General features: G+C 36.4%; 4 protein-coding genes and 1 long non-coding RNA gene across 7 annotated transcripts in view; all 5 read right to left on the bottom strand.

Moving 5' to 3' along the window:
• The window catches only part of fmnl3 (formin-like 3), a 47,412-nt gene extending 46,368 nt beyond the window's left edge, over positions 1 to 1,044 (bottom strand). For all 3 annotated transcript variants that reach the window (XM_073822916.1, XM_073822917.1, XM_073822918.1), the window contains exon 1: positions 509 to 1,044. In XM_073822916.1, coding sequence (XP_073679017.1) covers positions 509 to 622 — 114 coding nt within the window. In that variant the 5' untranslated portion in view covers positions 623 to 1,044. The remainder of the gene's footprint in view (positions 1 to 508) is intronic.
• A 9,123-nt stretch (positions 1,045 to 10,167) lies between these two features.
• esyt1a (extended synaptotagmin-like protein 1a) lies at positions 10,168 to 27,832 on the bottom strand. The gene is made up of 31 exons (XM_073823177.1): positions 27,343 to 27,832; positions 24,661 to 24,702; positions 22,523 to 22,657; positions 22,304 to 22,377; positions 21,439 to 21,511; positions 21,268 to 21,357; positions 21,117 to 21,172; positions 20,672 to 20,792; positions 19,674 to 19,850; positions 19,238 to 19,320; positions 18,173 to 18,221; positions 17,904 to 17,993; positions 17,717 to 17,818; positions 17,538 to 17,609; positions 17,344 to 17,430; positions 17,044 to 17,193; positions 16,189 to 16,347; positions 15,928 to 16,104; positions 15,624 to 15,706; positions 14,181 to 14,229; positions 13,967 to 14,056; positions 13,789 to 13,884; positions 13,594 to 13,665; positions 13,425 to 13,511; positions 13,148 to 13,294; positions 12,929 to 13,050; positions 12,709 to 12,807; positions 12,127 to 12,258; positions 11,943 to 12,048; positions 11,803 to 11,852; positions 10,168 to 11,717 (listed from the first exon to the last, which is right to left on the bottom strand). The coding sequence occupies exons 1-31, from the start codon at positions 27,682 to 27,684 to the stop codon at positions 11,690 to 11,692; spliced, it is 3,240 nt and encodes a 1,079-aa protein (XP_073679278.1). The 5' UTR covers positions 27,685 to 27,832; the 3' UTR covers positions 10,168 to 11,689.
• Positions 27,833 to 29,426: 1,594 nt separating this feature from the next.
• On the bottom strand, positions 29,427 to 30,561 carry LOC141291598 (uncharacterized). Its single transcript, XR_012340349.1, has 4 exons — positions 30,501 to 30,561; positions 30,362 to 30,388; positions 29,812 to 29,834; positions 29,427 to 29,728 (listed from the first exon to the last, which is right to left on the bottom strand). It is a non-coding gene; the product is annotated as an uncharacterized lncRNA (long non-coding RNA).
• Positions 30,562 to 33,546: 2,985 nt separating this feature from the next.
• On the bottom strand, positions 33,547 to 41,807 carry pa2g4b (proliferation-associated 2G4, b). Its single transcript, XM_073823278.1, has 13 exons — positions 41,606 to 41,807; positions 40,791 to 40,919; positions 39,730 to 39,835; positions 39,576 to 39,645; positions 39,399 to 39,491; positions 38,282 to 38,345; positions 38,121 to 38,199; positions 37,956 to 38,034; positions 37,730 to 37,863; positions 36,678 to 36,772; positions 36,272 to 36,399; positions 34,457 to 34,510; positions 33,547 to 34,350 (listed from the first exon to the last, which is right to left on the bottom strand). Exons 1-13 carry the CDS (start codon positions 41,691 to 41,693, stop codon positions 34,285 to 34,287), a joined length of 1,185 nt encoding a protein of 394 aa, XP_073679379.1. The 5' UTR covers positions 41,694 to 41,807; the 3' UTR covers positions 33,547 to 34,284.
• Positions 41,808 to 43,917: 2,110 nt separating this feature from the next.
• Positions 43,918 to 82,028, bottom strand: erbb3b (erb-b2 receptor tyrosine kinase 3b). The gene is made up of 28 exons (XM_073822595.1): positions 81,593 to 82,028; positions 71,284 to 71,435; positions 69,741 to 69,909; positions 68,699 to 68,824; positions 67,825 to 67,887; positions 67,525 to 67,643; positions 66,118 to 66,259; positions 64,428 to 64,541; positions 64,179 to 64,296; positions 63,822 to 63,895; positions 63,590 to 63,680; positions 59,710 to 59,906; positions 59,459 to 59,591; positions 59,293 to 59,386; positions 56,836 to 56,993; positions 56,671 to 56,724; positions 56,432 to 56,573; positions 55,720 to 55,839; positions 51,370 to 51,468; positions 51,104 to 51,289; positions 50,861 to 51,016; positions 48,980 to 49,055; positions 48,759 to 48,905; positions 48,569 to 48,666; positions 48,286 to 48,471; positions 47,836 to 47,901; positions 45,116 to 45,359; positions 43,918 to 45,026 (listed from the first exon to the last, which is right to left on the bottom strand). Exons 1-28 carry the CDS (start codon positions 81,669 to 81,671, stop codon positions 44,242 to 44,244), a joined length of 4,188 nt encoding a protein of 1,395 aa, XP_073678696.1. The 5' UTR covers positions 81,672 to 82,028; the 3' UTR covers positions 43,918 to 44,241.
• Between the last annotated feature and the right edge of the window lie 43,409 nt (positions 82,029 to 125,437).

Raw genomic sequence — 125,437 nt, 5'->3', positions numbered from 1 at the left:
ATGTTAATTTACCAAACAAAAAGTTTGGGATGTAAAGCGAATTTTGTCCCCGTGTGACTGTTTCACCATCATGCGAAATTTCACATCCTTTATCAGCGCTTGTGAAGCTTCAGAAACAAAAGGACTGAGGAGAAGCGTGCGATTAACAAAATGGGGGTGGCAGTGAAACATTTGAGAAAGTCACAAAGCTTCTGACATACGGAACATATCAAAGAAATGTCAACACGTCGCTGAAGCTCAACTATGCGATGTGATTATCTGCTGATCACTGTGAAGTTTGAGATGCTAAACAACCGTTAGGAACGCTTAAGAAAAACAATAGTTATTTCAAATAAAGGAAATACATATAGTGTCATGTAAATACAGACTATAGCTATTATGTACATCAGTGAAAATAGACTTTATGTAAAGTAAATTTTTTAAACACATAAGTACATTTTTTAAACATATTTTAAAAATAAAAATACACTGTACTGTATGTTTAGACATATAACCATCGCTTACTCACCAAAACAATGGCAAATCTTTCTTCCAGCTCTGTTGGGTCAGGCATGGGAACTTTCAAGGGCATGATATGATGCTTCATCTCAGATTGCCCGTCCACACTCTCAATATTCCCCATTTTTACTTTTATAATATCGTCCAGATGCTGGATTCAGATGCTCTGTGTCTAATTCACTCTTTGCCTCCCGGCGCCCTTTATAAATCCAATATACATCCAATACGTGCGTTCACATTCCACTTTTGTTTGGTTTTGTTAAAGTTCAAAAAGATGAAAAAGTGATCCGTTTCAGAACCGACTCCTAATCGGCATGAATCTAAAAAACGATGAGATATCTAATGCGGTAGGTTTAAATCATCTAAGAGAATAAAAAATATCACTCTGATGGTTTTTTAAAAATTATTGTATTGCAGATGTCTGGACAATCCATGTCAAGCTGTGAGTCCTCTTATTTCTTCTTTTTCTGTTGTCTCTCCTCTCTTTAGATTCTCTCCTCTCTTCTAGATATTTGTTTATAATGTATTTTGGGTAATCCCGATTAGTGCTCATCTGTTAACTGACTGCGTCCACAAATGAAAGCTATCTACATGCGACTGATCCCACCCTCTATCAAATCTACAAGTAGCACATCGCTAGTGTAAAGTTGAATGACTGGGGTTTTACTGGGGTTTTTTGTCGTCTCTCTCTCTCGCCATCTGCTGGTGGAACGATGGACATTACACTACAACATTACTGTACAAAACTGAGCCCCCGCTGTGGCATTTTAATGACTTTTTTCATGACTATCTGGCTTTAGCTGAGCCTACTACTATTTTCTTGCAGCTGTTCATTATTCTGAACATAACTGGCTGATTCAATATGATTTATGAATAAAGAAATTAAATTGAAATATACACTACCAGTCAAAAGTTTTTGAACAGTAAAATGTTTAATGCTTTTTAAGGAATTCTCTTCTGCTCACCAAGCCTGCATTTATTTGATCCAAAATGCGGCAAAAGCAGTAATATTGTGAAATATTTGTACTATTTAAAATAACTGCTTTCTATTTGAATATATTTAGGGCCCGAGCACCGATGGTGTGAGGACCCTATTGAATCTGCTCCGTTTATTATTATTATTAGGGCCCGAGCACCGATGGTGTGAGGACCCTATTGGATCTGCTTCGTTTATTAGGGCCCGAGCACCGATGGTGTGAGGACCCTATTGGATCTGCTCCGTTTCTTATTATTATTATTCTTCTTCTCCGGAATGAATCGCATTTTTGAGGGCCTAAACATACCCGAAAACTCATGAAACTTTGCACACACATCAAACCTGGCGAAAATGGACATCTGATATGGGTTGCAGAAATGGGTGTGGCAAAATGGCTCAATAGCGCCACCTTTACACGTTCCGCGGTGTGCGCATTCAGCTGTGATTCACGTACATGCACGCAAATCGGTACACACATGTAACTCACCAATACCTACAAAAAAGCCTCCTGGGACAAAATCCGAAACCCAACAGGAAGTCGGTTATTATTAATTTTCTTAGCAAAATTTGTGTCATTTTTGCCATTTTCAGGCGTCATACTTGAACGAACTCCTCCTAGAGATTTATTCGGATCAACACCAAATTTGGTGAGTTTAATCTAAAGCCCTTTGTGACGTTAAATTGCGAAGATCTAGAGTTTTCATCAGAGGGCGTGTCCGTGGCGGCCTCGCAAATTTCGATGTTTCGCCATGAAAAAGGAAGCTGCTATAACTCAGGCATAAAATGCCCGATCTGCCCCAAACTTCACATGTGTGATAACACTCCTGACCTGAAGACATTTACATGCTCATATTCAGTTTTACTCATAGCGCCACCTGCAGGCACCAGGAAGTGTCATGCTGTACTCTGCAACAAATTCCTCCTGGAGATTTAATCAGATCAACACCAAAATCGGTCAGTCTAATAAAAAGGCTTTAGCGATGTTAAATTGCGAAGATCTTGAGTTTTCGTTGAAGGGCGTGTCCGTGGCGGCCTGGCAAATTTCGTGGTCTCGCCATGGATATAAATCTTGTTATAACTCAGCCATAAAATGTCCGATTTGCCTCAAACTTCACATGTTCGATAAGAGTCCTGGCCTGAACCAATCTGAAGGCCTATATTCTATTATAATCACAGCGCCACCTGTTGGCAACAGGAAATGACTTGTACCAAACTCCTCCTAGAGATTTAATGATATCAACATTATATTTGGTCAGTCTGATCTCGAGGCCTTAGAGATGTTAAATTGTGAAGATCTTGAGTTTGCGTTAAAGGGCGTGTCCGTGGCGGCCTGACAAAGTTTGATGTTTCGCCATGGACATAAAAGTTGTTATAACTCAGCCATAAAATGTCCGATCTGCCTCAAACTTCACATGTTTGGTAAGAGTCCTGGCCTGAAGACATCTAAAGGCCAATATAAAGATATTATTATAGTGCCACCTATTGGCAGCAGGATATATCATATCTTGCACTAACTCACACATACCAAGGTCAATCTGCACCAAACTTCATATGTTTGATGAAAGTGCTGGCCTGAACACATCTACATGCCAATAATCAGTTATAGGCATAGCGCCACCAGCTGGCAGCAGGAAGTTTGGCATATTTAAGTGACTTTGATCTATTTTTCCTACATTTACTGTATTAAAAGCATACTGCCCACCGTTTGCTGTGTTCCTAAAGCCACCGGTCGGCGGTGAGCCTGTGTGCGAGGGCCCGTTCATCGCTGCTTGCAGCTTTAATTATTATTATTATTATTATTATTCTTCTCCAAAATGAATCGCATTTTTGAGGGCTTAGACATACCCGAAAACTCATGAAACTTCGCACACACATCAGACCTGGCGAAAATTTACGTCTGATATGGGTTGCAGAAGTGGGTGTGGCAAAATGGCTCGATAGCGCCACCTTTACACGTTCCGCGGTGTGCGCTTTCAGTTGTGATTCACGTACATGCACGAAAATCGGTACACACATCTAGCTCACCAATACCTACAAAAAAGCCTCTTGGAGCAAAATTTGACACCCAACAGGAAGTCGGTTATTTTTAATTTTCTTAGCAAAATTTGTGTAATTTTTGCCATTTTCAGGCGTCATACTTGAACGAACTCCTCCTAGAGATTTATTCGGATCAACGGCAAATTTGGTGAGTCTAATCTAAAGCCCTTTGTGACGTTAAATTGCGAAGATCTAGAGTTTTCATCGGAGGGCGTGTCCGTGGCGGCCTGGCAAATTTCGATGCTTCGCCATGAAAAAGGAAGTTGCTATAACTCAGGCATAAAATGCCCGATCTGCCCCAAACTTCACATGTGTGATAACACTCCTGACCTGATGACATCTACATGTCCATATTCAGTTTTACTCATAGCGCCACCTGCTGGCACCAGGAAGTGTCATGCTGTACTCTGCAACAAACTCCTCCAAAAGATTTAATCAGATCAACACCAAAATCGGTCAGTCTAATATAAAGGCCTTAATGATGTTAAATTGCGAAGATCTTGAGTTTTCGTTGAAGGGTGTGTCCGTGGCGACCTGGCAAATTTCGTGGTCTCGCCATGGATATAAAACTTGTTATAACTCAGCCATAAAATGTCCGATTTGCCTCAAACTTCACATGTTCGATAAGAGTCCTGGCCTGAACCAATCTGAAGGCCTATATTCTATTATAATCACAGCGCCACCTGTTGGCAATAGGAAATGACTTGTACCAAACTCCTCCTAGAGATTTAATGATATCAACATTATATTTGGTCAGTCTGATCTCGAGGCCTTAGAGATGTTCAATTGTGAAGATCTTGAGTTTTCGTTAAAGGGCGTGTCCATGGCGGCCTGACAAAGTTTGATGTTTCGCCATGGACATAAAAGTTGTTATAACTCAGCCATAAAATGTCCGATCTGCCTCAAACTTCACATGTTTGGTAAAAGTCCTGGCCTGAAGACATCTAAAGGCCAATATACAGATATTATTATAGCGCCACCTATTGGCAGCAGGATATATCATATCTTGCACTAACTCACACATACCAAGGTCAATCTGCACCAAACTTCATATGTTTGATCAAAGTGCTGGCCTGAACACATCTACATGCCAATAATCGGTTATAGGCATAGCGCCACCAGCTGGCAGCAGGAAGTTTGGCACATTTAAGTGACTTTGATCTATTTTTCCTACATTTACTGTATTAAAAGCATACTGCCCACCGTTTGCTGTGTTCCTAAAGCCACCGGTCGGCGGTGAGCCCGTGTGCGAGGGCCCGTTCATCGCTGCTTGCAGCTTTAATTATTAGGGCCCGAGCACCGATGGTGTGAGGACCCTATTGGATCTGCTTCGTTTATTATTAGGGCCCGAGCACCGATGGTGTGAGGACCCTATTGAATCTGCTCCGTTTATTATTATTATTATTATTATTATTCTTCTCCAAAGTGAATCGCATTTTAGAGGACCTAAACATTCCCGAAAACTCACAAAACTTTGCACACACATCAAACCTGGCGAAAATTTACGTCTGATTTGGGTTTCAGAAGTGGGTGTGGCAAAATGGCTCGACAGCGCCACCTTTAGACGTTCAGCGGTGTGCGCTTTCAGCTGTGATTCACGTACGTACACGGAAATCGGTACACACATGTAACACACCAAAACCTACAAAAAAGCCTCTTGGAGCAAAATCCTGAACCCAACAGGAAGTCGGTTAATATTAATATTCTCAACAAAATTTGTGTCATTTTTGCCATTTTCAGGCGTCGTACTTGAACGAACTCCTCCTACAGATTTATTCGGATCAACGCCAAATTTGCCGAGTCTAGTCTAAAGCCCTTTGTGACGTTAAATTGTGAAGATCTAGAGTTTTCATCGGAGGGCGTGTCCGTGGCGGCCTCGCAAATTTCGATGTTTCGCCATGAAAAAGGAAGTTGCTATAACTCAGGCATACAATGTCCGATCTGTCCCAATCTTCACATGTGTGATAACACTCCTGACCTGATGACATCTACATGCCCATATTCAGTTTTACTCATAGCGCCACCTGCTGGCAACAGGAAGTGTCATTCTGTACTCTGCAACAAACTCCTCCAAGAGATTTAATCAGATCAACACCAAAATCGGTCAGTCTAATAAAAAGGCTTTAGCGATGTTAAATTGCGAAGATCTTGAGTTTTCATTGAAGGGCGTGTCCGTGGCGGCCTGACAAATTTTGAGGTCTCGCCATGGATCTAAAACTTGTTATAACTCAGCCATAAAATGTCCGATTTGCCTCAAACTTCACATGTTCGATAAGAGTCCTGGCCTGAACCAATATGAAGGCCAATATTCTATTATAATCACAGCGCCACCTGTTGGCAACAGGAAATTACTTGTATCAAACTCCTCCTAGAGATTTAATGATATCAACATTATATTTTGTCAGTCTGATCTAGAGGCCTTAGAGATGTTAAATTGTGAAGATCTTGAGTTTTCGTCAAAGGGCGTGTCCGTGGTGGCCTGACAAAGTTTGATGTTTTGCCATGGACATAGAAGTTGTTATAACTCAGCCATAAAATGTCCAATCTGCCTCAAACTTCACATGTTTGGTAAGAGTCCTGGCCTGAAGACATCTACAGGCCAATATTCAGATATTATCATAGCGCCACCTATTGACAGCAGGATATATCATATCTTGCATTAACTTAAACATACCAAGGTCAATCTGCACCAAACTTCATATGTTTGATGAAAGTGCTGGCCTGAACACATCTACATGCCAATAATCAGTTATAGGCATAGCGCCACCAGCTGGCAGCAGGAAGTTTGGCACATTTAAGTGACTTTGATCTATTTTTCCTACATTTACTGTATTAAAAGCATACTGCCCACCGTTTGCTGTTTTCCTAAAGCCACCGGTCGGCGGTGAGCCCGGGTGCGAGGGCCCGTTCATCGCTGCTTGCAGCTTTAATTATTATTATTATTATTATTATTATTATTATTATTATTATTCTTCTCCAAAATGAATCGCATTTTTGAGGGCTTAGACATACCCGAAAACTCATGAAACTTCGCACACACATCAGACCTGGCGAAAATTTACGTCTGATATGGGTTTCAGAAGTGGGTGTGGCAAAATGGCTCGACAGCGCCACCTTTACACGTTCCGCGGTGTGCGCTTTCAGTTGTGATTCACGTACATGCACGTAAATCGGTACACACATGTAACACACCAATACCTACAAAAAAGCCTCTTGGAGCAAAATCCGGAACCCAACAGGAAGTCGGTTAATATTAATATTCTCAACAAAATTTGTGTCATTTTTGCCATTTTCAGGCGTCGTACTTGAACGAACTCCTCCTAGAGGTTTATTCGGATCAACACCAAATTTTCAGAGTCTAGTCTAAAGCCCTTTGTGACGTTAAATTGTGAAGATCTAGAGTTTTTATCGGAGGGCGTGTCCATGGCGGCCTCGCAAATTTCGATGTTTCGCCATGAAAAAGGAAGTTGCTATAACTCAGGCATACAATGTCCGATCCGTCCCAAACGTCACATGTGTGATAACAATCCTGACCTGATGACATCTACATGCCCATATTCAGTTTTACTCATAGCGCCACCTGCTGGCAACAGGAAGTGTCATGCTGTACTCTGCAACAAACTCCTCCAAGAGATTTTATCAGATCAACACCAAAATCGGTCAGTCTAATAAAAAGGCTTTAGCGATATTAAATTGCGAAGATCTTGAGTTTTCGTTGAAGGGCGTGTCCGTGGCGGCCTGGCAAATTTCGAGGTCTCGCCATGGATAATACACTTGTTATAACTCAGCCATAAAATGTCCGATTTGCCTCAAACTTCACATGTTCGATAAGAGTCCTGGCCTGAACCAATCTGAAGGCCAATATTCTATTATAATCACAGCGCCACCTGTTGGCAACAGGAAATGACTTGTATCAAACTCCTCCTAGAGATTTAATGATATCAACATTATATTTGGTCAGTCTGATCTAGAGGCCTTAAAGATGTTAAATTGCGAAGATCTTGAGTTTTCGTTAAAGGGCGTGTCTGTGGCTGCATGACAAAGTTTGATGTTTCGCCGTGGACATAGAAGTTGTTATAACTCAGCCATAAAATGTCCGATCTGCCTCAAACTTCACAGGTTTGGTGAGAGTCCTGGCCTGAAGACACCTAAAGACCAATATTCAGATATTATCATAGCGCCACCTGTTGGCAGCAGGATATATCATATCTTTCACTAACTCAAACATACCAAGGTCAATCTGCACCAAACTTCATATGTTTGATGAAAGTGGTGGCCTGAACACATCTACATGTCAATAATCAGTTATAGGCATAGCGCCACCAGCTGGCAGCAGGAAATTTGGCACATTTAAGTGACTTTGACATATTTCTCCTATTTTTACTGTATTAAAAGCATACTACCCACCATTTGCTGTGTTCCTAAAGCCACCGGTCGGCGGTGAGCCCGTGTGCGAGGGCCCGTTCATCGCTGCTTGCAGCTTTAATTATTATTATTATTCTTCTTATCCGGAATGAATCGCATTTTTGAGGGCCTAAACATACCCGAAAACTAACGAAACTTTGCACACACATCAGACCTGGCGAAAATGGACATCTGATATGGGTTGCAGAAGTGGGTGTGGCAAAATGGCTCAATAGCGCCACCTTTACACGTTCCGCGGTGTGCGCATTCAGCTGTGATTATCGTACATGCACAAAAATCGGTACACACATGTAACACACCAATACCTACAAAAAAGCCTCTTGGAGCAAAATCCGAAACCCAACAGGAAGTCGGTTATTATTAATTTTCTCAGCAAAATTTGTGTCATTTTTGCCATTTTCAGGTGTCATACTTGAACGAACTCCTCCTAGAGATTTATTCCGATCAACACCAAATTTGGTGAGTCTAATCTAAAGCCCTTTGTGACGTTAAATTGTGAAGATCTAGAGTTTTCATCGGAGGACGTGTCCGTGGCGGCCTCGCAAATTTCGATGTTTCGCCATGAAAAAGGAAGTTGCTATAACTTAGGCATAAAATGTCCGATCTGTCCCAAACTTCACATGTGTGATAACACTCCTGACCTGAAGACATCTACATGCCCATATTCAGTTATAGTCATAGCGCCACCTGCAGGCAACAGGAAGTGTCATGCTGTACTCTACAACCAACTCCTCCTAGAGATTTATACAGATCAACTCCAAAATCGGTCAGTCTAATATAAAGGCCTTAGTGATGTTAAATTGTGAAGATCTTGAGTTTTCGGTAAAGGGTGTGTCCGTGGCGGCCTGACAAATTTCGAGGTCTCGCCATGGATATAAAACTTGTTATAACTCAGCCATAAAATGTCCGATTTGCCTCAAACTTCAAATATTCGATAAGAGTCCTGGCCTGAACACATCTCAAGGCCAACATTCTATTATAATCACAGCGCCACCTGTTGGCAACAGGAAATGACTTGTATCAAACTCCTCTTAGAGATTTAATGATATTAACATTATATTTGGTCATTCTGATCTAGAGGCCTTAAAGATATTAAATTGCGAAGATCTTGAGTTTTCGTTAAAGGGCGTGTCTGTGGCGGCCTGACAAAGTTTGATATTTCGCCATGGACATAGAAGTTGTTATAACTCAGCCATAAAATGTCCGATCTGCATCAAACTTCACAGGTTTGGTAAGAGTCCTGGCCTGAAGACACCTAAAGGCCAATATTCAGATATTATCATAGCGCCACCTGTTGGCAGCAGGATATATCATATCTTTCACTAACTCAAACATACCAAGGTCAATCTGCACCAAACTTCATATGTTTGATGAAAGTGGTGGCCTGAACACATCTACATGCCATTAATCAGTTATATGCAAAGCGCCACCAGCTGGCAGCAGGAAATTTGGCACATTTAAGTGACTTTGACATATTTCTCCTATTTTTACTGTATTAAAAGCATACTACCCACCATTTGCTGTTTTCCTATAGCCACCGGTCGGCGGTGAGCCCGGGTGCGAGGGCCCGTTCATCGCTGCTTGCAGCTTTAATTTAAAATGTAATTTATTCCTGTGATCAAAGCAAAATTTTCAGCATCATTACTTTGGTCTTTTATTGTTCCTTATTTAAAATAGTTAAGTCCCTTTTTTCAGGATTCTTTGATGAACAGAAAGATCCAGCATCAGATCAGCATTTATCTGAAATAAAAAGCTTTTGTAACAATATGCACTATACCATTCAAAAGCTTGGAGTCAGTTTTTTGGGGGGAAATGATAGAAGTTATTACTTTTATTTAGCAAGGATGCTTTAAAATGATCAAAAGTGATGATAACAACATTTATAAAGTTACAAAAGATTATTTTAGATAAATGCTGTTCGTCTGAACTTTCTATTCATCAAAGAAACCTGAAAAAATTATACTCAGCTGTTTTCAACATAATAATACATGTTTTTGATCATGTGACTGGAGTAATGATGCTTAGAATTCAGCTTTGAAATAACAGAAATAAATACAATTTTAAAATATATTCAAATAGAAACCGTACTTTGGATCAAATAAAGGCAGGCTTGGTGAGCAGAAGAGACTTCTTTAAAAAAACATTAAAAATCTTACTGTTTCAAAACTTTTGACTGGTAGTGCAAATGTACTGAATGCATGTTTAAACTCAACATCCAAAAATAAAACAAATTTATGTTTAAAGTGCAAATTTATTTATTAAAACGGCAATACAGGCGCTGGTTAATAGGGTGCAGAAGCACTACATTTCAATGTCAAAAACATATTTTCGTCCCTACACTGGTTTATTCAAGTGCCTTTCTCAGAAGGAACTAATTCTGTACTTCAAGACACAACACAAGCATTTTTGTAACATTTCTGAGCGTCTGTCTCTCAGAGACTCATTGGCACTTAAAATTTAAATATTCATGCTGCCTTTTGGTTCAAACATACATACATACATACATAAAATATATTTTAAATCTTTGGGAAAGTACACACTTTGCACAGTGATTGAAACGTTTTTGATATGTGTAAAATGAATTGTCAAGTCAAACATGAAGCTAAAATATGTAAAACAAAGATATAAAAAAATGTTTAGATAAACACTTATTAGATTTCAAAGAGTAAACAATAAAGACTTCATAGACTTCCTTTTTTTTCTAAAAAATAAAAACAAAAACTAATATTTAGCAATTTGGTATTTTGAAATGCATGATGTGGATTTATCTGGAACTAATCAATTCCAGAAGTTTTTTTTGTTGTTGTTGAGATGCTGGAATGAAATGCAATAAACACTGAAAAAAAAAAAAAAAAATCACAGCTGAACAGAAGCTCCACCTTCTCATTGCTGCATTCTCAATAACAGATAAAGTGCAGGAGCTCATATAAAATGAAAGGGATAGTTCACCCAAAAATAAAAATGACCCCATGAATTACTCACCCTCAAGCCATTCTGGATGTATTTGTCTTTCTTCTTTAAGACGAATACAATATATATTATTATATTGAAAAGTCCTGGCTCTCCCAAGTTTTATAATGGCAGTGAATGGCTGTTGAGATCTGAATCTTGAGAGGATTTGTAAAGAAATGACAGAGGATTTTGATATAAGCCAAGAGGAGACTGGTTTTTGGTTCTTGTAAACAAAATTTGGTTCTTGTGAGACTAGCTTATTCTCACCTTGAGCTTACACTATGCCTATGGTTTATAAGGTCTTAAACATGGACACATGCATTTATTCACTTCAGAAGTCCATGTAGAGTACTTTTTATGATGGATGGATGCACTTTATTGGACTTCAAAATCTCAACAGCCATTCACTGCCATTATAAAGCTTGGAAGGGCCAGGACATTTTTTTTAATGTAACTTTGACAACATTCATCTAAAAGAAGAAAGTCATATACACCTAGGATGAATTAAGGCTGAGTAAATCATAGGCTAATTTTCATTTTTGGGTAAACTATCCCTTTAAATACTTAAAAATGTAACATTTCTCCAACTGTTATTGTGTTGACTCGAGGTGGCACCCTCATAGCCTTCTTGTGTTTTAAGATGGAAATCAAACTGGCTATATTTTGGGTGAAAGCTAGTTGCACAGCAATTCCACGATGCAATCTTAGTCCTGACAACCTGCTAGTCTCAGTATAAGTAACATCCGTGAAATCGGCCTTCACTTTAAACAACAGCAAATAAAGTCAACAGGGGAAGGCCAGTCAGTTGGACTCACGTGACAAGTCATACCTGAAATTATACAAACAAGAACAGATGTAAGCAAACACTCTGTACTCTGAGAGTCATCTACAGTGAATAACAGTACAGCACATACCACTGTGATACTCCTGTCTTGAGATCCAGCTGATTCAAATCTAACTGAAGCTGAAACAGAAAGCCATTTGAAATTTAGCCATTTAAAGATGGTCTGTAATATCTGTGATGCTGTTATCTGACTCGTCACATGATGAATACCTTGCCAAGAAGCTCTTTTTCACGACTCATGAAGGAAACACTGTTCTTGACAGACACTTCAAGGTGTTTCTGCTTCGCTTCTTCAAGTGACATGTCAAAATCAAATCTGTAGGAGCAAGTAAAAGATAGTGAACATTTGGTTCTCTGTCATCAGGTAGTGATTTTGATGTCTGTTCCTACTAACCTCTCACTGAACTCAGGTTTGAAGCTTTTCTTCTTAACACTGGTCTTCCTTTTGGTGTTCCGGTTCTTGTCCGGAAGTAGAATAAATGAGATGTAAGTGTCTGGTGGATCCTTAGAGTAGGACGGCAAGTTCCTGTGCAAGAATACAAAATTATAAAAAAAGAAAAACTGAGCAGGCTCCTGCGCCAGCAGCACCACACACATGCGTCGTGATACTCTCATGAACGCGCGTCAAAGACTATCACTGAAGAGAAGAAATTGTTGAATAAAGTTGTTATTTTTGTTTTCTTTGTGCATAAAACATTCTCAAAGCTTCATCAAATTAAGGTTGAACCACTGATGTCACATGGACTATTTTAACAATGTCCTTACTACCTTTCTGGGCCTTGAACATGTCAGTTGCGTTGCTCTTTATGCAGGGTCAGAAAGCTTTTGGATTTCATCAAAAATATCTTACTTTGTGTTCTGAAGATGATCAACGGTCTTATGGATTTGGAATGACATGAGGGTGAGTAATTAATGACAGAATCTTAATTTTTGGGTGAACTATTCCTTTAAGTGAGGGAACTTGTATGACACCTACCTGCATGCATGGACGGTAATAGCCAGTCGGTTCTCCTCAGATGAATAGGCAACAGAGAGCTTCACCTGGGCCTTCCCTGTTGAACTAGCATCCTCACCTCTGCATTTGCATTCATCCACACAAATAAACCAACACATAAGTCAATGTCAGTTACTGTTTAGTTCTGCCTATGAAGACTAACATACTGTTGCAAATGAAATGCAGCTTCTCTTGAGCTCACCCTTGGACGGGCACACTCCTGTGTCGGAGCTCACGATTGGCCTCAGCATCTGCGTCTCCACTGGGGATGACATGACTTGAATCTTCTGCTTCGCTACATTGAGCCAACTTGCTGTCTAGGAGCTTTTTAACAGACAAGATGTTTTTTTACATTTAATCTGGCTGAATGTAAATGTTTCCTGCTGCTTTGCACATATTGAATATGTGTGTGATTTCTAACCTTGAGTTCAGCTCTCAGCAGAATCTGACTTTCAGGTATGGCTCCATCCAGACTGAACCAGCGGTCCAGCACCAGATCCTTCTCATCCAGCAGCTCCCTCACAGGAAGCACAAGTGAGCCTAGAGCTTGACCCCAGCTGTGAGAAAGCTACAAACACAAACCAAATTCATATAAAATACAATCCAGAGCAGAGAAGATACACATAACACATAGATATTGTCCTTCTGACACAAACTCGCATCTTAAAATCAAAAATGGCTGTAAAATAGTTTCTCACTTTGACTATAAGTGTGTCTTCTGTTGGACTATGAATCAGGAAATGAAAAGCTTCATCCCACTGCGGAGAAGTTGAGCGGTTGACAACCTTGTGGGGGAAAGATGATTCCTTTGTGAGTGTCTTTGATAGTTTAATAACATCAGCATGTCTTAGGATTCAAGGCTCTTACTTTGGTCCGGTAGGATACATTTTTGAGTGACACCTCTGCTCCTGCTTTTGGCTCCTTCCCGCTCTTTTTTAACTGCAAACATGATTACATTTTCAATGCTGGGTGTTGCTAAAATATTCAGTTCATTGAAGCAAAGTTCAGGTACTGAAAATTAAGTAAAATCAAATTTTTGAATAAAAATAATATGAAACTCACAGGCAGACCATGTGCTCTCTCAATATACACAAAAAGCAATGCAGCAGAGGGAACTGTTTTATTCAGGTAAGACTGCTGATAGTTGTAATGTAGGATCTGAATGCAAAAAGCACAAAATCAGTTAACATTATTGAATTTAGATGAACAATCAAAGCATATATAATAAAAAGCACATCACCTGTTCAAATCTGGTGGGATCTGAAACTTTAGGCACCCATTCTAACACAAGATGAATTCGTCCAGACTTCACATCATTCAGAGTATACCACTGCACCAGGACGCAGGCATAAATAGGTTTAAACAAGCATAAAACCAGATATAGAAAGTATAAAAAGGTAAAACATGATAAATATTATACTTAAAAACAAACATGCATGCACTGAGAGCCTCACCTGATCAGTAAACTGAGCGCTGATAAGGTCTCGGAGACTCACTTTAACCCTGCAACCAGATAATAAATGAATACAGGAACAATACCAACATGCATCAACAAAACTGAAGAACTGATACTCTAGATGAACTAACCAAAACATTGTAACATAATCTTAACTGCTACTTAGAAATGAATCAGAGATCACTAGCATGTTCTTAACACGAATGTACAATTGAAATAAAAAAAATCAACAACAACAAAAATTCACATTACCAGTCAAAAGTTTTTAATGTTTTTTTAAACAAGTCTTTTCTGCTCACCAAGCCTGCATCAGTAATTTATTTTAATATTTATAAAAACTGTTTTCTATTTGAATATATTTTAAAATGTAATTTATTCCTGTGATCAAAGCTACATTTTTATTATTATTTTCAATATTTAAAACAGTTCGGTACATTTTTTCAGGACTCGTGGATGAATAGAAAGATCCAAAGATCAGCATTTATCTGAAATAAAAAGCTTTTGTAACATTATACCATTCAAAGCTTAAAGTCAGTATAATTTTGGGATAATTGGTCAAAAATCAAGATAAAGACATTTATAATGTTACAAATGATTTTGAATCTTTTGAACCTTCTATTCATCAAAGACACCTAAAAAATCTTCTGAGCTATTTTCAACATAATAATAAAAATAAATGTTTTTTGAGCAGTAAATCAGAATATTAGAATGATTTCTGAAGAATCATGTAACTGGAGCAATGATGCTAAAAATTCAGCTTTGAAATCACAGGAATAAATTACATTTTAAAATATATTCATATATTTATTTATTCATAATATATTATATATTTAAAAATGTTACTGTTTTTGCTGTACTTTGGATTAAATAAATGCATGCTTGGTGAGATTTCTTTAAAAAACACTTGAAAAATCTTACCGTACAAAGATTATGACATTATGGTAGTGTACATAATAAAGTCTCATAACTATGGCTCTGTCACAAATTATAAAGAAATTATTAGGATATTTTTTTTTTTTTAAATCTCGCTCATTTTAATAAGGTCTTTAATAACAGTTTATCTTTTAAGCTATTTATTATCATTAAAGAATCTTAAAAAATGTATCATGGTTACCACAAAAATATTAAGCAACAACTGTTTGCAACATTGAAAAATCTTGAACACCAAATTAGCATTAGAATGATTTCTGAATGATATATAAAAATAAAAACACATTTTAAATCATTAAAAAAATACAACAGTACTGTTTTATTGAAGTTGTAATCAACTAAATACAGCCTTGGTGAGCATGAGAGATCTTTTTCAAAAACGTTAAAAAAAGTCTTACCAACACCAAACTTTGATTTTTAGCTAGTTTTCTCCTTGTTACTTAAGAAAAGCAACTACAATAAAACTTCAGCATACAATTCTGAAAGTAAAAGAAGAAGGTTGCCACTTCACCTGCCAAGGAAGTCATCCTGATCAATGTCTTTATCATAAAGGTCAAATTCCACCTCCTGACCTGGGAGCTGGGTCAAGATCACCTACAGTACAAGCAACCAAGTATGCATTACTTATAAACATCCCTGTGCAATGGTGACATTTATTTACCAGACACAAAATGGAATGTTTAAATATGTCTGCAGCAGAGCATGACGAAGTGACTCTCAAAGCAGAAATCAGCTAGATGAGATGGAATCCTTCTGTTTTAAGAAAAGAAGCAATATTTCTCCATGTTACACATGAAATAAATTAGCAGACTTACCTCATAAAGTTCATTCCAAACAGGGTTTAGGTTCTCTTTGATGACCTGACTCTTAAAGGCCAGTCCTCCCACACGGATCTTCACATACGGGTCACTCTTTCCCTTCACCATGCCGCCCATTAAATTGTCCTTAGCAATGAGACTCTGGGCTTCTACCAGGTGGATCCGCAGAACTCCCTATATTGAATATGTAATAATTATAAATATTGATAACCTCAATCTTCGAAAGAGATCAAGATCCACACTTCTTTACAGACTCACCTCTGATGCAAAGTTGCTGTCTGGACTAGTGTGCTCGGGCCGTTTTAAAGTGGGAGTCACTTTTGATACCCCTGAAGACACTTCTGATTCAATATCTCCATCTCCAGGTAACGGAGTCACAGGTGTGGTAAGAATGGCTTCTTCATTTAGCCACAACACCTGAAACAAAAATCCCTACATTATGTGTCCTTATAGTTTTTAAAGTGGACATCGGATGCAAAATTCACTTTTACATGGTGTTTACATACAATTATAAAAATCCATTCACTTTTTTTTTTAATCCCTTTAAAACATGAACAGTCTCAATTATTAAGCTGTTTTAATTTTCAGAGCAGTACGGTGTCATATTGCTCAGGCCTCGCCCACAACCGCTGTCGGACTGTCCCGTATTAGCATATTTATGCCCTCAGCCACAGTCCGCCATTTTTTCCGTGCTCGAGCAGCTGTAGCGACAGCAATGTCTCATAAGCAATGCAGGTGTTTTGTAGTTAAATGTAAGAGTAAACATAAGAGTCTTTTTTTTCCGACATCAGAGCCACTGAGGACACAGTGGATTTGTTTTGTTTTTGATGGTAAAGCGCCACCAAATACACAAAAAATGGAATAGAGGGGCTGGGTAAGCAGTAGCTCATTATCATTTAAAGAGCCATGCACCGAAACAGCTCGCTGTGAACAGAACTGTTTTTGACAAGGTAAAAAGGATGTTGTTTTATACAACCACTGAGGAATTTTAACCAAAGTATGTGGCAGAAATTTCATGAAGACCCTAAAGAATCATACCAACTTGTGTAAAATAGACATCCAATGTCCCCTTTAATAGTTCTTATTAACCAAAATCAATTTATCTCATCTTACCCTCAGCATAGCTGTGATGTAGATACGGCTGGCCGGTCCAGACTTTTCTAGCTGAAACCATTGATCCATGCTGAGCTCAGCGCTGGAGAGCAGACGGGACATGGGGATAGACAAACTGCCCAGACTCAATGCCCTGTCATCATCCTTCACCTGGGACAGATGGAAGCAATTACAGTGAGGAAATGCCATTTACATGAACAGTATATACACACAATCAAATGAGCACTTGAAATTATATTATTTCAGTTACATCATGAAAAGGGGTCCATTAATAACACTCTAGATTTATAGTGATTATACCTGGATGTCGATATCTTGTTTACGTGGGTCCTGAATAAAAAACGTAAAGGCATCCTCCCATACTGGATTATTAGTCGTGTACACCGTCTGGATTATTAATTAACGAAAGAATATATAAAACAGAGTGACACCAATAGGTATACATATGGCATAAACTTTCCACATGATGAATAGCAATAACAGTGACATCTTACCCTGCTCTCTTTGGTGGTATCCTGCACAGATATCTGCACCACAGGGTTGGGGTCCTTATTGCCTTTCTTAAACTGAATAGAAACACATCCTACTGAATAACATTAACATTTAAAGCACTATTTCAACTAAACAATATATGTTGAAAGAAGGGCAACAGTGGTGCAGGATACAAACTCACAGGTAGATCTTGTGCCCTGTCCAGATAAACAGTCAAAATGGCAGCAGAAGGAGGATCTGCTGTTTTACCATATATGGTAATGTTTTTATTCCTCTCCAGCACCTATATTTGATATAAGGGTTTAGGTTGGAAATTAAAGGAGAATATCAACAAATAGTTTTTTATAGTCTGAGATTTGCGATCTTACTTCACTAAGGCGTTCTGCAGAGGGCAGCAGAGAGAGCCATTCTAGTTTGAGATGAACCTGACCTGATGGCGCATCCTTTAAAGTGTACCACTAAAACCACAGAGAGGAGCATTATTTTTAACAATTATTATAACAATACAGACTGCATCACTAAGAAACAGAAAAGGTGGTGAAAAATATGATTGCCACTGATTTTAAAGAGGTATTACAAAAAGAAAATCAACTAAAAATATATATAAATAAAAGAAGAATTGGCCTAAAAGATGTACCTCATCCAAAAGAACTGCTTTCTTCACAATACCTAAATCCAGCTTCATTCTTCAGGTGATACAGAGACAATAGAGGAAGACAAAAACAAACATTTTATATATTAGTAAAGATATTAATATAAATATGAAAACAATATATTTTACAACTATATATATATATATATATATATATATATAGACCACAAAACCAGTCATAAGGTTAAATTTTACAAAACGGAGATATATACATCATATGAAAGCTCAATAAACAAGCCTTTGTTAGGATAGGACAATATTTGGCCGAGATATATCTATTTGAAAATCTGAAATCTAAGGGTGCAAAAAATCAAAATACTGAGAAAATCACCTTTAAAGTTGTCCAAATTAAGTTCTTAATGCATATTACTAATCAAAAATTATACTTTCAAATAGAATTTTCAGCATCATTATTCCGGTCTTCAGCATCGAATGATCCTTCAGAAATAATTCTAATATGCTGATTTATTATCAATGTTGGAAACAGTTGTGCTGCTTAATATTTTTTTGGAACCTGTGATACTTTTTTCAGGATTCTTTGATAAATAAAAAGTTAAAAAGAACAGCATTTCTTCCAAAAAAAATCTTTTCTAACAATATATAGGTCTTTACTACTATTATTATTATTTTTATTTTTTCAATTTAACAGATCCTTGCTGAATAAAAGTAGTAATCTCTTTCAAAAAAAGAAAGAAAGACAAAATGTAATGAACCCAATCTTTGATAGGTAGTGTATATTGTTACAAAAGATTTCTGTTGTAAATAAACGCTGTTCTTTTTAACTTTTTATTTATCAAAGACTGGAGTAATGGCTGATGAAAATTCAGCAATGCATTACAGAAATAAATTATATTTTAAAGTATATTACAATAAGAAACCACTACTTTAAATTGCAATAACATTTTCTGTATTTTTAATCATATAATCACAGCCTTGATGAGCAGAAAAGTCTTTAGGGCAGTGTTTTTAATAATCAATATATTACTTATACCTTAAACATTTTTATATATAAGCATTATTATTTATTATAAGTTATTAATGAAATAATACCTTCCAAGAAAGTCATCCTGATCAGGATCTTTATCAAACACCTCCAGCTCCAGCTCCTGACCAGGTACTTCATGAACAATCACCTAATAATCACACACACACGCACACGCATAAACATAAATATGTAACAAATGATATTAAGCAATTGCTGACTTGAGCAATAAAGAGCAATAATCTTCATAATCAATTATCAGATGTTTCTCTGAGCTTTTGCTCACTGCTCATCTGATCTCAGCACATGATAGTCACATACTCCACTATCACATTCTGTTTTTTTTTTTTTTTTTTTTGCTGTTGCCAGCAGTTACAAAAGTCTCAACACCTAGACAGTGTTAGAAGCTCAAAAACCCACAGCTTCCCCTTCCTTAGCAATGTGACACTTTTTTTCAGAAACCACACTGATCACATGCTACCAAAACACATCTCTCTCTCTGACCTCGTACATCTCCCTCCATTGAGGATTAAGGTTGTTGTCCACGTGGTGGGAGGTGAAGGTCTGTGTGCCCACCCGTAACACTGCATACGGGTCAGACTTCCCAGATATAACGCCTTTCATGTAGTTATCCTTGGCAGCAAGGTCTTCTGCCTCCAGCAAATGGATACGAACTATACCCTGTGGGTAAACACAGAACAAGGGTAAGCAGAGTGCAAGAGGCGTGCCTTAAAGGAATAGTTTGCCCCAAAATAAAATTTGCTGGACATTTACTCACCCTCAGGCCATTTGAGATTCTGAGAAATTTCACTTGCTCACCAATGGATGCTCTGCAGTGAATGGGTGCCGTAAGAATAAGAGTCCAAACAGCTGATTAAAACTTCACAAAAATCCACAAGTAATTAAAATGACTCCAGTCCATCAATGAATATCCATCTTGTGCAGCGAAAATCTAAGAAATGTTTGTAAGAAACAAATCCAGCAAGACATTTTAACTTTAAACTGTGGAAAGTAAACAACATTATGCAGGTATTTAAGCTGAAAAATGTCTTAATGATGAAGCTTTTTGCTTCACAAGATATTAACTGACAGACTGGAGTTGTCTGAATTGCTTGTGGATTATTGTGATGTTTCAATCAACTGTTTGGACTCTCATTTTGACGGCACCCATTCACTACAGATGATTTTTTGGTGTGCGATGTAATGCAAGTAATAAATTTCTCAAATTTGTTCTGATTAAGAAACATACTCATCTACATTTTGGATTGTCAGAGGATGAGCAAAGTTTCAGCAAAATTTTATTTTCGGTAAATTATCCCTTTAAATAGCATATGTTATTATGTAAATGAGAACACACCCTTGCAGTTCAACAGTTATGAAGCAGATACACTAGACAAGCATGCATGATGAAACTATGGAGTATTAAAGTACATTTGATGGATCTTGATTGGTTAAAACAAGTTAACAGTTAAATACTCCATTAAAGCACAGTGAAGTGTTACCCGTGGGAGAGGGGAACGCAGCTGTGCTACGTGCAGATTGGCCACCAAAGGCACAGTGAGACGATTGGGGAGAACCAGGAAAGAGGCGATTGCATCCATTATCATAGTGTCCGACATGGCACTGAAAATGAATGCAAGGGGTTCGTACAGAGAAAATGGGACACAGAGGCACAAACAAAATACATTTAAACTATTTCAAAGCATGGCTCCTGGGTGATTATAATGAGTTAAGCTATGATAAATATGAATGACTGCATGTTTCCCTGCTTTATTTGAATAGAGGGAAGCTCTGCAGACTTTGAATAATCAGACCAGCGCTCTACTGATTATTATTATGAATGAAGCATATGAAAAAGAGTTATAGTATTAATAGTTCTAGTGCAGTTGTGGTATATCTAAACTATAAAATCGAAAGAGAATGATGATGCAAAACAAATGCACTCACTTCAAACCAGGTATGTCTAACAAATTGGTCATGCCAGTCCAGTTGATGTCGAGTTTCTATGGGGGACAGAAGTAGAAACAAAGACTGTGTAAAAATAGAAAGGGTTATTACAATGTGATATAGTAATTAGGATGGAAAATGGTGGACTAACAGGTCTGCGAATGAAGAACATAGTAATGGCTCCAACGAGAGGAACATCTCCAATTAGAGGTTCCAAAATCACCCTCAATTTTCCATGCAGCTATAGAGGGAGAGATACTGGTTTCAGTCAATGGCTTTTACATGTGTTATCTTTAATGTGTCATGTTTTCCTCCTCCTTACCTGAATGCCTTTCACTCCAGCTTTACAAAAGTACTTCTTCACCTCAACGTTAATCTCCACATCTCCTGCATAACTGCAACACATTATAAGAGGTTATTTATAGCATAGTATTAAAATACTGTCATTAATTACTCATCCTCATGTCTTTTCAAAATATCTTAATCTGTGTTCCAAAGATGAATGAAGGTCTTACAGATTTGAAAAGACACAGGGGTGAGTATTTAATTGCAGGACTTTCATTTTTGGCTAAACTAACTCTATAGAGGGTTTTGCGACACGTCATTAATTGGCCATATTGGCAGCACGGAACGTAAACAATGCCAGTGAACCTAACAAAATTCACAAATTTTGTTGATTATTGCTGCTGAAAATGGTCCATTATAGTCATGTTTTGGGCTGTACTAATCGGTCGGACCAGGAAATACATTTGAAGTACTACAGACTGGAGAAGAGTGCAAAAAAGGAGGAACTGAAGACTGTCTAAGGAACAAAATGCATTTGTGGTTGGCCACAATCTTAACAGCATTCGTGTTTGTTCTTATCATTTCCGGTCAGGTAGGTGAAATATTAGGCTAATTTCTTAATTAACACGTATCTTTACCACCTTTAGTTTGTCACAACATCATGCCCTTTTCTACTTACTAAGTCCTTCTCTATATGATTTAGCAGCCTCCACATGTTTTTTCTGTGGTTTAGACAGCATAAATGATCAGAACAACATATTCATTAGTACATTAACCATGCAATCAATGCTGTTGTGTACATCTCCAATATGGCCGTGCATCTGGGTAATTGAAGAAACCGTGACGTAAGTGCAAACCCTCTAAAATAACCTGTTTGCTAAGAAAGAGACCAACAACACTACCTGATATAAAGATCCAGTATCACCTGACGCTTATCATGCTCAGTGTAGGCCTTCACTCCAACTACCTTCATAGCCTGTAAAAATTAAAATAAAGTATAAAGGTTTCATTCAAATTTCTTAGTTAGTAGCTTACATTTAAAAAAATAGCTCTGGTAAGCAGAAACTGAGAATTTAAATATGAGCAATGTATGCAAATAATATGTATACAGATATGGATACCTTGTCACCCAAGTCAACTTTGGTGAAGCTGAGAGTTTGCAGATGAGCACTGGTGGCTCGGATTGAAGGGGCAATAGTCTCCACCAGCAGCTTCTCCAAATATTGTCCAATAAACGGCCAAGCCTGCTGCAATATCTGAGAGCAAGGAATTCAGAGAATAAGAGTTTAGTAGAAATTCATGAAGATGACAATCTCTAGTCACAAAGATTACACAAACATTAGAGCATTGTGTGTTGAAATGAATGCATTACAAAAGAGTCTAATTTGTCAATCAAACCTCAGGCGGAAGCCACAAGCACTTTGGATGAAAACCTTCTAAAGCACTTTTCTTCACCGGACTGCTGCCCTCAATAAACTTCTAATCCTTTTACTGATTGATTTTTTTATAGATTGATTAGTGCTGTCAAATTGATTAATCGTGATTAATCGCATCCAAAATAAAAGTTTGTGTCCACATAATATATGTGCGTGTGTTGTGTATATTTACATGTACAGTTGAGGTCGAATCTTTACATACACCTTGCAGAATCTGCAAAATGTTAATTATTTTACTAAAATAGAAGGGATCATACAAAATGCACATTATTTTTTATTTAGTACTGACCTGAATAAGCTATTTCACATTAAATACGCTTACATATAGTTCACAAGAGAAAATAACATTATAATAATTTATAAAAATGACCCCTTTTAAAAGTTTACATACACTTAAATGTTAATACTGTGTTGTTACCTGAATGATCCACAGCTGTTTTTTTTTTTTTTTTTTTGTTTAGTGATAGTTGTTAATGAGTCCCTTGTTTGTCCTGAAGTCAGATAAACAGCCCAGTGTTCTTCAGAAAAATCCTTTAGGTCCCACAAATGCTTAGATTTTTCAGCATTTTTGTGTATTTAAACCCTTTCCAAAAATGACTACGATTTGGTTCCATCTTTTCACACTGAGGACAACTGAGGGACTCATATGCAACTATTACAGAAGGTTGAAACACTCACTGATGCTTCAGAAGGGAAAACGATGCATTAAAAGCCAGGGGTGTAAACTTTTGAACAGAATGAAGATGTGTAAATGTTTCTTATTTTGGCTGAATATCCTTTTTTTTTTTTTTTTTTGGTACTGCCTAGGCTACAGAAGATACTTACATGTTTCCCAGAAGACAAAACAAGTTACGTTTACCCTGATCTTAAAATTCCAAACGGTTCTTAATGCATCTTGTTTCCTTCTGAAGCATCCGTGAGCGTTTGAACCTTCTGTAATAACTCAAGTCCCTCAGTAGTCGATATAAATATACACAGCACACTCTCATATGTTATGTATTTATGTTATTTTGCATTTTGTTATTTTTGTCAGCACTAAGATTGATGCGACAACTGAAATCCGAGCTGTTTAGTTTCACACCAAAAACATGATTAAACGGTTACAAAACCTGCATCATAACATATTCACTTACAGGGTTTGCAAATGTCATAAATTCAAGTAACATTTAAGAGCAGTTTATAGCGAGCTTTAAAGCACATCCCACAATTCACCCTCCTTACTCTCACTATCTAAACGCAAAAGGTTATTTAAGGCAAACCTTTGACGCCTGAATGCTAACAACAAGCCTGGTGTACAGGAAGACTCAAGAACAATCTGTGAAATGTCTGGCCTGTTTTTCTGAGGAGCTCTAATATGTGAATAGACTAATGAAATCTCAAAGCCAGCATTATTAAATCTTTGTGCTCTAAAAGAAGAAATAATAAAAGAATCCGGAAGATCATGTGGCAGGCAGTCTTAAGACTTTCACAAGGCAATTTTCTTACTGATAAGCTCTCATACTTTTGTGTGGTTTGTGTGGCCTTTTAAAAGTCTGTCTAATAAGCAAACATTTTGTAATTTTCACATTTTTGACAAAGTTTTGCAATGCAGTCTGTAGTTGCCTTATTCCAAAATAAGGTCTGTTACACCAATGACAATAGAAACACCACTAACTTAAACATTCTGCAAAGACTGGAGTGTTGCCAAACCATTTAACTATTTATCTTCAGAGACTGAATTTGAAAACATACACGCCGTGCCCTCAGGAACACAAAGTAGAGACAATGAGAACAGCAGCTGTGGTCACGTGTGTGTTTGTGTATTTGAATACAGAATTTAATACCTTATTCATCCACTCAACCTTTTCCACGTCAGGAAAGTTCACCTGTGAAAAAAAAAAAAAAAAAAAGAGAACACTTTGACTTCTGCTGTCAACACATTGCTTTTACATGCAGAATGCATGACCTCTTATTTTGTGCAGTAAATAAATACTGTGAAGGTCGGGAGCTGTTAACAAAACAGCAGCGGAAGAGATCAGCTGTGCAGACAGGAATATACAGTTCTGCCAACTCTAGAAAATACCGTCATTCTTGCACAAGAATACTTGTAAATGTTTAACAAACTGTATATGGCAATAGTAGATCGTAATAGAAGAATGAATCGTAAGAGAGCATGACCAAAAACAAATATTCAGTGGCAAAGAAACCTTGATTAAAGGTCAGGCCTGATTTCAGTGTAGATTAACAGTAAATAAATACATACTACATGTAACCCTCTGCATAAGTGATTCCCAACTATATATTTTAATCTAAGTAATCAGACAAAGGTATATTTCTGCAGCAGTGCTCTGTTTAATGTTTAAACACTAAATTGTAACAGGATGTGGGTAGGTTTATACAAAACACATCAGTTAAAGCCACTGTGTACAAGCCACTGAGGTATGTGAGAAGAGGCAAAACTGTTTCGCTGACCACAGGTCATACTTTCCAAAGAATTCTCAACTTCTTAATGTTTTCCCATCACCCCCTCACCAGATTTTTGCTGCAAATGGTTCATTTTGCCATTTAGCTGCCAGTGACTCAGTCCCATGAGACTGGATACTTCAATGCCCAAAAATAGCGAGGGCTGGACTGACTTTGGAATGTAATGAAGTTAATGAGGGAGGGGGCATGAAAGGAGGGAGGAGAGAAGAATAGAAAATAAAAACTCTGTTAGGGTGCAGAATGCTTATGAAATGGAGAAAACTGCAAACCTTTACTGGCAGATGTGGCTGAAAAAAGCCCTCACTGTGACGATGTTGCAATACATGGGCATGATCATGCATTCTGAGTAATAATTTTGTAATATAGTTACAAATATAGCACCAAAGCTTTGAGTTCCTTGTTAACAAAGTGAAAACAAAAAACAAAACCTTCTGCAAGCAATACCAATGATAACTGGAGGAGTGAACCACACTTATCTCAGAAAAAATACTCTATTCAATTAGTAAGTAAGATTAAAAATGGTACTACTATGATTTGAAATACAAATAATAGTAATCTATTCAAATACAACTAGGAAAACTGATATTTTACCAGCTACTATCTGAATATAACCACTGGAAGTCAGTTACTAATAAAACTGAAATACTACGCAGAATTGAATAGCTGTGACCTGAACTACAGTCCACATAAAATTCTATAGGACAAGCAATTGGTTACCAGTCACAAATGAAAAATGTAACTTTTATTGAAAACTTAAATCTTGCTGGATGCATACTAGCCAGTAGTTAGAAGTGAAATGTTGTTATGTGAACCACAGATCACCAGAAACTACAATGGCATATGCAATTTGTTACCAGTTACAAATGGAATACTTGTTATTGGGATAGTGACTAGTAGCAATTATGGGTACTAGTTTGTAATAAATGTATATTAGTCAGCACTCAGAAGTGAATAGTTGATCTGAATTATAGGTCTCCATCAAATTTAAAGGTAAATGCAACTGGTTACCAAAACAAATGGAATGTTTACTTATTATTGGGATAGTGACTAGTAGCAGTTATGAGTTAGTATTACTAGTTTGTAATGGGCACATATTATTCAGAAGTCAAAAGTGAAAGGTTTTATAATCGAACCACAGATCTCCATAAAATTCAATGGTAAATGCAACTGGTTACTAGTCACAAATGGAATACTTGTTATTGGGCACTTGTTATGGGTTCTAGTTTGTAATGAATGCATATTAGTCACCAGTCAGAAGTTTATATCTGAACTATAGATCTCCATCAAATTTAATGGTAAATGCAATTGGTTACTAGTTACAAATGTAATATTTACTTGTTATTTGGGATAGTGACTAGCAGTAGTTATGACTACTAGTTTGTAATGAGTGCATATTAGTCACCACCAGTCAGAAGTGAATGGTTGATATCTGATGAATAAAATTGCATACTAGTTAAAAAAAAAACGTACTTGTTATTGCGATAGTGGCTAGTAGCAGTTATGGGTACTAGTTTATAATAAGCACATATTAGTCATCAGTCAGAAGTGAATGGTTTATATCTGAACCACAGATCTCCATAAAACTCAATTGGTTACCAGTTACAAATAGAATATATGTTATTGGGACAGTGACTAGTAGCAGTAATGTGCACTAGTTTGTAATGAATGCATATTAGTAATTACAAATATAAGGCGGCCTACTAGTAACATAAACAGATGTTATTTTAAAGGAATATATAACACTAAGTGTGTAATTACGATGTAAATAACTAAATATCCACAGGTTGAAGAATAGCTAACAGGTTGCACTGTAAGAGTAGGTGAACAAATATTTAAAACCATATTAGTAATTAATTACAACACGGAATTAAGCTGTCATTGACACGATAGCATCTAAATATAGACTTTAACGCTCATAATATAACAGCGAAAATTAAGCGCGTATCAAGTTAAGAAATCCTGCATGTTTATCTGCTCTTAGATTTAATGCGTTGAATGACTATGGTGCTGAATGATGCCATTTATGGTATAAAGTCCCTTACCCATGCCGGTAATTCTCGTTTACTTCTGAACACCCGTGTAGTAGTGACATCCTGCTCATTCTCCAAAAAATACATCGAGCTTTGCAGTCGCGCTAGTTTTCCATCGCGACTGTGTTTCCATCCCATATACACCAAGAGACCGAACAAAACTAAACTGATACTGAATCCGAAATATCCAGCCAGGTAGACCGGCAATAAGGCACCGACGCATTTTCCAAAGGACCAGAGAACTGACACGGCGTGTTTTCCAGCGGACTCTTGAGGCAGGGCCGAGTCCCCAGCCTCCGGAGCGGCACTCGCGCTCGGCCCTGCATCATCAGATGGCATCGGCTCTTTCTGCATCAAATCCTGTCTTCTATGAGCGGTTTCGCGCTAGACACTATAAACCCCTTCAACACCGCTCTAAACAAAAAGGTGCTATACACATGCGATTAAATAAGCTAAAATGACTCATAATTCGTTCATTCTACAAAAACACAACACAGACGTCCGTTCCTTTGCAGCGGAAAGTTGTGGATTTCGAGTTCGCTTATAAGATGGGCGTGTAGGGGCGGTGTTTTGAAAGCCCTCCTAGATTCTTGTAAAAACCACAACGAGAACCTTAAAACGTCTGGGTATGGGATAATATACATTTTTGCGCTCTCACCCATCATTTATAGCCTACGTTACCAGTCACTGAAACCTACGCTGTGAGCGACGCAAAGGGCTGAAAGCAAAACAGGGGCTTTAAAGTTAAGATATTGTACATTAACATATTTTAAGCCTCCAGCGCACATTTACGCTGTCGCATGGGTGTTTACACAGTCTGCTGACACTGACAACCAATGTGGTGTACATTCGTACACACTAAGCAAAAAGCTAATGTAGAAAATGCATTTTGTTTAATGACGGGTAAACTAATGCAAACTCACATTTGTCCATAAACTCGGACTAAATTACGGATTACTAACACACACCTGCATTGCAGTCAAAACACAGAAGGCAAACTAGTCATCACCTAGCAACCGGCTCCACCGAGGATACGTTACTGCGCAAGTTAAATCTGTTTTGTTTAGGCACCGGTTTGTTAAAGCTACTTACACTAAGACAAATTTACAGTCCCTAATACAGCTACCTCTTATGCTTATTTAGGTAAAGAACATGGACAAGAAAATGACAATTCGTTAATACCGGCTGTCCATAGTTAGTAGCTTAAGCAAATGTAGAAAGTAAAAGAGGCAGTTTATAAAAAAAAAAAAAAAAAAAAAAGTCACTCACCTTGTTTCGTCTTCAGAACGCCAAATTAAAATTTGATGAAATATGAGTTTTCGCTCCCTTGATGCGGTTATCAAAACTGTGACCCTGGACCACAACCAGTCACAGGAGTCCATTAAAACAAAAAATTGAGATCGACACATCTGACAACTCAAGCTTTCCATTGATGTATGGTTTGTTAGGACAATATTTGGCTGAAATACCATTTGAAAACGAGGTGCAAAAAAGTTTTCCAAACAAAGTGCTCAGAAATTTATATTACTAAAAAAAAAAAAAAAAAAAATCATTTTTGGTATTATGGTATGAAACTTAATACATCTGCACAGAACATCTTTATCCAAATGATTTTTGCAATTAAAAAAAAAAACATTTTTGGCTATTGCTACTTGGGACTAATTTTGTGGGGTCACAATTATTTTTGCAGCTCAAAGATGAGTCTTTCAGGTTTGAATGACATGAGGGTGAGTAATGACAATGTTTAGGTGCACCGTCCCTTTAAATAAACTTGTATATTCACAGTTGTCACAGGCCTAGCAGCAGACGTCAAACATGGCAGCCAACTACAATTCTAGCCAAGTCTAAAAGCAAAACTTCAGCTTTTAAATCTGTTAATTTAGGGTAAGTAAAATGCACTCTTAAGTCAAAGCTTAGAATAAAAGACTAAAAGGAGCATGCATGATTAAGTTTACAAAAGCAGCAAAGGCATGAATAAAAGCCCTCTGGATAGTGCAATCACTATTGTTCACGCAAATACCCTAGTTTGACCTCTAAAACCATACGGCATAATTGGAACAGTTACTTCATACAAGAGAACACACTAGGCCAAAAGATTCTTTAAACCAAAAAGATTTATTGACGAATTAACAAACTCGCTGAACTGACAGGTCTGAGGAATGTCCAAAACAGTTAACATGGTCTTCAAGACCAGGACGCTTCTGCAGAACCAGGTGATGGAAAACCAAATCCTCATTTAGAAGACAGCAGGCCTCATAGATGGTGGATGAGTGGAGCTTTAGTTGGGCTTCCAGCAGACTCTTGCCAAGGAGATTGAAGTGGAGGAACAATCAGCTTCAGCGAACAGGGTCCAGCTTACTTTGACCTCTGCCTCATCTTTCTCCTTTTACGCTTCAGCCTAAAAGAAACATGGACGCAGTCATTTCATGCTCATCCCAATGCAGGAAGGAACTAAGACGCAGTTCAAATGGATAAACTTACCTGCGCATACGCTTCTTTCGCCACTACAAGAAGAACACAACCATTAATAAACCGGAATTGATTAAGCAGTTGTAACGAACATTGCAATTCACTATAATCACACATGCGCATTAGAGACTGGCGCCTTCGACTATTGTCATATGCAGCATGGCCTTTCAGGCGGAATACTTAAGCAAACAAAGAGCAATACATCGACAATACTATGATAAACCACAACTTCACCAATGCGAGTAAGTAAGTTTAAAAAAAAAAAAAAAAAAAAAAAAATAGGCAGCGACTGCAAACTCAACGTGGTCACAATATTCCCTGCGACAGTGTTAGCGGGCTAACATTAGCATAGTAGGCCCAGAGTATAAATGTCCCAACAAAACGTAAAACTAAATCTCTGCATTGATTTGATTCTGCATGGTTAAAGATAAAACTAAAGTAAACGCCTACAAATAGTTTAAATGCTGTAACGTAATAAACACTGCATTGCCAGTAGGATGCTATCAAGACTAGCCCAACAACAAGAAAGTCTATTTAACACATAAATGAAAAATGTACTTACCTTCGCTCTCATGATGAGAAGATGGTTCTGTAAATAAAAAGATAAAGTTAGAGTTGTCGATGGATGGTGCGTAAATGTCTTGGATTGCTATGGATTGTATGAGATGGTAACACAATGTCAGCGGATGCAACTTCCTCACCTCGTCAAGCGATAGCAACAACTCCAAGAGAACGTCATGTGGGAGACGGGCTCTTTTATACACCCCGGTTGCGTCATTTTTCAGCGACTATAAAAAGAAACGTGCTACACCTGTTAATGTTATAATTTTACATTTTAATCAATTTTACTTGTGGTCAATTTTTTTTTCACGTGTTCACAGTTTATTTTGGCTGATTTTTTTGAAGTTATTTATGTGACGCACAAGCAGAATTTATAGGACTTGTCTGAAATAAAAAGTACAATTAAATTAAAATGTATTTTAAAGTTATTTTGTAATATAGACCCACAACTACTTAGATACTATTATTAGTTATATAAATTTATAATTAATTTTAAACTAAATAATTTAATTCAATATGCCTCTTTAGCCTACTTAGGGGTTTGATTTACCAGCTCATTTTATTGAGTTTGACATGGACGACACACTGTGTTTTATAAGAGAAAATAGCGAAACATTCAAAAACAGTTTTGCCATTTCTCGATATCAAATACAACGGACAAACATGGCTCCTCTCACATAACTGCTTTTATTTATTGTTAAGTCTTACTTTTACTTAATTATGTATGCATGTATGTACCAGGAGCACCTTAAAAACACAAATTCCTCGTGTGTTTTCGCACACTTGACGAATAAAGCTAATTCCTTTTTTTTTCTCAATTCGCAACCTGTGGTAGGCTATACATTAAGCATTTCACATGAATTTTGCGAACAGAAATAACGAGTCCTTAAACAAAAGTTCTTCTGTGGCACTATCTGCTTCTCATCCTTATCAAATGAACCAGATTAGCATATTATTTCTGTGAGAGGTTTCCTCAATTTTCTACCAAGGTATTGCAAGTTCTTATACGTGTCTGGTGGGACGCATGGTTACATGTGGTTTGCTACTGTCCTTCCTGTCGCACTTTCTTATGCGTCTTACATTACAGACCCTGTGGTCACATCTGCAGTCTTCATGCCTCCCTGCAGGCAGGTCTATTGCATGTTCACACAAGAGAGCAGGACCCTTGGACATCTTTATTCTGGTGTTTACCAGTCAGTAGAAAGGTCTCTTCATTTTACTAAATTATTATAACTGTGATTTAGTAATCTTCTTAAATGCATTCCGCAAGTAAACCGTTGCATCCTAAGGACTGTTCCACAGGTGTTTGTTTATAATGAATTGAACAAATAATATTATAATATTTCGCAGTAAAGATCTGTAAAGTTTGTTTGGGTTGTACACAATTACAGTATCCTGCAAAAGGGTCATTTGTTTAATAAATTTAATATCTTGTACAGTGGTGGCCAAAATGATTAAAACTCTAGTATTTTCTCCAGCTAAAAATGGTTTTAAATCAATTATTTATATCTTTTGCTGTAGTGTGTCAGTAGAAAATATCAGTTTACATTTCTAAACATTAATTGTGCATTAATTGTAATAATCCAGTGAGATTTTTGTTTGCACAAGGAGTCTGACAACAGCCAGTGCTCCACACAGAGATCTGATCTCCTCCTCATCATCCAGTCTGTCTGGAATGACATGAAGAAACAGAACAAACTGAGACAGACTAAATCCAAAAGAACTGTGACAAAGTCTCCAAGATGCTTCAAGAAACCTACCTGCAAATCTACAGTAGGCCTACTGTTAAAAGTTTTAGGCACTTGTGTAAAAATGCTGTAAAACAATGATGCCGGATTTTCTTTATCAACTAATTTAAATTAACCAAATTAAATCAACATTTGGTGTGACCATCCTTTGCATTTAAAGCAGCTTTTTCCCTATATGTGCACTTGCAGTTTTTCAGTTAGCTAGCAGGTAGGTTTTTTGAAGCATCTTGAAGACGTTGTGACAGTTCTGCTGGATTTAGTCTGTCTCAGTTTGTTCTGTTTCTTCATGTCATTCCAGACAGACTGGATGATGGTGAGATTCGATGTGTGTGGAGCACTGGCTGTTGTCAAATTCCTTGTGCAAACAAAATTCTATTTCCCACTGACACACTACAGCAAAAGATAAAAACTACTGACTTAAACACGTTTTTTTTTTTTTTTTTAGCTGGTGAAAATACTAGTGTTCTAATCATTTTGGCCACTATTGTATAACATACAATTCATTTCACCTACCAGTCATTTACCTGCAATTTATTAGGTAAAGGCTTTTTCATGTCGATGTCCAGTGGGCACACGTAGTATTTGGGCACCTAGACCGCTCTTAAAATGTTATCCATGTTGCACAAACACACTTTTTGAGCAAAAATTTAACAAAAAAATCAGTTTATACAACTGAAACCTAAGCATTTCGTAGTTTAATAAGTAGTAAATAAGTAGATATATGTTGCTATTTAAAACAGTGATTTTCTATTTTAATATATTCTAAAATAAATTTATTTCTGTGATCCAAAGCTGATTTTTCAGCATCATTACTCCTGCCTTTAGTGTCACGGTCTTTCAGAAATCATTCTAATATCCTGCTTTATATATTTTTTGGAATCTGTGATACTTTTTTTTTTAGGATACTTTGATGAATAAAAAGTTAAAAGGAACAGAACTTATTATTATATAGAAATTGTTTCTAATAACGTAAGTCTTTACTATCACTTTTTATAGAATAAAAGTATTAATTTCTTTCAAACAAAGAAAACGACCAAATGTACTGACCCTAAACGTTGAACAATAGTGTATATTATTACAAAATAAATGCTGTTTTTCACCCTTTTATTCATCCAATAATCATGAAAAAAGTATTGGAAAGATTCTAGAATGATCATGTGACACTGAAGACTGTTGCTGACTGATGCTGAAAATTCAGCTTTGCATCACAGGAATGTATTCTATTTTAGAGTCTTTTAAAACAGAAAACAACTATTTTAAATGGCAATGATATTTGACAATATTACTGATTTTTCTGTATCTTTAATCAAATAAACAGTCTTGATGAGCAGAAAAGACTTCTTTCAAAAACATAAAATCTGCATGAATAGCAGTGTAGCACAACAGATTGTGATATTTAAGTGTTTAAATTGAAACAAACCAGGCTTTGATGCATATATTGGCTAATTAAATTTATTAGATGTACGCTTATAAAATGGCAGGATAATTTCAGTCAGTTTAGTCAATAAACAATGGTTTCAGAAGTCAAGACCAATAAGCTGAGAGGAAGATCTACATCGAAACAGACTCTGGAAAAGCATTTTCATAATTCGGGAAGTACTAGAAAACGAATGCTGAATGTCATCTAACAGAAATCAAAGCTTACCAAATTGATTAACAGTGCTTCCATTGTAGTTGTTTTGCCATATTTAAGTTGTAGTGAGGCAGTTACCACTCCAAAGACTCATTACAGGTCACCAATACAAATTATGATCATTTCCCAACTGACAGATATCAAACAGGGATCTCATCTGCATGGATATGAATGGCACTTTGTAGCGATACTGCCTAAACAGTGCCACCGTTAAACGTTTATTGTTCATGATGGCTTGTACAATGACAGAGAGGGTCAAAAGAAACCCAGCACTCGCCTCCTGTAAACACGGTTGGACAGTATCTACCTGCTCATCCGTATGCTCTCGGCTGCTCCGGAGAACAGCTTCGTTCAAAGACAACCAAACTTAAGTAAACTGCACAAACCCTGTAGCAGTCTTATATAACTAATGAGGAGGTATTCAAAAAGACAGAAGGCTTGGCCGGAAGGCCTCTCATTGGGGCAGGTCATAATTAGCTTTAACGGTTCTGTTCTTTGGGCTGTGCAGAGGCTCTGTCAGTCAGCTTGGTTGGCAGTGGGAGTCTATGCAGCAGCTTCGCTCTCAGCCTCCACTGGCTGTCCTGTGGCACTCTCCACATTTTTGGATGCCTAGGGAAAGAAAAATCATACAAATACGGTTTGATATTTACATATATTTTCATATTTCATTTAAGTGCCATTAGAAATTGGGAAAGCGGATGCTGACACAACAAACCTTCTTCTTCTTCTTCTTTTGTGCCTTGCGGCTGGCTGAGCTTTGCAACAGTGCCTGCAAATAAAAGAATAAAATCGTATCGTATAAAAAATGATTGCAATAAATCTTGCAAAAACCAACTGGAGAATTTCATTACGTAGAGCAGGTTTTTTTTTTTTTTTGCTAATGACCTTTAAATCTTTGTCCCTTGTCCATTTACTAAAATATATATTTTTTTAAAAAAATGACATTAATGAATAAAAGTAAATTATAGACAACATAAGTAAGGGTTGGGTTTTGGAGACAAATTTCTGAATTTGGTTCGATTTGATTCAATATTGATTATTTTGGATATATATTAGTACAATCCATGGTAAATTTTCTCAATAACAAAAAAAACAATTCATGGTGTAATCTATTTAAAAAATATACTATAATATTGAAAGTTAAAATTAATTAATTAACTAATTTTACACTGAATAAAGCTATTATTATATTATTTGTAATAGTTCTAATACTAACTTTACAACTACATAATTATGTTTTGAAATATGAACATTTAAATGTTGATAAATTGTTCACACATAAATTGCAACAGTAAAAACATAATGAATTTTATGGTCCATATAGTTTGCAAAATTGTACATCCAAGAGTTAATTTTTCTAGCTGACTAATGAGTTTATGGTGATATTGTTTACAAGCTGTTATATTGATGTCTTTCTGCGGTTGAAGCATGATATCTTTTTATTTTTGTTTCATAAAATCAAGAAATCTATATCTTTTTTTTAAACCAAGCCCCAGACAATGTAAATTTCAATATAATTTTGACAATATTTTAATATTGTTATAATAAAACTTTCATTTTTATACTTTAACAATTATTCATACTAATGTTCTTTCTACCTATTATTAGAATAATTACATATATACTAAAATAAAACAATCAATTCCCAACTAGTCCTTAAAAGGCACACACACACATTTTAATGTTTTTTAATGAAGTCTTTTCAGCTCACCAAGCCTGCATTTATTTGATCTAAAGTACAGCAAAAAAGTAAGATTTTTAAAATTTAAAATAACTGTTTTTGAATATATTTTAAAATGTAATTTATTCCTGTGATCAAAGCTAAATTTTCAGCATTATTACTCCAGTCTTCAGTTTCACATGATCCTTCAGAAATCATTCTAATATGCTGATTTTTTTGTTCAAGAAACATTAAACATTGATATTATTATTGTCAATATTTAAAACAGTTGAGTACATTTTATTCAGGATTCTTTGATGAACAGAAAGATCTTAAGATCAGCATATGTCTAAAAAAAAAAAAAGCTTTTGTAACATTATAACTCTATACCATTCAAAAGCTTAGAGTCTGTATTTTTTGGGGGGGGAAATAAATTATAGACATGAATACTTTTATTTATCAACAATGCTTTAAAATGATTAAATGTGATAAGACATTTATAATGTTAAAAAAGATTTCTATTTTAGATAAATCATGTTCTTCTGAAATTTCTAACCAAAAAAAACTGAAAAAAAAAAAAAAAATCTCAGCTGTTTTCAACAGTAATAATAAAAAAAAATCGAGCAGTAAATCAGAATATTAGAATGATTTCTGAAGGATCATGTGACTGGAGTAATGATGCTAAAAATTCTGCTTTGAAATCAAGATTTTATTTTATTTTATTTTAAATAGTAAAAATATTTAAAAATGTTTACTGTTTTGCTGTACTTTGGATCAAATAAATGCAGGCTTGGTAACCAGAAGAAACTTCTCCTCATGTAACTTCCATTCTAGTTATGTGTGAGCCACCAGAACCCTTCATTTTCTTACCTTGAGCTCTGGGTCTTGTATTTCATGCTCAGACTTGTAAAGCTCTGGATCAAAAGGTCCAGTGGTGATACGCAGAGGACCATTTGCCATGAGCATCACTGTGAATTTAAACTGCGCTACATATTCACCTTGAAAGAAAAGGAGATGAAGAGGAAACAGAAGGTTTGACAATGTGACTCTTGAGACTTTGCTGATGGCACCAAACTTCTAAAATAAGAACAGGTCTTTGACCTGGTCATGCGGCAAATGTGCTGGATGCGCTACTCTGAGCACTGGCGTGACAGGAAATTACTTTTCATTTTCATTTAGTGATTCGTTGCAAAACTTTAACCTTATCATCTTCATGCTTGGTTGAAGGTTTTACATATGAAAGTGAAATTTTATGACTGCAGTACTAATGCCTCACCTTCCTTCTCGTGCAGGACATTGAAGGGCTGAAGCAGCTCGTGTTTGGCACACTCAACCACACCCAGCCGAGCTTTACTCTCATCCTCAAATGCCCTGACAGAACAGACACCAGACCACACAAAGACAGAAAGACAAGGAGAGAGACACAAAGAAATGTGATGAGCAACAGAGGTGAATAGTGCACTTTCATATGAGATACTAGTAACTTCAAAGTCATACGTTTGACTGGAACTGAAATGCAGTTGAGGCCCTTGTTTGTCCTCAACAGTTTAACTGCCTGCTTTTCTTCAGAAAAGTCCTTCAGATCCCACAAATTCTTTGTTTTTTCAGCATTTTTGTGTGTTTGAATGCTTTCCAACAATGACTGTGATTTTGAGACCCATCTTTTCACACTAAGGACAACTAAGGGACTCAGAAGTAGTACAGAAGGTTCAAACACTCACTGATGCTCCAGAAGGAAAACAATGCATTAAGAGCCAGGGGTGTAAACTTTTGATCAGAATGAATGCGTGTACATTTTTCTTATTTTGCCTAAATATCTTTTTTTATTTTATTTAGTACTGCCATATCAGAAGCTACAGAAGATACTTACATGTTAAGAATAACCCTGATCTTCAAATTCAAAAGGTTCCCCCCCCCCAGCTTATAATGCATCGTGTTTCCTTCTGGAGCATCAGTGAGTGTTTCAACCTGCATATGAGTTCTTCAGTTGTCTTCAGTGTGAAAAGATATATCCCATAATCATAGTCAATGTTGGAAAGGGTTCAAATACACAAAAATGCTGAAAAACCAAAGAATTTGTGGGACCTAAAGAATTTTTCTGATGAAGAGTTGGCAGTTTAACTGTTCAGGACAAACAAGGGACTCATGAGCAACTATCTCTAAACAACAAAAAAACAGCTATGGATCATTTAAGTAACAACACAGTTTTAAGAATCAAACTTATAAAAACTTGAACGGGTCATTTTTATAAATTCAACTATTATTTTCTCTTTCTGGACTAAATGTAAACATCTTTTATATGAAATTTCTAAACCTAAAACGAATTACCTCAGAGTAAATGGCATGGCATCAAATCGCCGCTCAACCTCACTAAAGAACATCCTGGAGGTCTTCATTTTCAGGCCGTACTGCTTGCTGGGGTCTCGCTTGTAAACGGTGGTTCTCTGCCCGGAGTCTCTAGCCTGCAGAGAGAAAGAGATCAAGGTGATCAGCTATCTGTCGGATGTTAACAGCAGACATCGAGGGAACAGTTGACGTTGAGACGAGTCTTCACCTTTCCCTCTCCGGTGCTAATGAGCACGTCCACAGCGTACACCTCATGCACTTCAAATTCTGCCTTCTCATGGTCCTTCCTTAGAGCAGACAAGGACAGAGAGCATTTAGCTTAGGGAAACACTCAATCATCTTCGAAAACAATCTAGCGCTTCATTGTTCTGACTTTTGCTGGTCGGTGGGGTTCTGAATGATGGTCTTCTCTCCATCAATGATGTGCTGCTTCAACTGATGAGACAGCATGCCTGGGTAGAGAGACAGAAGGAGCTTTAAAAACCATGTTATGACGCTTCAATAGTGAGTGAGTCTAGGTTTCGGTCAGCTCACCCTCTATGGCCATGCATTTGAATGATTGGGCAATCTTGTTCCAGGCCTCTGTGACCTGAGAGTTCTGAGAAAAACAGAAAAACACCCGGCTGATCTATTACAATGTCCTAAATGCGTTTTAAACAGTTTGTGAATTACAGTGTCATTAAAAAAAAATACTACTAAGGTCATTTTATAATAGAGAATTTATTGCGACTTAAAAAAAAAAGATTAAATCATTAATCAGTGTTATTAATGAGTTTAAGAATTAGTTCTCATCCAGGCTGAAAATTTCCTTATAATTTACTCACCCCCACGTCATCCAAGATGTTCATGTCTTTCTTTCTTCCTTCAGTTGCATAAAAATTATGTTTTTTGAGAAAAACATTCCTGGAATGTTTTCCATATACTGGACTCCAATGAGACCCAATGGATTGAAGGTCCAAAATGCAGTTTTAAAGGGCTCTACACAATCCCAGGCAAGGAATAAGGGTCTTGCCTAGAGAAATGATCAGTCATTTTCTTACAAAAAAAAAAGACAATAAGTATATACTTCAACCACAAATGTTCTTCTTGCACTAGTTCTGTGAAGCGAGTACATCATCTGTGTGGAAAAAGTTAGGGGAAGGCAAAAAAACTAATTTCCTCCTCCAACTTAAAAATTGTCCAACATTGTTGTTTTACCTTTTTTTTGTAAAGGGTGTTTGACTTTCTTTGCAAACACTGGGTTGGTACTCCCTCCTACGTCACAAGTGTGTGATTACGTAAATGTGTGAGGTCGAAGTAGTGCAAGACAAGCCTTTGTGGTTAAAAAGTATATAAACTAGTATTTTTCTTAGACAATAACCATCGTTTCACTAGGTAAGACACTAATTCTTTGCCTGAGATTGCGTAAAGCCCTTTGAACCTGCATTGAAACTGCAATCTGCACCTTCAAACTGTTGACCACCATTAAAGTCCACTATATGGAGTAAAAGTCCTAGAAAGTTTTCCTCAAAAACCATCATTTCTTTTTGACTGAAGCAAAGAAAAACATGAACATCTTGGATGACATGGGGGATGTGTAAATTATCAGGAAATTCTCTCTCTGGAAGTGATCTTCTTTTTTAATTGCAGGACCGGAATGATTCTAACTAACCTGATTTCCAGGCTTAACCAGGCGAAGAGCAGCTTCTGCACACAGGTGGGCAGCTTTGATCACATCCGCTTTCCGTCCTGTCACAGGAGCATCCTAGAAGAACATCCTTGAAGTTAAGGGCACTTCTAACAGAATGAAAAATGAGAGTTGTGGCATTAACAACAAAGACAGACATACCTTGGTCACACCAACCACAAAGCTGTGAGCAACGTTGGAGATGAAGCCATCCACATGTACTCCAAGGTCACTGTAAAAAAACAGAATGCAGTAATGAGGAAATGGACTGATAAACAGATGAAAAAAAAAAAAATCAAACAGAAATAATACTCACATTTTAACCAAGTCACCATCTTTAATAGTATAGTCTGGATCGCTCTTCAGCGGTGAGAAGTGGCATACGCAGTTGTTCACAGACACACAAGTGGGAAAGGCAATCCCTGTCACACAAGAATAAAACATTTATCAATTTATTTCATATACAGTACTCATACGTTTGGAAACATTATGCTTTTTAAATATTTTTAATGAAGTCTCTTATACTACCAGTCAAACGTTTCGGACAGTAAGATTTTTTATGTTTTATTTATATTTGATCTAAAATACAGCAAAAGCAGTAATATTGTGAAATATTTTTACTATTTAAAATAACTGCTTTCAATTTAAATATATTTTAAAATGTATTTTTTTCCCCCCTGTTTTTAAAGCTACATTTTCAGCATTTAGTAAGGATTGGTCAAAAGTCATAATATAGACATTTATAGCATTACAAAAGATTTCTATTTCAGATAAATGCTGTTCTTCTGAACTTTCTATTAATCAAAGAAACCTGAACAAAATTATACTCAGCTGTTTTCAACAAAATAATAATATTAATAAATGTTTTTTGAGCAGCAAATCAGAATATTACAATGATTTCTGAAGGATCATGTGACTGGAGTGAATATGAATAGTATAGTAAATAGGAATAGTAAAAAATAGGACTTTTTTCTGTTTTTGTTTTTCTGTTCTGTTTGGTGAGCATAAGAATCTTCATTAAAACGTTTAGAAACCGCAAAGTTTCTTAACTTTTGAAAAGTACTTTTTATATAATAATTTATTTTTTTAAGCATAAAATACAATTATTCATTAACAAATATATTTCTTTTTAAATATACAATTTGTCAAATAAAAGAATTTTAAAAATATATTTTTTTAAAATGATAAAAATACATATTTAAAATGAATGATTAATGTTACATTTAAAATAATTGATTCAAGACTGTAATGACTATTTTATATATATATATATATATATATATATATATATATATATATATATATATATATATATATATATATATATACACACACACACACACACACACACACACATAAATTAAGAAGCATTCTTACCTTTCTTCATCTCTTTTTCCTTCTTGAAGACCTTGCCTGTTTCAGCAGTGATATAAGCGTCTCCTTTCTCGCACAGGCTGAGGACAGACACACCAGGCTTGGCTGCTTCGATGAGCACCTTCAAAGCCACTGAAAGAGAAAGAGATCTCACATTAAACAAAGTTTCCTAACTAAAAACATTTTGTAGCTCTCCCTAAAGCACTATGTAAAAAGACGTGGTCTGAGGAAGATCAATACACAAAAATTCAGTAAGCACTTCTAAAAAAGGGAAGAAATTGAACATTTCAGTAGCTAACACTTTGTCAGCACCTGCCATACTTACAGTGAAACAACAGAAAACGTTAGGCAGAATGACAGCGTCAGTCGCCATTCACTCTCATTGTAAGGAACAAGATGCAATGAAAGTGAACGGTGACTCAGGCTGTCAGTCACTTACATTCTGTCAAACATTTTCTTTTGTGGTTTATAGTCATACATGTTTAGAGTGACATGAGGGTAAGCCAATAATGACAGAATATAACTTTCTGGGTGAACAATTACTAAAAGTCGCTACGTTACAACTACAGCTAACTGGCTAACCCGCTAGCCGAATATTTATAAACATAAATAACGCACTTGAGATTACAAAACATCGGCTGCTGATGGTTGTCCATACGATTTCAAGTTAAGTCAAGTCAGAAAACCAGAAAAGACTGGCATCGATGTCTATCTCCCTACAGCTCGCAGACACATGGCCGAGCGCTGAGCTGTAGCGTTACCTCAGCTCGGTCAAATTCAACCCTTAATCACACATAAAGCTCCAGAATCGTTCTTACGGTTAGCTATGTCGGCCCCCATCTTGTACTTGGTGACCACCAAGTCATCAGCAATGGTGAGCTCTTGCTGGTCGTCGTCTCCTGACATGCTTGTCAGTGGTGGGATTCAAGAAGAGCTCGTAACTTTTTCCCTCGCTTCGCTTGCGGGATGATGGAGCACACAGCACGCTTCAGATCTCACAGCCTGCGCCAACAGCAGCCGTGGAAACGCGCAAGATGGCCGATTACTGCACCGCACTTCAAAATAAAAGTCGCAGACCTGCGGATAGACTGACAGAGTGATCTTTGCAGGAGCTAGAGGAAATATATTAATCATTTCTCGTCATAAATTTTCCAGCGTTTTACGTTGAAACAAATCATATTAGTATGGCAAGCCGTTTTAACATTTAATCTATTAACCGTAACGTTACTTGTATATATTTTTATCCTACTAGTACTAATTTTTTAGATACTAGTATGTTTTTCATGAAGTACTAGTACTTATTTATTAGCTACTAGGCCTTATTATTTAGGTGCTTTTGGTACTTGTACTATTAGTACGTTTTCAATAGTTCTTATTTATTAGATACTGGTAAGAATTACATACTTATTCATTAGATACTAATACCTATTAAAAAGATACTAGTACTTATTTCAATAGTACTATTGTTACTAGTAACAAATTTAAAAAGTTGCCATCTGTGGGGATCTAACTATTCAGTTTTGACTAGTATGTAACCTATTCCAGTTGTCTTAGTAAATAATTTTAATACTACTACTAGTAGTTATTTATTAGGTACTTATTTTTTTTTAGATAGGCTACTATTGCCTATTATTAGATACTAGAGCTTAATCATTAAATCTAAGTGTGTATTTATTACATAGTCTTACCTGTTAAATGGGTACTAGTTATTTTTATTACATTCTAGCATTTATCTGTTAGATACTAATACTTATTCATTAGGTAATAATCTGACCTATTAAATTGATACTAGTACTTATTCATTAGCTACTAGTATGTATTTAATAGTTACTAGTACATATTTAATAGTTACTAGTACGTATTCAAAGTGTTACTAGTAACATTTTTATTTTACTAGTAACATTTTTAACTGAACAAAACTGTGGCCATCTGAACAAGACATAAGATAAGACGAGAAAAAAAACAACTATTATGGCAAGCCATTTAACATTTATCTATTTTCATGCTACTAGTACTTATTTTTTAGATGCTAGTGTCTTTTCCATTAAGTACTAATACTATTCATTAGCTACTAGTGCATGTTCTTTAGGTACTAGTACCTTTTTAAGAGATACTAGTACTTATTCATCAGATACTAGTACTTATTTCAGTAGTGACTAGCACTTACTCTATTGTTACTAGTAACAATGACTTCTATGGGAATCTGTTATTGACATATCAACTATTTAGTTTGGACAAATATGTATTGCAATTGTGACAATTTTCATGCACTAGCAGTTATTTATTAGGTACTAGTACTTACAGTATTTTTAGATACTAGTACCTTAGATACTAGTACTTATTAGATAATTGAAGCTATTAAATATATACTAGTACTTATTTGTTACATACTAGTACTTTTTGATTAGCTACAAGTATTTATATAATAGTTACTAGTACACATTTATTAGATACTAGTACTTATTCAAAATGGTAATAGTAATTTTTTTATTTTACTAGTAGCATTTTAAATTGTACTCTACTTTGGCCATTTGGATTAGTCATAACATAAGAAGAGTAAAAAAGCAGATCTGACTAGTAAGATAAGAATTGTTACTAGTAATAAAGATACTAGTGTTTAATAAATAAGCACTAGTGTCTAATGAATGCTTACGGGTAATATTTAAAAAGATACTTGTCACTATTGGAATAATTACTAGTCATAGATTAATAGATGAAATCAAAAACAAAATAGCTACTACTACCTAAATGTTAAAACAGCTTGCCATAGTAAATCTAACGATTTATGGCTTATTTGATCTCTTTTCCAATTAATCTGTCATTTTTCTCTTTCAAAAACTGAAATACAAACAAAATCTTCAAAGAATTAATTAATTGGCTTTATCAGACTGTGTTGTCTTGACTGTCAGAACATTACATAATTAAATAGCCTTATCAGTACATTTTATTCTCAAAATATGACACCACATATTATTATTTGCCTTAACAAAGGCAGTCATTGAAATGAAATCAATTGAATTTTTTTAATGAAATGATTTTTACACTTTTAATTAAAACATTTTCAAGTATAATGACATACTCTAGCTAACTATTTTCATATAATAAAAGCAAGTAAGTATGGGAGACAATAAACTTGACAATTACTTTTACTGATAAAGAAAAATCAATATACAATAGCTTTTTTTTCGCAAAAAGGTTGTTCCTCATTGAGTACACAAAAATCATTGTCTTAAAAAACAAACAAAAATCTATACAAAACCACAGGAGTTCAGAGACACACAAGTGGAGGTAGGCCAATCTTCAACAAGACAAGTGATTTTACACTATAACAAAGTATATTTTGTTGGCACATTAGCATAAATGTATATGTTCAAATACTGAACACATGGTAGATATACGTCCTCAGAAACTTGTTGGGTTTCTGATCCGTCACATTATGTTAGTCAGTCAACAATTATGTGCAAACAGTATCCTGCTTGTGAAACAGTCTGCTGTGCCAGTAGTCCGGGTTGTCAAAAGAAGTGTTTTGCGCCTCCACTCCGGCACACACTTTTATGTAGGACCTGAGATCAGTCTTTTGTGGCTCTTCTCCCATAACAGGTCTTCCCTTTACCGGAAAGTTCTGATATTCAGCCTGATCCTCAGAGCCAGTTCTCCCAGAAGCCTCCATGTCCACATATTCACTACGCCGTGTAGCGAGATCCGAATCCTCATTCTCCTTATGTCTTGAATTCACATTTTGGTAAATTGCTTCTCTTCTGTCACTCTCAACCTCGTCTGGACTGCTCACAGGACTGTTTTGCTTGTTTATATCTGTGCGTATGTCCATGTATTCATACTCAACCACTGCTTCTTGTGGCTGATGCTCTGGTGGTGGTTCTTCCTCTACAGGGCTGCTCTCAGACTGATTCTCATCAGTACATGTTACATTTTCAACCAGACTGTATTCACAAGCAGCAGCAGCAGACTCAGCACTGTCTCCTTCAGGCAGACTAGCGCTCTTATCTGGCAGTTCGGTTTGTGTTGAGTCACTGTCTCTCTTTTGTGGTAAAATGCTGCATGTGTAAGGAGAAGCAGGGGAGGATGCTGATGAGCCATCAGTGCTGTCTGTGGGTGAAGTAGAAAGCCGAGGGGGCTGTTTGTTCATTAGCTCGTACTCTTGTACATCTGTTTTTAGTGGCAAGAGTGCATTCTTGGAGTTTCTTGATGTCCTAATATGAGGAATAGTGCTTCTGGAACCTAAATGAGAAGATATGTCTTATAAAAATGGCACACGGTTGAGTCTCAATAATGACTGAATATAAACTGTGAGTGCAGTATTGGTTTACCTCTTTCTGAGGGCAACACATATCCATAATTGTCCTCGCCTACACCTTCCAGACCTGAGGAAAACGGATCTGAGGCCACAGACACGCCGGTGGATATGGCACTGTCCATACGGCTGCGACCTCTGGATAGGCTATCTGTTTGAGAACTAAGTTCGGCCATTTCAATGTCCACCATTGTACCTCTGCCCTCTGAGCATTCGGACTCTGTCCTCACTGAGCCCATCTTCCTCCTCTGGGCTCTCATCTGTGTGGGAACAATACAAACAGATTAATATCATGAAATATTATTGCAATTTAAAATCTCAATATACTTTAAAATGTAATTTATTTCTGTGATCAAAGCTGAATTATCAGCATCATTACTCCAGTCTTCAGCATCACATGATTCTTAAGAAATTATTCGAAGTCTTTTCTATTTCTCTTACAAATAGAACGTCTTTTCCATTACTTTTTAGCAATTTAACACATACTTGCTGAATAAAAGTATTCTTTCAACGAAAGAAAGAAAACATTTACTGAACTGTAGTGTGTATTGTTACAAAAGATATTTATTTTAAATAAATGCTGCTATTTTAACGTTTAATTCTTAAAAGAATCCTGAAAAAAGTATCACAGGTTCCAAAAATATATTAAGTAGCACAACAGTTTTTAACATTGATAATAAATCAGAATATTTGAACGATTTCTGAAGGATCATGAGACACGGAAGACTGGAGCAATGATGCTGAAAATTTAGCTTTGCATTACAGGAATATATTCAATTTCAATCTCTCTCTCTCTCTCTCTCTCTCTCTCTCTCTCTCTCTCTCTCTCTCTCTCTCAATTCAATTCAATTTCAATTCAATATGTGCTTTATTGGCATGACAATTGTTACAGTGTATTGCCCTAGCGATAGTGTATTGCACTAGCCCTAGTGTTTACATTGAATGTAAAACAGATATGTATGCACAGAAACATGCATTATATACATTTAAAAAGCAGGACAAATAATTAACATTTTAGAATTCTATGAACAATTTAAAATCAATGTGGTGTGTGTGTGTTTGCGTGTGTATGTGGGTGGGCGCATCACTGGTTTTCCTTCCTCTTTTTTTGTGACAGGCATCAATGTATCTTGCTGCTAGTAAGATACAATCTTGTTTTTCACCTAATAAATACTGAAGTTGTGTTTTCTTGTTTAACATTTTAAAGTCAGGGCAAAGTGTTTCAAATTTTGGATAAGATTTTGTTCTAATTTCTTGATAGTTAGGACAGCTGGTGAGGAAGTGTTGCTCTGTCTCCACTTCCCCATGATTACAGTATGGGCAGATGCGGCTCTCTTTGGGCAGCCAGTGCTGTCGATATCTGCCCGTCTCTATAGTCAGTATGATTGCTCAGTCTGTACCTTGTCATTTGTCTTCTTAATTTACAGTTTTTCACTGTACTCAGATAATCTGCAGTTGCGTAATCTCTATGTAGGGCCAAATAACATTCAAGTTTACTTTGTTTTTCTGTCGTTTCATTCCAATAGGATAGATAATTTTCTTTGTGTGCTTTTATAATTTGGTTGGGCTGAATTTTGTGAATAGATATTTAATTTTCCTGATTCTGGATGTTGTTAGTCATGTTAGTTTGTATTTGCAGCTTCAGGAGCATCTGAATCAGGGTACTTTTTTCAGTGAAAAAAAAAGAGAGAGAAAAAATGAGAGAGAGAGAGACTTCTCGCGCGCTCTCTCTCTCTCTCTCTCTCTCTCTCTCTCTCTCTTTCTTTATATCTTTTCAACTGTTATAAAAGTGCTATACAAGGTAATATAAATTTAATTAATAATATTTGTATTTTTTTTTAATTTAATATCAATGTTTCTCAAAACTGAAATCATATTTCTTTATATTTTCCCTCAGTAACTATTGGTATATTACACTTCTGGAGTCACAAAATGAGTTATTATTTAAGTAATGTTATATATCGATAAAAACAAGCACCTTGTCATTATCACAGCAGAATTCCTGGAAATATGAAATATTTTAATATTGTGTGGGACCTTTGAATCAAAAAGGTTGAAACCACTGCTTAATACAAATTCTGTATTTTCTACTTAAATTATTTTGTTCCAGTACGGTAACATAGTATATAAAAAATAAATAATATTTTTTGATATAAATAATATACAATTATTTAATGTTGCTTTCCATTACACAGCATATATGAGTCTTTAAAGTTCACCCAAAGACACCCAAAAAAAACAAAAATGATGTCACTAATTTCTCGTCCTCATGTCATACATCGTGGTGCTTTCATGAATACCGGCAGAGACTGACACAGAAGGGAGGAAATTGTTGAAGTCATTATTTTTGTTTTCTATGTGCATAAAAAGTGTTCTCGTAGCTTTATAAAAGTACGGTTGAACCACTGATGTCAAATGGACTATTTTAAAGATGCCCTTACTACCTTTCTGGGCCTTGAACGTTGTAGCTGCGTTGTTGTCTATGCAGGGTTAAAAAGCTCTCGGATTTCATCAAAAAATATTTACATCTGTGTTTTTCTAAAGGTGAACGAAGGTCTTTTGTAATTGGAATGACATAATGGTGAGTAATTATTGACAGAATTTTCATTTTTGGGTGAACTACTCCTTTAAGCATGAAAATATATAGCTGCCTTTATAAAAGCACCAAAAGTTATATACCCGAAATTATACATATCTGTAGTCAAGTCAACATGATAAGATGATATGAAAGCTGACCTGTCTGTGGTCGCCCCCTGGGGTCATGGGGAGATAGCCTATTGGTGTTGTGTGTTCTGTGGTGCCCTAAAGAAAGAAAAAAAGATTTCAATTAAATGTTATCCTTTTGAACTTTCTAGTAACCAAAGAATCCTGAAAAAAAGCATATAAAAATGCTTTCTAAAGGATCATGTGACACTGAAGAGTGGAGTAATGATGCTGAAAATTCAGCTTCGCATCACAGGAATAAATTAGATTTTGAAATAGAATAGATAGATATTAAAATAGAAAATATATTTTAAATTGTAATATTTTACTGTATTTTCATTGCATCAAATCAATTCAGCCATGGTATCATAAAAGACTTCTTTCAAAAACATACAAAAAATATCGTACTGAACCCAAACAAAGTGTAAATGGTAGTGTAAACATTAAATAAATCTTTGCTAAAGTGTATTGCAGACATCTCACCCTGTAGGAGGCCATACGGAGGCGAGAATGACTTCTAGTCGGTGACAGCTGGAGGGGAGGAGTAGCAAACCCACCCTGCAATACCTCATCATCATCATCATCCTCCTCCTCCAGGTTTGCCTCTAAATGAGAGGCTTTAACATATCGTTGGTGGCTTTCATCTGCACCAGCGCAATTCTGAGGAGCCTACATTATGGCACAGAAATCAACATTAAAACCAATCACAAACCTGCTTCCTGGTGCCTATGTTTGAACATTTTCAAATAAAGTCTTGATTTCTTACTTTCACCACAAGGTATCGTGGTGGATCCCTTGCCATTCTCGTAAATTCACTGGCGAGCTCTTTAAATGTAGGCCTTACATTCTCATCAATCATCCAGCCTGAGGATATACAGGTTAAAATGTGTTTATACACATGTTGAGTGTTGTAAAATCATTAAATGTTTTCCAAATGTGTCTAGCATCTGCCTTACACTTGACCATGACCATGTAGACATCTATGGTGCAGATCTTTGGTTGAGCCAGCCGCTCTCCTTTTTCCAGTAGACCTGGCACGTCATGAGGATGCATGGATTCATATGGCTCGGCTCCATGTGACATCATCTCCCATACAGTCACCCCTGGAATGAGTAAGAAGAACTTCAAACAACTAAACAAAAACAGGCACTTGATATTCAACGGCATTGAGACTCACCATAGCTCCACACATCACTCTGATGAGTGTATCTTCTGAAGAGGATACTCTCTAATGCCATCCATTTTATTGGCATCTGAAAAAGAGCCCATCTTAAAACATCAGCAACTTTAAACATGCTTTTTTATTACACTTATCTCATAAAAATAACAAATTGTCACTCTCTTCACAGCTGAAGTCAAAAGTTTACCTACAACTTGCAGAATCTGCAAAATGTTAATTATTTGACCAAAATAAGAGGGATCATACAAAATGCTTGTTATTTTTTTAATTAATACTGCCCTGAATAAGATATTTCACATAAAATGTGTTTACATACAGCACTGCTTCAGGGGGAAACATAATGCATTAAGAGCCAGGGGTGTAAACTTTTGAACAGAATCAAGATATGTACATTTTTCTTATTTTAAGTGTGTTCATTTATCATATTTTTTAATAAGTACTGCCCTTCTGATCTACAGAAAATAGTTAGATGTTTCCCAGAAGACAAAATAAGTGAAATTTACCCTGATCTTCAAATTCAAAGAGTTTTCACTCCCTGGCTCTTAATACATTATGCTTCCTTCTGGAGCATCAGTGAGCATTTGAACCTTCTGTAATAGTTGCATATGAGTACCTCAGTTGTCCTCAGTGTGAAAAGATGGATCTCAAAATCATACAGTCATTGTTGGAATGGGTTCAAATACACAAAAATGCTAGAAAACTAAATAATTTTTGGGGACCTGAAGGATTTGTCAGGTACCCTGGAAATCCAGAGGTCTCGCGAGAGCACAATTTGAATTGTCTCTGCAAGACACTCTGGCATCGAGCAATGATGCAGGTACTGCAATACGTAAGCAATTGTGGGAACCAATCAAATCGGTGTATCTGATGTAGGCGGGCCAGAGGCGAGCTAAGCTGATGATGACAGCACTGCGACGTCCGAATCATATAGTAAACTTTGAAAGATCGCTGTTGCTACAGATGAACAACAAGTTGTTTGAAACGGCTTTGGCCGCTACAATGAACGAGTTAGACTTGGCTTTCCATATAAAAGAGGAACAGAAAACCGAAAACTCGAATCGTTCCTTTGCAAGAAGGACGTTTTTGCTGTTTTGCCGACTGGATACAGCAAGAGTTTAATCTATCAGTTCACGAGTTCACGCTTACATATAATTAGCCGGAGAATAGTAGTGCATGTTTGGCGTGCTGTCCGGTGAAGGGCTCCGAGCTCGGGAGTGGCCCGAACCCAGAGTACGTTACCCCCCAATAGGAGTGATGAGATGGGGTGGTGGAGGTTTACTTGGAAACCATCGAGTGAATTGAGGTGAGTCAGCTGTATTTAAACCTATGGCGCTGATTGACTTGTGATGTTTACGCTAAGCATCTGACGCGCTTCTCCTGAACTTTGTTAATGAAACATCATTTAGCTCTGCTGGTAGCTAAGCGTGTATTGTTGTGATTGGTCGTGGCGTTATCCAATTGCGTGCAGTTAGAGTTTCAAATGCATGCTTGGTGCCGCCCCTCGAGTTTTCATTGCTGGATCCCAGACCCTTAATCTTAATAGATTAGGGTCTGGATTTTTCCAGGCTATTTATCAGGACAAACGAGGGACAAACTATCACTAAACAAACAAAAAAACAAACAAACACAGCTGTGGATCATTTAGGTAACAACACAGTGTTAGGAATCAAGGGGATGTAAACTTTTGAACAGGGTCATTTTTATAAATTTAACTATTATTTTCTGGTCAGTACTACATAAACAATAACATGCATTTTGTATGATCCCTCTTATTTTGGTAAAATAACATTTAGCAGATTCTGAAATGAGGATGTAAACTTTTGTCCTCAACTGTAATAACAGGATTGCATTTCAGGAGAAGTTTAATCTGTAAATTACCTTGTGTTCACTGTACACATATTTCTTATCATCTGGATACAGTAGGTCAACGACCCCAAAGTCTGAGATCTGCACTATGTAGTCGCTCTTGAGCAGCACGTTGCGTGCAGCGAGGTTCCTATGGGCAATGCAGTGCTCCTCAAGATAATACATTCCCTAAAAATACACACAGACATTATGTATAAACATTATGCATCAATAAGCTTTGTGTTACACACTATTTCTCATCTTCAGTCATCTCACCTTTGCAATCTGCACACACCAGTTGAGCAGACGCTGGGGATCCAGGTTGTCTTTGTGCTGGCGAAGATGTTGTAGTAAGGATCCGTGAGGACTGAGCTGGGTGACCAGCTGGAGACTTTTCCCCGGACAGATGCCAAGGAGACGCACTATATACGGGTGATCCAGGCTTCCCATTGCAAGCATGTGCTGCAGAAAGGGGAATGATATGTATGAAAGCCTGAAGCAACGCATCAATGAGTGTACATTATAGCAAGCTAATGTCTCACATCAGTCATCTCTGTAAAGGTCTGCCGGCCACTGCGGTCTTGGATGGTCTTTATTGCCACAGGGATTTTTAGAGAGTCTCCTTCAGGAATCCAAAAACCCTGAGGATGAAGTCACTTAAGCTTAATCACAGTTCAGAGAGCAGGTAAGACAGTTCAAGACTGAATTGAGCAAAGGCAAACTTAAAAAGCAGGTCATATGAGTTTCCGAAAAATATATTTTTTGCAGTTTGTATTTTGGAATCTTCTGCCTGTTATCGATCTGCGTCACTGGGTAACACATTAACATAATCCTCACCTGCTTGCAAAATATGAACACTCTGACCTGCCCACAAACACTTCCACTAGTTGTTTACATCAAGTTCGAGAAGATGCTGTGTTCTGCACTGTGAAAGCAAGTTTGTTTTGTTTTCATTGCCGAGTCAGTGGTTAAAATGCATTTTTCCACAATACCACAGCAATACAATTCAAACCTTTTGTTGTGTGCTCGTCATTTTACAGAGGACTGCTTCTCTATTCGTGGCTTTTATCTTCTTTGGCTTCTAAACTTCTATATTTGGACTAACAAGTGTCTCCGAACTAGGGCTGCAACAACTAATCGATAAAATCGAATATTATTGATAATGAAATTCGTCGACAACGATTCTCATTATCGATTAATCGGTCCGCCCACAGTGCACGTTCAACTTCAGAGGATCACGTAAAATTACAGCACTGAATGACGCATTTCTATAGACACAGTGCATCTAAAAATAGTGGAGGAAACAGACTGAGATTCTGCAGGAGAGTTATGTGATCCAAGTTGCACAAAACATGAGAATTCCTTATTTTAAACTTGAAGCTTATAGCTTAATGGCTTGCCCTGTGAGGCGCTTTGAGATCCGTCTGCATCCTCAGCATGAAAACTTTCAGTTTACGGTCATATCCTTATCTGTAAATGTCACAAATTCACACAAGCATTTCCATTTATGCATAAAAGTCCATTCTGGCAGTCTGTGTTAAGTTTAAATCGTTACTGAATGAGCGTCAGACAGGAACACAGAACACAGACAGGGAGACAATCAATACTCAGCGCAAAAAAACATTCATTGTGCTGAAACATCTGTCGTTGAATGTTAAATTTAGATTTAAATACAACATGTAGTGCACGTATTTATGGAGGGAAGGAACTGTAGGGCTGTGACGGTGGCAGATTTTTACCACCGCCGGTGGTGCGGTGTTTTATATATAAATAAATGAGGCTCAAACATTATTCACAGACGTGCGTGTTTATTTGAGCAATTCCGTCGGTGAACAAGCAGCCTACAAATCGCTAAAATTACAATACATAAAATAAACGAAATAATACATTTAAATAAGAAAGAAGCCTAAATAAGTGTTAAATAGGCTATTAAACAAACATTCGTTGCAAAAATTCCTAATAACCACGACAGCTGATCAGAATTACTGGCCGAGTTCTCTTTCTCTTCCCCATTGCACAGCTGCTGTTTTTAATAGCAAAGTAATTAACAAGTTACTTGATTTAAAATGTAATAAGTAGTGTAACTTTTCGATTACTTTATAAAAGTAATGTAACTTATTACTTTTAATTACTTTTCGATTACTTTTCTAAATTTCGAATATTTTCAACTGTTATTCATTATGAAACATTTAAACCAGGCAGAGCTAATCTTACAGTAGCACTCAAAACATTGATTATTGTCAGACTTTCAAAATCTTTCATCACTTGAATTAAGTAAGGGATAATATACATCTTTACTTTGCGGTAACACGAAATACTGATCTGAGTGAAATATTTGAACGCAAAGCTTCCATGAAGAAATCAGTTGCTAGCAAACGGCAAGTTCATTAGACATTTTAGGTATACAGTGCGTCTTACCAGTTTTATAACACAACATTTCACCACATAAATAATTAAGGAAGTAGTGCTAGTTTGTTAGTTATCTTATAATCCATTACAGTGTATAAAAAAAAATGGCAGCAGCTGCGTTTGTATGAAACAAATTGACAGAATTAAGAAGTTGTCCACATAATATTGAATTAAGCTTTAATAATTTATAAGGTAACCAAACACAAAGCTTCTGCCAAGAAAAAATATCAAGCAAATAGCACTCACTGAAGTTGCCCTGAATGTCATGACTGACCAGTCAGAATCAAGCATTCCACAGTACCGTGTAATAATTTAATTTAAAGCACAGCCAAAATATTTTTACAAAATATGTAAAAATTAGCCTAATCTTCAAATTTTCACCCCCTGGCTCTCAGTTGTTCTCAGTGTGAAAAGATGGATTTCAAAATCATACAGTCATTGTTGGAAAGTGCAGTTTTAGGTTTCCAGGTAAACTACAATATTTCTGTCTTACTGAAATAGTTCTGATAATTTGCTGTGAACCCACTATTATCTAAGAATGTGTTGATTAATGTAAACTGTCGTTGTTCTAATTACTTTATTATTTATGTAACTAGGACATATTTTAGTTCTTTCATCCGTTTTTACAGTTTGGACACGATTCACTTGCTAAGTGTTCAACAAAATGTTTCTATGTCATTATTTAAGAACGGATTGGAGCACTATATTATTGCTTTATGTAAAAGGTTCATCAGGGTTGCCAGTTTTTCACAACAAAATGCGCCCAATTGCTACTCAAAACCAGCCCAAACGCGTTTTGGGGGGTCCCCTGATAAAATATTGCGTAAATACACGCTTTTTTTCAGGGTTCCTCTGGTAATTTTGCGTTTCAGGGGCTAAATATGACGTTACTGGGGTCGCTTCAACCCACGAACATCAAAAACAACCGCAGACTTGGCAACACAGATGGTAGCGCTCAATAACTGTCTTAAGTAGGGTTGTCACGATACCATAAAAATGACTTACGATACTATACCAGCTGAAGTATCATGATACCAAGTAGTATCACGATACCATGCAGTATTCTGTTAATTTAAAATTCAAATCTACAAAATGAATAAAAAAATTCATTAATAAAAAGATGTAAATGAAAACAGGCAAGATTTTTCTCTGAATACTTCACTAATGTGAATAAATGACTGGCTATTGTTATCCATGAAATCATGTCAACAAAAGTCATCTGAGCACTGCACAGAAGCTTCATAGAGTGACATTTAGATGTGGTATTTATGCATTTAGACTGTACTTATAATTGCATAAATAATGTTATAAGATAAATGTTTTAAATACAAAACTCTGAATATAGAAATATGTTGGAAAAGAATGGAACATGACGGGAAACTTAACCGCCAGCAGATGGCAGCAGTGTTCATGATTGAATCACTGAGTTGTTCAAACGATTCTTTCAAAACGGCTGAATCATTCAGGGGTGAATCAAATGACTCGTTTTTATGAATGGCTTAGTGAATCAGTGATTCGCCCAAACTAACGCGAATTCAGATTCGAACACAGAAACAAAACTAAAACATCTTGCTCGTGTCTTATTGCTGAACTGTCACGGGCATTTTTGCTGCCATATCTTAAAATTTCCAAGTTATATATATATAATGATTGATAAGAACCAAGGTCAAAACCACTATGTTAATTAATGGAATTGCATTCGTGATCGCAAAGATGCTTCCAGAAACAAATTATTACACATGTTCTAAAAGTGGGCAAATGAATAAAAATACGAAAATTCTGTCTAGTAAAATATTTTGATGTTTAATAATTGATTCTTGGGCTGATATTTTTTAAATAACATTAGACAGTCGTCTGAATCAGACCCTCTTTTCTGAAACTGCAGCGTGAACAAGGACGTGCGAGTGCAGCTTCTCATTTCAAACTGAACTGAAGCATGGTGAAACACTGAATAGCATATAAAGCCATACACCTCTTGTACTACACAAAGCACAGCAGAAAGACATTTTGGCAGTCAACTTGTAATGTTTCTGCTGGCGTGCATGAACGTTTTAAACAGTGTTTCTGCCGTGCATACAACATATCTTATGGTGCTACCGTTTGGACGATACTACCGTTTCAAAAATGCAATGGCACCGCGGGTATTTGTACGCTTTAGTATCGCGATACTACCGTAGTACCGGTATACCGTGCAACCCTAGTCTTAAGTACTCCTCTCTGTGCCAATCACAACAGACTTGGCCTGCTGACCAATCAGAGCAGAGTAGGCTTATGGAAGGAAGGGGTTTACAGACATTACACTCAAAGCTGCTCCAACTAACCGTTTCGAAATCATTGATGAATGACTCTATGTATAAAATTATAATGTTTTCTGACCTTAGATGCATTTAAACTTTTTGTAGAGGACTCCAATAACACTATTAGGACATTTTACAAAAAAAAAAAACATATGACCTGCTCTTTAATGTGTGAGTGATTCCAACCTTATTCACAGTGCCAAAGACTCCGTAGCCCAGAAGTTTGCCCTTTCGCAGCTCTTGTGGTTTTAGGATGCGAGCATGCACTTTTGTCCCCTTCTCTCCTGGATCCAGCGGCTCCATGCTCTGTGTGGAGACAGGAGAAAATTTGCATTATACAGTATTAATAACCAAGAAAGTACAGTGGCCATCAACAGTTTTTAGACACTATGACCTTTGTTCATCTTCAGAACACAAATTAAGAGATTTTTGATGAAACAAGAATTCAAGGCCCAAAAAGACAGTACATTTGTTTTCTTTGCGCACAAAAAGTATTCTTCTGATAGCTTTATAAAATTACGGTTGAATCACTGATGTCACATGGAATATTTTAACAATGTCCTTGAATTTCTTTCTTGGCCTTGAACATGGTAGTTGTGTTGCTGTCTATGCAGGGTCAGAAAGCTCTCGGATTTCATCAAAAATATCTTAATTTGTGTTTCAAAGATGAACTAAAGTTTTATGCGTTTAGAACGACATGAGGGTGAGTAATTAATGACAGAATTTTTATTTTTGGGTGAGCTACGCCTTAAACAAATGAAACCTTATTGTAAAATGTTACAAAATCTTACTGATTTATTATATAGATTGTAAAGATAAATCACTGTGTTTAGAAATGCAAGGAACCTTATTTTTACCTTCATGTGGGTGAAAAAAAGAGGATTATATTTAGGCTTACCTCACCACTCTCCAGGTACCTTCTCAGTGCTCTTTTTCGGCGAATAGCCAGCCCTCTGTGATACAGCATACCAAGCACAAACAGTGCCAGGAGCACGATGATACCAGCAAACACAGCAACTGCTATTCCTGCGATCTGAGAGCTGAGAAGAAGGTGCTTGGTTAAGGAAAACACAATTGATGTTTATATTTGACAACGTCTGTGCTTTCTGATTCTAACCAGAAGAGGGCACTACTAACCTGTTCACAAGTCTGTCAACCTCTATGCAGTTTGTGAGTGCAGGGCCTGTGCATCTGTTGAGGGGACAAAAAATCCACAGAATAATGTTTCATTTCATTTACAGTGTTCTCAGAATGAACAATTGGAACTGACATCTAAAACATGTTCGTTTTAGCGTGACTTACCCTCTTGTGCAGTTGAGGTGACAGGACTTACAATGACCTTCTGAATTCGGATACTTAAATATGGTCTGACCCTTTTCCCCGTTTACTCCATTAGGACAAGTAGAAACACAGTGAGGGCCATCCATCAGGTTCGAACATGCTACACACTGATCAGCACCCTGATCAGCACAAAAAAAAGATGATAAACTTATATGTTATTTATTAGTAAAAACAAATATTCCTGTCACTAAGCACCTGCGCTAAGACAAACATTTCGCTAGAATTTCTTTTATTAAGTCACTGTTAAAAGTCATGTATTGCACAATGAACAGCTCTGAATCAAAGAGCCTGCAAAGCCTGTCTGGCAGGTTACTGTAATCAAGCGAACAAGCAGACATTACACAGAGAGAGATTTTTTTTTACCGTAAAATAGCTTCGTTCACATCATTATCAAAACACCCTCTAGCACTATCATACACAGTACGAAGGATGTGAGAGGTTGATTAAAAATGTGTCAAATAGGCACTGGTAAAAACAAAGACTTGGACATCTTAATGTTTAAGAAAAACAAACCACATGGAACAGGGACAGAATCTAAACTGGGAAAAATCTGAACTATTTTTCTGTAAGCGGGGTAAAAACTACAAGAGGATACGCAGACTGTGTTAATTTATAGACTACAAAAGCTAAAAGCATATGACTTGTGCACAGGAACAGAAACTTGTATCTGACCTTTCAGGTTTTTAAAAACGTTGCTACATGCCTAAAAATGGTTTTACAGACTGATAGATGAAATCTATAATGATGAGCAAGGGAGACAGCCAAAATGTGACAAAATGACTTGAGAGTCAGAATCACTTCAACAAATGAGTCATAATTTCGAACAAATGAGTCATAATTTCAAAATAGTTTCTGAAATGAATATTTAGTACCACATTTGGACCAGTGTTATTTTATTTTATTTTGAATTAGCTTTTATTGTAATATTTTTCAGTTTTCATTTTAATTTTAGTTTGTATTATTTTGTTATGTGGTTTTGTCATTTTTTAATTATTTTTAAATATACATTGGTTAAGTTTATTATTTAATATTTCAATTAATTACCTGAACAAAAATGAGGAATTTTGGCAACTAACTAATAGATTTTTTTCCTGTGTAATATTTTATTTTAGTTTTATTTAAAGGGATAGCTCACTCAAATATTCTGGCATTAATAGGGACCTACGAAATCTGTTTTATTTTTAATAATTCCATAATTTATTTTTTCATGAAAAAAATTCTAGACTCTGCTTTAATGGTTAAATAAAAAAATAAAAAAAATAAAAAACATGTCTACTTAATTGAAATCATGAAACTTACACAATTTAACAGCAATTTATTAAAAGTAAAAAAAAACAAAAAAAACATTATTATGGCCCTATTAAATAAATTATATTAAACTTTTTTTCTCAAATTCAGTTTTATTTTTTACCAAATTCTGTTTTTAATTCATTTTCTGGATTCCATTTTATTACATTTATAACAATATTAAGCATGAATTTATCATTATTTTATTTATGCTATTTCTTTATTTTTTATAGAATTATATAGATGTATTATAGATGTATTTACTTTTTTCTGGTAAATAAATTATGGTAAATATTTTTTTTTCTGGTAAATATTCATTAAAATAATATTTTAATAATAATTTGATTATTAATGATTAGTACTATCCTTCCATTAAGTAATACTTTTCTGTCACAGTTTCTTCAAGTTAAACCAAACTTTTATTTTGACGGGTTGCTGTGAAGACCTTTAAGTTTCTGTTTGTATATGATATGATAATAGTTTTTCTCAAAAGAAACTACAAAATGCAGTTCTAGAGATTGTTTATGTCTTCATATACTCACATATTGAGTATATGAAGGCTCATCCAAAATTTGCCAAATTCCATGAAATTGCACGTTATACAGTAAATTCTGTATGACTGGATTCAGTGATGAGTGAAATCAAGTCATAAAAACAGAATTTACTGTATTACACGGAATGTCACACAATTTGGCAAATTTTGGATGAATAAATCTAAAGTAGGTCAAACTCTCATACTCTTGCAAAAGCGTGTTGAAAACTGGCACGGAAGAAAGTAAATTGTTGAATAAAGGCATTATTTTTGTTTTCTATGCACACAAAAAGTATTCTCGTAGCTTCATAAAATAAGGGTTTAACCACTGATGTCACACGGACTATTTTAACAATGTCCTCACTACCTTTCTGGGTCTTAAACGTGTCAGTTACGATTTTCTCTCGGATTTCATCAAAATTATCTGAATTAAGATGAATTAAGGTCTTGGAACGACATGAAGCTGAGTAAACAATGACGGAATTTTCCTTTTTGGGTGAACCATCCCATTAAATGAATGAAAGTAACACTGAAATTGGCCCCGTGGATAGCTAAAGCAAAATTAAAGAAAGAAAAGTCTAAGTAAAAGTGTTGCATACTTTTCCTCTGCATGTTTGTTTCCCATTTTGGGGTAAACACTCTGGGTGACAAGCAAGGCACTCTCCATTCGATGCTGCAAACTCCCGTTGCTCTCTGTGGATACACACAGTCCTTTAGACACTGACCCAACTTTCAATAAACAAGAAATCTACCAAGCACACTCACCCAAAGTAGAGGTTGCAGTGGGATACACAGGTGCCGTGCCGACTATGGTTTCTGCACGACAAACACTGCTCAGGCCCTGGGCCCCAACATCCTGCGTCTGAGCACAGTGGGTCGCACACATGGCCCTCTTCCTCTGTTTACATGAACACAGACATGCAGAGCAAAAGATTGTTTGTGCAAAAGCTAACGATGGACAGCAAAATAATAACATACATATGTGAAACAAGCAGTTAGAGGGGAACTTAATTTACCACACTTGATCTGGGGTTTGTTGTCCTTGATGTCATTATCACGGTTACCGGTGACAATCTGTCTCCAGTCGACGGTGTGATGGTAGCACAGGTTTTTATTTTGAGTGATGTACACACTGCCATCGCTGATCTCACGCAAGGAACGCAGTCCCAGAGACGTAAGGGAGGGAATCTTCATTACCAACAAAGAGAAGGGCCTAATGAGGAAGAAATGAATGAGAAACTGGAGCATAAAAGGAAGAACGAACGAAGGAGGAGACAGATCCACAGTAATTTCCCTTGAGAAATTATAGGCAACTGTGTCAGATCACAAATAAAAGCATATGAACGATCCATGACCCTCATTTAATGTCAGTTTGAGTATGTGCTCATACATGCCCCTATTATCCTCACGGAAACATTTCACAACCCGACAGGAATACTGTCGTCATTACTTGGAACCCACAGCAGTATCAAGACAATGTTTGTGCATGTGACTGAGAAAAAGAGCAGTACAGAAATACCAGTTTTCAGAGGGTTAGTTTGGCAGGTTGCAGGGAGTACATACCTCTTGGGACTGCGGGACAGATATAAGCGCATGTGGAGAATGAGGGGAGTAACATACAAAACACAGGGAACACAAAAAAACAATGGTGAGATGCATGCACAATGTTAAACTCTGCAGGATTAAAAAAAGCATTAAAACATTTAGTGGGGATACAAGCATTTAAGATTCAAGATTTAATAAACATGGGATGTGACTGGGATACGACACAAAAAATAATGACAGATGTGCTACATATGTACACACACACACACACACACACACACACACACACACACACACACACACACACACACACACACACACACACACACACACACACACACACACACACACACACAGGGTCCAAAATTACAGTTGATGAATGATGAACTGATGAATGATGTTAAAATTCTGTACTAAATTTCAATTTAATTTAATTTAATTTAATTTAAAGCTTCTGTAAAATTTCGTCTAAACAATTGAAAATAAAATACTAAAACCTAAAATGAATCCTGTTAAATGTAGTCATTTAGCAGATGCTTCTTTCCAAAGAGGACAATAGAAGCAATCAAACCAACAAAAGAGCAATATTATTTAATTACTGTGACAAGTCCTGGTTAGTCTATTATTGTACACATATCAAGGCTTATTTAATAAATAAAAAGAAAGCAAGTAGATAGAATATAAAAAGAATAGACAATCCTAGTGCTAGTGGGTCATTTTTTTTAAGTCTTCAGGCAAATTTAGGCATCAACATTATTACATTTGAGACTGATTTACTGTTTGAGACTGATTTACTTAAGTTACATTAAAGACGCTTTTGTTTCTAGATGTATAAGGTTTCTATTTCAAATAAATGCTATTATTTTAAACTTTCCATCAAAAATGAAGACATTTGTTGGTACAAAATATTCCCAAGAAATGGCCAACATAGGAAAATTAGGTTTTGCTTGATTCAGTATGATGGTCCGAATCTAACTAGACAAATCTTTTTTGCCACACTGATCATAAATTATAAGCAGAAATGACAATTATTTTAATATCTTTTGACCAGTAGGTGGCGCTGTGACGAAACTATTCTTGTGCCCTCAGCCTCATGCCTGTTATAACACATACTAAGTTGGTACAGAATCCGCTAAAGTGTTGTGGCGATATAGCCTCATGCCCGTTTTTGCATAATCTTCTCAAATTTGTTAACACGCTTTATGAAAACAGTTTGGTATATCAAAATGCTTTTAATAACTTTTTGCCTGACAATTTTGGTGAAAACTGGACAAACTGTCTAGGATTTTGCTTTTAGACGGTTCAAAAGTTATTAGCAGAAACATGATTGCAAATTTGGCCTAAAGAGTTTGAGTTAGACATTCCAAATTTGCTGTGGATAATGATGAGACTGTCCTCTATCCGTGTGTCAAATTTCATAAATTTCCCACAAGCGATTTTATAGGATTCTTAAGATTCATTACAATACGTTAAAGCATTTGAAAAATACAGTACTCAGGGTGACACAAATTCGTTAACAAAATGCTTTGAAGATCTTTGGTAAAAGTTGGACAAACTGTCTAAGACAAGTTCTAAGCCAATAAAAAATTCTAAATTACGAAAATCTTGACTGTAAAAATTTAATTTTTGCATTATGCATTCAACTTGGTATAAAATTTTCCTTTTAGACCTTACGGTTCAAAAGTTGTTAGCAGAAACATGAGTCAAAATTTGGCCTGTTGGTGGCGCTAGGAAGTTTGAGTTCAGATTTGCTGTGAATAATGATGAGACTGTCCTCTTTCCATGTGCCAAATTTCATAACTTTCCCACAAGCAATTCCATAAGATTCATAATAATACGCTAAATCATACGTTAAAAACACAGCATTTTACTACAAAATTCTAAAATGGCTGAAATAGGTATGCCTCTCCAAATCTTACAAGATCACTCTTTTTGATTCAAACTGGTCAGAAATTGTAAACAAAAATGTCAAGTTTTTATATCTTTTGACCAGTAGGTGCCTAAACTAATAATGTGTCCACAGGACATGCTTGGTATAACAAGTATCAAGTTTGGTCTGAATCTGCTAAAGCGTTGTGTAGCCTCATGTCCATTTTGTCAAATTCATTAACACACTTTGTGAAAAAGGTCTGGTATATCGAAAAAGCTTTTGATAACTTTCGGACAGAAGGCTCTGAAAATGATCTGAGCCAATTTTGGTGAAAATTGCTAATTAAAAATTGCAAAAATCTTGACTGGAAATTAAATTTTTAGTATGCATTCGACTCGGTATGAGTCAAGGAATCAGAAAATAATTCAGCTTTTAAACCTTATGGTTCAAAAGTTAATAGCAGAAACATGAGTGCAAATTTGGCCTGTTGGTGGCGCTAGAGAGTTTGAGACTCCAAATTTGCTGTGGATAATGATGAGACTGTCCTCTATGTGTGCCAAATTTCATAACTTTACCTAAAATACGCTAAAGCATTTGTAAAAATACAGCAAAATTCGAAATGGTCCACACTCAAAATGGCTGACACAGGTATGCCGCTACAAATCTAATGAGATCACTCTTTTAAATTTTGGTCAAACTGGTCAGAAATTATAAACAAAAATGTCATATTTTTCTTGACCAGTAGGTGCTGAAACTCATAGATATATATACGTAGATGCCTCATTAGCGACTGTTTCTATGGGCCTTTATACATAAGCCGTCCGCCATTTTGCTGCGGTCCACTCGACGTCATTCACCCATAGATCTAAGTAAATCACCATAGTAATCACTGAATATTCGAAATGCCACAGTCCTGCACAGCCGTTGGTCTGCGAACCTACTGTATGGTGAATGACGTCAAGTGGACCGTTCCAAAATGGCGGACGCATCTACGTGCTTGGAGCGGTCCAATGGGGTATCTACGTATATATATCTATGCTGAAACTACTCACGTTTCCTCAGGACATGTGTGTCGAGTTTTGCACAAATTTTGTTATATTCATTAACATGCTTTCCAAAAACGGTTTGATATATCAAAATGCTTTTGATAACTTTGGATCAGCTTCAACAAATAATCTAGGATGAGTTCAAAAAGTAGATTTTTTTGCAAAATTCTAAATTAAAATTTTGGTATGCATTCGACTCGGCCAAATTTCATAACTTTCCCGCAAGCGGTTCTATGGGCTGCCATAAACAAAGTAAACAAGGAACATTTTTTTTTGGGAATAACAATACTGCAGTATATACATTTCCATGGCCAATATGAAACATTCATGACAATTCACCTGTCATTTGCATGTGTGGTAAAAAGTTATTATTGGACCCTGCGGACACACGTAAAACACATACTCTCACACACACCTACACACTCTCAGTCTTACTTGTGTAGAGATCTTCCCTGAATGGTAGTGAGACTGGAGAAAACAGACAGATCGCTGAGTTCATCAGGCCAAGACTGAATGTTCAAAATTCCTACAAATCACACACACACACACACACACACACACACACACCACTGAGTCACAACGTGACGTGCAACGACGTAACAAAAACTACAGCAACAAGAACACAAACAGAGACCATTGAGTTTAAGCCTAAAATAAAGCAGCATACCAGTGATTTCTCTGACAGTGTTAAACACTTTGAGTTTTTCAGGCTCCAGAGGTGGTATGTTATGAAAGACGTCTCTGCAGAATAAGAACAGTGTGAATATTAGGATAAACAATTTCAGTAATGGACTCCCTGTGGCCGCTCATCAATCAGCTCTGTTTATTCATCAGTTAATAATACGTCAAACGCTGTTGAAGACAGATTTGAGAAATAGCCTGTGAATCACATGTAAAGGCCTTATTAAAGCTTCCGATGACACTACGGGGCAAAGGTCTGGAATATAGCACAGACTGTTTATGACACAGTGTTGTTCAGGTCTGAAAGAGTTATCAAAGGAGTGTGCTTATGTGTGTGTCTTACCCTTTGATACCTAAGATCAGAAAATGTAGACTTCCTTGGATCTTGGTACAGTTGATAAAGCTGTCTATGTTATTGGAGTCCACTGTCTGTCTATGACTTGCTCCCGTTCCTTCACATACTACACAAAGAAAGACAAAAAGGGGTCACATGACACCAAATTAACTGTCTCTTATTCAAGACTCATAAGCATGCACTGCATTTAGCTGCTGTGGATCAGAGAATAAAATAATGGTTAGATGGACACTTTACCTTTGGGGCACAGGCCAATGCAAGGTTCACACTGCTTAATGCCATTTTTCTTTTTTTCTTTTTTACCAGGAGGGCAACTACTCACACATGCACTGCCATCCACAATAAAGTGTCCTGAAAAAAAAAAGAGAATAAAAACATCCATTTTACATACTGCACTCTTTATTATGTGTCTTAAGAGAGTTATAGGATTCTATTTTTCTGTAATGTACTTTGTAGACTACCATAATTATATACAGCATTATATATAAACAGTTCTCAAAGAAGAAGTGTATTTTCCATCATTTCTATTAAAATTTACATATACATAAAATTTCTACAAGTAAAATGATTACAACCATAAAAATATATGTATTTTAAGGACATTTTTAAAAGTACAGTAAGTTTCTTTAGTAGAATTTTGTTTTTGTTTTTTTAAATGATAAATATGCATATATTTAAAGTTTTAAATATTTATTTATTTATTTATGTGGCTTTCTGAGTATGCTTTTAATGGGAGGTAAAAGTCTGTTTTCTTTAGCAGATTCTGGTATCTGATATATTTAAAATGACTATAAATAAAAAAATTAAAATGACAAAATACGCATATTTGTTTTTTTATATTTATATGTTTATTTATTTATTTATTTAATGATTTATTTTCTCTTTCTGTGACTTTCTGAATATGATTTTAATAGGAAGTAAAAGTGTGTTTTCTTTAGCAGCCTTCTGGTATTTATGATTTGATTTGTTCACAATGCCTAAGTCAAATAAAAAATATTAAAATATTTTTTTATTAAAATAATTACAATTATAAAATGCAGATTTTTAAAACTTTTTAAAACATTTATTTATTTATGTTTTGCTTAACCTATTTAGGTTTTTGTTACTGTGACTTTCTGAATATGCTTTTAATGGGAAGTAAAAGCCTGTTTTCTTAAACAGAATTTTCTTATATTTGATTTGATTTGTTCACGTTGCTCAAGTCAAATAAAAAATATTTATATATTTAAAATGACTATAATAAATACAATTAAAATGATAAATGTTTTTAAAAATATTTATTTATTTTTGTTTTTAATCATTTATTTAGGTCTTTTTGTTTCTGTGACTTTCTGAATATGCTTTTAATTGAAAGCAAAAGTCTGTTTTCTTTAGTAGACTTTTGGTTTATCCAATTTGATTTATTCATGTTACCCAAGACTACATTGTGGTTTAAAACCATGTATTATCCTGCAATTCCTAAAAATGGCACCAGCCATCTCTCCTGTGTTTTATTTACTCTCCACCGCCAACGCAGGTGGTGTTTGACCAGTGTTAATTGTGGACTCTTCTCCCACAAATTTAATCAAAAAGTACAACAGAGTGAGGGGAGTGGTGTAGCGCCATTCAAATCAGGCGTTTGTTTAAACGTGTCTTGTTTACCAAGTAGTTCATGGTCTTCCATGGATACGTCAGTGCAGTTCTGATGCACTGTCAATGAGGCATATCATCCAAATCTCTTACTGAATGCTCCCAGAGTTCACTCACAGTCCATTTACTAACCTATACATCATTTCCTGCAGGTTTCAAACCTATCTGTAAATTACAAGCCTAGATCTTTATCCCCCCACAGCCACCATTTCCTTAGAAACCGGTTATTTATTTTCCAGTTCATGCTTTAGTAAAAATCTCTTCTGTGCTAAACTGAGTGTAGTGCCTCATAACTTACCGGGACATTTGGGTACGCAGATGGATCCGTACTGATACATGGCTTCAGAGTTGGGCTCCAGCTGAAAGGTCTGTCGGTTATACACCAGAGGCCAAGGGCAGTGAGGGACGCAAGCGCCTGAGTGATTGACATGTCGACAGGCCTGTTGGGAGAGTATCAGAGTCAAAAACCTGAGAAAAGTTTATATTTTATACGGGTTCAGCTGTGTAGCGCTAAAACCCTATTGTAATTGTTAGAATGGGCAAAAATCAGCAATCTCCACGTAAAACTGATCAGGCAGACCAAACCGTAAGTCATAGAGACTGGAAACTTGGAGGGATGGTAGTACTCCCATTATCTACAACATCACCATAGCACATCCCAATCAATCTGATGGGTGGTGTTTAGTATTTAGTATTTTTTGAAAAACCTACTTTTGCAAACTAGTCGGTTTTTTGCCCGATCACGAAACCAGTGCAGGAAGATTCTCTGGAGAGCAAATATTAATAATTGTCAGAAAAAAGTAAAACTTTCGACTCTCCGTTGCAAAGGGACGCCAAAACGTTCGAAAGGGGCAGGGCCACCTTTATTAAAACGCCTATAACTTTTGAGCCTAATGAGATATCTTCGCCAAACTGAATCAGAACACTTATGTAGGAGCTGAATCTGAGGTCACATGAAAAAAGTTGCAGAGGTTGGCCACTTGGTGGCGCTATAAGAAGAAGAAAACATAAAAATAGCCATAACTATGCAACCGTTTGTTCATCTATGTGAAAATCAGAAAGCATGTCCAAAGGTCCAAAGTGCCACAAGCGGCTATAAGGACATTTGGGTGGGGGGATATCGCATTTCCAAGGGTTTTTCACATATACACACAATATTTGTTTCATACGATAAACCTCCTCACAAAAAACTACTTTTGCAAACTAGTCCTAGTTTTTTTTTTTTTCGCTCAATCTGGAAAAAACACTGCAGTACAATTCTCTGTACTCTCTAGGTCAATAATTATCAAAAAAACTTTGAAATTTACCTTTTGGGAAGCTATAACAGGGTCGTTTAGAAAAGGGGCCTGTCCAAATATACCCAAAAGGCTATAAAGCCTAAATGAAAACTTTACCAAACTTGGTGAGCAAATGCGACAGGTGATTCTAAACAATCATGCAAAGTTTTAGGGAGATCAGTTAGAAAACATTATATTTCTATGGTAAATGACCTGGATTTTCCAAAAATGTTGTCATTGATTTAGGTCATTACTGGCTTGATAAATAATATCTTTTATTCATATGTGCCTAAATGCCTTAAAGCGCTTAAACCCTGGTAATCGCTGCTTGCAGCTATATTGTTTTCATTGTATTTGTCTCCTACAACAGATGTGGCAGATCTTGAGAAATAAAATTAGAGCATAATGGCAATAGTGCTAGTACTCACAAAGCAGTCTGTGTCTCTTGGTCCAATGCAGCCTCCAGCACACTCTGTGTGGCAGCACTCATTAGGGTTGGTCCCAAAACAGTGGCCATGACACTGAGGTGCACACACTGTTTTTGTCACTAAAACACACACAGACAAAATACCTTAGTATTGTTGCATATGACTATAGGACAGTTATTAAACAATACAAACTATGCAAAGTATAACATAAGATACACAATAATTCAAAAGTATGGCGTCAGTAATATTTTTTTAGAGAATTTGTGAATCTCAGTTATAAAGTGAATCTCAGTTACTCACATTTTTGGCACTGATCTTTACGTGGACCCCAGCAGAACTCTCCACATGCAGAATCACAGGATGCTATAAGACGCACAGAAAGGTCAAATATGCAAATAAATTAAGTTCATCATAAGGGGTAGTTCATCTCATCATAATTTATTGTCTAATTTAATCTCATGCTTTTCTTTCAATTTATTTTTACATTAACATCATTGCCATTTAAAGGGATAGTTCACACAAAAATGAAACTTCTGTCAATTATTACCCACCCTCATGTCGTTTCAAACCGTAAGACTTTTGTTCATCTTTGGAACACAAATAAAGGTATTTTTAATGAAATCCGAGAGCTTTCTGACCCTGCATAGACAACGCAACTGACATGTTCAGTGCCCAGAAAGGTATCAAGAACATAATTAAAATAGTCTATGCAAGATCAGTGGTTCAATCTTAATTTTATGAAGCTACAAGAATACTTTTTGTGCACAAAGAAAACAAAAATAATGACTTTATTCAACAATTTCTTCTCTTCCGTATCAGTCTTCAAGTTGCGTTCAGGAGAGTACCTCGACGCATGCGTTGTCTTGTGAATGCACAATGAAGACTGTTCAAACTGTTATTTTTGTTGTCTTTGCGCACAAAAACTATTCTCGTAGCTTTATAAAATTACAGCTGAAGCACTGATGTTACATGGACTATTTTACCGTTTCTGGGCCTTGAACGTGTCAGTTGTGTTGCTGTCTATGCAGGGTCAGAAAGCTCTCGGATATTATCAAACATATCTTAATTTGTTTTCCGAAGATGAATGAAGGTCTTACGTAATTCAGTGAAACACATCTATTACACACTGTCAATCAATAACCACCAAATCAATGGTGGTTATTGATGTACAAACCTTTTTTTCCATTATTCTGGTTCTGGATGCGAGCGTCACTGTCTCTTACAATGTCCCGCCAGTTGATCCATGGAGCATAACTGAGATTCCTGTTATGGACAATCTGCACTCCACCTTCCAAGATCTCTGCAGACACAAAGAAGAAAGTCTGATTCATTTAAGGCAGAACATGTGATGTATAGAGGGGGAACAAACACCTATTTGCACTTCTGCTTGTCTAAAGTATTGTCTATTAACTGTACTATATTGAGCGTGACGAGCTATTTCAAATTTCAGTTTACTGTCAAGACTTCAAGAGACGAAACTACTCAGCTAGCACAGAAAACATACAGTATGTGTCCCTTCAGTGCTCCTTATGTCTCAGATGAGTCTGAACAAGTCAAATGGTACAATTTGAATGATGTGACCTACAAAATACACAGACACTTCTGCCAAAGCTCAAGCTCTTTTGAGAGTCTGTCTGTATAGCATTCTGCTCTACTGAGTGACAAGGGTGTGCCAGTGCTACACTATGCAAATGTACCAGATTTCTAAACACTCCTACACATTTCCGCAAATCACTGATATCAAATCAAACTGTGACATCCATTTGTTTTGATAAGGTAGCTTTACAGGACATGGGTCATAAATGCTACACAGAAAGGAATGATCAGAGGAAGCATTTATGATACAAATGATAAAAGCTATCTCTTCCACATGGCAAAAGTGATTATTAGATTATGTTTAAAAAAATAATTTTTAATTTAGTGTGCTACTTGTTCTTTCTTTGTCATTTGAGAAATGTAGCAGTTTCTGAGTGAAAATTGTTTCAAAATTATTCAAACACCAACATTTAAACTTTTTTTTCAGTGTGCGTTTAAATTTGTGTCCCATTCACAACCAGTAAGTGGCATTTTGTTGATCCCTAGATTTGTGTTTCTGTAGAGACACGTTTCATGTTCAATTTGGACAAATGACTCACCTCTGGAAACTCAATTTGACATCTGTCACTTTTCCTCTTTTAGGAAATTTCCTTCACTAAGCGTTTTTAGAGTCTCCTCACCTGTGAGGTTGGTGAGGCCCAGATCTTCCAGATCACTGTTATGGAGGACAGAAAGGGCCCATTCCTTCTCATACAGGCTGCTACCACGAATCACTCTGAGTTGGTCAAGTGGCAACCTGCTGAACTGGTTCATAGCAATGAGGATGTAGCCTGTGACCTCTCGGATACTCTGAAAGAAAAGCATAAGATAGGAATTTTATCTTATGACCAAATCAACCATTATATTCAGTGCCTCTTTTTTTCACATTTTGTTATGTTGCTACCTTATGTTAATATTCTTTAAATTACATTCTTTTCCACATCAATCTACACTTTATACACCATAATGGCAAAGCAAAAACACAGGTTTTAACATCTTTGCAAATATATTAAAAATAAAAAACTTAAATGATTCCAATGCATAAGTATTCATACCCTTATATGGGACAGTTGAAATCTAGCTCAGGAGCATTTATATTGCTTGTAGATGTTACCACACTTCAAGAGAAGTTAATCTGTGGCAAAGTCAATTGAATGGGTATGATTTGGAAAGGCACGTCTTAACGAAAGGTCTAATAGCTGAAAATGAATATCAAAGCAAAGACCAAGATGTTAAAAAAAACTGCCTTTAGAGCTCAGAAAAAAGACTGCATCAAGCCACACATCTGGGGAGGAGTTCAGAAAACATTCTGATGCATTAAAGGTTCATAGAAGCATGAAGTCTCCATTACCCTTAATGGAAGAAGTTTGAAACAACCAGGACTCTGCCTAGAGTGGTGACCAAGAACAGGATGGTCACTCTTGTTGAGCTCCATGATCATATGGGAAGATAGGAGAAACTAGGAGAAATATCACTGCAACACTCCACAGATCTGGGCTTTATGGTGGTGTGGCAAGACTCAATTCTCTCCTCAGTGAAGACACATTAAAACACACTTGGAATTTGCAAAAAAGCACCTAAAGGACCCTCAGACTGTGAGAAGATTCTGTGGTCTGATGAACCTCAATTCCAAGCATCATGGTTGAAGGAAACCAGGCACTGCTCATCACCTGCAGAGTACCATCCTAAAAGTAAAGTGTGCTGGTAGCAGCCTCATGCTGTGCAGCTGATTTTCAGTAGCAGGGACTGAGGGATTCGTCAGAGTAGAAGGAAAGCTCAATGCACCAAAATACTGAGAAAGCCTTAATAAAAAAACAGTCCAAAGCATTCAGAACCTCAGACTGGGCAGAAGGTTCACCTTCCAACAGGGGGGGTTGGGGGCAGAGGAGAAGAACGATTGGCAGACTTGAGGCTGTAAAGGTGATTCAGCTAATTAATACTTATTAATACTTATGCAATGTTCCTATTTCTATTTCAATTTTTTTTTTTTTTTAAATACATTTACAAAGTTGTGACAGTTCTGTTTTTACTTTGTCAATATGGTGTACAGATTATAGATTGATGTGGAAAAAAAGTAATTTAAAGCAGTTTAACATAAGGCAGAAACAACAAAACATGAAAAGGAAAATTAAGGGGTATGAATACTTTCGCAAAGCACTGTATGTATACAAAAAAATCTCTTACACCAAGAAAGGAGAAGTCGAGGTCACTCTCCATCTGTGCGATCTCAAGATTGCCCATGACGATCTCACATCCTGTGTAACGCTCCTTCAGGTTGTTGTAATGTTGTGCAGGGGTGCCTGTGGAGCTCAGAGCATTTTTGGTGCCCGTGCAAACTAGTGGGAAAAGAGAATAATTAGATTTAAAATGTGCTGTATCATTTGAATAGAAATTCAGAACTTATATTGTGTGTATTTTTACTTTTTGTAAAAAGATATAATGCTTTGATTCAGCTGAACCAGTGAACCAGTTTAATACTTTGTGTTTTAAACATTATTGTCATTGTACTGCTCAATTGCCTGCATGACTGCAGACATATTAAGTAGTACATAACCCAGAATACTTCTTTGTGATAACCCATTTAAATATACAGCGAATTACTGATCAATTTAATAATTTGTTTGATCATCTATTTATAAATAGCACAAAAATGTATGAGACTGTTCTTGCGAGATGCAGAAGTAACCTCTGTACACAAATATAGCCCTTTTGAAGTGGCCACTTCCACACAAGGCATCCACTCACAGCGTACACAAAGACTTCATGCAGTGGCCGCAACACAAGGTCATTAACATAATGAGGGCAAAGTCAGAGGTCGCCAAGATGCTGCAGGTCAGCATGTAGTACAAGACAACTGAAAGTTCCCAAACAGACTTAAAAAGAGCAGAACATAATAGTGGGAAACAGCTTCAGACAGAGATGGAATCTAGGGTTATTAGCCCGAGGTGACAGAGAGACATGACAACTGATAGAAAAGTCTCTCTCTTGCTCTCTCTCCCTTCACCCCAACCATAAAATACACAAGGGTCTCCATGACTCTTAAGCCATAACTCTTGCAGTGCATCAGCAGAGAGGCATTACAGAAGACTGTTTACCATGAGCACATTACTTAAAAGAGTAGTTTATGCAAAAATTAAAATTCTGTCATTGATAATTGTTGTTTCAAACCCGCAAGACCTTCGTTCATCTTCAAAAACACAAATTAAAATATTTTTGATAAAATCTGAAAGCTTTCTGTCCCTGCATAGACAGCAACACAACTAGCACGTTCAAGGCCCAGAAAGGTTGTAAGGACATCGTTAAAATAGTCCATGTGACATCAGTGGTTCGACTGTAATGTTATAAAGCTACAAGAATACTTTTTGTGTGCAAAGAAAACTATATATAATAATGACTTTATTTAACAATTTTCAAGACTTTGACGTGTTCACGAGTGGGAAAGAAATTGTTGAATAAAGTCATTATTTTTGTTTTATTTGTGCACAAATGAAGTATTCTAATAGCTTGATAAAATTAAGGTTCACATGGACTATTTTAACAATGTCCTTACTACCTTTCTGGGCCTTGAACATGTCAGTTGCATTGCTGTATATCATACTGTATGCAGGGTCAAACATATCTTAATTTGTGTTCTGAAGATAAACAAAGGTCTTATGAGTTTTGAATGACATGAGGGTGAGTATATGTCTATAGAAATACACTGAGAATAAAAGCCATCCAGCTAAAGGCCTGATCACACCAAGAACGATATCTATAAAGATAATTATAACAATAACTGCAGTTTTGTCATTTGTAGCTTTAAATACTCAAGCTCTTTAAACTGGATTCTGATTGGTTGTCATTGGTTATCATTATAATTAATGTCGGTGGAATTTACGTGCATAGAACTTAAAGGTCCATTGAAGTACTTTGAAACACACACCATTATTCTACGTGTTGACTGAATTTCAACTGAAACAGGAAGACAGGGCGGGACATATCAAGCAGTCCTGCCCCTTTTTCAAATAGCTAATAGCATTTAGTTTATATCACAGCTTGGGCCAGAGCCATTAAGTCCATTTGACAGTGTATGGCAGCCACAATCTTATCCATATCACTATAAAATATAGTATTCTGTGTAGAATTCAAATGGGTCAGATATGTTTTATAGTCTACGCCGACTTGCGCATAAGGTTTTGTGCTATCGTCTCTCTGGACTGGAGCAGATTGCATGCACACTTCAGTCGTTTGTGTGATACAGTGAAAAACCAGACTTTTTTTTCCCAATGGAAAGGATATATACACTGTCTGAATCATTCCCTATCCCTTACATAGTGCACAACGTGATATTCACCAAACAGAAAATACTAACTCTTTAAGCATGTGACAATTTCAGCCACAGCTTAAGCATCTATTTAAAGTGTAGGGGGCGGGACACTTCAAAGTCTAGAGAGCATTTGATTGGACAGAAAGTCTGATGAGAAGCTGAAGTGCGATGTGATGTCATCAAAATCGTTGATCCATATTGGTGAAAGTTAGAAAGTGTAAATTTGAATGCTTCAATCTTGTAATTGCGAATTTTGTCATTATTTTGAAACACACTAACTTATAGATATCCTTAAGGCTAAAATACTCAGAATAAAAGCCAAAAAATCTTTAGCACTTTTATGTTCTAGGAATGTTTTCCTAACAATTCCATAAAGTTAAATGAAGACAATACTATTTTAGAAAGTTCGGTGAAGGTTTAAACATCCAGTTTTTTTATGTTTTAAGAACATTCTTTCTTGGTTATAGAAATATTCTGAAAAACATGTCAAATTTGTATCGTTGTTGAAGCACCCAAATTCATAAACTCCTCTGTACAGATCTTATGTGAGCTACATTTGCTGTTGAGCAAGTTTTGCTCTAAAAAGCCGAAACAAACTAACCCTGAGAAAATGGCATCAAAGTTTTTTTTTATTGAATTTAGATTGATTTGATACCAGTTCCCGTGTTTTCTCGGAATCTGAGTCAAACCTGTCCATCACAACACAGATCAAAGAGAGCAGATTTCTTAACTCAATTTTACAGCATTTTGCCTTCGTACAGCAGTGCAAATCAGCCCTTAGAGGTGGAACGAGCCGGCCACAAATATGTCAAATGGGGCGTGAGTTTAACTTGGAATATTTCTTTAAGAGCAGAAGGACTTGAAAATGACATTGTAAAACAAACACAGCAAGTTCTGGCTGGTGAACCTGCTTGCGTACGCATTCAATAAACCCATCCATCACAGCGTTGCTATAAAATATTAATTGTGCGCAAAGAACACTCGGGAAGAACCAAAAAAAAGCAAAATCTTTAAATGTTGGGAGCAGGCAACTGCCTGAGAGCCAAGAGAGCCTGGTGTGCACTGTGGGTGTATTTTGCGAGGGGTTAAACGGTATATTCCCGAGACTGGCAGAGTGTAATGCTCAGCTGCATGTCTGGGGCCTTAGGCTGTATCTGGCTATGAGATCTAGAGAGGCATTATTAATGAACAAAGCACAGTATTGTCACTTAGCTATAAATGTGTGGCTCTGTTAATGTGTAGCTGTGATTGACAGTGGTTCTGTGTGTGTGTGTGCATGCAGAGCTGAGATCATACAACCAGACAATAGGATGAGTGTGAGCGTAGTACTCTATCAAGAGGAGGGGGAGTCCGGAGAGGGGGACATGAGGACATAATCTAAGAGTGGCCGCTGTCCTCTACACTGCTCCATTCTATATGTTACTGCATCCCAAAATATATATAACCACACCACTGACAGAATTTACAACTACAGCAGTCAAACGCACTCGCCTGCCGTCTAATGGAATGAGGCTGGAGGGGACGAGTTATAGTAGCATGTGTTCTGGGAATGCATAAAAATGTGCTGCTTACAGGAAGTGCTGTCACATGTTTTTTTTTAGTTCTGCTTGAATCTGCATGCAAATTCTGCATGTTTGTCTTAGATAAAAGATCAAATTCACAATGAATGCACTTTGTAAACATTAAATGGCACTATATAAACATGGACTTTTATTTTAAGTTTCTGCAATATAAGTTATATATTGGCTCAAGTGGTTTTATCAGTCAAGTTTGAATGTTATCTAGCACAGTTTATCGGGACCATATCGGTTATCAAACAATAAAGGGATTTTTGATTGGTAGCGGTTGATGTTGGGTATTTATTTACCAATATTGGACATTTAATTGTAGATGCTTGTGTGCATATTCTTACATTTTAATGCATTCAAAATGTACATACTATAAAATTTTTTGTATTTCTGAGTCAGGTATAGGGGGTCGACCAATTATCGAGTTGGCCGATTATCGGCACCGATATTCAACATTTTTAGGCTTATCGGTTTTCAAAACTTTTTTGCCAATAAAATTATTTGAAAGCATTTAAATATATTCTGACATTGATTTTTATTTTTACTCCAGACGTATACACTAAGAGTCAAAAGTTTTTGAACAGTAAGATTTTTTATATTTTTTAAAGAAGTCTCTTCTGGTCACCAAGCCTGCATTTATTTGATCCAAAATACTGCAAAAGCACTAATACTGTGAAATATTTTTACTATTTAAAATAACTGCTTTCTATTTGAATATATATTTCAAATCTAATTTATTCCTGTGATCAAAGCTACATTTTCAGCATTATTACTCCAGTCTTCAGTGTCACATGATCCTTAAGAAATCATTCTATTATGCTGATTTGCTGTTCAAGAAACATTTTTAATTATTATTATCAATATTTAGAACGGTTGAGCTCATTTCCAAAGAACAGCTTTTATCTGAAATAAAAAGCTTCTGTAACATTATACACGACTACACCATTTAAAAGCTTGGAGTCAGTATAATTTCTTTATTTTTGGGGGGGAAAAGAAATTATAGAAATTAATACTTTTATTTAGCAAGGATGCTTTAAATTGATCAAGTGATGATAAAGACATAATGTCGCAAAAGATTTCTATTTCAGATAAATGCTTTTCTTCTGAACTTTCTCTTCATCAATGAAACCTGAAAAAAAGTCTACTCAGCTGTTTTCAACATAACAATAATAGTTTTTGATCAGCAAATCAGAATGATTTCTGAAGGATCATGTGACTGGAGTAATGATGCTAAAAAAAATCAGCTTTGCAATCATAGGAATAAATTACATTTTAAAATATATTCAAATTGAAAACAGTTATTTTAAATAGCAAATATATTTCAGCATTTTACAGTTTTTGCTGGATCAAATAAATGCAGGCTTGGTGATCAGAAGAGACTTCTTTAAAAACATAAAAAATGTTTGACTGGTAGTGTATATCGGTTCAAAATATCGGTTATCGGTCTAATTGACCTGTAATAATAATTAGTATCTGCATTGGTCCTGAAAAACACATTGGTTATAAAGTCAGAATTGCGAGACAAACTCAAAATTTGGAGAAATAAAGTAAGAATTGTAAGATATAAACTCACAATTCTGACAACCTATCAGTCTTTTTCCCCTCTTAAAGGAATAGTTCACTTTCAGAACAAAAATTTACAGATAATGTACTCACCCCCTTGTCATTCAAGATGTTCATGTCTTTCTTTCTTCAGTCGTAAAGAAATAATGTTTTTTGAGGAAAACATTTCAGGATTTCTCTCCATATAATGGACTTCAATGGTGCCCCCGAGTTTGAACTTCCAAAACGCAGTTTAAATGCAGCTTCAAAGGGCTCTAAACGATCCCAGCCGAGGAAGATGGGTCTTATCTAGCAAAACGATCGGTTATTTTCCACAAACATTTACAATTTATATACTTTTTAATCTCTACACAGAGCTAGACAAGACGAGAATTTGAGGTTAAAAAGTATAGAAATAGTATTTTTTTTAGAAAATAACTGATCGTTTTGCTAGATAAGACTCTTCTTTCCTTTGAAGCTGCATTTTGGAAGTTCAAACTCGGGGCACCATAGAAGTCCATTATATAGAGACAAATCCTGAAATGTTTTCCTCAAAAAACATGATTTCCTTACGACTGAAGAAAGAAAGACATGAACATCTTGGATGACAAGGGGATGTGTACATTATCTGTAAATATTTGTTCTGAAAGTGAACTACTCCTTTAAAATTGGACTTTATAACTCACAATTGAGAATTTATATCTCACAATTCTGGGAAAAAAAAGTCCGAATTGCAAGATACAACTCGCAATTAAGAAAAAAGTCAGAATTTTGACTTTATATCTCGCAATTCTGACTTTTTAACAAGCAATTGCGAGTTTATATCACACAATTCTGAAAAAGAGTCAGAATTATGAGATTAAAAGACGCAATTATCTTTGGTTTTTGGTTTTTATACAGGGGCGGAAAAATACTTTTTTCCTCTGTCTCTCTTTTTTAAATCTAAAAAAAAATTTAATGAAATGATGTGCTTGGCCCATTTGCAAACTTTTTTTTTTTTTTTTTTTTACTAAAAACTATGCCTTTTTTATTTTATTTTATTTTATCTCTTCCAGGTCAAAAAACATTACAGCAGAGACTTAACTCTTTCAGAGCACTTTTTCCTAAAGAGCTTTTTTGTCTTTACTTTCTTCAAAATCAGTAGTTATCCATATTTCATCCATATTACTGTACATTATAATACTGTGATGCCTAAATTCTCTTAAGCATCACAACATGGCTAATATAATTATTATTTTAGACAAATTAGTACATAGCAATACCCCCAGTGTTAAACCAACACTTCCATTGTATATAATGATATAATTCTCACACAGTGTTAAAAAAGTTTCTCTTTCTTTCAGTGATTCAGTTTGTTAACAGCAGGTGTTCTTCATTAATGCCCAATCATCACTCAGTTAATCAACTAATTATCTCATTAACCTTTCAACGCTTCAGTGTTACTTTTTAACACTATGAGTGAGAATTATATAAACACTGGGAGTGTTAGTTTAAGGGTTTTACTGTGTAGAGGTTTTTAATATTTACCTGCCACACCATTACATTGCCCAAAATTTTAATCAGTGCATCCCTATTATCTATCCAGTATGATGAAATGATATCGGAGAAACACCCTAAATTAAAAGTTATGCAGACGTGCACGTGTAAAGGTGTACACACCCACATGACTTGTACATATTTGCTGTTGCACCAGGTATTGTCTAGATAGCATATGCATATTCATATCCACACACACACACACACACACACACACACACACACACACACACACACACACACACACACACACACACACACACACACACACACACACACACACACACACACACACACACACACACACACACAAATGTCTGGATGCTAATAATGCGAAGATTTATGGAGTCCTGTTCATTCACACACGTAATCTTAAGTCAACAGCACCACAGATAGAGAGCAGAGGCCTCTATGGAACATACAATACAATCCAGCAGGGAACAATGATTATAGTTCAAAGAGCATTAACAGCTTAGAGTCAGGGCGGGGAATGAGCAAGTATGACAGGCAGAACAAGAGACAAAAAAAAAAAAAAAGGCGAATGGAAGAATTCATGAGGGAAAGGAAAGATAGATTATTAGACCAACGGAGAACAAAAGTGAAAATAGTACTGGTGTCAAACTGAAATAAGAGCCAGCATGAGACAAAAAGGACATTTTCTAAAACACACATCCACACCTATTTACGTCAACTTCTGCAAGTACAGACTGCTCCAAATCAGAGGCCATTACTCTTAGCGGTTAGTGGGACGTATGCATAGTTTCTGTCTTTATCTGTTTAATATGCATTTCACTTTTAAAACAAAGAGGATTTGCTTATACACACACACACACACATATACAGGATCTTAATATTTGATATTGCACCAACAAGCTTTTATTAGCTCAGTGCAGATGTCAACCTTTCAAAACCTTCTCAGTCCTCTTCTCACCAGAAGGAAAGGGTGATTACATTATTAACTTTGTACAGTCCTTCCTATCAAACCTCTTGTGTGCTTAAAAGAGGTTGAACTTTGGAGTTGTGGTTGTAAAGGAGTTATTAAAGAGTGGTTTATGATATGGCACTATAGTCCCCCACGCCTTATTCTGTTCTGTTCAGTGACGTAATGAGATTGGCGGCAAAAGTTTGGGAGGTTGGGATTGGCTATCACAGGAATCACAGTTGGTAAAGCTAACATTCTGTGGAAAAATAGCTATGGAGGAAAAAAGGAGCTTTGTGCCCTGAAGCTGTTTAAGTAGAAGCTGGTTTAATTATTTCAAGAGTGTCAATATATCAAGCCACATGACTCACAACCATGCTACACTTTATAGCTGAGGGTAATTCAAATGAGCAAGCATGCATTTTCCTTTTATTATTATTATTACTACTCAGTATCCGAAAGGCTACTGTAAAGCCACAGAAGCCATTGTTCCACATGTTCTGCTAATTAATGTTTAAGCACTCACACACACGTCTCAAATCATTCATACACACTTGCTAGTTCTGATCACTCAAAAACAAAATGTGTTCATTGAAAGGTGCTTCAGGGAACCCAAAAATGCAGAAAAATGGTTCTTTAAAAAAGTGTTCACTGAAAGCTGCTTAAGGGAACCTAAAAATGCAGACAAGAAAAAGTATTCACTAAAATGTCTATAAGGGAACCCAACATGCACAAAATTTTCTTTTTTATTATTAAAGATGCAGAAAAAAATAGTTTTTTAAAAAAGTGTTCAATGAAAGGTGCTTTAGGGAACCTTAAAATGCACAAAAGGTTCTTCTTTATTAGTAAATATGCAGAAAAAAAGTTCTTTTTTAAAAAAGTGTTCACTGAAAGGTGCTTCAGGGAACCCAAAATGCACAAAATGTACTTCTTTATGATTAAATATGCAGAAAAAATGGTCCTTTCAAAAAAAAAGTGTTAACTAAAAGGTGCTTCAGGGAACCCAAAACGCACAAAAGGTTCTTCTTTTTATGATTAAAAATGAAGAAAAATGGTTCTTTAAAAATAGTGTTCCCTAAAAGGTGCACAAAATGTTTTTTTTTATGATTAAAAATGCAGAAAAAATGTTTCTTTAAATAAAAAGTGCTAACTAAAAGGTGCTTAGGGAACCCAAAATGTTCTTCTTTTTATGAAGAAAAATGTTTCTTTAAAAAAAGTGTTCCCTAAAAGGTGCACAAAAGGTTCCTCTTTATGATTCAAAATGCAGAAAAATGTTTCTTTAAATAAAAAAGTGTTAACTAAAAGGTGCTTCAGGGAACCCAAAATGCACAAAAAGTTCTTCTTTATTATTAAATATGCAGAAAAAATGGCTCTTTCAAAAAAGTGCTAACTAAAAGGTGCTTCAGGGAACCCAAATTACACAAAAGGTTCTTCTTTTTATGATTAAAAATGCAGAAAACATGGTTCTTTAAATAAAAAAGTGTTAACTAAAAGGTGCTTCAGGGAACCCAAAACGCACAAAAGGTTCTTCTTTTTATGATTAAAAATGAAGAAAATGGTTCTTTTAAAAAAGTGTTCCCTAAAAGGTGCACAAAAGGTTCTTCTTTATGATTAAAAATGCAGAAAAAACGGTTCTTTAAATAAAAAAGTGCTAACTAAAAGGTGCTTCAGGGAACCCAAAATGCACAAAAGTTTCTTCTTTATTATTGAAAATGCAGGTGAAGTAAATGGTTCTTTTAAAAAGAGTTCACTGCAAGGTGCTTCAGGGAATCCAAAATGGTTCTTTTAAACACTTTCATTTTTTTGCAACATTAAAAAGCTTAGGGTCAGCTGTGGTCAAAGGCGATGTCTAGACAGTTTAAGTGGGTTGTTGACAATTCAAGAAGTGACAGGAAACCCAAAATGCACAAGAGGTTCTTCTTTATGATTAAAAATGCAGACATATTTTGTATTTTTAAAACATGTTCACTGAAATTGCTTCAGGGAAACCAAAACGGTTCTTCTAAACTTTTTGAACCATTTATTTTAAAAGCATAGGATCAGTTGTGGTCAAAGGCTAAGTCTAGAAAGCTCAAGTGGGTTTTTCACATATCAAGAATTGACAGCAGTGTCCTGCACTGTGACATGCTGAACTTCATGCAAAAAATTAGGCCTATATGCCACTTTTATTATTTCTACATCTGTTTTAATGACAACACAGTTGTCATTGTTGTTGTATGCAATTGCCACACGACAGGACTATTCAAATGAGCAGCAAAAAACGTGAAAACGTTCAAACGTGTAAACAATCATAGCACCTGCTTTCCTTTTTACGGATAAATAGTACGTAAACTTAAACTTAAAGTTAATGTCTACGTTATTGGTCAGCTATACCCAGGTACAGATTACTTACAGTTTGCAGGTGGAACAAGTCATTAAATTTAAACAGGTGGAAAGAAGGTTAACCCAGGGGGTATTAATGGGCATAAACCATGACGGGAAAACAAATTACTGTTAATTTTTAAACTCACATGATGAATTGTTAGGCGAGACAATGTTTTCTATAGTAATTCACATGCGTGTTTTTATAACGCTTTTAACAATAACACATATCATTTAAACAAAATTAAAACATGTTAATACCTTCTTCTGTTTGTGAAGTTACTGGCTGAGGTACGCAGAGAAACACGAGCGCGCTGAGCGCGAGCACCTGCTGTCTCATCTCGTCTCGTGAGTGAAGGATCGTCTCGAGCTGGCACGAGCGCCCTCAGACATAACCGCGGAAACCCAGACACCTAGCGCTCCCCTCTCAAGGAAGATGGACAGCCTGTAGATGTGGATGATATTCCAGCGGGGAGAAAAAAAAGTTTTGGCTAAAATAAAACATCCATGAAATTCTTCTATGAATTTTCGGCGGCTGCTCTCCCGGTTGAATAATCCCTGATCCCTGTCAAATAATCCGCGTTGTGTCTAAAATTAAGAAGAAGTTCCGTTTTGCAGTAGCACCTTTTCCCATTGGATTGTCCCACTTAGTCAACGGACAATAAACTATTTACTAGGCTAAAACGAGATTAGCAGAGTGAGAAGGAAAGTTGAAGGTATGACGCAGGCTCACCACTCCCTGAGTGTACACTTATGATGTTCACATTTGGATTGGCCCGATAGAGCGCTGCTATTTACCAATCACTGCATGAACACTCCGCTTCTCCACCCTTCAGAAACTAGAGCAACAGCCCGTGACTCACAAACTGATGGGCGATTCTTCATGAAGTGATGAGCTGCAATTACAAGTGCACCTTTGCAATCCTGAAGGGATAAAGCTTTCATTATATTTTGTTGAAATCACGTCCTGGCATAGGGCTCATAAACAGGTAATTTCTACACCTTGAATTAGTTTAATGGATTTTCATATTGTGTGTGTGATAGGCTAGTAATAAACCACATACTTGCAAACAGATAAAATAGATTGTTTATGAATTTAAATGGTTTACCGGTTTTAATAATAAAAATAATGGGAGGCTGATACGAAGATAAATAAATAAAAAAACGCATCAAATCTTTTTCTTTTTCATAGGCTATTTACTGAAAAGTGTGCACGAAGTATACGACGTTCTCACTATATATATAATTTGAAATATGATTAATTTTAGCTATAGCCTACACATTTTTCTTCCCGTAAGAGTGGGCGTGACCATTTGTACATTTTATGGGTCTGGCTTCCCATCTCATCCACATCCAGCTATTTTAAGCTACAAAACAGCTCGTTTTGCTGAGTGATATTGCAAATTGGCATGTTTTACCATATTATTTTAATGTATTATCTTCATTATGAACACACTAGTTTGTAGTGCAAACAGTTTTGCTGTTTACTGCACGTTGTTATTCTTCTGGTTATTTCCTTATAGCGGCTAGACGGAAGTCTCACCCATTATTATTATTCATGTCGTGATTAAAACTTGCCGCCTATGATAGAAAATATGACAGCGAAGGCTATATTTACATTAGTTTATATTTTATATGAAGACTGTATAACGACTAAAATAATTTAAACAATTTTATCATTTTAAAATTCACCTTATTAGAACATTACCAATTTTTTTCCTGCACATTTTTACATTTTTTTATTTATTTATTTAATACTCGTCTATTCTAGAGGACAGAAACGTTCCCCTCCTTACTGGAGAAATCGCACATTTGCATACCCACTAAACAGCTTCCTTCAGGACATATAGTTATGCTAATTATATAGGGTTGAGTGGTAATAATTCTACAGGTATCGCACAGAAGCTCCAGTCAGGCTCTTGTCAGAGTCCTGCAGTTTTATGAGCGGGTTGTCATCCGCAGAGGGTCTTGCATGGCTTTCTTGTTCACAGTGAAGAGCATTATTGTACTCGTGCCATGTCGACTGCTTAATCCCCCTATTGATGCATATAGACCGAGCTATCACAATAGGCACATTGTCAAGGGGTTTGGTGACTTCTGAACCCGCAGCAGAACATGCCTGATCTCAACAGACCGTCCACTGTACAGTGGTAAACACGCACATCTGAGAGAAGAGCAAAGCTTCATTATGAGTTTACAGTTATGATGACAGCTACTGGATGACTCGTAGTTTTCTTAGGTGACAGGAAAATCTGGTTTCATGGTGCTCATTTTCAGCTTTTTTCATGTATTTACCCAGACATGTAGGCTACTTTTTGTCTTTGCATTGATGGATTTAGGGATTATTTTTGTTAAACTGTTCTTGTCATATTGTGATTTTATACAGTAAAGAACGCTTACTCTCTGTTCTCTAGAATGTAAAGACACTTTTGAGACCTCTACTGGTATCACAAAATATTACAGGCACTGTTATTTGTTAACATTAGTTAATGCATTAACTAACATGAATGAACAATGAACAATACATTACATATTATTAAACTTTGTTAAAAATAATGAATACTGTTCATTGTTCATGTTAGTTCACAGTGCATTAACTAATGTTAACAAACGCAACTTGTGATTTTAATGATGCATTCGTAAATAGTGAAATTAACATTAACTGGGATTAATAAATGCTGTAGAAGTATTGTTCATTTTTAGTTCACGTTTACAAATGTAGTTAACTAATGAACCTTATTGTAAACTGTTACCAGTACTTTTATTTAGCACAGACGTATTAAATTGATCAAAAGTGACAGTAAAGCCATTTGTAAAAAATACATACATACATAAATAGTTAAATATTTAAGTAAATTAATGAATAAATAAGTAAATACATAAATTAAAAAATAAACACTATTTAAAAATTTCTATTCATCAGTCAATAAATAATGAATAAATAAACATGTTAATAATAATACACTGTTATTTAAACATTTCTATTCATCAGTCAATAAATCAATGAATAAATAAGAAAATATAAATAAAGTAAAAAACGCTGTTATTTAAAAATTTCTATTGATTAGAGTAAATCAATCAATGAATAAGTAAATACATAAATTAAAAAATAAACAGTTATTTTAACATTTCTATTCATCAGTCAATAAATAATCAATTAATAAATATGTAAATAAATAAAATAAAAATAAACAGTTATTTTAAAATTTCTATTCATCAGTGCCAATAAACCAATCAATCAATACATAAATAAAAAAATAAACACCGTTATTTTAAAATTTCTGTTCATAAAAGTCAATCAATCAATCAATACATAAATACATCAAATAAAAATAAACAGTTATTTTAAAATTTATGTTCATCAAAGAGTCAAAAAATAATGAATGAATAAATATGTAAATAAATAAAATAAAAATACTGTTATTTAAAAATCTCTATTCATCAGTGTCAATAAATTGATCAATAAATTAATCCTTAAACAAAAAACACTGATTGACTTTTATGAATAGAAATTTAAAAATAACAATCAATAAATACATAAATACAAATAAATAGAAAAAGTAAAAAACACTGTTATTTTAACATTTCCATTCATTAGAGTAAATAAATCCATAAATAAATTTAAAAATAAACCGTTATTTTAAAATTTCTATTCAGTCAATAAATAATCAATAAAACAAAAATAAATGCTGTTATTTTAAAATTTATATTCATCAAAGAGTCAATCAATAAATAAGTAAATACATAAATAAATAAAATAAAATGTTAATTTAAAATTTCTTTTTATCAGTAAAAAAAAATAAAAAATCAATCAATAAATAAGTAAATACATGAATAAATAAATTAAAAATAAACACTCTTATTTTAAAATGTCCATTTATCAAGGAGTCAATCAATCAATCAATAAATACATAAAAAATAAACAGTTATTATACAATTTCTATTCATCAAAGAGCAAAATCAATAAGTAAATGCATAAAATAAAAACACACTTATTTTAAAACTTCTAATCATTAATGAGTCCTGATTAGGCAGGAACTGTCTGCAATATTGATATAATAAATGTATCTTCAGCAGCAAACTGGCATATTAGACCGATTTTTAAAGGATCATGTTACACTGAAGACTGCTAAAAATTCAGCTTTACATCACAGAACTAAATTATCTTTTAAAATAAAATGGTTAAGTTGGACATTTTTTACTGTATTTGTAACTAAAACAATGACAGTAAAACAATAGAAGTTTTATGTGACAAAAAAAAAAAACATAAGACTTTGATGCTTAACATTTGATGTTTATTTTTGATTAGTTACAAAACATAAATAGAATCAACAGTTGAATTAGTTACAATTTACAGTGGCTAAATCACCAGCAATAAGTTTAGTCCTCTATAGATTATTTTCACTTAAATAACCTTAATTATTGGTGGTCAGTCAAGTAATTCTGGGGTCCCCCTGGTTTTACTACACCTCCACTGTAAAAACAATTTGGCTTCTAATATTCCCAATCACTCACATTGAATTAAAACCCCTCTAAAAATCAAAATGATTACATCACATTTGGGGGTAAAGTTTGAAGCCAGGGGAACTCAAGAAACCGTTTTAGGACCTGTGTCTTATCAGATAACCACAGCTTTCTCAACACTGATCAGTACACAATTTTACATTTTTACAACCCCTTTCAAAATACAAAAATAATGCTTTCTTTTTAGATTACATTTTGGTAACACTTCAGCAGAGGGTTATCTTTACATTTCCCATTTGTACAGCTCAAATGGATAATGTGTTGAGTTTTCCGACACAACAGCCTTTTTTACTCACCGCTACTGTACTGGTGGTTTACCGTGAAGAGGTGGGTTCTTGTCTTTAGAAAAATGACACAAAATACTGGAAACTGAAAGCTCACAGCCCTCCGTAGGCAGCGGCCACATTGACCTGTTTTTGTAACATCCATAAGTTCAAGCATCAGCACAAATGAAAAAGCTTCACAACACAAACCGGTTCCTCATTCCCTGTGCACTTTACACAATACATTCCCCCCAGTCTAACTCTCACCTACTGCAGGTTGCCTCATTCAAATCAACCTTTTCCAACAAAACATTAAAGGAGTAGTTCACTTCCACAACAAAAATTTACAGATAATGTACTCAATGTTGTCATCCAAAATGTTTGTCTTTCTTTCTTCAATCGTTTTTTGAGGAAAACATTTCAGGGTTTCTCTCCATATGATGGGCTTCTATGATCCATGTGAGTTTGAACTTCCAAAATGCAGTTTAAATGCAGTTCAAAGGGACAAAACTATCCCAGCCGAGGAATAAGGGTCTTATCTAGTGAAACAATCAGTCATTCTCTAATGCATATACTTATACCAGAACAAAAATGTACACATAATGTACTCACCCCCTTGTCATCCAAGATGTTCATGTCTTTCTTTCTTCAGTCGTAAAGAAATTATATGTTTTTTGAGGAAAACATTTCAGGATTTCTCTCCATATAATGGACTTCTATGGTGCCCCCGAGTTTGAACTTCCAAAACGCAGTTTAAATGCAGCTTCAAAGGGCTCTAAACGATCCCAGCCGAGGAAGAAGGGTCTTATCTAGCGAAACGATCGGTTATTTTTCGAAACAAATTCACAATATACTTTTTAACCTCAAATGCTCGTCTCTTTAGGGTATGTCGAAAAACTCCCATCTCATTTTCTTCCCCAACTTCAAAATCATCCTATGTCACTGCAAAAGTACCGACCAAGTGTTTACAAAGTGAACATACCAAGAAGATTAAATGCCCTTTACAAAAAAATGGTAAAACAGGACGATTATGAAGTTGAAGACGAAAACGAGATGGGAGTTTTTCGACATACCCTAACTGTACTGACCCAGACTACACATGCGAATCACAGAGACGAGACAGGATGAGCATTTGAGATTGAAAAGTATATAAATTGTCAATTTGTTTCGAAAATAACTGATCGTTTCGCTAGATAGACCCTTCTTCCTCGGCTGGGATCGCTTTGAGCCCTTTAAAGCTGCACTTTGGAAGTTCAAACCTGGGGCACCATACATATCCATTATAGGGAGAGAAATCCTGAAATGTTTTCCTCAAAAACCTATTTCTTCATGACTGAAGAAAGACAGACATGAACATCTTGGATGACAAGGGGGTGAGTACAGTACCTGTACATTTTTGTTCTGAAAGTCAACTAATTCTTTAACCTCAAACGCTCATCTAGCTTTATGTATTCCGGTTCATGACAGTTAGGGAATGTCAAAAACTCCCATCTAATTTTCTTTAAAATCACCCTACATTGCTGCAGAAGTAACAACCCAGTGTTTACAAAGTGAACATTAAAAGGTCAAACGCCCTTCACAAAAAAAGGTAAAACAGCACTGCAGTTTGAATTCAAAGTTGGAGGAGAAAATGAGATTGAGATGAGTTTTTTGACATACCCTAACTTTAATGAACCTGAATACACAGAGTGCAGAGCTAGACAAGACGTGCGTTTGAGGTCAAAAAGTATATAAATTGTAATTTTTTTTACAAACTAACCAATCGTTTCACTAGATAAGACCCTTCTTTCTCGGCTGGGATCGTTTAGTGCCCTTTGAAGCCACATTTAAACTGCATTTTGGAAGTTCAAACTCGTGGGCACCATAGAAGTCCACTATATGGAGAGAAATCCTGAAATGTTTTCCTCAAAAACATTTCTTTACGACTTTACGAAGAAAGAAATACAGGAACATTTTGGATGACAAGGGGGTGAGAGTACATTATCTGTAAATTTTTGTTATGGAAGTGAACTACTCCATTGAAGAACACAGTCAGTTTTCTGTATATGGGTAGAATATAAATCTTTAGTAGTCCGGCTGTACAACAGATTTAAAGGCTGGGCTCTGATATCTCAGTGGCGCTTTATGACAAGGAAAAATACACTGTAAAAAGGCAACCTATTTCTGGATTTTCTCCCATTCATGAACTTGCTTGGCAGTTATGTATATGTATATATAAGTAAGTTTCCACCAGAGTAGTATCTGATGAGGAATACGTCTTTTTGCCAGTGTTTTGCTGATGCGTTGCATTCACTAAAAGCAAACTCACAGTTCACAGTTCGGTGTGCACGGAAGCACGTTCATACGGGACTGTGCAAAAAATACACAAGAACGAGAACAAGCTGCATTCACTTCACTTGAGCTTTCCAAACAGCCGTCTAGTCTTGCACACTTCACCATGGGATTAATGTTAATAGTGTAAACCTTAGAAGTATGAACGTCCGCTAAAACAGAGAGGAAAATACTGCAATCATATTAGCTAGTTTCATTTGAAACCAATGTGTTTTTTTTCTTCTTCTCAGAATCAATTGCAGGATCTTAAAAGGAATTAGTCAATGGCTATTTGTGTTATTCTAGAAAAAATCTTGGCTAAATCTAAAACGTTACCGCTATTTATCCTTGTAAAATATAATACATGAGGAGCATGCCTTATCCGTGCACAACGATTGTTTTCGTAGCTACGATGATGGTTGCGAGGTTACCATGCTCTGCGCTGGAACATGCGATCGATCCGGCCGGCAGCTGAATCCGTTGTGCTCTATAAAGATGGCGCTTCGCTGCTGACGTCTGGTTGTTGTTTCTGTGCGTATATATAAAAAATATTTCTTTTAAGCTATACAGATCCACATCACAACAACACAGAAAAGATGAATTTAAATATCAGTTACTAATTGCACTTTTTAAAATTCAAATAGTCCTTTCGTCTGAAGCACTGATAAATAAAAACAAAGAGGATCATATCTCATGTCAAAAATGTCTCTATATAGGGCGAGTTCAAGTTGGATAGAAAACTTGATGGTGCGGAAACACACAGAGGATATGTATCGAAAAATGCAACACAAACGCACGCCCACACGACTACACACAACTACAGTATTTATGCAACCGCTTGCTACTAGTGTCCGTCCTGTACAAGATGTATCCATCTTCTCACTGCTGTCCTAAAGGAAGGGTGGACGTGGAGGGTTTGGGGTGAAGTTTGGCACTGGGAGGCAGAGCAGAGGTGGAGCAGGAGGAAGAGGAGCACGACGAGGAGGAGCACGAGCAGAAGACGGTGTCTTGATTGGTGGCGGAGGCGGGAGCAGAGGCAGCTGTGATGCTGGTGGCGGAGGGCAGCGGAGGCCCTGCTGTGGTGATGAGGGAAGGCGCGCTGGACACCGGGAGCTGGACCTGCTGCGGGTGCATGGGAGACGGGCTGTACTGCAGGGGCTGGCGGTGCAGGGCGGGCTGCAGATGTGCATTCTGCTGGGTTAGAGGAGCGATGGGAAATTGAGTCGGGGACGGCTGAGTTTGTCCGCCGATGGTACTATAGGGGGCAGGTGCCATTGTAGACATGCTGACTGAGACTGGAGCAGTCAAGGGGGCTCCAGAAAACCATCCTGTTGAAGCTGTTGTCTGGAAAACACAAACGTTATTTACTTATTATTTGATTTCTATTACTGCATTTTTTGTATTTGCAGATTTATTTGGAAATCCGGAAATTAAAAGTTTCAGGGATTTTGAAAGATCTAGACAAAATGAATTGACAATTGAAGTAAATTCATGACATTGAGTTGATCATGTGAGTTGTTCATGAGTACCTTGTTGGTCCTGAACAGTTAAACTGCCCGCTGTTCTTCAGAAAAATCCTTCAGGTCCCACAAATTCTTTAGTTTTTCAGCATTTTTGTGTATTTAAACCCTTTCCAAACACGCACTGATGTTTCAGAGGGAAAAACGGTGCATCAAGAGCCAAGGGTGTAAACTTTTGAACAGAATGAAGATGTGCGCATATTTTTATTTTGCCTAAATATCATTTTTTTTTTTTCATTTAGTACTGCCCTTCAGAAGCTACAGAAGATACTTACATGTTTCCCAGAGGACAAAACAAGTAAAATTTACCCTTATCTTAAAAAAAAATTCAAGTTTAACCCCCCGCTCTTAATGCAACGTGCTTTCCTTCTGGAGCATCAGTGAGCGTTTGAACCTTTTGTAAAAATTGCATATGGAAGAGGTGCTAGTGAGGCCAGCAGGGGGTGCTCACCCTGTGGTCTGTGTGGGTCCTAGCACCCCAGTATAGTGACGGGGACACTATACTGCCAAAAAGCACCGTCCTTCGGATGAGACGTTAAACCGAGGTCCTGACTCTCTGTGGTCGTTAAAAATCCCAGGATGTCTTTCGAAAAGAGTAGAGGTGTGACCTCGGCATCCTGGCCAAATTTGCCCATTGGCCTCTGACCATCATGGCCTCCAAATCATCCCCATATTCCAATTGGCTTCATCACTCTGTCTCCTCTCCACCAGTAAGCTGGTGTGTGGTGGGCGTTCTGGTGCACTATGGCTGCCGTCGCATCATCCAGGTGGATGCTGCACTCTGGTGGTGGATGAGGAGATACCCCTGACACTGTAAAGCACTTTGAGTGTCTAGAAAAGCGCTATATAAATGTAACGAATTATTATTATTATTATTATTATTATATGAGTCCCACAGTTGTCCTCAGTGTGAAAAGATGGATCTCAAAATCATACAGTCATTGTTGGAAAGGGTTCAAATACACAAAAATGCTAAAAAAAAACCTGAGGGACCTGAAGCATTTTTCTGAAGAACATCAGACAGTCTAACGGCTCAACTATTACTAAACCAAAAAAGCCCAGCTGAGGATCATTCAGGTAACAACACAGTATTAAGAATTTAAGTGTATGTAAACTTTTGAACAGGGTCATTTTTTTTTATAAATTCAGCTATTATTTTCACTTGTGGACTCTATATAAAAATATTTTTATGTGAAATATCTTATTCAGGTCAGTTCTAAAAAAACAACATCATGCATTTTGTATGACCCCCTTATATTTTGGTAAAATAATTAACAATTTGCAAATTCTGCAAGGTGTATGTAAACTTTTGACCTCAACTGTATAAAAAAATCTTTAAACTTAACTGATTAGTGTGGTCAAATAGCACGTTTATTTATTTATTTTTTTTAGAGGTGGTACATTTAAAGTTCACATGGAAAGGAAATTTCGACTATCCTATTTTCCCATATTGTGAAATAAATAGAGTTGAACAGCATACCAAATGTAGGGCTGGACTTGATATTGTCCATCAGGATTTGATTGGATCGTAAAACATGTTGTTGCTTGTTATGATCATTTCGTAAGTGTGAGAGGTTGGTGGAGATAATTAAAGCTCATCAGGTCTTTGAATAAGCTTCTTGCCTAGCTCTTGTATCTGTATAATGTATGTGCCATTATGTTTCGCTTTGATAATGTCTGATTACAAGCTCATTGCCAATAGTCATTTTATAGTGTGCTTTTAAGTATTAAAGGGATAGTTACACAAAAATGAAAATTCTGTCATGAATTACTTACACTCATGTTGTTTCGAACCCATAAGGCTTTTGTTTATCTCCAAAACACAAATTAAGATATTTATGATGAAATCCGAGAGCTTTCTGACCCTGCATAGACAGCAACACAACTACCACGTTCAAGGCCCAGAAAAGTAGTAAGAACATTGTTAAAATAGTCCATGTGACAGTGGTTCAACCATAATTTTATGAAGCTATGAGAATACTTTTTGTGTGCAAAGAAAACAAAAATAACTTTATCAAACCATTTCTTCTCTTCTGTGTCAGTCTTAAACAAGTAAACTAGCTTTATAACATCATAGTTGAATCACTGAATGACTTGGATTTGGAACGACATGAGGGTGAGTAATTAATGACAGAATTTTCATTTTTGGGTGAACTAACCCTTTAAACAGTCAGCACAGCATTAATCTCATTTACAGACCCACCTTCACAGCAATCACCTTTAAGACGATCACTGTCAGACTTTAAATTTCCTGTAGTGAGAAAAGTTCCTTTTATTATGCCGAATCAACAGGTTTAATTGTCTTGTTGTTGTGAAATGAAAGATTAGCATTTTTTGTCTGTTGTTGATTGTTCATGGTGTGCTACTCACTCCTGGGTGTCTTTAAAAAAAAGTGTAAACAAGTATGATGTTGAGCACACAATATTTTGCAGTTACGTACTTTCATATTGTTATGAATTTTTTAATGTGGGTTGAGGATTGCCCTTTGAGTCCAAGTATGCGCTTTACATCATGCTGTATAATTTCTAATAAAAATAAAAATTTAACTTAAGAAAAAACACAAAATAAGCACTTCTCACTAGTGGTCTTAAGGTGCAGTTATAATTAAAATTTCACACAACACCAAAAAATATTTGAACCCATACAGGCCAGTCTACATATGCATGTTTGAGACATTTGCTTCATGTATGCTTTACCTCAGTAGTCTGGCCCCATCCGCCCAACTCCTGCACTTGTTGGATCTGTTTGATTTGATTCAGTGAAGGCTTGGGCTGAACAGGGCACACAGCTTCTTTTGACCACTCATCAACAAGTTTATGCAGCTCATCTGTGAATGTGCTCTTTCTATTGGCAGAACCCTGGGCTGAAGGACTCTGGTCTGAAAAAGAAATGAGGGAACTGTTAAATAAAAATCCCTTTACTCAAATAATTTCTTAGTAATTATGCCTTTGTTCAAAAGTTTGGGAGCTTTTAAATGTTGTTGAAAGAACGTTTATTTGATTAAAATATACCAAGACAGAAATACTGTGAAATATTGCAATTTAAAATAACTTCTATTTTAATACATTTTGAAATGGCATTTATTCCTGTGATGACAAAGCTGAATTTTTTAGCAGTCATTAGAGTCTTTTGTGTCACATAATCTTTCAGAAATCATTCCGATTTGGTGCTTAAGAAACAGTGTTGCTTAATATATTTGTGGAGAGATTTTTTTCAAGGATTTCTTAAATAGAAAAGTTTAAAAGAACAGCATGTATTTGAAATAAAAAAAAAAATCTTTTGTAACATTATGAATGTTTTCACTGTCACTTTTGGTCAATTTAATGCAGTCTTGCTGAATTTAAGTAATCGTTTATTAAAAAAAAAAAAAGAAATTAATACTTTTATTCAGCAACGACGCATTACTGATCCCAACTTTTGAACAGTAGTGTATTATTTTGAGCGTGTTCTATAGGTTTAGTACCTCTATTAGCGGTCAGCGATTGGCTTTTCTCTGGCTTGCAGTATGAGTGGAGCCTGCTTTGCTCTCCACCAGAATAACTGCTAGACAGCTGAAGACTCCCTGTGTGTAAAAATCAAGAGAAAATGGTATGTTAATTATAGTAAAAAAAAAAATCATAGCTTTATTCTAACTCTCTCTAATAAAGTGCCTTGCAAATGTATTCATACCCATTTTTTCAAGTTTTTTACGTTGCAGCCTTACATTACACTGCTTTAAATTACTTTTTCCCCACATCAATTTACACTCCATACACCATAGTGACAAAGCAAAAAACAGTTTTGTGACAACTTTAATAAAACACTGAAATAAGTGCATTGCATTAGTATTCATTAGTATGTAACTCAGTACTTAGTTGAAGCACCTTTACAGCTTTTTTTTTGGGTATGATGCGACAAGCTTTGCACATTTGCCAGTTATCTACCATTCTTCGCCTCACCTCACTGGACTGGGTTTTCATTAAGGCCATCTCTATATTCTGCACTGAGCTTTTCTTCTACTCTAACGAGTCCCTCAGTCCCTGCTGCTGAAAATCAGCCCCTCAGCATGAGGCTGCTACCAGCACACTTTACTTTTGGGATGGTACTCTGCAGGTGATAAGCAGTGCTTGGTTTCCTTCAAACACGATGCTTAGAATTGAGGTCAGCAGTATAACCAAGCCCCTTCCCCATCAACTGCTTAGTTTGGCCAGCTTTAGGAAGAGTCCTAGTTGTTCCAAGCTTATTCCATTATGGTTAATGGAGGCTACATGCTTCTGTGAACCTTCAAAGCCTTCAGAATTTTATTCTGAACTCATTCCCAGATCTGTGCCTTGAAACAAGCCTGTTTCTGAGCTCTACAGGCAGTTATTTTGACCTCAGGGCTTGGTTTTTGCTCTGATATGCATTTTCTGTTAGACCTTTTCTAAGAGTTGTGTGCCTTTCCAAATCATACTCTGGCAAAGTTTAACTCCACTCGAAGTACAGTAACATCTACAAGTGATATGTGAGTGCTCCTGAGCTAAATTTCAAGTGTCCCAGAAAATGGTATGAATACTTATGCAATGGAATCATTTTAGTTTTTTACTCCTAATAAATTTGCAAAGTTGTTACAAACCTGTTTTGTGCTTTGTCATTATGGTGCATGGAGTGTAGATTGATGTGGGGGAAAAAAGTAATTTAAAGTAGTTTAACATAAGGCTGCAACATAAAATGTGAAAAGAATTAAGGGGTATGAATACTTCCGCAAGGCACTGTATGGTGGTACTAGTACCTTGGTGTGTGACTCCGTTGTTATCCATGTGAGAGTGGGGTCGGGGTCGAAGCTTGGTTTTGGCGGGTCGTGGTCTGCGTGGGGAGATGGCGAGGGGTGCGGTGGGCAGAGGAGAGGTCCGGGGCAGCATCATAGACATAGGTTGCCTGTGGTCTTTAAGAGAGCGAAGCTGCCTGTACAAATCCTGCAGCTCTCTGTTTTGCTGTGCCTGCAGGGATACCACCTCTTTGATGTGTCTGCAAAGATAAAAGGGAGAGGAAGCATCAGTATGAGAAGAGAGGAAAAGAAAAACAGCACTGCAGAATTGAACTTCTCTTACTTCTCTCTCAGTTTGTGGAGTTCTCTCCTCAAATCTTCATCCTCCACCTCGCTCTCATCGTCGCTGCTGCCCACGGCCGAGTGCGCGTGACTCCTGGGTGGGTGGCTGGGCGCTGTAGTCCTCTTTTCATCTTTCTCGCCATCTTTTCCTTTTGATTTTCTCCTCTCTCGCTCAAGGTCAGGTGACACGGGGGAGCTGTCTGTCAAATGTTCATCTCTCTGTTCGGCCTGGGTGACTGAGAAACGCCCAACTTTTCTTTGAGCGATTCCTTGGGTAGGTGCTGCTTCCCGTGTTGAAAGGGGCTCTGCGGACTGGGACACTGGAATCACCTATGATAAAAGAGAATGGGAACAGTTGATACTTTAAGTTTAAAGGTAACACATCATGAAAATCTGACTTTTTCCATATTTGTGACCCTGGACCACAAAACCAGTCTTAAGTCGCTGGGGTATATTTGTAGCAATAGCCAAAAATACACTGTATGGGTCAAAATTATTGATTTTTCTTTTATGCCAAAAATCATTAGGAAATTAAGTAAAGATCATGTTCCATGAAGACTTTTTGTAAAATTCCTACTGTAAACATATCAAAATGTAATTTTTGATTAGTAATATGCATTGTTAAGAACTTAATTTGCACAATTTAAAGGTGATTTTCTCAGTATTTTGATTTATTTGCACCCTCAGATTCCAGATTTCCAAATAGATGTATCTCGGCCAAATATTGTCCTATCCTAACAAACCATACATCAATAGAAAGCTTATTTATTGAGCTTTCATATGATGTGTACACCTCAGTTTTGTAAAATTGAACCTTATGACTGGTTTTGTGGTCCAGGGTCACATTTAAGTGCTATAATCAGGTCCCTAGTGCATCTAACAACCCAGAAAACGTCAGTGACAGTGGTTTGAGCAAAAGTTTGAGCAAAGCATGCTAACTGTTCTGTCATTGGTTGCACAGATGAGCACAGAACACTATTTTGAGTCCCAATGACAATTTCTTGATTTATTTACTGAATATTACGCTGTTGCCACACAGATCTAATATAAACATGAGATTTCTTTCCCAGCTGTTTACCTTCACAGACATAACCGACTGTTTGTGTAACTCCTGTGTGTTTTAAACATAAACTTGTGTGTATTTGACCGTTAAAGCACAATAGGACATGAAAGAGTACTCACATACCATGCTTTCTGTATATACCAATATATCAGACGTTTAAACGGATATGGTATAAAAAGCATGATTTTAGCGTGATAAGACATGATAATCAAAACCAAACAGATGTTTTTAGCAAAGTATCCAAGGTACAAGCTGTAAAGGCACAGCTCTATTCTGGAAAAAGAGTGTGGGGAGCAGCAGCTCAATTGCATTTAAAGAGGCATGCACGAAAACAGCATTTTAAAAATGATATCATAAATGATCTGTGGGGTATTTTGAGCTGAAACGTCACAGACACATTCTGGGGACTCCTGAGACTTATATTACATATTGTAAAAAGTGGCATAATAGGTCTCCTATAATCGTGACGAATAACGTAATAAAAGTGAATAATGGCAGTACCTGGAAACGGCCTCTGCGTGAGCAGGGTTGGTCATTTGTAGATGCCTCCCTCTCCTCCATCCCCTGGCTCAAGTTGCCATCTTATCAGGAAGAATAAAGAGAGACGCAAAAGACGAGGGAACACAATGACAATAGTAAAATGAAATGAAGACATACAGAAAACACAGTGTATTTGGTATAAAAGAACATAAGCACACAAACAAACACACAAGACACACAAACACACAAGAGACACCACAGACACAGAAAGGTGGCATTAATAACTAAAGCACACAAGAGATCTTTTTTGACTAACAAGCATCCATGCATGTTCACATGGTAAGATTATAGAGTCAGCATGGCAAATTACACCATCACTGGCAGTCGGTGAACATGAATACGAACATGATTATCGTCTCAAACGTCATGCTGAGTGGATGCAGAGTGTGATGGGGAATGGGTGTGGGGAAGGGAGGCAGGGAGCAGCTTTAACAAACAGTAAAACCAGTTCATGGAAGAACAATCTGCAGTACAACTTCTAAAACATCAGAGAATAATAAACATGTAAAATGCCCCCATCCATCCACACTCACACGATTGCATTCATTTGTTAGATTCTAATATCACTGCCTAGAGAGCAACAGTGATACCAGTCAGCATGTGTGTTCAGTATCATTCCAGGGACTATTTCTAGTTAAACATGGTTCCTAAGGTGCTTTTTATGATACACAACCATATGTACACACATATGCATGTTAAACATGAAGTCTGTTAGGCTTAAACTCTTCTGGACTGATGCTAGAATATATTACGGTACATTTAGGCTATGTTAGGAATGGCATACTACTGTATTACTCATACTAAATACATACACATTTTGCACAGTATGCATTTTTTTCTGGTATTCATTGAACATCCAGACAAATTCGTATAAGTAGTATGACACAGTATTCCTTTTAGTGTTCTCTGGTTGTATGCTGCACATTTTGGTGACTACACTGCTATTCAAAAGTTTAGGATCAGTAAGACTTGTGATGTTTTTTAAAGATTATGCTCATCAAGGCTGAATTTATTTGATCAAAAATACAGAAAAAACAGTAATGTTGCTAAATGTTATTACAATATAAAATAATAGTTTCTATTTTAACATACCTTAAAAAATAATTTGTTCCTCTGATGCAAAGCTGAATTTTCATCAGCCATTACTCCAGTCTTATGTCTCTCATGATTTTTTTAGAAATCATTCTAACATGCTGATTTATTATCAATGTTGGCAACAGTTGTGGTGCCAAATATTTTTTGGAACCTGTGATGAATAAAAAGTTAAAAAGAACAGCATTTATTTAAAATAGAAATCTTTTCTAGTAGTGTATGCCTTAGCTATCACTTTTCATCAACTTAACACGTCCTTGTTGAACAAAAGTATTAATTTCTTTCAAAACAAAAAAAAAAAAAAGGAAAGAAAAATGTACTGACCCCAAACTTTTGAATGCTAGTGTATATTGTTACAAGAGATTTCTATTTTAAATAAATGCTGTTCTTTTTAACTTTTTATTCAAAGAATCCTGATAAAAAAAGGATCACAGGTTTCAAAATAAACCAGCATGTTTGAATGATTTCTGAAGGATCATGTGACACTGAATACTTGAGTAATGATGCTGAAAATTCAGCTTAAATCACAGGGATAAATTAGATTTTAATTTATATTAAAATAGAAATACATAATCTTACATGGTAATATTATTACATTACATTTTTCTGTATTTTTGATCAAATAAACAGCCTTGATGAGCATAAGAAGCTTCTTTAAACAACTAAAAATCTTACTGAATGAACTTTTGAACAGTGTAAATATCTAAGTATATATATACTGTTCACAGAATGCAAATGTTTAGGTTTTATGGAATAAAACAAAAAATATAAGCAATAACTATTGTGTTACCTTTTAACACATTAATGTTTTATTCTCATTCATGATTAGACTGCCATTTTTACTACAAAGTAGAGAACTGAACATAACTTTATTTAAGAAATGCCACTGAATGTACACTTCTCAAAAGTTTAAGGTCTATGATATTTCTAAATGTTTCTTATGCTCACCAAGGCAGCATTTATTAATACAGTAAAATCATGAAATATTATTACAATATATCTACTTTAGAAATTTATTTTATCCCTGTGAAGGCAAAACTGAATTTTCAGCAGTCATTAGTCCAGTTTTCAGTGTCACATGATCCTTTAGAAATAATTTTGTATTTTACTATACTGATTTAAAATTATATATACATATACACATATATATATATATATATATATATATATATACATACATATACATATATATATATATATATATATATATATATATATATATACACACACACACATTTATACATTTTTAAGGATTCTTTGATGAACAACATTTCTTTAAAATAGAAATATTTGGTAACAATGTCTTTACTGTCACTTTTGATCTATTTAATGCATTGTATGAATGGTAGAAGCAACATGTAACAATTGTGACAAGTTGCATACTGTGTACCATTTCACATACTACTTTTTGAAAAAAGCCGAGAGGACAGCAGTATGCTAGTACTCCATTCCAAACATACCCATGGACATGCAAAAAATATAGCAAATAAAACCTTCCAAAAAAACTACCCAGGTAGGAAAGAACAGGATATGATCTAAAGCTCTGGGAGAAAATAAAAAAACTTGTTCATATGAAAAACGGCTGTTGGCTTTGATAGACACTGAAATGACTTACTTGCTAAAGTTTCAGTGTTAATGGTGCATAAATTGTGGCCAGGCTAATTTCTTTACTTTAAAAAAGTTTGCAGCTGTTATTTTTGCATTAGAATGGACAGAAACGTAATTAGAGTGGGTATGATGAACAATACTGTGGCATCTAGTTTCACGCCTCTTTAATTGCTAAACAAATAACAAATGAACAGGTGCAAACTTTAGTGTCTGGCCCGTGTCGCTTGCAAACAAGTGTGCTATTTTGCAATTGCAGGTGCTCTGGGTGAGTGAGGAAGGGTGCAGGAAGGTGAGGGGTGTGGGCACCGCAATACTGCACTGCATACGGTGGGACTGGAGACTCAGATCCAGGTGCGATGCACAAAGGTCGTCCCTCTTAGATTCTTTTTCCTTTCTACACTCCTCTGTTCTTACCCCTGGGTAACCCATGCAGACAAAACGAAAAGGAGGCTACAACATAAATGTTAATGCACAGCAGAGCAATTCAGTTCAAACAAAAACTAAAGCAAGAAAAATGTATGGCTATTTGATGTAATGATTTCAGTACAGCAACAACCACGTCACCAGGGAAGAACTATTAGGATTAATAGTTAATTATTAATTCTAACAGTGGACTTAAAACATTAGGAAATCCCTAACTAGCAAGGTAAGAGTCAGCTACATTATGGTTAACCTAAACATTTGTTTTAGGTCAGTGCCCAACCACACCCCTCACTCGCTCTCTCTTGCGCGCTTCCTGCGGACACTACCTTGCTGGACTCTGGGCTTCTTGAACAAGCTGGCGGAGTGGCGCAGTTTGCACGCCCAGCTTTTGAATTTGCGAGTCCAGGATTTCTTGCTAACAGGATTTCTGATACTAGGACATGTCAGGTTTAGGCCAAAATATCCACCTCCTTCATTGTGCTGCTGCTGTTGTCCAGGCCCCAGGGGGACAGGCGGCTGAGAAGAGGAAGGCAACAGTACATCTCCAGGGGTGGAGCTTTCAGTGAGGGAAGGGGGAGCCTGGACACCACACATGAACAAGAGGAAGCAAACAAATGTAAGAAGTGCTGTGAAAAGGCTGAAACTTACAAATCGAAAATAAAATACACCATTTTAGAAATGTACACCCCTGTGCATTATAAAACGATTATTTTTAAAAGGTAACAAGTACTTTTTACCTTTTACAAATAAATGTAAAACCTTTTTTTGAGATTAAATGTATACACTCAAAAATATTTAACAAACATCCAAAACATATCTAACGTTCGCATCACAATCAGATGACAACCTTGTCTTACAACATTATCTTGTCATTAAAAAGGTCAAATTACATGATATTTTAAAAAAACGTGATCTGTAATGCCTGCAGTGGTCCTCTGATTTCCTGTTTTGTTTTTGTTTTTTCTTGCATGTTTGTTGCACTACAGTATTTGATTTTTTATTTGAATTTGAAAAATATATATTTTTTTAAATATTAATAAGCAGTTTGGGTATTTTTTGTTAGAAATAATCAAATATGCCAAACTTTTAAAGACATTATTTTCACAAACTTCATTCTTTTAATAAGCTGTTTTTTTTCTCACTAAGTAGGGTCCTATGAAATCGGTTTTATTTTTCATAGTTTTATTTATTTATGTAATTGTCTTTTTCTGGATTCCCCCTAGAAGTTTAACAAAAATTACATTTTTAAGGCCCTATAAAGTAAAAAGCATCTCTAATTTTTTTTTTCCTTTTTATTATTATTTTTCTTTCTTTCTTTTTTTTTGTCAGAAATACTGTTTTTTTTTTTTTTTTTCTGGTAATGAAATTCTGGTTAGCATTTTTCTCTGGTAAATTTTCCGAAAATAAAAAAATAAAAAAATTAAAAATGTTTTAATAATAGTTTTATTATTAGTAGTACTATTGTTACATTAAGTTATATTTCTTTACTGTCAGTTTTTTTCAAGTTAAACCTATGGAAGCCCAACAAAAAATGCAACTTCTTATCCTCACAATTATGACTTTTTTCCTCAGAATTGTGAGACCAACTCAGTAACATGTTATAAAGTCAGAATTGCATGATATAAACTTACAATTGCGAGTTATTATGTGAGAACTCCGATATAAACTCGCAATTATGAGTTATAAAGTCAGAATTGATGGATAAGAAGCCGCAATTACCTTTTTTTTTTTTTAAATTCCGTGGTGGAAATGAGCTTCCATTGAATAAATAAATACTACTTCATGTAATTCAGTTATTCACTGTGCAAAAAATTAATTTTTTATGGCTGGATTGCATGACTCCATCTGCGTTTTCTGCATCACGGAAATCAAAGAGCCCTAATTATGATATCAGGACAGCTGTATTACTCTGACATTTTCTATTTTATCCTCCCTCCACCCAAAATGAAAAACAAAATGAATTTCAATACAAAAATCAAACGAAACACGCTCACCATAAAATGTGCATTCATTTCTATGTATTTTGGAAAAAAATAGATTGGGATTGTAAAAAAAAACAAACAAACAAAAAAAGTGTCACTGTAGGCGAGATAAACACACCCCACTTACACTTACAGATGGTTCACTCTGTACTTTTGGGGATCCAGGCTCCTGTGGAGGAGAAACAAGAGAGCAAGGAGGGGATGTAGAGGAGAAGGATGATGCAGGCTGGCGTTGCACAGCAGATGGGATAGTCTCCTCCTCCCCTGCTCTCTCCCGCTCTCCATCCGTAGAGGTAGAGGAAGAGCGAGGGGTGGTGGAGGAGGTGGTGGAAGAGCTGGAGTGAGGGGAGGTGTCTGAGGAGGTTGTAGGAGGAGCGGAGAACATGTTGGAGGGCTCTGAATATTCATCAACTGCAGTGGATGCTGCAGCAGATCCCGAGGTGGAGCTGGGAGCAGGAGCAGTACCGCCAGTGGACCCACTTCCCAGGACTGTCCCGCTAGCAGTGTGCTCTTGATACAGAAGAGTCCTCAGCTTCTCATCCAAAGTCTTGATTCGGTTGTCCACAAACTCAATTTTGGGCGGGCCTTCGCCATCTGACTCTGCTACCGAGGAGGGCTGGGCTGGAGAGGGGGTGAAAGTGTGGGAGAGGGCAGGCAGAGCTGTTTCAGAGAGTGGCAGGGGTGGGAGAGAGGTGTCCGAAGAGGGATGGGGTGGGGCAGAGTGGCTAATGGTTTCTTCACCCATGGAGAGCTCAGACTCTGACTGCTGGATAGAGGCCTGCTTCTGTACAGGCATTGTGGTTTGCACCATATCATGTGGTACCTGTTGAGGTAACGTCTGTGTTTGCTCAGCAGGAAGCTGCTGCGGGATCACCGGCTGAAACGGAGCTCGAACCTGTTGAGGATCCTGGGTCTGGAGGCCATGCTGTGGATGCATGGACAGAATTGTTATGGTTTCTTGAGACACATACTGTTCTACCTTGTGCTGTTGGATCTGCTCAGCAGTGGCTGTTTGAAGGCTTTGTTGCTGCAAGAAAGCAGTCTGCTGCATTGCCGGCTGTTGAGATTCAACTGGTACTGGTTGGTGAGGAACTTGCTGAACTTGTGCAGCTGAGACACCTCCCTGTGAAGGTACCGTCTCAATTGGCACTGGCTGTGATAGTGTTTTTGACTCGCTAGGCTGGAGTTTAGGTGGCTGAGGAGCAACCTGCTGCACGGGCTGAGTGATAATCTGCTGTTTCTGAGCTTGTTCAGTGGTGGCCATTGCTGACTGTAGTGTCTGGGTTTGTTGAAGTACATCCGGAGTCTGCATTTGGGTTTGAGTTAGTACTTGTTGTGAAGGATCAGCATGGGTCACCAGCGATGCTGGAGGCGTCCCATAAGTAGGTAAGGTAGAGAGGGACTTTTCACCCTCAGCTTTAACTGTAGCATCTCTTTGGTCCACGCTGGAGCAAATGAGGGCTGCGACTGCAGAGAAAGGAGCAGCAGAGGTGGTGGAGGCTGTGACGGGAATTGGGCCTGCAGTCAGGGTAGCAGGCTCTACTTTTGGGAAGGCAACGGGTGTTACATCTTTTTGGGCAGCAATGGTCGAAGCTGACATGGATGCAGGAGCTGATACAGTAGAAACTGGAGGAGAGGATGCAGACAGTGAAGAACTTGGGGAAGATGCGATCCCAGCAAAAGACTCTGAGCGCTGAGGGCTCTCATGATCTGATAATACATTAGACAGAAAGTAGAATATTCAACAGTTGTCAAGATAATTAACATTATTCTACTAATTATCATCACTATAACTATATTAGAATAAAAAGCTGAAAGTAGAAATATTCTCAATCCATTCTAGTTTGGATTATGTACACTACTAGTCAAAAGTTTTTGAGGAGGAAGATTTTTTTATTTTTTTAAAGAATTCTCTTCTGCAAAAGCAGTCATATTGTGAAATATTTGTACTATTTAAAATAACTGCTTTCATTTGAATATATTTTACAATTTTCCTGTGATCAAAGCTAAATCTTCAGCATCATTACTCCAGTCTTCAGTGTCACATGATCCTTCAGAAAAACATTCTATTATGCTGATTTTTTGTTCAAGAAACATTATTTTTATTATTATGATCAATATTTAAAACAGCTGAGCACATTTTTCAGGATTCTTTGATGAACGGTAAAATCTAACAATCAGCATTTATCTAAAATATACAGCTTTTGTAACATTATACACTATACCGTTCAAATGGAAAACAAATTATAGACACTATATAGAAATAAATTATAGAAATTAATACTTTTATTTAGCAAGGATGCTTTAAATTGATCAAAAGTGATGATAAAGATCATTTACAATGTTGCAAAATATTTCTATTGTAGATAAATGCTGTTCTTCTGAACTTTCTATTCATCAAAGAAACCTACTCAGCTGTTTTCAACATCATAATAATAATAAATGTTTTTTTTAAGCAAATTAGAATATTAGAATGATTTTTGATAGATCGTGTGATTGGAGTAATGATGCTAAACCTCCAGCTTTGAAATCAGACAAATCTTTTACATTTTAAAATATATTCAAATAGAAAAGTTATTTTAAATAGTAAACATATTTCAAAATTACTGTTTTTGCAGTACTTTGAATCAAATAAAAGCAGGTTTGGTGAGCAGAAGAGACTTCTTTAAAAAAAAACATTAAAAAACATTTGACTGTAAGTGTAAGTGATTTAAATTCCATATTTCAGTAAGTAGCCTAATGTGTGTCACAGTAAATTGTCTACCTTTCTCTGTTTCTGTGGACTTGGGAACACGGACCTCTCCCACTGGAGGGGGAGTAGAAGCTCCTTGGTTGGAGTGCGAGTCACGATGACGAATAGTTTGGTTAATGAAGAATCGCCAGCGACCCACTGGGGAAGATTGAGGGGCTGAATCCACTTCAGAAAATGGGTGAATAGCACAGAATTAAAAGATAGCAAAATTACAAAGACAATGCAACTTTAACCCTAACATTAGTCTTCCTCAATTTGTGAGAAGATCAGCTTGTTAAACTCACTTGTTGCACTTGATGGGGTGCTCACATGAAGTTGCTCCAAGGACCCAGTCTGAGACAAAACAATTTAATTAGAAATAAACCAAATACACACTACTGTTTAAAAGTTTGGGGTTAGCAGGATTTCTTCTTTTAATCCTTTAAGCAAGGACACATTAGATTGATCAAAAGTGACACTAAAGACCACAAAATTTCAAACAAATGTTATTCTTTTGAACTTTTTATTCAAGATTAATTAAAGTAGATCAAAGTAGAAAAACAAACAAAAAACAATACTTTACTTCTTTTATGAAGCTAAACAAATCACCAGAACCACATAAAGGAATTGTTTATACAATAATAAAGATTTTCAGCAACAATACACTTGTGAGTGACATACCTGTGATTGGGTGCTTAGTATTCCTTGAGCTTTCTTCACTATAGCTCTCAGCTCCTCAACAAATTTCTCTTTCTCATGCTCTAGGACAAAATCCTCCTCCACCTACATGAAACACATTATTAAGAATTTTACTAATGTAGACATTCTTCTAAAGCAAAAAGCCACAAGTCAGAATCAGCTATCACACGTTTCTCAAGAAGCAAATGAATCATTCTAGCCGCTAAACATATTTCACCATATAATCTGCAATGTCCTCAGGCGCATCTCCCTCAATGTCAAACTTGAATGTGACCATCTTGTTGCTGTGAGTCTCCAACTGACACTCTACCATGTTGTCCCCTGTGCCTGAGACCTACAACACAGAGAAAGTGTTTATAGAAGAATTCAATTAAAGGATTAGTTCACTTCCCAAATAAAAAATTGTCCTGATCATTCCCCTCCCTTCGTCCAAGATATAAGATATAAGTCTTGCATTCCTCAGTTGAAAAGAAATTAAGGTTATTGATGAAAACATTTCAGGATTTTTCTCCATATAGTGACTTCAATGGGAGGTCCAAACTGCAGTGTTTCAATTAGGGCTGCAACTAACGATTATTTTAATAATCGATTAATCTGTCGATTATTTTTTTCGATTAATCGATGAATCGGATAAATAAAAAAAACAAGGGATTTACAACCCTTTATTCAAAAACAGAACTAAAATCTTTAGAAAGTGCACGAACATGTTGCTCCTTGAACTGTTATAATAATAATAATAAAATAAAAATGGACTAACACAAAAAACATACACATGTATGCTTTACATCTGCCAAATATATAGACTAAATAAACTAAAATTACTATCCGTCAAGACAGCGGATTGCTGTGGTGTACATGCTGCATTTCCCATCAAGAAGCCTCTCAAATTAAATTCCTCAGTGCGCATTAAAAAAGTCATGTGACTTTGCACGCTGGAACGGGATAACTTGACTAACTTTCTGCTACATTCATTCTGCCATGGCGGTGTTTAGTGTCCTGCCATCAGCAGCGACCAGCTGGAAGAGTTCCGCATTCAAATGCACGCAAAACTGGCCTCAAAGCCCCAGCAAAAGTAATTACCATGAATGTGTCAAGGCAAAAATTAAGAAAATATTCGAATTACTTAATAAACTAGTATTTTCTGATTCAGTGTTGCAAAGATGAAATTGACGATCCTGCCATCTGCTCATTAATGCCTAATGCATCTTTATGGATTAGCTAATGAAAGAGTTTTGTTTTCGATTTTAATTATTTCGTTTTATATTAAAATAATAATTTAAAGCTTTCTATAGATATTGTGTTTGTGAGGCAATTACCTGGGTTTCGGTTAATTATTGTGAAGCGCTCCTGTTTAAACCAAAGATATCAAGCGTATTCTGTTTGTTTTCTTTAAGAGCACATTTTGTTGATACTGTTAGTACACACAAACTAAGGTAGACCCTTTACAGTTCCGGCCCGGGTGGTAAATTACTCTTACCTTTATGAGCAAAAAAGAAATTCCACATCGCACTGGTGTCTCCATGTCCTGCAAAGCGCGCTTCTGTCCGCACAAACTTTGGAATTATCTTGATTGAATGATTAAACTAATATTGTGATAGGTTTTAAGTTTTTTATATCAATGGATTTTAATTTAAATCGCGATGAATTAAGCAGGCTTTTGATCTGTCTGCCGCTGTTTGCTAGGTATAACTTTAAAAAACAAAAACTTGAATTTAACAAACAAAAAGTGTTCCAAATATATCTATGAAATTAACTTTATAAACTAAAGGAACGAAAATAAATGTAATCACTTTGCTATTAAAAACAGCAGCTGTGTAATGAGGAAGAGAAAGAGAAAAAAAGACAGTCGGACTGGAAATTCAGTCGGCCAAAAATTGATGAGCTGTCGGACATTTTTACAAGGAATGTTTGTTTAATAGCCTATTTAATACTCTTAGGCTACTTTCTTAATTAAATATATTATTTCTTTGATTTATTTTAGCGTTTTTAGGCTGCTTGTTCGCTGACTGAAGTGTAGGCTATATATAAAAAAAACAACGTGCCAGCACCGTCACAGCCCTATTCAAAACTGAGACGATTTCACCTCAGCAGAGCTCCTCTTGAGCTCCTCTTTCTCCTTACGGTTGTGGTATGTTTTCGACACATTATACAGACAGACAGTGTTACAAAAACTATAGAAGTAGTTTTCTCCATCTCCACTATCCAACGACCCGTACAGCAGCTGTTTTGCGATCGAGCATTGGCTGCTGTGAAAGTACGCTAGCCAAAGTAGGCTTAAATATCAAACATGTTTGATATAAATCGGGGCAGCATATATATATATATATATAATGTAGAAACGGTGCTTTATGCTCAAATGTTCCAGTTTTGCGCATAAGTTAAATTCGCATTTTTGGATGGAAACACAGCTTATGAGGTGCCGAACTCTGCTGGCATCAGTGCGGGAGAGAGACCGAATGTGTCCACTCCGCTCTGCGCTCAATTTTTTTAAATATATATAATAACAACCAAATGTCTCTGCGTCGCGCGACACAACGAATCGATTATGAAATTCGTTGCCAACGCTTTTAGTAATCGATTTTTATCGATTTTATCGATTCGTTGTTGCAGCCCTAGTTTCAATGCAGCTTCAAAAGGCTCTACATGATCCCAGCTGACCTAGCGAAACTATCAGTCATTTTCTAAAAAAAAAAAATATATATATATATATATTATATATATAAAACTGCAATTTGGACCTTCAACCCATTGATCCCCATTGAAGTCCCCCATATGGAGAAAATACTAGAATGTTTTTCTCAAAAACCTTAATTTCTTTTTGACTAAGGAAAGAAAGACATGAACATCTTGGATGACATAATGGTGAGTAAATTACCAGACAATTTTTGTTCTGGGAGTGCAGAAAATGACAAATATTGTGATGTACATACCTGCAACATGCTAAGTTGAAAATGAGCTTTTTCGGCCTTTTGACAGGATGATCTTCTCTGAGATTTTACCTTATCTAGTTTTCCACTGGCCCACATGGATTGGGCCTCATCTCCATTGACAGGAGCAGAGCTGGATTTGAAATACATATCAATATTTAAAATCAAATCACAGAGCACATTTTTGATTGCATCACAAAAAGGTCAAATAATACCCAACATTATACACATAACTGCTTACCCTGATGAAGAGCCCCTATTGGCAGAGTGATTTAGGCTCTCCTGTTTAGCCAGAGAAAAGACAAACAAACAAATACACAGGAACGACCACATACCAAACAGAAAAACAAAAAGAAAAGCAAAAGACAAAATATCAGTTATGTAACAAGTTATACAAATAAATAAAAAAATAACCTAAAAAAACCATAAGTAAAATGGCAAAGTATGTGTATGAACCAAAAACAAAATGGTCCTTAATTGAAAAGGTAAAAATTTAAGTTTGATTTTTGTAAGTTTAACTTTGGTTTTGCAGGTGTTAACAAGTGTTAAAAAAGTAGTGGGTCTTGCATCTCAAGTTAACAGAGTTAGAAGAGATAGATGTTTGTATGCCTTCTACCTATATTAACATGTTCTGCAGAATCCTCACATGCACCTATATATTCGCTGGTCAAAATTTTTCACTGCTATCGTGCAACACTGTATATCTGAAACTAATTTAAGGTGCTTTTGTACCTGAGCAATGCCCAGCAATGCAGCATCACTTTCTGCCAGCGAGGTGGTGGGCAGTACAGATCCATTAGAGTCATGGGACTGTGAAGCATTCACAGTAGGAGGGGAAGCAGGAATCATGTCAGCAGGCCTTGCCTGGGTTAGCTGAGCCTCTACTGTAACAGGAATTTCTGAAACTGGGACAACCTGTTGTAGGGCTGGAAGTGTGGCAGGGGGCTGTAAAGAAGTATGAGATGGACTTGGGGGGATCTGTGATGGCATAAAGGCAGCTTGGGAGTAAGGAGGCTGCTCGAAACTCCCAGTAGCCTCTATGTGGGTCTGTGCCTGTGCTTGTGACTGCACACTAGGAAGGGTTGGTTTCTGCTGGTTCTGTGGGGAGGCTGTTGGAGCCGAGACCACCTGACTGTACAGAGGTACCGTTCTAGCTTGGGTCTGAGGTACCTGACTGGGTGCAATGTGAATTGGGAGCATATGTTGGAGTACTGGTTGAGGCTGACTAGGCTGTTGGTGGAGATCTTGTGGTAGGACAGCATTCGGTGGCAGAAGCTGCTGCAAATGGTGGGCTTGAGGCAGCTGCTGCTCATACTGTTGGGTAGCCTGAGGTTGCACTGGAGGCATGGGCTGCAAGACTGTCTGCATCGAGGCCACGCTGACTGGTTGCTGCTGAGCTTGGATGACTGGTGGAGCCTGGGGCTGCATTTGAGATTGGTTTGTCTGTTGTAAAAAGCACTGTGTTGATGGAGTTGGGTTGATGGTAGGTGCAAGTGACACCGGAGACAGTACTGCTTGCTGATATTGCTGCAGAGGAGGCTGTTGTTGTTTCACAGATTGCGCGAGGTCCAACTGAACAGATTGGATGGTTTGTGAAGCGACAGGTGCTTGAGCATACTGTGTGGGTAGGAGTGTAGAAGCAGGCGGAACTGTAGCATGCACAAGAGTTGCAGGAGTAGTTGACCCTACTGGAACTTGACACTGGAGAGAAAGTGTACCTTGAGGTGGTACCAATTGAGTTTGGGTTGGAAGGTTTTGCCCTTGTGAGACGATTTGCGTCGGGACAAAGGAATGAATAGGTTGTGGTGTAGAAACTTGAGTTGGAGATGTGATTTGTTGGGGTGGTTGAGGAACTTGCAGCTGGCCTGCTTGAATATGGCCTCCCATTGACTGGGGTGCAGTCTGATTGGGAATTTGAGTATAAATTGTAGCATCCCCTTGACTTTGGATTTGCACTTGCGCCGGAGGTTGAGCTGACATCTGCGGTGGTACTGGTTGCTGGATGAGCACTGGGGTTGGTACTTGAGCGCTAACCATTTTTGGTACTGCTTGAACCAGGGTTGGAACTTGCAACTCTACCAGAGATGGTCTGTGCAATGCCTGGGGGAGGACAGCTTGCTGCTGCTGCTGCTGAATCAAGACATGCTGCTGTTCGGTTTGTTGTTGAGCAAGATTTGTCACAATCATTTGTTGAGAGTGCTGCATTTGACTAATCTGCTGGATTGTCTCCGGAGGCTGTGCTTTCACTAGGGTTGCTTGCTGTTGACCGCTGTGATCTGCCAGAGGAGCATGTTGCTGCTGCAATAAAACTTGTTGCAGTTGTTTTTCGGCTTGTCGTTGTAATTCAATCTGGTGTTGTTGCATCAGAACATGTTGCTGGATTTGTGAGTCTCTTTGTTGCAGCAATGCCTGTTGTTGCTGCTCGGTCTGTTGTTGAAAGATCTGCTGTTGCAATTGTTGATCTCCTGGCTTCTGCTGCTGGAGAACATGTTGCTCTATCTGCTGAGACTGCTGCTGTTGGTGTAATAAAGTTTGTTGCTGTTCAATGTGTTGCTGTTGTTGCAGCTGTAGCAGTACTTTTTGCTCTAACTGTTGCTGCTGCTGAACGAGTGCTTGTTGCTGCTGCTGTTGTAAACGAGCTTGCTGTTGCTCCAGCTGTTGCTGTTGCTGCTGCTTAAACAAAGCATGTTGCTGCTGCTCTAACTGCTTTTGATGTAAAATAGCTTGTTGCTGCTTTAACTGGAGCTGTTGCTGTTGTTGTAGCAAAGCTTGCTGTTCCAATTGCTGCTGCTGCAGAAGAGCCTGTTGTTGTTCGCGCTGCTGCTGCTGCAGCAATGCTTGTTGTTGCTCCAGTTGCTGTTGCTGAAACAAAGCCTGCTGCTGTTGTCTTTGCTGTTCAGCCTGTTGCTGTAAAATGGCCTTTTGCTGCTGTTCTATATGCTTTTGTTGCTCGATTTGTTGCTGTACTGCCAAATTTTGTTGTTGCTGCTGCAGAAGAATTTGCTGCTGCTCAACTTGTTGCTGTTGTGGCGGCTGAATATAAACTTGCTGTTGATGTTTCTCCATTTGATTTTGCAAAACAGCCTTCTGTTGCTGCTCCAGTTGTTGCCTAATCAGAAGTTGCTGCTGTTGTTGTTGCTCCGTCAGTTGCAAAGGCTGCTGGATTGTTTGAAGTATCGGTGGCTTTTGTACCAAGGTTTTTACTATGCCCTGCTCTTGTGATTCAGCCATTTGTTGCAAGTAAACTTGCTGTGCCTGCTGTTGCTGAGTCTGAGGTTTATATTGTTCCACTGGGGGTTGTTGCACTGGTGCCTGATGCTGCTGAATCACAACTTGCTGTTGGGGTTGGCTTGCAGGTTGTTGTATGTACACCTGCTGCTGTAGATCACTTTGATGTTTCTGCTGTGGCATTGGGATATATGGCTGCTGAGGTACACTGGAATGTGGCGGCTGTTCCTGCCGAACCACCTGGGGTTGTTCTGCATGCTGTGGCTGTTGAAACAAAACCGCCATTTGTTGAACATGGTCCGTCTGCTGTGGCAACAACACTGTCTGGTGCTGCTGCATTATATTTGCCTGATTTTGTGGTGTTGGCTGCTGGATGTTCAGTTGCAACGTTCCGGGCAATTCTGATAACACTTGCTGTTGCGTCTGAACATCAGTGTGCTGTACAGGAGCAATAGTAGTTTGAGTATGCATAGGTGGCATGATGTTGCCTGCTGATGCTAAGGGTTCTCCAGCCGGGATGGAGGAAGCGAGCACAGTCATGGGTGCCTGGGGTGATATTGGGGGGATGTATGATTGCGACTGTACAAGAGAACTGTGGGGAGTGGAGGCATCAGCGGGTCGGGAGTGTAACATTTGCGAGGATGTAACATCTGTTGAGTATGGTGGAAGGGGCTGGTGGGGAAACATTATTTGGGAAGGTTGGGGAAGCAAGTAGTGGTTGGAGGGAGAAAAAAGATCAAGAGTAAGCATTAGTGCAGATCATTAATCATTCAATGGAAACAAGACATTATGGAAAGTAAAAGATATGAAACAAGATTCCTCTTGTAAAGTCATTAGGTTATTTCTAGACTCTGTTCAGCCTACAATCAATGCTGTTGTTTTTTGATTATACGCCTCGTCAGATCAAAGATAGCTGTATTCTAAGAATGAAGGCCATTAAATATGGTGTTCAGGTGAGCCCAGTGCACCACTAAAGATGCACCCTAAAGGCCCATTCACACTGTATGCTGAAATTATAACAATGCATTCCTATTGGTGAATATTGTCTCTGCAATGCAGCAATGGTTTTGAATGACCGCAGCTGTTTTGTTCAGGTATGCCAACTTTTCATTGTTTGAAAACCCCAAATTGCATTTGATGTGGTCAATTTGTTTTGATTTGTTGTTTTGCTCTTAGTGTGAATATACCTTAATTCAAAAATGTTTCTAACTCACTGCCTCAGGGAATTTATTTCCATTCTGTATACATTGTAGCTTTCCCCTCAAAGTGTTGTAAGCACTCCTCTGTATACTTTATGGATTTTTTTGACAGATGTCTTACTATCTAGAAGCACACATTTTTATGACACTAAACTACTTCAGAATATAATTCAAGGATTGAATATATCAAATAAATACAATTTTGCTTGGTTTTACAGCAATGTGTTTCAGCTTATAAATCAACCCAATTTTACAGTGAAATTCAACAACAAATATGTTCCCTTGACCTAACATTAAAAATGTAGGTCAGTGAACATCATGTAACTCAACACATGACCTAAATCAAAGTCACAGACTGCACAGAGAGATTCCTGAGAGGAAATTCAATTCAGTATTTCAATGATAGAGTACCATATCTACATATTGTTACTGACAATATCTGACCTGGACCACAAAAACAGCTGTAAGTAGCACAGTATATTTGTAGCAATAGCCAAAAACACACTGTATGGGTCAAAATTATCGATTTTTTTGTATGCCAAGTAAAGATCATGTTCCATGAAGATATTTTGTAAATTTCCTACTGTAAATGTATCAAAACTTAATTTTTGATTGGTAATATTAATTGCTAAGAACTTCACACTTTAAAGGTGATTTTCTCAATATTTAGATTTTTTTGGACCCTCAGATTGCATATATTGTTATATCCTAACAAACCATACATCAATGGAAAGCTTATTTATTCAGCTTTCAGATGATGTATAAATCTCAATTTAAGAAAAATGACCCTTATGACTGGTTTTGTGGTCGAGGGTCACATATATAGACATTGGACATAAAGTTACTGTGACTGACAAAAGGTACAGAATATGAGGGATGAAATACTCCCTCAACATATTCCACTAAAATAGAATTTGACACCAAGTGTACCAAGTCTCCCTGGATACATTTTAGATATGAATTATCATGTCCAGTGCAAGGGAGACAATCACCTGAGAATATTGTTGAGGCACATTTAATGGGACCTGTGATGCCATAGTGACTGGTTGAATGAAAGTCTGTGCCACAGGAATGTTAGGAGCCCCACCACCACTTTGGCCAATGGAAATGCCAGATATCCCACCATTCTGGCCAACAGGCACATTTGGAACCCCTCCGCTCTGACCAATAGGGAGCATCTGAGGGTGAGACATAACCCCTGCTCCTTTCACTCCCTAAATAAAGGAAACAATTCTTATCCGATAAAAGTGTGCATTCAAACAACAATTACTTTTTTTGTACTGAACATCAAAGGTTTCAAATCAGCAAGAATGGTGGTATCTTAGCAGCTGGGGATGTACATGTGTTTGTGAACACATGCAAAGTATGAAAACGTTACTTACAGATGTGCCAGTGGGGTAGCTGGTTTGAGCATGAGCACATTGGTTCCCTGTCTCGGTTACAGAAAAAGCTTGGCTTTGTCCAGTGACAGCAGGAAGACTCTCACACTCTGAATATGGAAAAGCAGAATGCCAAATCAACATTAGCTAAAAGTGCCTTTTAGATCTTATTCATAAACTGTGATTCAGAATGAATTGTGCACCTGTGAGGCCCAATGCAGTGCCTTGCTGTTGGACATGTTGGTCCACTTCCGGCAGCTCCTCTGCCTCTCCCAGTCCCCCAGGAGCTGCAGCTGCAACAGCTCCTGTGCCCTGTGAGGTGGTGGTGCCGGAAGGCAGGACATAGGAAAAGGAGGAGGTTAGGACCGTGGAGTCACGGCGCTCGTCCAAACTTTGTAGCTGTTGCTGCTGTAGGAGCTGCTGTTGGCGCCGTTCACGGGACTTCTTAATTAGGGTCACCCTATCTCTGATGGACTTCCCCACCACCTTAGCATCACTTTCATGGAAAAAGCCAGACTTCACCTATAAAAAAATTTAAGCAAGAGAATTGGAGCATTAGTAAAAAAAGATGAGGTAAATAGAAGGGAGAATGTAAATGATGTCTTGAAAGGACAGTTCACAAAAAAATTAAATTCTGTCATCATTTATTCATACTCATGTCATACCAAACCTGTATGACTTACTGTCTTTTGTGGTGCACAAAAGGAGGAAAATTTTAAATAAATTAATGGCTTGAATGAATGGGTACTGGAATTTTTACGCTTCATTAAGTATGCAAAAGCAAGATATTACTTTATTGTCTATTTCTTGTGTCGTCAGCTACAGTTACTTTCATTTTATTGAAAAAGCAGATAGAATATTCATTCATAAAAATAAAAACAATAAAGGTTTTTAATGAAATGAGGATGAGTAAAAACTTTTTGTGGGGTATTGGTTGGGTGTATTTAAATGTATTGCCATATCAGCTTCATAGGCAATTCTAAAAGTTTTTGGACATCAAGATTGAGGTTTTTCACAGAAGTCTTTTTTCAGGTTTCTTTGATAAATAGAAAGTTCAGAAGAACAGCATTTATCTGAAATATAAATATTTTGTAACATTATAAATGTTCATTATCATCACTTTTGATCAATTTAAAGCATCCTTGCTAAAAAAAAAAAAAGCATTAATTTCTATAATTTCTCAAAACAAAACAAAAAATAAACTTTTGAATGGTATAGTGTAAAACGTTACAGAAGCTTTTTACTTCAAATAAATGCTGATCTTAGGATATTTCTATTCATCAAAGAATTCTGAACAAAATGTCCTTAACGGTTTTAAAAAATTGATAATAAAAATGTTTCTTGAACATCAAATCAGCATTTTAGAATGATTTCTGAAGGATTGTGCAACACTAAAGACTGAAGTAATGATGCTAAAAAAAATAGCTTTGACCACAGGAATAAATTACATTTTAAAAAATATTCTAATAAAAAGCAGCCATTTTAAATAGTGAAATGAAAAAGAAATGACTTTTAACCTACTTTTGCCCAAGATGTTTTTAGCAGTCAAAAGTTTTTGAACAGTATTTTTTTTTTTTTTTTTTAAAGAAGTCTCTTCTGCTCACCAAGCTTGCATTTATTTGATCCAAAGTAGAGCAAAAGCAGTAATATTGTGAAATATTATTACTATTTAAAATAACTGCTTTCTATTTGAATATACTTTAAAATGTAATTTAATAATTTTCAAGAAAAATTATTATTATTATTATTAAATATTCAATTTACTTGTGAAAACTGTTGTCTCATGACATTAAAAATGAACAACAAAAAAAATTGTTTCATAGACAGGTTAGTGCTATAGTTATGACATCTTTGGCTGAACTGTTTCTTTAAAAAAAAAAAAAAAAAAAAAAAAAAAAAACAGCACAATCCTCTTATACGTTTCTCACCATCTCTAGTGCAACTTCTTCAGCACTATCATTCTCCAAGTCGTAGCTGAACTCGATGGCCTCGTTGTCCTTGTGCTTTCCTTTGAGTTTCTTTGGCTCTTCAACCCAGATGCGCAAGGCCAGGCATTCTTTGCAGCCTGTATCTTCCTCAGCAAGCTCCACACGCACACCGGTGTCCTCCGCAAAGAAGGCATGATTTAGAAGGTCCTTCACTGAGAGCCTGAGAGTAAAAAGAGTATTCAGATGATGTTGCGTTCTCGCTTCACTTACAGAAGAACTTCAACTGTTTATATACTTACCGCTCTAATCGATTTTGGCGAATACAGCCCTCAATGATTTCTTTCACCTCAGGGTCATTAACTTTGTCAAAACTGGCAGGCTTGATACCCTGTAGAGAGAAAATAGTGTGTTAATTTATGTGCATATTGAATTGTAGTACACACAAAAATGATGTAAAGGCATAATAAAAAGGGTGAATTCACTAAAACTATTCATGTCCACTGACAGTAAAGATACTTTGGACATGCTTAAACAATTTGCATGGCTCAATTCCCAAGAGTGCAGGCTGGTTTTGAGTGTCAGATGTATCAGTATGCAGGAGACTACCATAATATGCCATACTTTACTGCATTGTAGCACCTTTGCAATCCAGACACTTGAACTGGCTCTTTAAAATGCTGAAAGTATACTAAACTACACCATGTGTGTAAATGCATAATTTAGTGAATGCACCCGATCGAGAGACTTACACTAGTGACTTTGCGGTAGATCTGTGCAGCATTTTGGCATTCTGAATATGGGTACTCCGAGGTAGCCATTTCTAGCATACACATGCCAAAGGCATAGACATCCACTGACTCGTCATAGTGCTCCTCATACATCTCTGGGGCCATGAACTCTGGAGTACCTGAGAAATGAATACAACATTCATTTGACATTCTGTCTCTTCAGCCATCCATCTGCCATTTTTGCTATCTTTATCTTTTGTTGCTATGGTAAAAACACAAATCTGTTAAAGTCGTTTCTTCTTTTCTCCTTGACAACAGTCAATCAATGTGAAGGTACTTATAAAAACTTAATTATCACAATGATCTTGAAGTCTGAAGCATATAAATGTCCATATATAAGGCTTTTTAAAACATATCACAAAGGCAAACGAGTTCAAACCATTTTCCTCAGATTCAGCTGCAAACCAACTGCTGCTATTTGAAGCAATCACTTGAACCAATTGTGGACCTATTTTCTGGCTTGATCTCACAATTTCTGAAATTCTAATAAAGGATTTCAGCCACTACAAGCAGAAATCATCTATGCTTCACCCTGGTGCTTTCACAGATCTTGCTAATCATGATACCCTTTGCAGCGACCTCTATCATAGTGAGACTTGAAATAATTGTATAATATTTTCCAAGTATGCCGCTGCTGGAGCTTTCAGATTATCTTGTTAAAAAAGCAAGCACCACTTCCATTTATAACACTGTTTCTTTTTTTAATGTTTGAACTAGTGTGAATATCTGCTGTGCTAAACTTTCCTCTCAGCAAATATATATATATATATATATATATATATATAAATCAATAGTATTGATGTTTTTGTGTTTGCACACATTGCTGTCAATAATGTGGAACAGCCAGCAGTGCCTTTAGTGTATTCCAGTGTGGCAATACGGCTTAAAAGAGCTAAAGAGACAGACATCATAATTACATCAACTAGTGTGGAAACCTGCACCCCATTCAGGACAAGCATTTAACCAAAAGGCTTTAAAGAGGTCAATCACATATTCTAGAACATATTTTACCACACACAGAAAACTGAAGGAAAGGCACAGACTATGACACTCTTGGCAAAAGATGTCCGCATGAGGGTGGCAAGGCCCAGGTCACCGATCTTTACGGATCCGGTCGGGCCTGTGATGAAGATATTGTCACACTTGAGGTCACGGTGCACAATGGGTGGCGTACGGGTGTGTAAGAACTGTAGACCCTTCAGGATTTGCCTGCACCAGCTGCGCAGAACCTTGGGCTTCATCACTTTAAAGCGCTTAAGGTACCTGAAATGGAGAAAAGCAGTCACATGTTTCTCATGAATGATGTTTTCTCTCTTACTTACTGATAAGTTGTATGAATCTTAGTAGCAACAGCCTCAATGGGCCAAAAATAAAAGCGCCAGTCAGATATCCACACAGATTTTTGATCAAAAACTGATGGCATTTACGTCCACATCAAACAGGGACTTTTCAGATGCACACTTTACTTCGCTTCAGCGGCAGGCGCTAGTCAAACAAACATGGAAACTGTACAAGCCACAAGGCAGCTTGAGTAACAGTAAACTGCGGTCAGATGAGATGTTGTCAGGCCATATGTCAGTAAAAACAAATTTACCATTCCTGTAAACCATTCCAATTTCTGTATATTTCCTACTTGCTGAAGTGCACAGCTAAATAATGGGTTTATGTGAAGATTGTTTTAAGTTTACTTAAATTGGAAGTTATTTTTTAAAGGTTAAATATTTCAAGTAATATCAGTATCAGCAATACTTGCCTTCAGTCAAAATGAAAGATGGCTTTAAATATAAAAATATACCTGTCTTTATGTTGTCTCTACATTAATTCGAAGACTGAATGTGAAATGTGAATATGAAAAACAAACAAACGTATACTTAAAGTTAATGTTAGGTGTAATTTCAGAAAAAAAATGTGCAATTAATTAGGGTTTCTTTTTAAAAGCACTACTTTTCATATGTGACCCTGGACCACAAAACCAGTCTTAAGTCGCTGGGGTATATTTGTAGCAATAGCCAAAAATACATTGTATGGGTCAAAATTATTGATTTTTCTTTTATGTCAAAAATCATTAGGAAATTAAGTAAAGATCATGTTACATTAAGATTTTTTGTAGAATTCCTACTGTAAACCTATCCAAATGTAATTTCTGATTAGTAATATGCATTGTTAAGAACTTAATTTGGGCAACTTTAAAGGTGATTTTCTCAGTATTTTGATTTTTTTGCACCCTTAGATTCCAGATTTTCAAATAGATGTATCTCGGCCAAATATTGTCCTATCCTAACAAACTATACATCAATAGCAAGCTTATTTATTGAGCTTTCATATGATGTATATATCTCAGTTTTGTAAAAAAAAATTTTGTGGTCCAGGGTCACATATATATTTATATAGGTGCAATATTTATTTCAATATTAAATAACAATGAAAATTTGTAAATAGTATATAAAATGTAATAATACACACGTTTTGAGCGTTCCTGAGGTCATGAGCTCAGTCACTAGGACGATGCACTTCTTGCCTCTAAGAACAGACTCCCAGGAGTCATAGAAGCGCACAATGTTGGGATGCTGTAGACCCTTCAGCATTTCAGCCTCCTCTTTAAACCGCTGCTGCTCCGCTTTGGTCAGCTTTCGATCCTGACAAATAAACAAAACATTATAATACTGTAGTACAGTCAGTTAAAATGCAATCTGTAATGATTTAAAATTTCCAGTTTGACTCGACTCTACATTTTTACTTCACAATAAAAACGTAAGATCTGAAATAAAATCCCAATGACTGGGAAAGAAGTAGAAACAGACATGTCTGAACCAATTATGCTTGTACTTTTAAGCAAAAAAAAAAAACATGAAATGAAACAGCTCTTGCTTCAACATCCTGTCTAGGAAAGATATAATCATTTTCACACCCAAAAAGGCTCTTGACTCGCCTATTAATCATGTTAATGACCAAGTCATAAATATCACTAACTAGTCTGCGATTTTATATAAATGTGATTTAAATTCTCACAGCAAAGTACTCATGAATTATACTGTATTGCCTCATTAATTATGAATGTCAGCATACCATGATAGCACAGCACACTTCCAGCCACTTGCTGCTGAGAGAAAATGAGTTCCCCTTTAAAAAAATGTGCTGCGAGAGAGGAATTTTCAACGCTTTGTATCCATTCAGTTTTACTGCAAGAATGTAACCCTCCCAAACACGCTACGTTATGTCGTTCATCAGCGAATCTGCCATCTTTGGTGGTTTCAATACAGCTCTGTGGCAGGTGGGGTGGAGGGAGAGATATTTAGAGGTGTATAGTATACCGACGGCTGAACACAGCAAAACGCTTGGTTTAGCATGGGCATGTGCGCTTAGAAATGGTACACTAGCCATCAATGACCACCAGGTGGCACCGGCAAAAAGGAGATGCATGACAGGGAGGCAACACCCAGCATTAGCCTAAAAATCCCATTTCAGCCACAGCGGCCACCATGACCAGATTGCCCCAGTGTGGCGGATGTTGATTAAATCCCTTCGCTGGCACACAGCAGGGAAAATGCCACAGTGCCAACACCAAGCACACACTCACTCACTCACTCCACTGGCGAACACCACGCACTTGTACTGCCATGCGACACACTGATGATTAACTCTGCTCACCCTGAACAACCCCCATGATACTAATAAAACAATATTAATGCATCAAGGCTTCATCTAATAGAATGCATTCGAGAATGAATATTATATCATCATTTGCTCAGACACAGACATGGACAACAAAATACCACAGATATTTAAAAATATATAATCTTTTGTGTTTTACAGGTTTAAAATTACATGAGGATGAACCAATCATGACCATATTTCATATTTGGATGAACTATCCCTTTAAGACATGCCACTGTTTGTTTCTTTTCTTCACTGAATCTGAACAGATGTCCTAAAAAAGGCTTGTAATCTTTAATCTGTGTGCTGACAGAACATCTCTCTGAATTCTGATTTCAAAAGACAAAAAGATAAATAAATGATCAGTCTAACTGATACTCTATTAGGTTCACTTGGGTCATTTGGTACATGCAGCTGAATACAAATGAAGTATTGAGATTTCTTAACCCTTTGAGAGTCAGTCTGCATGACCTACATGGATACAATAATCAAAGATGTCTGGGTCAAAGGCCACAACGTGAGTTATGTAAGCAGTGTGTGAAATAAACGACAGCTTTCGCAGCTCGCAAACTTTCCGCATGAGATTTATAGATATAATTTTAGTTTAATTTCAGTAAACAACTTTGCCATGGCCTGCTGTCTATGCGTCAACAAATAGGGCTAGTTTCTGGAGGCTGTTTTGTGGAGTACAATCTGATTTGCCATGTAATGAGGTTTCTTTCTTGTTAAACTTCCATCTGTAAATCATGTCATCCTCTCTCTGCTCACCCTTCTCTTTTAAGCCATCACTAACTGTGTTACTTTAAGGAAGTATGAAGAAACTGAGGCCTCTTGTTTCTTTTCCTCCTTTCTATGCCAGTAAGTTATGTGCAGACCCGCAGAACTCTGACGAAAGCGATGCATAATCCAAACACTGGTCATTCACAAAATTCTTCACATACATTAGCATTCAAAAGTGTGGAATTTGGAATTTTTGGTTTGAAAGAAATGAATACTTTTATTCAGCAAAGTCATGGTAAATTGGTCCAAAGTGACAGTTGAAAGGATTTATAATGTTCCTAGTACAAATAAAATACTGAAAAAAAATATCATAGTTTACACCAAAAATATTAAGCAGTGCAATTGCTTTCAACAATGATAAGAAATGTTTCCACAAAAGTTATTTGTGGCTGAAAGATCATGTGACACTGAAAACTGGAGTAATGGCTGCTGAAAAGTCAGCTTTTGTTGAAAATTGAACATTTAAAAAATGTTGAACAATTTTAAAAAATGTTAAAACAGAAGAGTCAAAAGTTGTGTGTGTTTTTTTTTAAAGAAGTCGCTTCTGCTCACCAAGCCTGCATTTATTTGATCCAAAGTACAGGAAAAACGGTAACATTTAGAAATATTTTTACTATTTAAAATAACTGTTTTCTTTTTGAATGCATTTTAAAATATCACAGGTATTCCTGTGATTTCAAAGCTGATTTTGTAGCATCAATACTTTAGTCACATGATCCTTCAGAAATCATTCTAATATTCTGTTTTGCTGCTCAAAAACATGTATTATTATTATTATTATTATTATTATTATTATTATTATTATTATTATGTTGAAAACAGCAGAGTACAATTTAAGGTTTCTTTGATGAATAGAAAGTTCAGAAGAACACACAAACTGACTCTGAGCTTTTGAATGGTATAGTGTATTATGTTACAAAAGCTTTTTATTTCAGATAAATGCTGATTTTTGGATCTTTCTATTCATCAAAGAATCCTAAAAAAGGTACATAACTGTTTTAAATATCGAAAATAATGCTAAAAAATGTTTCTTGAACATCAAATCATCATATTAGAATGATTGGTGGCTAAAAGCTCATGTGACACTGAAGACTGAAACAATGGTTGCTGAAAATTTAGCTTTGTTTTAAAATTACATTTTAAAATTAATTAAAACAGAATACAGTTATTTTAGCTTGGTGAAGATAAGAGACTTCTTATCAAAACATTTTTGACCGCAAAAATTTCAACGGCAGTGTACATCAGCTCCTGCATTTTTAATTAATTTATTTATTCATTAATTTATTTGTATTATATTAGAGTTTTGAAGATTTCAGCAGCTACTTCACTAGTTCACTTAAAGGGATAGTTCACAAAAAAATGTAAATTGTGTCATTAATTACTCTTAATTATCTTTAATTACCTTTCGGATTTCATCTAAAATAGCTTAATTGTGTTCTGAAGATGAATAAAGGTCTTACTGGTTTGGAACAACATGAGCGTGAGTAATTCATGACACAATTTCATTTTTGGGTGCACTATCCTTTTAAGACTTTTTTAAAGCATATTCAGTCATTTCAATTCAAGTCATAATTCGATTCCAAAAACTATCATAAATCAGTTCAGCAGCTCAATTCTTCAGCAACAGCATAAAGGCAAATATGTCAAGGTGTCTCGAGCTAATTCAGTGAAAGTTCCACATAAACAGCGTACTAAAGTATGTCTGCTTTGATCAGCCAATAAAAACAGAATGAGAGGAAATCTGGAGAGGATTTTCTGTGCAGATTCTGTGTGGTGTTGAATGCTCCTGTGTGTGCTTGTTTGTACAGTGCAAGCATACCTTTCATGGTATACATACACTGCAGATATGCCTTCTATGCAGTTTTGTAGTGTTGCACATAGCAAGGCACTTATCTGTAATGTTTTGCCCTATGCAAGCATTTTCAATAACCAGAATTATTAATAATTCATTTAAATTCCGATGAATTTAAGAATCGATCTGGAATCGTTAAGGAAAGCATCACGATGCATCAGTGAATGGATTTTACCCCACCTCTTGCATGTACACTGAATTTGTTTTGAACTATTCAAGGTTGTAATCAAATATATTAGATTAGAGGGAACGAAATGTTGAAGTTTAATAACGTCTCATTATTGATCAACAAACATACAGCTATGAACATCAAGCTTATAAGAGTTTCAAACAAACCCACACATCACTAAAAGCATCCTTGAACTTTGACCATTCATTTCCAGCACTACAACAAGGTTTCTTTGTGTTGACAGATGCTTCCTGTTTTGTGGTGCATTGAAAATTCATGCTGAGCTCGGTGTTTTGCGGCTGAAAGCTAACATGAGTGTATCTGTGCATGTGTGTCCTCGTGTTTGTCTGAGCATCCGCGTGCAGCCCTGCTGGTGAACTCTGAATGCTGAGTTAGTGTCTAAGACTGTCTCGTAAGGGCGCCTCTGTCTGTCTGAGTTTCACCCCTTCTTTTGGCCTCTTCATGACAGTGTCATCTCCTGGCTTTTAAAGCATTATGTTCAGAAACCTGGGTCAGCGATTGTAAAGAGAATTAAAGGGATAGTTCACCCAAAAAACTAAAAATTCTGACACGGAGGAGAAGCACATAAAAAGTATTATCGTAGCTTCTTTAAATTACCATTTTAATAATGTCCTTTCTACTTGTCTGGGCCTTGAATGTGTCAGTTGCGTTGCTGTCTATGCAGGGTCAGAAAGCTCTCGGATTTTATCAGAAATATCTTAATTTGTGTTCTGAAGACTAACGAAGGTCTTACAGGTTTGGACTACTCAGGGTGAATAATCAATGACAGAATTTTCATTTTTGGGTGAACTATCCCTTTAAGAAAGTGAGTGATTACTCATGTCATGTAAAATCAGATGGACATTATTGTTCACAAACTACTGTCCAGCTATCAGACTGAAATTTCCCTTTTACGGAATAACTAGGGCTGTCACGAATAGGGCTGTAATTAACGATTATTTCGGTAATCGATTAATCTATCGATTATTCTGATGATTAATCGAGTAATTGGATAATTATACATTTTTTGTAAAAAAATATACCTAAGTGAACAACAGATTTAAAAATGACTTTAAACATATACTAGCAATGAGGCAATAATAATTAGTTCAAATAAAGCATCAAAAACAATATGGTTTTTATTGAGCAAAACTGTTAAAATACATGATGCATTAAAAACAACAGAGTTTTGTTTGTGCAGCAGCATTTACTGTAAACGGAGCCGCTCTGAGATACACATAACATACTTAATCTACATGCATGTCAATTATAAAAGCATTTCTGAATTATAATAATATTATACTTTATTGTGATTTTTAAATGAGTTTTAATATGTGGAATGCTGCACTTTTTTGCTGTTTTGCTGATTACTCGACACGAGTAATTGAGTATTTTTTAATTCCTATTTTTATGTATTTGAACAGTTTTGTTTAATAAAACCATGTGATTACTTCCTTTTGATACTTTATTTAACTAATTATTAGGGATGCACCGAAATGAAAATTCTTGGCTGAAGCCGAAGCCAAACAAAATTAAACACTTGGCCGAACACATTTTTTTTGCCATTTTTTTCACCATTGTATAAATTAAATAGCCAATATTTGCTTTTTTACAGTTTTGTATTGCTTTTTAAAAGAAAAAAATCAATTACAAAACAAAAATTAAAAAACATTTGCTAAACACGGAACATTTTTTACATTCTAGTAGACATTATAGCCTACCAACAAACATAATTTTACTTAAAATTTGGTAAAATAATATTCTTTGGCCATTTTTAAGACCCCTTTTTTTTAAATCAGGCATGTATTTGTAATGTACAAATAAATGCAGCCATGCTGAGCAAAGGAGAATGTTATAATAAATGTATTAATAGAGCTGTTGTACTGAACAACAGTAAAATTACAATACTAACATTTATGAATGTTGACTTTTATTTAGGCGGAAACCCGCAAGAAGACATTTGCCTCAGTACTACAGCAGATTCATGAATGATTCTCATTACACTATTTCAGCGCAGATTTTCCTTGCTCTTTGGACTTTGAACCCTGGCTTGCAAGCTTGTGCAGAGCTGTCAGAATAAATACAATTTGTGCGTGTATTAGACAACATAACATTCTGTAGCTTATTTATTAATGGTTTACCATTTAGCCATTACGTCTCTATTTGATCGCGTCACTTCATTGTTCTGTATAATTTATTCAGCCTTTTCGCTTATTCGGCCTCTTATTCAGCTCTTTTTGCCATTTTAGGCTGCCAAACATTCGGTGCATCCCTACTAATTATTATTGCCTTATTGCTATTGTAAATGTATTTTAAGTAATTTTAAAGCCTATAGTTCACTTAGGTAAAAAAAAAGTTAATTTTAATTATCTGATTACT

Source organism: Garra rufa, chromosome 18 (genome assembly GCF_049309525.1).
Source record: "Garra rufa chromosome 18, GarRuf1.0, whole genome shotgun sequence".
NCBI lineage: Eukaryota > Metazoa > Chordata > Actinopteri > Cypriniformes > Cyprinidae > Garra > Garra rufa.
The sequence above is the reverse complement of the archived record's forward strand: the minus strand, read 5'-3'. Positions and strand labels throughout refer to the sequence as shown.

Excerpts from the sequence above, each read along its gene's own strand:
- esyt1a (XM_073823177.1), bottom strand. The coding sequence starts at position 27,684 with ATGCAGAAAGAGCCGATGCCATCTGATGATGCAGGGCCGAGCGCGAGT. Across the intron at positions 13,512-13,593 it reads ATGTATCCTACCGGACCAAA|GTTGTCAACCGCTCAACTTC; the intron begins GTAAGAGCCTTG and ends TTCCCCCACAAG. Across the intron at positions 13,051-13,147 it reads TGCTGAGAGCTGAACTCAAG|CTCCTAGACAGCAAGTTGGC; the intron begins GTTAGAAATCAC and ends TCTGTTAAAAAG.
- pa2g4b (XM_073823278.1), bottom strand. The coding sequence starts at position 41,693 with ATGTCAGGAGACGACGACCAGCAAGAGCTCACCATTGCTGATGACTTG. Across the intron at positions 39,492-39,575 it reads TTGTGGTTGGTGTGACCAAG|GATGCTCCTGTGACAGGACG; the intron begins GTATGTCTGTCT and ends ATGTTCTTCTAG. Across the intron at positions 34,351-34,456 it reads AAAAGAAGAAGAAGAAGAAG|GCATCCAAAAATGTGGAGAG; the intron begins GTTTGTTGTGTC and ends TTCTTTCCCTAG.
- erbb3b (XM_073822595.1), bottom strand. The coding sequence starts at position 81,671 with ATGAGACAGCAGGTGCTCGCGCTCAGCGCGCTCGTGTTTCTCTGCGTA. Across the intron at positions 64,297-64,427 it reads CATTGGCCTGTGCCCCAAAG|TATGTGAAGGAACGGGAGCA; the intron begins GTAAAGTGTCCA and ends TTCTTTGTGTAG. Across the intron at positions 51,290-51,369 it reads CCTTTACAGAGATGACTGAT|CACATGCTTGCAATGGGAAG; the intron begins GTGAGACATTAG and ends CCCTTTCTGCAG.